Source organism: Diceros bicornis, chromosome 36 (assembly GCF_020826845.1).
Source record: "Diceros bicornis minor isolate mBicDic1 chromosome 36, mDicBic1.mat.cur, whole genome shotgun sequence".
NCBI classification, from domain to species: domain Eukaryota; kingdom Metazoa; phylum Chordata; class Mammalia; order Perissodactyla; family Rhinocerotidae; genus Diceros; species Diceros bicornis.
In genome coordinates, this window is record NC_080775.1 from 36,591,569 (window position 1) to 36,735,747 (window position 144,179).

Genomic DNA, 144,179 nt, shown 5'->3' on the forward strand with positions numbered 1-144,179 from the left:
TGTCCAACTCCTAGAAATAACTTCATGCCCCATCTCCCTTACTTCCAGCTAGTAAGGATCACATAATTCCTAACAAAGTTTTGACACAGATTCCCAATTCGGCCATTCAGAACATGTAGCACGTTGCTGTAAGCAAGCACATTCTCATTCAAAGTTGCAAGTTACTATGTAGGAACAAGTTTGTACAGGTATTTCAAAGATGCCCAGAACTGAGCTAAACGTTGTATGTCTCCAACTCCTAGAAATAACTTCATGCCCCATCTCCCTTACTTCCAGCTAATAAGGATAACATAATTTCTAACAAAGTTTTGACACAGGTTCCCAATTCGGGCATTCAGAACATGTAGCACGTTGCTGTAAGCAAGCACATTCTCATTCAAAGATGCAAGTTACTATGTAGGAACAAGTTTGTATAGGTATTTCAAAGATGCCCAGAACTGAGCTAAACTTGGTATGTGTCCAACCTCTAGAAATGACTTCAAGCCCCAACTCCCTTACTTCCAGCTAGTAAGGATCACATAATTCCTAACAAATTTTTGGCACAGATTCCCAATTCGGGCATTCAGAAAATGTAGCAAGTTGCTGTAAGCAAGCACATTCTCATTCAAAGTTGCAAGTTACTATGTAGGAACAAGTTTGTATAGGTATTTCAAACATGCCCAGAACTGTGCTAAACTTGGTATGTCTCCAACTCCAAAAATAACTTCATGCCCCGTCTCCCTTACTTCCATCTAGTAAGGATCACATAATTTCTAACAAAGTTTTAACACAGATTCCCAATTCGGGCATTCAGAACATGTAGCACGTTGCTGTAAGCAAGCACATTCTCATTCAAATTTGCAAGTTACTATGTAGGAACAAGTTTGTAAAGGTATTTCAAAGATGCCCAGAACTGAGCTAAACGTTGTATGTCTCCAACTCCTAGAAATAACTTCATGCCCCATCACCCTTGCTTCCAGCCAGTAATGATCACATAATTCCTAACAAAGTTTTGACACAGATTCCCAATTCGGGCATTCAGAACCTATAGCACGTTGCTGTAAGAAAGCACATTCTCATTCAAAGTTGCAAGATACTATGTAGGAACAAGATTGTATAGGTATTTCAAAGATGCCCAGAACTGAGCTAAACTTGGTATGTGTGCAACCTCTAGAAATAACTTCATGCCCCAACTCCCTTACTTCCAGCCAGTAAGGATCACATAATTCCTAACAAAGTTTTGACACAGATTCCCAATTCGGGCATTCAGAACATATAGCACGTTGCTGTAAGCAAGCACATTCTCATTCAAAGTTGCAAGTTACTATGTAGGAACAAGTTTGTATAGGTATTTCAAAGATGCCCAGAACTGAGCTAAACGTTGTATGTTTCCAACTCCTAGAAATAACTTCATGCCCCATCTCCCTTACTTCCATCTAGTAAGGATCACATAATTTCTAACAAAGTTTTAACACAGATTCCCAATTCGGGCATTCAGAACATGTAGCACGTTGCTGGGAGCAAGCACATTCTCATTCAAAGTTGCAAGTTACTATGTAGGAACAAGTTTGTACAGGTATTTCAAAGATGCCCAGAACTGAGCTAAACGTTGTATGTCTCCAACTCCTAGAAAAAACTTCATGCCCCATCACCCTTACTTCCAGCTAGTAAGGATCACATAATTCCAAACAATGATTTGACACAGATTCCCAATTCGGGCATTCAGAACATGAAGCACGTTGCTGTAAGCAAGCACATTCTCATTCAAAGTTGCAAGTTACTATGTAGGAACAAGTTTGTATAGGTATTTCAAAGATGCCCAGAACTGAGCTAAACTTGGTATGTGTCCAACCTCTAGAAATAACTTCATGCCCCAACTCCCTTACTTCCAGCTAGTAAGGATCACATAATTCCTAACAAAGTTTTGACACAGATTCCCAATTCGGGCATTCAGAACATATCGCAGGTTGCTGTAAGCAAGCACATTCTCATTCAAAGTTGCAAGTTACTATGTAGGAACAAGTTTGTATAGGAATTTCAAAGATGCCCAGAACTGAGCTAAACTTGGTATGTGTCCATCTCCTAGAAATAACTTCATGCCCCAAATCCCTTACTTCCAGCTAGTAAGGATCACATAATTCCTAACAAAGTTTTGACACAGATTCCCAATTCGGGCATTCAGATCACATAGCACGTTGCCGTAAGCAAGCACATTCTAATTCAAAGTTGCAAGTTACTATGTAGGAACAAGGTTGAATAGATATTTCAAAGAAGCCCAGAACTCAGCTAAACTTGGTATGTGTCCAACTCCTAGAAATAACTCCATGCCCCATCTCCCTTACTTCCAGCTAGTAAGGATCACAAAATTCCTAACAAAGTTTTGACACAGATTCCCAATTCGGGCATTCAGAATATATCGCACGTTGCTGTAAGCAAGCACATTCTCATTCAAAGTTGCAAGTTACTATGTAGGAACAAGTTTGTATAGGTATTTCAAAGATGCCCAGAACTGTGCTAAACTTGGTATGTGTCCAACTCCTAGAAATACCTTCATGCCCCAACTCCCTTACTTCCAGCTAGTAAGGATCACATAATTCCTAACAAATTTTGACAAAGATTCCCAATTCGGGCATTCAGAACATATAGCACGTTGCTGAAAGCAAGCACATTCTCATTCAAAGTTGCAAGTTAATATGTAGCAACAAGTTCGTATAGGTATTTCAAAGATGCCCAGAACTGAGCTAAACTTGGTATGTGTCCAACTCCTAGAAATAACTTCATGCCCCATCTCACTTACTTCCAGGTAGTAAGGATCACATAATTCCTAACAAAGTTTTGACACAGATTCCCAATTCGGGCATTCAGAACATGTAGCATGTTGCTGTAAGCAAGCACATTCTCATTCAAAGTTTCAAGTTACTATGTAGGAACAAGTTTGTATAGGTATTTCAAAGATGCCTAGAACTGAGCTAAACGTTGCATGTCTCCAACTCCTAGAAATAACTTCATGCCCCATCTCCCTTACTTCCAGCTAGTAAGGATCACATAATTCCTAACAAAGTTTTGACACAGATTCCCAATTCGGGCATTCAGAACATGTAGCACGTTGCTGTAAGCAAGCACATTCTCATTCAAAGTTGCAAGTTACTATGTAGGAACAAGTTTGTATAGGTATTTCAAAGATGCCCAGAACTGAGCTAAACGTTGTATGTCTTCAACTCCTAGAAATAACTTCATGCCCCATCTCACTTACTTCTAGCTATTATGGATCACATAATTTCTAACAAAGTTTTGACACAGATTCCCAATTCGGGCATTCAGAACATATAGCACGTTGCTGTAAGCAAGCACATTCTCATTCAAAGTTGCAAGTTACTATGTAGGAACAAGTTTGTATAGGTATTTCAAAGATGCCCAGAACTGAGCTAAACGTTGTATGTCTCCAACTCCTAGAAATAACTTCATGCCCCATCTCCCTTACTTCCAGCTAGTAAGGATCACATAATTCCTAACAAAGTTTTGACACAGATTCCCAATTCGGGCATTCAGAACATGTAGGACGTTGCTGTAAGCAAGCACATTCTCATTCAAAGTTGCAAGTTACTATGTAGGAACAAGTTTGTATAGGTATTTCAAAGATGCCCAGAACTGAGCTAAACTTGGTATGTGTCCAACCTCTAGAAATAACTTCATGCCCCAACTCCCTTACTTCCAGCCAGTAAGGATCACATAATTCCTAACAAAGTTTTGACACAGATTCCCAATTCGGGCATTCAGAACATATAGCACGTTGCTGTAAGCAAGCACATTCTCATTCAAAGTTGCAAGTTACTATGTAGGAACAAGTTTGTATAGGTATTTCAAAGATGCCCAGAACTGAGCTAAACGTTGTATGTCTCCAACTCCTAGAAATAATTACATGCCCCATCTCCCTTACTTCCATCTAGTAAGGATCACATAATTTCTAACAAAGTTTTGACAAAGATTCCCAAATCGGGGATTCAGAACATATAGCACGTTGCTGTAAGCAAGCACATTCTCATTCAAAGTTGCAAGTTACTATGTAGGAACAAGTTTGTAAAGGTATTTCAAAGATGCTCAGAACTGAGCTAAACTTGGTATGTCTCCAACTCCTAGAAATAACTTCATGCCCCATCACCCTTACTTTCAGCTAGTAAGGATCACATAATTCCTAACAAAGTTTTGACACAGATTCCCAATTCGGGCATTCAGAACATATAGCACGTTGCTGTAAGCAAGCACATTCTCATTCAAAGATGCAAGTTACTATGTAGGAACAATTTTGTATAGGTATTTCAAAGATGCCCAGAACTGAGCTTAACTTGGTATGTGTCCAACTCCTAGAAATAACCTCATGCCCCAACTCCCTTACTTCCAGCTAGCAAGGATCACATAATTCCTAACAAAGTTATGACACAGATTCCCAATTCGGGCATTCAGAACATATAGCACGTTGCTGTAAGCAAGCACATTCTCATTCAAAGTTGCAAGTTACTATGTAGGAACAAGTTTGTATAGGTATTTCAAAGATGCCCAGAACTGTGCTAAACTTGGTATGTGTCCAACTCCTAGAAATACCTTCATGCCCCAACTCCCTTACTTCCAGCTAGTAAGGATCACATAATTCCTAACAAATTTTGACACAGATTCCCAATTCGGGCATTCAGAACATATAGCACCTTGCTGTAAGCAAGCACATTCTCATTAAAGATGCAAGTTACTATGTAGGAACAAGTTTGTATAGGTATTTCAAAGATGCCCAGAACTGAGCGAAATGTTGTATGTCTCCAACTCCTAGAAATAACTTCATGCACCATCACCCTTACTTCCAGCCAGTAATGATCACATAATTCCTAACAAAGTTTTGACACAGATTCCCAATTCGGGCATTCAGAACTTATAGCACGTTGCTGTAAGAAAGCACATTCTCATTCAAAGTTGCAAGATACTATGTAGGAACAAGATTGTATAGGTATTTCAAAGATGCCCAGAACTGAGCTAAACGTTGTATGTCTCCAACTCCTAGAAATAACTTCATGCCAAATCTCCCTTACTTCCAGCTAGTAAGGATCACATAATTTCTAACAAAGTTTTGACACAGATTCCCAATTCTGGCATTCAGAACATGTAGCACTTTTCTGTAAGCAAGCACATTCTCATTCAAAGTTCCAAGTTACTATGTAGGAACAAGTTTGTAAAGGTATTTCAAAGATGCCCAGAACTGAGCTAAACGTTGTATGTCTCCAACTCCTAGAAATATCTTCATGCCCCATCACCCTTACTTCCAGCCAGTAAGGATCACATAATTCCTAACAAAGATTTCACACAGATTCCCAAATCGGGCATTCAGAACATATAGCACGTTGCTGTAAGCAAGCACATTCTCATTCAAAGTTGCAAGTTACTATGTAGGAACAAGTTTGTATAGGTATTTCAAAGATGCCCAGAACTGAGCTAAACGTTGTATGTCTCCAACTCCTAGAAATAACTTCATGCCCCATCTCCCTTACTTCCAGCTAGTAAGGATCACATAATTCCTAACAAAGTTTTGACACAGATTCCCAATTCGCGCATTCAGAACATATAGTACGTTGATGTAAGCAAGCACATTCTCATTCAAAGTTGCAAGTTACTATGTAGGAACATGTTTGTATAGGTATATCAAAGATGCCCAGAACTGAGCTAAACTTGGTATGTCTCCAACTCCTAGAAATAACTTCATGCCCCATCTCCCTTACTTCCAGCTAGTAAGGATCACATAATTCCTAACAAAGGTTTGACACAGATTCACAATTCGGGCATTCAGAACATGTAGCACGTTGCTGTAAGCAAGCACATTCAATTCAAAGTTGCAAGTTACTATGTAGGAACAAGTTTGTATAGGTATTTCAAAGATGCCCAGAACTGAGCTAAACGTTGTATGTCTCCAACTCCTAGAAATAACTTCATGCCCCATCTCCCTTACTTCCATCTAGTAAGGATCACATAATTTCTAACAAAGTTTTGACACAAATTCCAAATTCGGGCATTCAGAACATATAGCACGTTGCTGTAAGCAAGCACATTCTCATTCAAAGTTGCAAGTTACTATGTAGGAACAAGTTTGTATATGTATATCAAAGATGCCCAGAACTGAGCTCAACTTGGTATGTCTCCAACTTCTAGAAATAACTTCATGCCCCATCTCACTTACTTCCAGCTAGTAAGGATCACATAATTCCTAACAAAGTTTTGACACAGAATCCCAATTCGGGCATTCAGAACATGTAGCACGTTGCTGTAAGCAAGCACATTCAATTCAAAGATGCAAGTTACTATGTAGGAACAAGTTTGTATAGGTCTTTCAAAGATGCCCAGAACTGAGCTAAACTTGGTATGTGTCCAACTCCTAGAAATACCTTCATGCCCCAACTCCCTTACTTCCAGGTAGTAAGGATCACATAATTCCTAACAAAGTTTTGACACAGATTCCCAATTCGGGCATTCAGAACATATAGCACGTTGCTGTAAGCAAGCACATTCTCATTCAAAGTTGCAAGTTACTATGTAGGAACAAGTTTGTATAGGTCTTTCAAAGATGCCCAGAACTGAGCTAAACTTGGTATGTGTCCAACTCTTAGAAATAACTTCATGCCCCATCTCCCTTACTTCCATCTAGTAAGGATCACATAATTCCTAACTAAGTTTTGACACAGATTCCCAATTCGGGCATTCAGAACATGTAGCACGTTGCTGTAAGCAAGCACATTCTCGTCCAAAGTTGCAAGTTACTATGTAGGAACAAGTTTGTATAGGTATTTCAAAGATTCCCAGTACTGAGCTAAACGTTGTATGTCTCCAACTCCTAGAAATAACTTCATGCCCCATCCCTACTTCCAGCTAGTAAGGATCACATAATTCCTAACAAAGATTTGACACAGATTCCCAATTCGGGCATTCAGAACATGTAGCACGTTGCTGTAAGCAAGCACATTCTCATTCAAAGTTGCAAGTTACTATGTAGGAACAAGTTTGTATAGGTATTTCAAAGATGCCCAGAACTGAGCTAAACGTTGTATGTCTCCAACTCCTAGAAATAACTTCATGCCCCATCCCCCTACTTCCAGCTAGTAAGGATCACATAATTCCTAACAAAGTTTTGACACAGATTCCCAATTCGGGCAATCAGAACATGTAGCACGTTGCTGTAAGCAAGCACATTCTCATTCAAAGTTGCAAGTTACTATGTAGGAACAAGTTTGTATAGGTATTTCAAAGATGCCCAGAACTGAGCTAAACTTGGTATGTGTCCAACTCCTAGAAATAACTTCATGCCCCATCTCCCTTACTTCCAGCTAGTAAGGATCACATAATTCCTAACAAAGTTTTGACATAGATTCCCAATCGGGCATTCAGAACATGTAGCACGTTGCTGCCAGCAAGCACATTCTCATTCCAAGTTGCAAGTTACTATGTAGGAACAAGTTTGTATAGGTATTTCAAAGATGCCCAGAACTGAGCTAAACGTTGTATGTCTCCAAATCCTAGAAATAACTTCATGCCCCCTCTCACTTACTTCCACCTAGTAAGGATCACATAATTTCTAACAAAGCTTTGACACAGATTCCCAATTCGGGCATTCAGAACATGTAGCACGTTGCTGTGTGCAAGCACATTCTCATTCAAAGTTGCAAGTTACTATGTAGGAACAAGTTTGTATAGGTATTTCAAAGATGCCCAGAACTGAGCTAAACTTGGTATGTGTCCAACCTCTAGAAATAACTTCATGCCCCATCTCCCTTACTTCCATCTAGTAAGGATCACATAATTCCTAACAAAGTTTTGACACAGATTCCCAATTCGGGCATTCAGAACATGTAGCACGTTCCTGTAAGCAAGCACATTCTCGTCCAAAGTTGCAAGTTACTATGTAGAAACAAGTTTGTATAGGTATTTCAAAGATTCCCAGAACTGAGCTAAATGTTGTATGTCTCCAACTCCTAGAAATAACTTCATGCCACATCCCCCTACTTCCAGCTAGTAAGGATCACATAATTCCTAACAAAGATTTGACAGAGATTCCCAATTCGGGCATTCAGAACATGTAGCACGTTGCTGTAAGCAAGCACATTCTCATTCAAAGTTGTAAGTTACTATGTAGGAACAAGTTTGTATAGGTATTTCAAAGATGCCCAGAACTGAGCTAAACTTGCTATGTGTCCAACTCCTAGAAATAACTTCATGCCCCATCTTCCTTACTTCCAGCTAGTAAGGATCACATAATACCTAACAAAGTTTTGACACAGATTCCCAATTCGGGCATTCAGAACATATAGCACGTTGCTGTAAGCAAGCAGATTCCCATTCAAAGATGCAAGTTACTATGTAGGAACAAGTTTGTATAGGTATTTCAAAGATGCCCAGAACTGAGCTAAACTTGGTATGTGTCCAACTCCTAGAAATAACTTCATGCCCCATCTCCCTTACTTCCAGCTAGTAAGGATCACATAATTCCTAACAGTTTTGACACAGATTGCCAATTCGGGCATTCAGAACATATAGCACGTTGCTGTAAGCAAGCACATTCTCATTCAAAGTTGCAAGTTACTAGGTAGGAACAAGTTTGTATAGGTATTTCAAAGATGCCCAGAACTGAGCTAAACTTGGTATGTGTCCAACTCCTAGAAATAACTTCATGCCCCATCTCCCTTACTTCCAGCTAGTAAGGATCACATAATTCCTAACAAAGTTTTGACACAGATTCCCAATTCGGGCATTCAGAACATATAGCACGTTGCTGTAAGCAATCACATTTTCATTCAAAGTTGCAAGTTACTATGTAGGAACAAGTTTGTATAGGTATTTCAAAGATGCCCAGAACTGAGCTAAACTTGGTATGTGTCCAACTCCTAGAAATAACTTCATGCCCCATCTCCCTTACTTCCAGCTAGTAAGGATCACATAATTCCTAACAGTTTTGACACAGATTCCCAATTCGGGCATTCAGAACATATAGCACGTTGCTGTAAGCAAGCACATTCTCATTCAAAGATGCAAGTTACTATGTAGGAACAAGTTTGTATAGGTATTTCAAAGATGCCCAGAACTGAGCTAAACTTGGTATGTGTCCAACTCCTAGAAATAACTTCATGCCCCATCTCCCTTACTTCCAGCTAGTAAGGATCACATAATTCCTAACAAAGTTTTGACACAGATTGCCAATTCGGGCATTCAGAACATATAGCACGCTGCTGTAAGCAAGCACATTCTCATTCAAAGATGCAAGTTACTATGTAGGAACAAGTTTGTATAGGTATTTCAAAGATGCCCAGAACAGAGCTAAACTTGGTATGTGTCCAACTCCTAGAAATAACTTCATGCCCCATCTCCCTTACTTCCAGCTAGTAAGGATCACATAATTCCTAACAAAGTTTTGACACAGATTCCCAATTCGGGCATTCAGAACATATAGCACGTTGCTGTAAGCAAGCACATTCTCATTCAAAGTTGCAAGTTACTATGTAGGAACAAGTTTGTATAGGTATTTCAAAGATGCCCAGAACTGAGCTAAACTTGGTATGTGTCCAACTCCTAGAATTAACTTCATGCCCCATCTCCCTTACTTCCAGCTAGTAAGGATCACATAATTCCTAGCAAAGTTTTGACACAGATTGCCAATTCGGGCATTCAGAACATATAGCACGTTGCTGTAAGCAAGCACATTCTCATTCAAAGATGCAAGTTACTATGTAGGAACAAGTTTGTATAGGTATTTCAAAGATGCCCAGAACTGAGCTAAACTTGCTATGTGTCCAACTCCTAGAAATAACTTCATGCCCCATCTCCCTTACTTCCAGCTAGTAAGGATCACATTATTCCTAACAAAGTTTTGACACAGATTCCCAAATCGGGCATTCAGAACATATAGCACGTTGCTGTAAGCAAGCACATTCTCATTCAAAGTTGCAAGTTACTATGTAGGAACAAGTTTGTATAGGTATTTCAAAGATGCCCAGAACTGAGCTAAACTTGGTATGTGTCCAACTCCTAGAAATAACTTCATGCCCCATCTCCCTTACTTCCAGCTAGTAAGGATCACATAATTCCTAACAAAGTTTTGACACAGATTCCCAATTCGGGCATTCAGAACATATAGCACGTTGCTGTAAGCAAGCAGATTCCCATTCAAAGATGCAAGTTACTATGTAGGAACAAGTTTGTATAGGTATTTCAAAGGTGCCCTGAACTGAGCTAAACTTGGTATGTGTCCAACTCCTAGAAATAACTTCATGCCCCATCTCCCTTACTTCCAGCTAGTAAGGATCACATAATTCCTAACAAAGTTTTGACACAGATTCCCAATTCGGGCATTCAGAACATATAGCACGTTGCTGTAAGCAAGCACATTCTCATTCAAAGATGCAAGTTACTAGGTAGGAACAAGTTTGTATAGGTATTTCAAAGATGCCCAGAACTGAGCTAAACTTGGTATGTGTCCAACTCCTAGAAATAACTTCATGCCCCATCTCCCTTACTTCCAGCTAGTAAGGATCACATAATTCCTAACAAAGTTTTGACACAGATTGCCAATTCGGGCATTCAGAACATATAGCACGTTGCTGTAAGCAAGCACATTCTCATTCAAAGATGCAAGTTACTAGGTAGGAACAAGTTTGTATAGGTATTTCAAAGATGCCCAGAACTGAGCTAAACTTGGTATGTGTCCAACTCCTAGAAATAACTTCATGCCCCATCTCCCTTACTTCCAGCTAGTAAGGATCACATAATTCCTAACAAAGTTTTGACACAGATTCCCAATTCGGGCATTCAGAACATATAGCACGCTGCTGTAAGCAAGCACATTCTCATTCAAAGTTGCAAGTTACTATGTAGGAACAAGTTTGTATAGGTATTTCAAAGATGCCCAGAACTGAGCTAAACTTGGTATGTGTCCAACTCCTAGAAATAACTTCATGCCCCATCTCCCTTACTTCCAGCTAGTAAGGATCACATAATTCCTAACAAAGTTTTGACACAGATTCCCAATTCGGGCATTCAGAACATATAGCACGTTGCTGTAAGCAAGCACATTCTCATTCAAAGATGCAAGTTACTAGGTAGGAACAAGTTTGTATAGGTATTTCAAAGATGCCCAGAACTGAGCTAAACTTGGTATGTGTCCAACTCCTAGAAATAACTTCATGCCCCATCTCCCTTACTTCCAGCTAGTAAGGATCACATAATTCCTAACAGTTTTGACACAGATTCCCAATTCGGGCATTCAGAACATATAGCACGTTGCTGTAAGCAAGCACATTCTCATTCAAAGATGCAAGTTACTATGTAGGAACAAGTTTGTATAGGTATTTCAAAGATGCCCAGAACTGAGCTAAACTTGGTATGTGTCCAAATCCTAGAAATAACTTCATGCCCCATCTCCATTACTTCCAGCTAGTAAGGATCACATAATTCCTAACAAAGTTTTGACACAGATTGCCAATTCGGGCATTCAGAACATATAGCACGTTGCTGTAAGCAAGCACATTCTCATTCAAAGATGCAAGTTACTATGTAGGAACAAGTTTGTATAGGTATTTCAAAGATGCCCAGAACTGAGCTAAACTTGGTATGTGTCCAAATCCTAGAAATAACTTCATGCCCCATCTCCATTACTTCCAGCTAGTAAGGATCACATAATTCCTAACAAAGTTTTGACACAGATTGCCAATTCGGGCATTCAGAACATATAGCACGTTGCTGTAAGCAAGCACATTCTCATTCAAAGATGCAAGTTACTATGTAGGAACAAGTTTGTATAGGTATTTCAAAGATGCCCAGAACTGAGCTAAACTTGGTATGTGTCCAACTCCTAGAAATAACTTCATGCCCCATCTCCCTTACTTCCAGCTAGTAAGGATCACATAATTCCTAACAAAGTTTTGACACAGATTCCCAATTCGGGCATTCAGAACATATAGCACGTTGCTGTAAGCAAGCACATTTTCATTCAAAGTTGCAAGTTACTAGGTAGGAACAAGTTTGTATAGGTATTTCAAAGATGCCCAGAACTGAGCTCAAATTGGTATGTGTCCAACTCCTAGAAGTAACTTCATGCCCCATCTCCCTTACTTCCAGCTAGTAAGGATCACATAATTCCTAACAAAGTTTTGACACAGATTCCCTATTCGGGCATTCAGAACATATAGCACGTTGCTGTAAGCAAGCAGATTCTCATTCAAAGATGCAAGTTACTAGGTAGGAACAAGTTTGTATAGGTATTTCAAAGATGCCCAGAACTGAGCTCAACTTGGTATGTGTCCAACTCCTAGAAGTAACTTCATGCCCCATCTCCCTTACTTCCAGCTAGTAAGGATCACATAATTTCTAACAAAGTTTTGACACAGATTCCCTATTCGGGCATTCAGAACATATAGCACGTTGCTGCAAGCAAGCACATTCTCATTCAAAGATGCAAGTTACTAGGTAGGAACAAGTTTGTATAGGTATTTCAAAGATGCCCAGAACTGAGCTAAACTTGGTATGTGTCCAACTCCAAGAAGTAACTTCATGCCCCATCTCCCTTACTTCCAGCTAGTAAGGATCACATAATTCCTAACAAAGTTTTGACACAGATTCCCAAATCGGGCATTCAGAACATATAGCACGTTGCTGCAAGCAAGCACATTCTCATTCAAAGTTGCATGTTACTATGTAGGAACAAGTTTGTATAGGTATTTCAAAGATGCCCAGAACTGAGCTAAACTTGGTATGTGTCCAACTCCTAGAAATAACTTCATGCCCCATCTCCCTTACTTCCAGCTAGTAAGGATCACATAATTCCTAACAAAGTTTTGACACAGATTGCCAATTCGGGCATTCAGAACATATAGCACGTTGCTGTAAGCAAGCACATTCTCATTCAAAGTTGCAAGTTACTATGTAGGAACAAGTTTGTATAGGTATTTCAAAGATGCCCAGAACTGAGCTAAACTTGGTATGTGTCCAACTCCTAGAAATAACTTCATGCCCCATCTCCCTTACATCCAGCTAGTAAGGATCACATAATTCCTAACAAAGTTTTGACACAGATTCCCAATTCGGGCCTTCAGAACATATAGCACGTTGCTGTAAGCAAGCACATTCTCATTCAAAGATGCAAGTTACTATGTAGGAACAAGTTTGTATAGGTATTTCAAAGATGCCCAGAACTGAGCTAAACTTGGTATGTGTCCAACTCCTAGAAATAACTTCCTGCCCCATCTCCCTTACTTCCAGCTAGTAAGGATCACATAATTCCTAACAGTTTTGACACAGATTGCCAATTCGGGCATTCAGAACATATAGCACGTTGCTGTAAGCAAGCACATTCTCATTCAAAGATGCAAGTTACTATGTAGGAACAAGTTTGTATAGGTATTTCAAAGATGCCCAGAACTGAGCTAAACTTGGTATGTGTCCAACTCCTAGAAATAACTTCATGCCCCATCTCCCTTACTTCCAGCTAGTAAGGATCACATAATTCCTAACAAAGTTTTGACACAGATTCCCAATTCGGGCATTCAGAACATATAGCACGTTGCTGTAAGCAAGCACATTTTCATTCAAAGTTGCAAGTTACTATGTAGGAACAAGTTTGTATAGGTATTTCAAAGATGCCAAGAACTGAGCTAAACTTGGTATGTGTCCAACTCCTAGAAATAACTTCATGCCCCATCTCCCTTACTTCCAGCTAGTAAGGATCACATAATTCCTAACAAAGTTTTGACACAGATTGCCAATTCGGGCATTCAGAACATATAGCACGTTGCTGCAAGCAAGCACATTCTCATTCAAAGATGCAAGTTACTATGTAGGAACAAGTTTGTATAGGTATTTCAAAGATGCCCAGAACTGAGCTAAACTTGGTATGTGTCCAACTCCTAGAAATAACTTCATGCCCCATCTCCCTTACTTCCAGCTAGTAAGGATCACATAATTCCTAACAAAGTTTTGACACAGATTCCCTATTCGGGCATTCAGAACATATAGCACGTTGCTGCAAGCAAGCACATTCTCATTCAAAGATGCAAGTTACTATGTAGGAACAAGTTTGTATAGGTATTTCAAAGATGCCCAGAACTGAGCTAAACGTTGTATGTGTCCAACTCCTAGAAATAACTTCATGCCCCATCTCCCTTACTTCCAGCTAGTAAGGATCACATAATTCCTAACAAAGTTTTGACACAGATTCCCTATTCGGGCATTCAGAACATATAGCACGTTGCTGCAAGCAAGCACATTCTCATTCAAAGATGCAAGTTACTATGTAGGAACAAGTTTGTATAGGTATTTCAAAGATGCCCAGAACTGAGCTAAACTTGGTATGTCTCCAACTCCAAGAAATAACTTCATGCCCCATCTCCCTTACTTCCAGCTAGTAAGGATCACATAATTCCTAACAAAGTTTTGACACAGCTTCCCTATTCGGGCATTCAGAACATATAGCACGTTGCTGTAAGCATGCACATTCTCATTCAAAGTTGCAAGTTACTATGTAGGAACAAGTTTGTATAGGTATTTCAAAGATGCCCAGAACTGAGCTAAACTTGGTATGTGTCCAACTCCTAGAAATAACTTCATGCCCCATCTCCCTTACTTCCAGCTAGTAAGGATCACATAATTCCTAACAAAGTTTTGACACAGATTCCCAATTCGGGCATTCAGAACATATAGCACGTTGCTGTAAGCAATCACATTTTCATTCAATGTTGCAAGTTACTATGTAGGAACAAGTTTGTATAGGTATTTCAAAGATGCCCAGAACTGAGCTAAACTTGGTATGTGTCCAACTCCTAGAAATAACTTCATGCCCCATCTCCCTTACTTCCAGCTAGTAAGGATCACATAATTCCTAACAGTTTTGACACAGATTCCCAATTCGGGCATTCAGAACATATAGCACGTTGCTTTAAGCAAGCACATTCTCATTCAAAGATGCAAGTTACTATGTAGGAACAAGTTTGTATAGGTATTTCAAAGATGCCCAGAACTGAGCTAAACTTGGTATGTGTCCAACTCCTAGAAATAACTTCATGCCCCATCTCCATTACTTCAAGCTAGTAAGGATCACATAATTCCTAACAAAGTTTTGACACAGATTGCCAATTCGGGCATTCAGAACATATAGCACGTTGCTGTAAGCAAGCACATTCTCATTCAAAGATGCAAGTTACTATGTAGGAACAAGTTTGTATAGGTATTTCAAAGATGCCCAGAACTGAGCTAAACTTGGTATGTGTCCAACTCCTAGAAATAACTTCATGCCCCATCTCCCTTACTTCCAGCTACTAAGGATCACATAATTCCTAACGAAGTTTTGACACAGATTCCCAATTCGGGCATTCAGAACATATAGCACGTTGCTGTAAGCAAGCACATTTTCATTCAAAGTTGCAAGTTACTAGGTAGGAACAAGTTTGTATAGGTATTTCAAAGATGCCCAGAACTGAGCTCAACTTGGTATGTGTCCAACTCCTAGAAGTAACTTCATGCCCCATCTCCCTTACTTCCAGCTAGTAAGGATCACATAATTCCTAACAAAGTTTTGACACAGATTCCCTATTCGGGCATTCAGAACATATAGCACGTTGCTGTAAGCAAGCAGATTCTCATTCAAAGATGCAAGTTACTAGGTAGGAACAAGTTTGTATAGGTATTTCAAAGATGCCCAGAACTGAGCTCAACTTGGTATGTGTCCAACTCCTAGAAGTAACTTCATGCCCCATCTCCCTTCCAGCTAGTAAGGATCACATAATTTCTAACAAAGTTTTGACACAGATTCCCTATTCGGGCATTCAGAACATATAGCACGTTGCTGCAAGCAAGCACATTCTCATTCAAAGATGCAAGTTACTAGGTAGGAACAAGTTTGTATAGGTATTTCAAAGATGCCCAGAACTGAGCTCAACTTGGTATGTGTCCAACTCCTAGAAGTAACTTCATGCCCCATCTCTCTTACTTCCAGTTAGTAAGGATCACATAATTCCTAACAAAGTTTTGACACAGATTCACAAATCGGGCATTCAGAACATATAGCACGTTGCTGCAAGCAAGCACATTCTCATTCAAAGTTGCATGTTACTATGTAGGAACAAGTTTGTATAGGTATTTGAAAGATGCCCAGAACTGAGCTAAACTTGGTATGTGTCCAACTCCTAGAAATAACTTCATGCCCCATCTCCCTTACTTCCAGCTAGTAAGGATCACATAATTCCTAACAAAGTTTTGACACAGATTGCCAATTCGGGCATTCAGAACATATAGCACGTTGCTGTAAGCAAGCACATTCTCATTCAAAGATGCAAGTTACTATGTAGGAACAAGTTTGTATAGGTATTTCAAAGATGCCCAGAACTGAGCTAAACTTGGTATGTGTCCAACTCCTAGAAATAACTTCATGCCCCATCTCCCTTACATCCAGCTAGTAAGGATCACATAATTCCTAACAAAGTTTTGACACAGATTCCCAATTCGGGCCTTCAGAACATATAGCACGTTGCTGTAAGCAAGCACATTCTCATTCAAAGATGCAAGTTACTATGTAGGAACAAGTTTGTATAGGTATTTCAAAGATGCCCAGAACTGAGCTAAACTTGGTATGTGTCCAACTCCTAGAAATAACTTCATGCCCCATCTCCCTTACTTCCAGCTAGTAAGGATCACATAATTCCTAACAAAGTTTTGACACAGCTTCCCTATTCGGGCATTCAGAACATATAGCACGTTGCTGTAAGCAAGCACATTCTCATTCAAAGTTGCAAGTTACTATGTAGGAACAAGTTTGTTTAGGTATTTCAAAGATGCCCAGAACTGAGCTAAACTTGGTATGTGTCCAACTCCTAGAAATAACTTCATGCCCCGTCTCCCTTACTTCCAGCTAGTAAGGATCACATAATTCCTAACAAAGTTTTGACACAGATTCCCAATTCGGGCATTCAGAACATATAGCACGTTGCTGTAAGCAAGCACATTCTCATTCAAAGTTGCAAGTTACTATGTAGGAAAAAGTTTGTATAGGTATTTCAAAGATGCCCAGAACTGAGCTAAACTTGGTATGTGTCCAACTCCTAGAAATAACTTCATGCCCCATCTCCCTTACTTCCAGCTAGTAAGGATGACATAATTCCTAACAAAGTTTTGACACAGATTCCCAATTCGGGCATTCAGAACATATAGCACGTTGCTGTAAGCAAGCAGATTCTCATTCAAAGATGCAAGTTACTAGGTAGGAACAAGTTTGTATAGGTATTTCAAAGATGCCCAGAACTGAGCTAAACTTGGTATGTGTCCAACTCCTAGAAATAACTTCATGCCCCATCTCCCTTACTTCCAGCTAGAAAGGATCACATAATTCCTAACAATGTTTTGACACAGATTCCCAATTCGGGCATTCAGAACATATAGCACGTTGCTGTAAGCAAGCACATTTTCATTCAAAGTTGCAAGTTACCATGTAGGAACAAGTTTGTATAGGTATTTCAAAGATGCCCAGAACTGAGCTAAACTTGGTATGTGTCCAACTCCTAGAAATAACTTCATGCCCCATCTCCCTTACTTCCAGCTAGTAAGGATCACATAATTCCTAACAAAGTTTTGACACAGATTGCCAATTCGGGCATTCAGAACATATAGCACGTTGCTGTAAGCAATCACATTTTCATTCAAAGTTGCAAGTTACTATGTAGGAACAAGTTTGTATAGGTATTTCAAAGATGCCCAGAACTGAGCTAAACTTGGTATGTGTCCAACTCCTAGAAATAACTTCATGCCCCATCTCCCTTACTTCCAGCTAGTAAGGATCACATAATTCCTAACAAAGTTTTGACACAGATTGCCAATTCGGGCATTCAGAACATATAGCACGTTGCAGTAAGCAATCACATTTTCATTCAAAGTTGCAAGTTACTATGTAGGAACAAGTTTGTATAGGTATTTCAAAGATGCCCAGAACTGAGCTAAACTTGGTATGTGTCCAACTCCTAGAAATAACTTCATGCCCCATCTCCCTTACTTCCAGCTAGTAAGGATCACATAATTCCTAACAGTTTTGACACAGATTCCCAATTCGGGCATTCAGAACATATAGCACGTTGCTGTAAGCAAGCACATTCTCATTCAAAGATGCAAGTTACTATGTAGGAACAAGTTTGTATAGGTATTTCAAAGATGCCCAGAACTGAGCTAAACTTGCTATGTGTCCAACTCCTAGAAATAACTTCATGCCCCATCTCCCTTACTTCCAGCTAGTAAGGATCACATAATTCCTAACAAAGTTTTGACACAGATTGCCAATTCGGGCATTCAGAACATATAGCACGTTGCTGTAAGCAAGTACATTCTCATTCAAAGATGCAAGTTACTATGTATGAACAAGTTTGTATAGGTATTTCAAAGATGCCCAGAACTGAGCTAAACTTGGTATGTGTCCAACTCCTAGAAATAACTTCATGCCCCATCTCCCTTACTTCCAGCTAGTAAGGATCACATAATTCCTAACAAAGTTTTGACACAGATTCCCAATTCGGGCATTCAGAACATATAGCACGTTGCTGTAAGCAAGCACATTCTCATTCAAAGTTGCAAGTTACTATGTAGGAACAAGTTTGTATAGGTATTTCAAAGATGCCCAGAACTGAGCTAAACTTGGTATGTGTCCAACTCCTAGAAATAACTTCATGCCCCATCTCCCTTACTTCCAGCTAGTAAGGATCACATAATTCCTAGCAAAGTTTTGACACAGATTGCCAATTCGGGCATTCAGAACATATAGCACGTTGCTGTAAGCAAGCACATTCTCATTCAAAGATGCAAGTTACTATGTAGGAACAAGTTTGTATAGGTATTTCAAAGATGCCCAGAACTGAGCTAAACTTGCTATGTGTCCAACTCCTAGAAATAACTTCATGCCCCATCTCCCTTACTTCCAGCTAGTAAGGATCACATAATTCCTAACAAAGTTTTGACACAGATTCCCAATTCGGGCATTCAGAACATATAGCACGTTGCTGTAAGCAAGCAGATTCCCATTCAAAGATGCAAGTTACTATGTAGGAACAAGTTTGTATAGGTATTTCAAAGATGCCCTGAACTGAGCTAAACTCGCTATGTGTCCAACTCCTAGAAATAACTTCATGCCCCATCTCCCTTACTTCCAGCTAGTAAGGATCACATAATTCCTAACAAAGTTTTGACACAGATTCCCAATTCGGGCATTCAGAACATATAGCACGTTGCTGCAAGCAAGCACATTCTCATTCAAAGATGCAAGTTACTATGTAGGAACAAGTTTGTATAGGTATTTCAAAGATGCCCAGAACTGAGCTAAACTTGATATGTGTCCAACTCCTAGAAATAACTTCATGCCCCATCTCCCTTACTTCCAGCTAGTAAGGATCACATAATTCCTAACAAAGTTTTGACACAGATTGCCAATTCGGGCATTCAGAACATATAGCACGTTGCTGTAAGCAAGCACATTCTCATTCAAAGATGCAAGTTACTATGTAGGAACAAGTTTGTATAGGTATTTCAAAGATGCCCAGAACTGAGCTAAACTTGGTATGTGTCCAACTCCTAGAAATAACTTCATGCCCCATCTCCCTTACTTCCAGCTAGTAAGGATCACATAATTCCTAACAAAGTTTTGACACAGATTCCCAATTCGGGCATTCAGAACATATAGCACGCTGCTGTAAGCAAGCACATTCTCATTCAAAGTTGCAAGTTACTATGTAGGAACAAGTTTGTATAGGTATTTCAAAGATGCCCAGAACTGAGCTAAACTTGGTATGTGTCCAACTCCTAGAAATAACTTCATGCCCCATCTCCCTTACTTCCAGCTAGTAAGGATCACATAATTCCTAACAAAGTTTTGACACAGATTCCCAATTCGGGCATTCAGAACATATAGCACGTTGCTGTAAGCAAGCAGATTCCCATTCAAAGTTGCAAGTTACTTTGTAGGAACAAGTTTGTATAGGTATTTCAAAGATGCCCAGAACTGAGCTAAACTTGGTATGTGTCCAACTCCTAGAAATAACTTCATGCCCCATCTCCCTTACTTCCAGCTAGTAAGGATCACATAATTCCTAACAAAGTTTTGACACAGATTCCCAATTCGGGCATTCAGAACATATAGCACGTTGCTGTAAGCAAGCACATTCTCATTCAAAGATGCAAGTTACTATGTAGGAACAAGTTTGTATAGGTATTTCAAAGATGCCCAGAACTGAGCTAAACTTGGTATGTGTCCAACTCCTAGAAATAACTTCATGCCCCATCTCCCTTACTTCCAGCTAGTAAGGATCACATAATTCCTAACAAAGTTTTGACACAGATTGCCAATTCGGGCATTCAGAACATATAGCACGTTGTTGTAAGCAAGCACATTCTCATTCAAAGATGCAAGTTACTATGTAGGAACAAGTTTGTATAGGTATTTCAAAGATGCCCAGAACTGAGCTAAACTTGCTATGTGTCCAACTCCTAGAAATAACTTCATGCCCCATCTCCCTTACTTCCAGCTAGTAAGGATCACATAATTCCTAACAAAGTTTTGACACAGATTCCCAATTCGGGCATTCAGAACATATAGCACGTTGCTGTAAGCAAGCACATTCTCATTCAAAGTTGCAAGTTACTATGTAGGAACAAGTTTGTATAGGTATTTCAAAGATGCCCAGAACTGAGCTAAACTTGGTATGTGTCCAACTCCTAGAAATAACTTCATGCCCCATCTCCCTTACTTCCAGCTAGTAAGGATCACATAATTCCTAACAAAGTTTTGACACAGATTCCCAATTCGGGCATTCAGAACATATAGCACGTTGCTGTAAGCAATCACATTTTCATTCAAAGATGCAAGTTACTATGTAGGAACAAGTTTGTATAGGTATTTCAAAGATGCCCAGAACTGAGCTAAACTTGGTATGTGTCCAACTCCTAGAAATAACTTCATGCCCCATCTCCCTTACTTCCAGCTAGTAAGGATCACATAATTCCTAACAGTTTTGACACAGATTCCCAATTCGGGCATTCAGAACATATAGCACGTTGCTGTAAGCAAGCACATTCTCATTCAAAGATGCAAGTTACTATGTAGGAACAAGTTTGTATAGGTATATCAAAGATGCCCAGAACTGAGCTAAACTTGGTATGTGTCCAACTCCTAGAAATAACTTCATGCCCCATCTCCATTACTTCCAGCTAGTAAGGATCACATTATTCCTAACAAAGTTTTGACACAGATTGCCAATTCGGGCATTCAGAACATATAGCACGTTGCTGTAAGCAAGCACATTCTCATTCAAAGATGCAAGTTACTAGGTAGGAACAAGTTTGTATAGGTATTTCAAAGATGCCCAGAACTGAGCTAAACTTGGTATGTGTCCAACTCCTAGAAATAACTTCATGCCCCATCTCCCTTACTTCCAGCTAGTAAGGATCACATAATTCCTAACAAAGTTTTGACACAGATTCCCAATTCGGGCATTCAGAACATATAGCACGTTGCTGTAAGCAAGCACATTTTCATTCAAAGTTGCAAGTTACTAGGTAGGAACAAGTTTGTATAGGTATTACAAAGATGCCCAGAACTGAGCTCAACTTGGTATGTGTCCAACTCCTAGAAGTAACTTCATGCCCCATCTCCCTTACTTCCAGCTAGTAAGGATCACATAATTCCTAACAAAGTTTTGACACAGATTCCCAATTCGGGCATTCAGAACATATAGCACGTTGCTGTAAGCAATCACATTTTCATTGAAAGTTGCAAGTTACTATGTAGGAACAAGTTTGTATAGGTATTTCAAAGATGCCCAGAACTGAGCTAAACTTGGTATGTGTCCAACTCCTAGAAATAACTTCATGCCCCATCTCCCTTACTTCCAGCTAGTAAGGATCACATAATTCCTAACAGTTTTGACACAGATTCCCAATTCGGGCATTCAGAACATATAGCACGTTGCTGTAAGCAAGCACATTCTCATTCAAAGATGCAAGTTACTATGTAGGAACAAGTTTGTATAGGTATTTCAAAGATGCCCAGAACTGAGCTAAACTTGCTATGTGTCCAACTCCTAGAAATAACTTCATGCCCCATCTCCCTTACTTCCAGCTAGTAAGGATCACATAATTCCTAACAAAGTTTTGACACATATTGCCAATTCGGGCATTCAGAACATATAGCACGTTGCTGTAAGCAAGCACATTCTCATTCAAAGATGCAAGTTACTATGTAGGAACAAGTTTGTATAGGTATTTCAAAGATGCCCAGAACAGAGCTAAACTTGGTATGTGTCCAACTCCTAGAAATAACTTCATGCCCCATCTCCCTTACTTCCAGCTAGTAAGGATCACATAATTCCTAACAAAGTTTTGACACAGATTCCCAATTCGGGCATTCAGAACATATAGCACGTTGCTGTAAGCAAGCACATTCTCATTCAAAGTTGCAAGTTACTATGTAGGAACAAGTTTGTATAGGTATTTCAAAGATGCCCAGAACTGAGCTAAACTTGGTATGTGTCCAACTCCTAGAAGTAACTTCATGCCCCATCTCCCTTACTTCCAGCTAGTAAGGATCACATAATTCCTAGCAAAGTTTTGACACAGATTGCCAATTCGGGCATTCAGAACATATAGCACGTTGCTGTAAGCAAGCACATTCTCATTCAAAGATGCAAGTTACTATGTAGGAACAAGTTTGTATAGGTATTTCAAAGATGCCCAGAACTGAGCTAAACTTGCTATGTGTCCAACTCCTAGAAATAACTTCATGCCCCATCTCCCTTACTTCCAGCTAGTAAGGATCACATAATTCCTAACAAAGTTTTGACACAGATTCCCAATTCGGGCATTCAGAACATATAGCACGTTGCTGTAAGCAAGCACATTCTCATTCAAAGTTGCAAGTTACTATGTAGGAACAAGTTTGTATAGGTATTTCAAAGATGCCCAGAACTGAGCTAAACTTGGTATGTGTCCAACTCCTAGAAATAACTTCATGCCCCATCTCCCTTACTTCCAGCTAGTAAGGATCACATAATTCCTAACAAAGTTTTGACACAGATTGCCAATTCGGGCATTCAGAACATATAGCACGTTGCTGTAAGCAAGCAGATTCCCATTCAAAGATGCAAGTTACTATGTAGGAACATGTTTGTATAGGTATTTCAAAGATGCCCTGAACTGAGCTAAACTTGCTATGTGTCCAACTCCTAGAAATAACTTCATGCCCCATCTCCCTTACTTCCACCTAGTAAGGATCACATAATTCCTAACAAAGTTTTGACACAGATTCCCAATTCGGGCATTCAGAACATATAGCACGTTGCTGTAAGCAAGCACATTCTCATTCAAAGATGCAAGTTACTATGTAGGAACAAGTTTGTATAGGTATTTCAAAGATGCCCAGAACTGAGCTAAACTTTGTATGTGTCCAACTCCTAGAAATAACTTCATGCCCCATCTCCCTTACTTCCAGCTAGTAAGGATCACATAATTCCTAACAAAGTTTTGACACAGATTGCAAATTCGGGCATTCAGAACATATAGCACGTTGCTGTAAGCAAGCACATTCTCATTCAAAGATGCAAGTTACTAGGTAGGAACAAGTTTGTATAGGTATTTCAAAGATGCCCAGAACTGAGCTAAACTTGGTATGTGTCCAACTCCTAGAAATAACTTCATGCCCCATCTCCCTTACTTCCAGCTAGTAAGGATGACATAATTCCTAACAAAGTTTTGACACAGATTCCCAATTCGGGCATTCAGAACATATAGCACGTTGCTGTAAGCAAGCAGATTCTCATTCAAAGATGCAAGTTACTAGGTAGGAACAAGTTTGTATAGGTATTTCAAAGATGCCCAGAACTGAGCTAAACTTGGTATGTGTCCAACTCCTAGAAATAACTTCATGCCCCATCTCCCTTACTTCCAGCTAGTAAGGATCACATAATTCCTAACAATGTTTTGACACAGATTCCCAATTCGGGCATTCAGAACATATAGCACGTTGCTGTAAGCAAGCACATTTTCATTCAAAGTTGCAAGTTACCATGTAGGAACAAGTTTGTATAGGTATTTCAAAGATGCCCAGAACTGAGCTAAACTTGGTATGTGTCCAACTCCTAGAAATAACTTCATGCCCCATCTCCCTTACTTCCAGCTAGTAAGGATCACATAATTCCTAACAAAGTTTTGACACAGATTGCCAATTCGGGCATTCAGAACATATAGCACGTTGCTGTAAGCAATCACATTTTCATTCAAAGTTGCAAGTTACTATGTAGGAACAAGTTTGTATAGGTATTTCAAAGATGCCCAGAACTGAGCTAAACTTGGTATGTATCCAACTCCTAGAAATAACTTCATGCCCCATCTCCCTTACTTCCAGCTAGTAAGGATCACATAATTCCTAACAAAGTTTTGACACAGATTGCCAATTCGGGCATTCAGAACATATAGCACGTTGCTGTAAGCAATCACATTTTCATTCAAAGTTGCAAGTTACTATGTAGGAACAAGTTTGTATAGGTATTTCAAAGATGCCCAGAACTGAGCTAAACTTGGTATGTGTCCAACTCCTAGAAATAACTTCATGCCCCATCTCCCTTACTTCCAGCTAGTAAGGATCACATAATTCCTAACAGTTTTGACACAGATTCCCAATTCGGGCATTCAGAACATATAGCACGTTGCTGTAAGCAAGCACATTCTCATTCAAAGATGCAAGTTACTATGTAGGAACAAGTTTGTATAGGTATTTCAAAGATGCCCAGAACTGAGCTAAACTTGCTATGTGTCCAACTCCTAGAAATAACTTCATGCCCCATCTCCCTTACTTCCAGCTAGTAAGGATCACATAATTCCTAACAAAGTTTTGACACAGATTGCCAATTCGGGCATTCAGAACATATAGCACGTTGCTGTAAGCAAGTACATTCTCATTCAAAGATGCAAGTTACTATGTATGAACAAGTTTGTATAGGTATTTCAAAGATGCCCAGAACTGAGCTAAACTTGGTATGTGTCCAACTCCTAGAAATAACTTCATGCCCCATCTCCCTTACTTCCAGCTAGTAAGGATCACATAATTCCTAACAAAGTTTTGACACAGATTCCCAATTCGGGCATTCAGAACATATAGCACGTTGCTGTAAGCAAGCACATTCTCATTCAAAGTTGCAAGTTACTATGTAGGAACAAGTTTGTATAGGTATTTCAAAGATGCCCAGAACTGAGCTAAACTTGGTATGTGTCCAACTCCTAGAAATAACTTCATGCCCCATCTCCCTTACTTCCAGCTAGTAAGGATCACATAATTCCTAGCAAAGTTTTGACACAGATTGCCAATTCGGGCATTCAGAACATATAGCACGTTGCTGTAAGCAAGCACATTCTCATTCAAAGATGCAAGTTACTATGTAGGAACAAGTTTGTATAGGTATTTCAAAGATGCCCAGATCTGAGCTAAACTTGCTATGTGTCCAACTCCTAGAAATAACTTCATGCCCCATCTCCCTTACTTCCAGCTAGTAAGGATCACATAATTCCTAACAAAGTTTTGACACAGATTCCCAATTCGGGCATTCAGAACATATAGCACGTTGCTGTAAGCAAGCACATTCTCATTCAAAGTTGCAAGTTACTATGTAGGAACAAGTTTGTATAGGTATTTCAAAGATGCCCAGAACTGAGCTAAACTTGGTATGTGTCCAACTCCTAGAAATAACTTCATGCCCCATCTCCCTTACTTCCAGCTAGTAAGGATCACATAATTCCTAACAAAGTTTTGACACAGATTCCCAATTCGGGCATTCAGAACATATAGCACGTTGCTGTAAGCAAGCAGATTCCCATTCAAAGATGCAAGTTACTATGTAGGAACAAGTTTGTATAGGTATTTCAAAGATGCCCTGAACTGAGCTAAACTCGCTATGTGTCCAACTCCTAGAAATAACTTCATGCCCCATCTCCCTTACTTCCAGCTAGTAAGGATCACATAATTCCTAACAAAGTTTTGACACAGATTCCCAATTCGGGCATTCAGAACATATAGCACGTTGCTGCAAGCAAGCACATTCTCATTCAAAGATGCAAGTTACTATGTAGGAACAAGTTTGTATAGGTATTTCAAAGATGCCCAGAACTCAGCTAAACTTGATATGTGTCCAACTCCTAGAAATACCTTCATGCCCCATCTCCCTTACTTCCAGCTAGTAAGGATCACATAATTCCTAACAAAGTTTTGACACAGATTGCCAATTCGGGCATTCAGAACATATAGCACGTTGCTGTAAGCAAGCACATTCTCATTCAAAGATGCAAGTTACTATGTAGGAACAAGTTTGTATAGGTATTTCAAAGATGCCCAGAACTGAGCTAAACTTGGTATGTGTCCAACTCCTAGAAATAACTTCATGCCCCATCTCCCTTACTTCCAGCTAGTAAGGATCACATAATTCCTAACAAAGTTTTGACACAGATTCCCAATTCGGGCATTCAGAACATATAGCACGTTGCTGTAAGCAAGCAGATTCCCATTCAAAGTTGCAAGTTACTTTGTAGGAACAAGTTTGTATAGGTATTTCAAAGATGCCCAGAACTGAGCTAAACTTGGTATGTGTCCAACTCCTAGAAATAACTTCATGCCCCATCTCCCTTACTTCCAGCTAGTAAGGATCACATAATTCCTAACAAAGTTTTGACACAGATTCCCAATTCGGGCATTCAGAACATATAGCACGTTGCTGTAAGCAAGCACATTCTCATTCAAAGATGCAAGTTACTATGTAGGAACAAGTTTGTATAGGTATTTCAAAGATGCCCAGAACTGAGCTAAACTTGGTATGTGTCCAACTCCTAGAAATAACTTCATGCCCCATCTCCCTTACTTCCAGCTAGTAAGGATCACATAATTCCTAACAAAGTTTTGACACAGATTGCCAATTCGGGCATTCAGAACATATAGCACGTTGTTGTAAGCAAGCACATTCTCATTCAAAGATGCAAGTTACTATGTAGGAACAAGTTTGTATAGGTATTTCAAAGATGCCCAGAACTGAGCTAAACTTGCTATGTGTCCAACTCCTAGAAATAACTTCATGCCCCATCTCCCTTACTTCCAGCTAGTAAGGATCACATAATTCCTAACAAAGTTTTGACACAGATTCCCAATTCGGGCATTCAGAACATATAGCACGTTGCTGTAAGCAAGCACATTCTCATTCAAAGTTGCAAGTTACTATGTAGGAACAAGTTTGTATAGGTATTTCAAAGATGCCCAGAACTGAGCTAAACTTGGTATGTGTCCAACTCCTAGAAATAACTTCATGCCCCATCTCCCTTACTTCCAGCTAGTAAGGATCACATAATTCCTAACAAAGTTTTGACACAGATTCCCAATTCGGGCATTCAGAACATATAGCACGTTGCTGTAAGCAAGCACATTCTCATTCAAAGATGCAAGTTACTATGTAGGAACAAGTTTGTATAGGTATTTCAAAGATGCCCAGAACTGAGCTAAACTTGGTATGTGTCCAACTCCTAGAAATAACTTCATGCCCCATCTCCCTTACTTCCAGCTAGTAAGGATCACATAATTCCTAACAGTTTTGACACAGATTCCCAATTCGGGCATTCAGAACATATAGCACGTTGCTGTAAGCAAGCACATTCTCATTCAAAGATGCAAGTTACTATGTAGGAACAAGTTTGTATAGGTATTTCAAAGATGCCCAGAACTGAGCTAAACTTGGTATGTGTCCAACTCCTAGAAATAACTTCATGCCCCATCTCCATTACTTCCAGCTAGTAAGGATCACATAATTCCTAACAAAGTTTTGACACAGATTGCCAATTCGGGCATTCAGAACATATAGCACGTTGCTGTAAGCAAGCACATTCTCATTCAAAGATGCAAGTTACTATGTAGGAACAAGTTTGTATAGGTATTTCAAAGATGCCCAGAACTGAGCTAAACTTGGTATGTGTCCAACTCCTAGAAATAACTTCATGCCCCATCTCCCTTACTTCCAGCTAGTAAGGATCACATAATTCCTAACAAAGTTTTGACACAGATTCCCAATTCGGGCATTCAGAACATATAGCACGTTGCTGTAAGCAAGCACATTTTCATTCAAAGTTGCAAGTTACTAGGTAGGAACAAGTTTGTATAGGTATTACAAAGATGCCCAGAACTGAGCTCAACTTGGTATGTGTCCAACTCCTAGAAGTAACTTCATGCCCCATCTCCCTTACTTCCAGCTAGTAAGGATCACATAATTCCTAACAAAGTTTTGACACAGATTCCCAATTCGGGCATTCAGAACATATAGCACGTTGCTGTAAGCAATCACATTTTCATTGAAAGTTGCAAGTTACTATGTAGGAACAAGTTTGTATAGGTATTTCAAAGATGCCCAGAACTGAGCTAAACTTGGTATGTGTCCAACTCCTAGAAATAACTTCATGCCCCATCTCCCTTACTTCCAGCTAGTAAGGATCACATAATTCCTAACAGTTTTGACACAGATTGCCAATTCGGGCATTCAGAACATATAGCACGTTGCTGTAAGCAAGCACATTCTCATTCAAAGATGCAAGTTACTGTGTAGGAACAAGTTTGTATAGGTATTTCAAAGATGCCCAGAACTCAGCTAAACTTGGTATGTGTCCAACTCCTAGAAATAACTTCATGCCCCATCTCCCTTACTTCCAGCTAGTAAGGATCACATAATTCCTAACAAAGTTTTGACACAGATTGCCAATTCGGGCTTTCAGAACATATAGCACGTTGCTGTAAGCAAGCACATTTTCATTCAAAGTTGCAAGTTACTATGTAGGAACAAGTTTGTATAGGTACTTCAAAGATGCCCAGAACTGAGCTAAAATTGGTATGTGTCCAACTCCTAGAAATAACTTCATGCCCCATCTCCCTTACTTCCAGCTAGTAAGGATCACATAATTCCTAACAAAGTTTTGACACAGATTGCCAATTCGGGCATTCAGAACATATAGCACGTTGCTGTAAGCAAGCACATTCTCATTCAAAGATGCAACTTACTATGTAGGAACAAGTTTGTATAGGTATTTCAAAGATGCCCAGAACTGAGCTAAACTTGGTATGTGTCCAACTCCTAGAAATAACTTCATGCCCCATCTCCCTTACTTCCAGCTAGTAAGGATCACATAATTCCTAACAAAGTTTTGACACAGATTGCCAATTCGCTCATTCAGAACATATAGCACGTTGCTGCAAGCAAGCACATTCTCATTCAAAGATGCAAGTTACTATGTAGGAACAAGTTTGTATAGGTATTTCAAAGATGCCCAGAACTGAGCTAAACTTGGTATGTGTCCAACTCCTAGAAATAACTTCATGCCCCATCTCCCTTACTTCCAGCTAGTAAGGATCACATAATTCCTAAGAAAGTTTTGACACAGATTCCCTATTCGGGCATTCAGAACATATAGCACGTTGCTGCAAGCAAGCACATTCTCATTCAAAGATGCAAGTTACTATGTAGGAACAAGTTTGTATAGGTATTTCAAAGATGCCCAGAACTGAGCTAAACTTGGTATGTCTCCAACTCCCAGAAATAACTTCATGCCCCATCTCCCTTACTTCCAGCTAGTAAGGATCACATAATTCCTAACAAAGTTTTGACACAGCCTCCCTATTCGGGCATTCAGAACATATAGCACGTTGCTGTAAGCAAGCACATTCTCATTCAAAGTTGCAAGTTACTAGGTAGGAACAAGTTTGTATAGGTATTTCAAAGATGCCCAGAACTGAGCTAAACTTGGTATGTGTCCAACTCCTAGAAATAACTTCATGCCCCATCTCCCTTACTTCCAGCTAGTAAGGATCACATAATTCCTAACAAAGTTTTGACACAGATTCCCAATTCGGGCATTCAGAACATATAGCACGTTGCTGTAAGCAAGCACATTCTCATTCAAAGTTGCAAGTTACTATGTAGGAACAAGTTTGTATAGGTATTTCAAAGATGCCCAGAACTGAGCTAAACTTGGTATGTGTCCAACTCCTAGAAATAACTTCATGCCCCATCTCCCTTACTTCCAGCTAGTAAGGATGACATAATTCCTAACAAAGTTTTGACACAGATTGCCAATTCGGGCATTCAGAACATATAGCACGTTGCTGTAAGCAAGCAGATTCTCATTCAAAGATGCAAGTTACTAGGTAGGAACAAGTTTGTATAGGTATTTCAAAGATGCCCAGAACTGAGCTAAACTTGGTATGTGTCCAACTCCTAGAAATAACTTCATGCCCCATCTCCCTTACTTCCAGCTAGTAAGGATCACATAATTCCTAACAATGTTTTGACACAAATTCCCAATTCGGGCATTCAGAACATATAGCACGTTGCTGTAAGCAAGCACATTTTCATTCAAAGTTGCAAGTGTCCATGTGGGAACAAGTTTGTATAGGTATTTCAAAGATGCCCAGAACTGAGCTAAACTTGGTATGTGTCCAACTCCTAGAAATAACTTCATGCCCCATCTCCCTTACTTCCAGCTAGTAAGGATCACATAATTCCTAACAAAGTTTTGACACAGATTCCCAATTCGGGCATTCAGAACATATAGCACGTTGCTGTAAGCAAGCAGATTCTCATTCAAAGTTGCAAGTTACTAGGTAGGAACAAGTTTGTATAGGTATTTCAAAGATGCCCAGAACTGAGCTAAACTTGGTATGTGTCCAACTCCTAGAAATAACTTCATGCCCCATCTCCCTTACTTCCAGCTAGTAAGGATCACATAATTCCTAACAAAGTTTTGACACAGATTCCGAATTCGGGCATTCAGAACATATAGCACGTTGCTGTAAGCAATCACATTTTCATTCAAAGTTGCAAGTTACTATGTAGGAACAAGTTTGTATAGGTATTTCAAAGATGCCCAGAACTGAGCTAAACTTGGTATGTGTCCAACTCCTAGAAATAACTTCATGCCCCATCTCCCTTACTTCCAGCTAGTAAGGATCACATAATTCCTAACATTTTTGACACAGATTCCCAATTCGGGCATTCAGAACATATAGCACGTTGCTGTAACCAAGCACATTCTCATTCAAAGATGCAAGTTACTATGTAGGAACAAGTTTGTATAGGTATTTCAAAGATGCCCAGAACTGAGCTAAACTTGCTATGTGTCCAACTCCTAGAAATAACTTCATGCCCCATCTCCCTTACTTCCAGCTAGTAAGGATCACATAATTCCTAACAAAGTTTTGACACAGATTGCCAATTAGGGCATTCAGAACATATAGCACGTTGCTGTAAGCAAGCACATTCTCATTCAAAGATGCAAGTTACTATGTAGGAACAAGTTTGTATAGGTATTTCAAAGATGCCCAGAACAGAGCTAAACTTGGTATGTGTCCAACTCCTAGAAATAACTTCATGCCCCATCTCCCTTACATCCAGCTAGTAAGGATCACATAATTCCTAACAAAGTTTTGACACAGATTCCCAATTCGGGCATTCAGAACATATAGCACGTTGCTGTAAGCAAGCACATTCTCATTCAAAGTTGCAAGTTATTATGTAGGAACAAGTTTGTATAGGTATTTCAAAGATGCCCAGAACTGAGCTAAACTTGGTATGTGTCCAACTCCTAGAAGTAACTTCATGCCCCATCTCCCTTACTTCCAGCTAGTAAGGATCACATAATTCCTAGCAAAGTTTTGACACAGATTGCCAATTCGGGCATTCAGAACATATAGCACGTTGCTGTAAGCAAGCACATTCTCATTCAAAGATGCAAGTTACTATGTAGGAACAAGTTTGTATAGGTATTTCAAAGATGCCCAGAACTGAGCTAAACTTGCTATGTGTCTAACTCCTAGAAATAACTTCATGCCCCATCTCCCTTACTTCCAGCTAGTAAGGATCACATAATTCCTAACAAAGTTTTGACACAGATTCCCAATTCGGGCATTCAGAACATATAGCAGGTTGCTGTTTGCAAGCACATTCTCATTCAAAGTTGCAAGTTACTATGTAGGAACAAGTTTGTATAGGTATTTCAAAGATGCCCAGAACTGAGCTAAACTTGGTATGTGTCCAACTCCTAGAAATAACTTCATGCCCCATCTCCCTTACTTCCAGCTAGTAAGGATCACATAATTCCTAACAAAGTTTTGACACAGATTCCCAATTCGGGTATTCAGAACATATAGCACGTTGCTGTAAGCAAGCAGATTCCCATTCAAAGATGCAAGTTACTATGTAGGAACAAGTTTGTATAGGTATTTCAAAGATGCCCTGAACTGAGCTAAACTTGCTATGTGTCCAACTACTAGAAATAACTTCATGTCCCATCTCCCTTACTTCCAGCTAGTAAGGATCACATAATTCCTAACAAAGTTTTGACACAGATTCCCAATTCGGGCATTCAGAACATATAGCACGTTGCTGTAAGCAAGCACATTCTCATTCAAAGATGCAAGTTACTATGTAGGAACAAGTTTGTATAGGTATTTCAAAGATGCCCAGAACTGAGCTAAACTTGATATGTGTCCAACTCCTAGAAATAACTTCATGCCCCATCTCCCTTACTTCCAGCTGGTAAGGATCACATAATTCCTAACAAAGTTTTGACACAGATTGCCAATTCGGGCATTCAGAACATATAGCACGTTGCTGTAAGCAAGCACATTCTCATTCAAAGATGCAAGTTACTATGTAGGAACAAGTTTGTATAGGTATTTCAAAGACGCCCAGAACTGAGCTAAACTTGGTATGTGTCCAACTCCTAGAAATAACTTCATGCCCCATCTCCCTTACTTCCAGCTAGTAAGGATCACATAATTCCTAACAAAGTTTTGACACAGATTCCCAATTCGGGCATTCAGAACATATAGCACGCTGCTGTAAGCAAGCACATTCTCATTCAAAGTTGCAAGTTACTATGTAGGAACAAGTTTGTATAGGTATTTCAAAGATGCCCAGAACTGAGCTAAACTTGGTATGTGTCCAACTCCTAGAAATAACTTCATGCCCCATCTCCCTTACTTCCAGCTAGTAAGGATCACATAATTCCTAACAAAGTTTTGACACAGATTCCCAATTCGGGCATTCAGAACATATAGCACGTTGCTGTAAGCAAGCACATTTTCATTCAAAGTTGCAAGTTACCTTGTAGGAACAAGTTTGTATAGGTATTTCAAAGATGCCCAGAACTGAGCTAAACTTGGTATGTGTCCAACTCCTAGAAATAACTTCATGCCCCATCTCCCTTACTTCCAGCTAGTAAGGATCACATAATTCCTAACAAAGTTTTGACACAGATTCCCAATTCGGGCATTCAGAACATATAGCACGTTGCTGTAAGCAAGCACATTCTCATTCAAAGATGCAAGTTACTATGTAGGAACAAGTTTGTATAGGTATTTCAAAGATGCCCAGAACTGAGCTAAACTTGGTATGTGTCCAACTCCTAGAAATAACTTCATGCCCCATCTCCCTTACTTCCAGCTAGTAAGGATCACATAATTCCTAACAAAGTTTTGACACAGATTCCCAATTCGGGCATTCAGAACATATAGCACGTTGCTGTAAGCAAGCACATTTTCATTCAAAGATGCAAGTTACTTTGTAGGAACAAGTTTGTATAGGTATTTCAAAGATGCCCAGAACTGAGCTAAACTTGGTATGTGTCCAACTCCTAGAAATAACTTCATGCCCCATCTCCCTTACTTCCAGCTAGTAAGGATCACATAATTCCTAACAAAGTTTTGACACAGATTCCCAATTCGGGCATTCAGAACATATAGCACGTTGCTGTAAGCAAGCACATTCTCATTCAAAGATGCAAGTTACTATGTAGGAACAAGTTTGTATAGGTATTTCAAAGATGCCCAGAACTGAGCTAAACTTGATATGTGTCCAACTCCTAGAAATAACTTCATGCCCCATCTCCCTTACTTCCAGCTAGTAAGGATCACATAATTCCTAACAAAGTTTTGACACAGATACCCAATTCGGGCATTCAGAACATATAGCACGCTGCTGTAAGCAAGCACATTCTCATTCAAAGTTGCAAGTTACTATGTAGGAACAAGTTTGTATAGGTATTTCAAAGATGCGCAGAACTGAGCTAAACTTGGTATGTGTCCAACTCCTAGAAATAACTTCATGCCCCATCTCCCTCACTTCCAGCTAGTAAGGATCACATAATTCCTAACAAAGTTTTGACACAGATTCCCAATTCGGGCATTCAGAACATATAGCACGTTGCTGTAAGCAAGCACATTTTCATTCAAAGTTGCAAGTTACTTTGTAGGAACAAGTTTGTATAGGTATTTCAAAGATGCCCAGAACTGAGCTAAACTTGGTATGTGTCCAACTCCTAGAAATAACTTCATGCCCCATCTCCCTTACTTCCAGCTAGTAAGGATCACATAATTCCTAACAAAGTTTTGACACAGATGGCCAATTCGGGCATTCAGAACATATAGCACGTTGTTGTAAGCAAGCACATTCTCATTCAAAGATGCAAGTTACTATGTAGGAACAAGTTTGTATAGGTATTTCAAAGATGCCCAGAACTGAGCTAAACTTGCTATGTGTCCAACTCCTAGAAATAACTTCATGCCCCATCTCCCTTACTTCCAGCTAGTAAGGATCACATAATTCCTAACAAAGTTTTGACACAGATTCCCAATTCGGGCATTCAGAACATATAGCACGTTGCTGTAAGCAAGCACATTCTCATTCAAAGTTGCAAGTTACTATGTAGGAACAAGTTTGTATAGATATTTCAAAGATGCCCAGAACTGAGCTAAACTTGGTATGTGTCCAACTCCCAGAAATAACTTCATGCCCCATCTCCCTTACTTCCAGCTAGTAAGGATCACATAATTCCTAACAAAGTTTTGACACAGATTCCCTATTCGGGCATTCAGAACATATAGCACGTTGCTGCAAGCAAGCACATTCTCATTCAAAGATGCAAGTTACTATGTAGGAACAAGTTTGTATAGGTATTTCAAAGATGCCCAGAACTGAGCTAAACTTGGTATGTCTCCAACTCCCAGAAATAACTTCATGCCCCATCTCCCTTACTTCCAGCTAGTAAGGATCACATAATTCCTAACAAAGTTTTGACACAGCCTCCCTATTCGGGCATTCAGAACATATAGCACGTTGCTGTAAGCAAGCACATTCTCATTCAAAGTTGCAAGTTACTAGGTAGGAACAAGTTTGTATAGGTATTTCAAAGATGCCCAGAACTGAGCTAAACTTGGTATGTGTCCAACTCCTAGAAATAACTTCATGCCCCATCTCCCTTACTTCCAGCTAGTAAGGATCACATAATTCCTAACATTTTTGACACAGATTCCCAATTCGGGCATTCAGAACATATAGCACGTTGCTGTAAGCAAGCACATTCTCATTCAAAGATGCAAGTTACTATGTAGGAACAAGTTTGTATAGGTATTTCAAAGATGCCCAGAACTGAGCTAAACTTGCTATGTGTCCAACTCCTAGAAATAACTTCATGCCCCATCTCCCTTACTTCCAGCTAGTAAGGATCACATAATTCCTAACAAAGTTTTGACACAGATTGCCAATTAGGGCATTCAGAACATATAGCACGTTGCTGTAAGCAAGCACATTCTCATTCAAAGATGCAAGTTACTATGTAGGAACAAGTTTGTATAGGTATTTCAAAGATGCCCAGAACAGAGCTAAACTTGGTATGTGTCCAACTCCTAGAAATAACTTCATGCCCCATCTCCCTTACATCCAGCTAGTAAGGATCACATAATTCCTAACAAAGTTTTGACACAGATTCCCAATTCGGGCATTCAGAACATATAGCACGTTGCTGTAAGCAAGCACATTCTCATTCAAAGTTGCAAGTTATTATGTAGGAACAAGTTTGTATAGGTATTTCAAAGATGCCCAGAACTGAGCTAAACTTGGTATGTGTCCAACTCCTAGAAGTAACTTCATGCCCCATCTCCCTTACTTCCAGCTAGTAAGGATCACATAATTCCTAGCAAAGTTTTGACACAGATTGCCAATTCGGGCATTCAGAACATATAGCACGTTGCTGTAAGCAAGCACATTCTCATTCAAAGATGCAAGTTACTATGTAGGAACAAGTTTGTATAGGTATTTCAAAGATGCCCAGAACTGAGCTAAACTTGCTATGTGTCTAACTCCTAGAAATAACTTCATGCCCCATCTCCCTTACTTCCAGCTAGTAAGGATCACATAATTCCTAACAAAGTTTTGACACAGATTCCCAATTCGGGCATTCAGAACATATAGCAGGTTGCTGTTTGCAAGCACATTCTCATTCAAAGTTGCAAGTTACTATGTAGGAACAAGTTTGTATAGGTATTTCAAAGATGCCCAGAACTGAGCTAAACTTGGTATGTGTCCAACTCCTAGAAATAACTTCATGCCCCATCTCCCTTACTTCCAGCTAGTAAGGATCACATAATTCCTAACAAAGTTTTGACACAGATTCCCAATTCGGGTATTCAGAACATATAGCACGTTGCTGTAAGCAAGCAGATTCCCATTCAAAGATGCAAGTTACTATGTAGGAACAAGTTTGTATAGGTATTTCAAAGATGCCCTGAACTGAGCTAAACTTGCTATGTGTCCAACTCCTAGAAATAACTTCATGCCCCATCTCCCTTACTTCCAGCTAGTAAGGATCACATAATTCCTAACAAAGTTTTGACACAGATTCCCAATTCGGGCATTCAGAACATATAGCACGTTGCTGTAAGCAAGCACATTCTCATTCAAAGATGCAAGTTACTATGTAGGAACAAGTTTGTATAGGTATTTCAAAGATGCCCAGAACTGAGCTAAACTTGATATGTGTCCAACTCCTAGAAATAACTTCATGCCCCATCTCCCTTACTTCCAGCTGGTAAGGATCACATAATTCCTAACAAAGTTTTGACACAGATTGCCAATTCGGGCATTCAGAACATATAGCACGTTGCTGTAAGCAAGCACATTCTCATTCAAAGATGCAAGTTACTATGTAGGAACAAGTTTGTATAGGTATTTCAAAGACGCCCAGAACTGAGCTAAACTTGGTATGTGTCCAACTCCTAGAAATAACTTCATGCCCCATCTCCCTTACTTCCAGCTAGTAAGGATCACATAATTCCTAACAAAGTTTTGACACAGATTCCCAATTCGGGCATTCAGAACATATAGCACGCTGCTGTAAGCAAGCACATTCTCATTCAAAGTTGCAAGTTACTATGTAGGAACAAGTTTGTATAGGTATTTCAAAGATGCCCAGAACTGAGCTAAACTTGGTATGTGTCCAACTCCTAGAAATAACTTCATGCCCCATCTCCCTTACTTCCAGCTAGTAAGGATCACATAATTCCTAACAAAGTTTTGACACAGATTCCCAATTCGGGCATTCAGAACATATAGCACGTTGCTGTAAGCAAGCACATTTTCATTCAAAGTTGCAAGTTACCTTGTAGGAACAAGTTTGTATAGGTATTTCAAAGATGCCCAGAACTGAGCTAAACTTGGTATGTGTCCAACTCCTAGAAATAACTTCATGCCCCATCTCCCTTACTTCCAGCTAGTAAGGATCACATAATTCCTAACAAAGTTTTGACACAGATTCCCAATTCGGGCATTCAGAACATATAGCACGTTGCTGTAAGCAAGCACATTCTCATTCAAAGATGCAAGTTACTATGTAGGAACAAGTTTGTATAGGTATTTCAAAGATGCCCAGAACTGAGCTAAACTTGGTATGTGTCCAACTCCTAGAAATAACTTCATGCCCCATCTCCCTTACTTCCAGCTAGTAAGGATCACATAATTCCTAACAAAGTTTTGACACAGATTCCCAATTCGGGCATTCAGAACATATAGCACGTTGCTGTAAGCAAGCACATTTTCATTCAAAGATGCAAGTTACTTTGTAGGAACAAGTTTGTATAGGTATTTCAAAGATGCCCAGAACTGAGCTAAACTTGGTATGTGTCCAACTCCTAGAAATAACTTCATGCCCCATCTCCCTTACTTCCAGCTAGTAAGGATCACATAATTCCTAACAAAGTTTTGACACAGATTCCCAATTCGGGCATTCAGAACATATAGCACGTTGCTGTAAGCAAGCACATTCTCATTCAAAGATGCAAGTTACTATGTAGGAACAAGTTTGTATAGGTATTTCAAAGATGCCCAGAACTGAGCTAAACTTGATATGTGTCCAACTCCTAGAAATAACTTCATGCCCCATCTCCCTTACTTCCAGCTAGTAAGGATCACATAATTCCTAACAAAGTTTTGACACAGATTCCCAATTCGGGCATTCAGAACATATAGCACGCTGCTGTAAGCAAGCACATTCTCATTCAAAGTTGCAAGTTACTATGTAGGAACAAGTTTGTATAGGTATTTCAAAGATGCGCAGAACTGAGCTAAACTTGGTATGTGTCCAACTCCTAGAAATAACTTCATGCCCCATCTCCCTTACTTCCAGCTAGTAAGGATCACATAATTCCTAACAAAGTTTTGACACAGATTCCCAATTCGGGCATTCAGAACATATAGCACGTTGCTGTAAGCAAGCACATTTTCATTCAAAGTTGCAAGTTACTTTGTAGGAACAAGTTTGTATAGGTTTTTCAAAGATGCCCAGAACTGAGCTAAACTTGGTATGTGTCCAACTCCTAGAAATAACTTCATGCCCCATCTCCCTTACTTCCAGCTAGTAAGGATCACATAATTCCTAACAAAGTTTTGACACAGATGGCCAATTCGGGCATTCAGAACATATAGCACGTTGTTGTAAGCAAGCACATTCTCATTCAAAGATGCAAGTTACTATGTAGGAACAAGTTTGTATAGGTATTTCAAAGATGCCCAGAACTGAGCTAAACTTGCTATGTGTCCAACTCCTAGAAATAACTTCATGCCCCATCTCCCTTACTTCCAGCTAGTAAGGATCACATAATTCCTAACAAAGTTTTGACACAGATTCCCAATTCGGGCATTCAGAACATATAGCACGTTGCTGTAAGCAAGCACATTCTCATTCAAAGTTGCAAGTTACTATGTAGGAACAAGTTTGTATAGATATTTCAAAGATGCCCAGAACTGAGCTAAACTTGGTATGTGTCCAACTCCCAGAAATAACTTCATGCCCCATCTCCCTTACTTCCATCTAGTAAGGATCACATAATTCCTAACAAAGTTTTGACACAGATTCCCTATTCGGGCATTCAGAACATATAGCACGTTGCTGCAAGCAAGCACATTCTCATTCAAAGATGCAAGTTACTATGTAGGAACAAGTTTGTATAGGTATTTCAAAGATGCCCAGAACTGAGCTAAACTTGGTATGTCTCCAACTCCCAGAAATAACTTCATGCCCCATCTCGCTTACTTCCAGCTAGTAAGGATCACATAATTCCTAACAAAGTTTTGACACAGCCTCCCTATTCGGGCATTCAGAACATATAGCACGTTGCTGTAAGCAAGCACATTCTCATTCAAAGTTGCAAGTTACTAGGTAGGAACAAGTTTGTATAGGTATTTCAAAGATGCCCAGAACTGAGCTAAACTTGGTATGTGTCCAACTCCTAGAAATAACTTCATGCCCCATCTCCCTTACTTCCAGCTAGTAAGGATCACATAATTCCTAACAAAGTTTTGACACAGATTCCCAATTCGGGCATTCAGAACATATAGCACGTAGCTGTAAGCAAGCACATTCTCATTCAAAGTTGCAAGTTACTATGTAGTAACAAGTTTGTATAGGTATTTCAAAGATGCCCAGAACTGAGCTAAACTTGGTATGTGTCCAACTCCTAGAAATAACTTCATGCCCCATCTCCCTTACTTCCAGCTAGTAAGGATGACATAATTCCTAACAAAGTTTTGACACAGATTCCCAATTCGGGCATTCAGAACATATAGCACGTTGCTGTAAGCAAGCAGATTCTCATTCAAAGATGCAAGTTACTAGGTAGGAACAAGTTTGTATAGTTATTTCAAAGATGCCCAGAACTGAGCTAAACTTGGTATGTGTCCAACTCCTAGAAATAACTTCATGCCCCATCTCCCTTACTTCCAGCTAGTAAGGATCACATAATTCCTAACAAAGTTTTGACACAGATTCCCAATTCGGGCATTCAGAACATATAGCACGTTGCTGTAAGCAAGCACATTCTCATTCAAAGTTGCAAGTTACTATGTAGGAACAAGTTTGTATAGGTATTTCAAAGATGCCCAGAACTGAGCTAAACTTGGTATGTGTCCAACTCCTAGAAGTAACTTCATGCCCCATCTCCCTTACTTCCAGCTAGTAAGGATCACATAATTCCTAGCAAAGTTTTGACACAGATTGCCAATTCGGGCATTCAGAACATATAGCACGTTGCTGTTTGCAAGCACATTCTCATTCAAAGATGCAAGTTACTATGTAGGAACAAGTTTGTATAGGTATTTCAAAGATGCCCAGAACTGAGCTAAACTTGCTATGTGTCCAACTCCTAGAAATAACTTCATGCCCCATCTCCCTTACTTCCAGCTAGTAAGGATCACATAATTCCTAACAAAGTTTTGACACAGATTCCCAATTCGGGCATTCAGAACATATAGCACGTTGCTGTTTGCAAGCACATTCTCATTCAAAGTTGCAAGTTACTATGTAGGAACAAGTTTGTATAGGTATTTCAAAGATGCCCAGAACTGAGCTAAACTTGGTATGTGTCCAACTCCTAGAAATAACTTCATGCCCCATCTCCCTTACTTCCAGCTAGTAAGGATCACATAATTCCTAACAAAGTTTTGACACAGATTCCCAATTCGGGTATTCAGAACATATAGCACGTTGCTGTAAGCAAGCAGATTCCCATTCAAAGATGCAAGTTACTATGTAGGAACAAGTTTGTATAGGTATTTCAAAGATGCCCTGAACTGAGCTAAACTTGCTATGTGTCCAACTCCTAGAAATAACTTCATGCCCCATCTCCCTTACTTCCAGCTAGTAAGGATCACATAATTCCTAACAAAGTTTTGACACAGATTCCCAATTCGGGCATTCAGAACATATAGCACGTTGCTGTAAGCAAGCACATTCTCATTCAAAGATGCAAGTTACTATGTAGGAACAAGTTTGTATAGGTATTTCAAAGATGCCCAGAACTGAGCTAAACTTGATATGTGTCCAACTCCTAGAAATAACTTCATGCCCCATCTCCCTTACTTCCAGCTGGTAAGGATCACATAATTCCTAACAAAGTTTTGACACAGATTGCCAATTCGGGCATTCAGAACATATAGCACGTTGCTGTAAGCAAGCACATTTTCATTCAAAGTTGCAAGTTACCATGTAGGAACAAGTTTGTATAGGTCTTTCAAAGATGCCCAGAACTGAGCTAAACTTGGTATGTGTCCAACTCCTAGAAATAACTTCATGCCCCATCTCCCTTACTTCCAGCTAGTAAGGATCACATAATTCCTAACAAAGTTTTGACACAGATTCCCAATTCGGGCATTCAGAACATATAGCACGTTGCTGTAAGCAAGCAGATTCTCATTCAAAGTTGCACGTTACTAGGTAGGAACAAGTTTGTATAGGTATTTCAAAGATGCCCAGAACTGAGCTAAACTTGGTATGTGTCCAACTCCTAGAAATAACTTCATTCCCCATCTCCCTTACTTCCAGCTAGTAAGGATCACATAATTCCTAACAAAGTTTTGACACAGATTCCCAATTCGGGCATTCAGAACATATAGCACGTTGCTGTAAGCAATCACATTTTCATTCAAAGTTGCAAGTTACTATGTAGGAACAAGTTTGTATAGGTATTTCAAAGATGCCCAGAACTGAGCTAAACTTGGTATGTGTCCAACTCCTAGAAATAACTTCATGCCCCATCTCCCTTACTTCCAGCTAGTAAGGATCACATAATTCCTAACAAAGTTTTGACACAGATTCCCAATTCGGGCATTCAGAACATATAGCACGTTGCTGTAAGCAAGCACATTCTCATTCAAAGATGCAAGTTACTATGTAGGAACAAGTTTGTATAGGTATTTCAAAGATGCCCAGAACTGAGCTAAACTTGGTATGTGTCCAACTCCTAGAAATAACTTCATGCCCCATCTCCCTTACTTCCAGCTAGTAAGGATCACATAATTCCTAACAAAGTTTTGACACAGATTCCCAATTCGGGCATTCAGAACATATAGCACGTTGCTGTAAGCAAGCAGATTCCCATTCAAAGATGCAAGTTACTATGTAGGAACAAGTTTGTATAGGTATTTCAAAGATGCCCTGAACTGAGCTAAACTTGCTATGTGTCCAACTCCTAGAAATAACTTCATGCCCCATCTCCCTTACTTCCAGCTAGTAAGGATCACATAATTCCTAACAAAGTTTTGACACAGATTCCCAATTCGGGCATTTAGAACATATAGCACGTTGCTGTAAGCAAGCACATTCTCATTCAAAGATGCAAGTTACTATGTAGGAACAAGTTTGTATAGGTATTTCAAAGATGCCCAGAACTGAGCTAAACTTGATATGTGTCCAACTCCTAGAAATAACTTCATTCCCCATCTCCCTTACTTCCAGCTAGTAAGGATCACATAATTCCTAACAAAGATTTGACACAGATTCCCAATTCGGGCCTTCAGAACATATAGCACGTTGCTGTAAGCAATCACATTTTCATTCAAAGTTGCAAGTTACTATGTAGGAACAAGTTTGTATATGTATTTCAAAGATGCCCAGAACTGAGCTAAACTTGGTATGTGTCCAACTCCTAGAAATAACTTCATGCCCCATCTCCCTTACTTCCAGCTAGTAAGGATCACATAATTCCTAACAAAGTTTTGACACAGATTGCCAATTCGGGCATTCAGAACATATAGCACGTTGCTGTAAGCAAGCACATTCTCATTCAAAGTTGCAAGTTACTATGTAGGAACAAGTTTGTATAGGTATTTCAAAGATGCCCAGCACTGAGCTAAACTTGGTATGTGTCCAACTCCTAGAAATAACTTCATGCCCCATCTCCCTTACTTCCAGCTAGTAAGGATCACATAATTCCTAACAGTTTTGACACAGATTGCCAATTCGGGCATTCAGAACATATAGCACGTTGCTGTAAGCAAGCACATTCTCATTCAAAGATGCAAGTTACTATGTAGGAACAAGTTTGTATAGGTATTTCAAAGATGCCCAGAACTGAGCTAAACGTTGTATGTCTCCAACTCCAAAAATAACTTCATGCCCCATCACCCTTACTTCCAGCTAGTAAGGATCACATAATTCCTAACAAAGTTTTGACACAGATTCCCAATTCGGGCTTTCAGAACATATAGCACTTTGCTGTAAGCAAGCACATTCTCATTCAAAGATGCAAGTTACTATGTAGGAACAAGTTTGTATAGGTATTTCAAAGATGCCCAGAACTGAGCTAAAATTGGTATGTGTCCAACTCCTAGAAATAACTTCATGCCCCATCTCCCTTACTTCCAGCTAGTAAGGATCACATAATTCCTAACAAAGTTTTGACACAGATTCCCAATTCGGGCATTCAGAACATATAGCACGTTGCTGTAAGCAAGCACATTCTCATTCAAAGATGCAAGTTACTATGTAGGAACAAGTTTGTATAGGTATTTCAAAGATGCACAGAAGTGAGCTAAAAGTTGTATGTCTCCAACTCCTAGAAATAACTTCATGCCCCAACTCCCTTACTTCCAGCCGGTAAGGATCACATAATTCCTAAAAAGTTTTGACACAGATTCCCAATACGGGCATTCAGAACATATAGCATGTTGCTGTAAGCAAGCACATTCTCATTCAAAGTTGCAAGTTACTATGTAGGGACAAGTTTGTATAGGTATTTCAAAGATGCCCAGAAGTGAGCTAAACTTGGTATGTGTCCATCTCCTAGAAATAACTTCATGCCCCAAACTCCCTTACTTCCAGCTAGTAAGGATCACATAATTCATAACAAAGTTTTGACACAGATTCCCAATTCCGGCATTCAGAACATATCGCACGTTGCTGTAAGCAAGCACATTCTCATTCAAAGTTGCAAGTTACTATGTAGGAACAAGTTTCAATAGGAATTTCAAAGATGCCCAGAACTGAGCTAAACTTGGTATGTGTCCAACTCCTAGAAATAACTCCATGCCCGATCTCCCTTACTTCCAGCTAGTAAGGATCACATAATTCCTAATAAAGTTTTGACACAGATTCCCAATTCGGGCATTCAGAACATATAGCACGGTGCTGTAAGCAAGCACATTCTCATTCAAAGTTGCAAGTTACTATGTAGGAACAAGTTTGAATAGGACTTTCAAAGATGCCCAGAACTGAGCTAAACTTGGTATGTCTCCAACTCCTAGAAATATCTTCATGCCCCATCTCCCTTACTTCCAGCTAGTAAGGATACATAATTCCTAACAAAGTTTTGACACAGATTCCCAATTCGGGCATTCAGAACATGTAGCACATTGCTGTAAGCAAGCACATTCTCATTCAAAGTTGCAAGTTACTATGTAGGAACAAGTTTGTACAGGTATTTCAAAGATGCCCAGAACTGAGCTAAACGTTGTATGTCTCCAACTCCTAGAAATAACTTCATGCCCAATCTCCCTTACTTCCAGCTAATAAGGATCACATAATTCCTAACAAAGTTTTGACAAAGGTTCCCAATTCGGGCATTCAGAACATGTAGCACGTTGCTGTAAGCAAGCACATTCTCATTCAAAGATGCAAGTTACTATGTAGGAACAAGTTTGTATAGGTATTTCAAAGATGCCCAGAACTGAGCTAAACTTGGTATGTGTCCAACCTCTAGAAATGACTTCATGCCCCAACTCCCTTACTTCCAGCTAGTAAGGATCACATAATTCCTAACAAAGTTTTGACACAGATTCCCAATTCGGGCATTCAGAAAATGTAGCACGTTGCTATAAGCAAGCACATTCTCATTCAAAGTTGCAAGTTACTATGTAGGAACAAGTTTGTAAAGGTATTTCAAAGATGCCCAGAACTGAGCTAAACTTGGTATGTCTCCAACTCCAAAAATAACTTCATGCCCCATCTCCCTTACTTCCATCTAGTAAGGATCACATAATTTCTAACAAAGTTTTAACACAGATTCCCAATTCGGGCATTCAGAACCTATAGCACGTTGCTGTAAGCAAGCACATTCTCATTCAAAGTTGCAAGATACTATGTAGGAACAAGTTTGTATAGGTATTTCAAAGATGCCCAGAACTGAGCTAAACTTGGTATGTGTCCAACCTCTACAAATAACTTCATGCCCCAACTCCCTTACTTCCAGCCAGTAAGGATCACATAATTCCTAACAAAGTTTTGACACAGATTCCCAATTCGGGCATTCAGAACATATAGCACGTTGCTGTAAGCAAGCACATTCTCATTCAAAGTTGCAAGTTACTATGTAGGAAGAAGTTTGTATAGGTATTTCAAAGATGCCCAGAACTGAGCTAAACGTTGCATGTCTCCAACTCCTAGAAATAACTTCATGCCCCATCTCCCTTACTTCCATCTAGTAAGGATCACATAATTTCTAACAAAGTTTTAACACAGATTCCCAATTCGGGCATTCAGAACATGTAGCACGTTGCTGGAAGCAAGCACATTCTCATTCAAAGTTGCAAGTTACTATGTAGGAACAAGTTTGTACAGGTATTTCAAAGATGCCCAGAACTGAGCTAAACGTTGTATGTCTCCAACTCCTACAAATAACTTCATGCCCCATCACCCTTACTTCCAGCTAGTAAGGATCACATAATTCCTAACAAAGTTTTGACACAGATTCCCAATTCGGGCATTCAGAACATATAGCACGTTGCTGTAAGCAAGCACATTCTCATTCAAAGTTGCAAGTTAATATGTAGGAACAAGTTGGTATAGGTATTTCAAAGATGCCCAGAACTGAGCTAAACTTGGTATGTGTCCAACTCCTAGAAACAACTTCATGCCCCATCTCCCTTGCTTCCATCTAGTAAGGATCACATAATTCCTAACAAAGTTTTGACACAGATTCCCAATTCGGGCATTCAGAACATATAGCACGTTGCTGTAAGCAAGCACATTCTCATTTAAAGTTGCAAGTTACTATGTAGGAACAAGTTTGTATAGGTATTTCAAAGATGCCCAGAACTGAGCTAAACTTGGTATGTGTCCATCTCCTAGAAATAACTCCATGCCCCAAACTCCCTTACTTCCAGCTAGTAAGGATCACATAATTCCTAACAAAGTTTTGACACAGATTCCCAATTCGGGCATTCAGAACATATAGCACGTTGCTGTAAGCAAGCACATTCTCATTCAAAGTTGCAAGTTACTATGTAGGAACAAGTTTGAATAGGAATTTCAAAGATGCCCAGAACTGAGCTAAACGTTGTATGTCTCCAACTCCTAGAAATAACTCCATGCCCCATCTCCCTTACTTCCAGCTAATAAGGATCACATAATCTCTAACAAAGTTTTGACACAGGTTCCCAATTCGGGCATTCAGAATACATCGCACGTTGCTGTAAGCAAGCACATTCTCATTCAAAGTTGCAAGTTACTATGTAGGAACAAGTTTGTATAGGTATTTCAAAGATGCCCAGAACTGTGCTAAACTTGGTATGTGTCCAAATCCTAGAAAAACCTTCATGCCCCAACTCCCTTACTTCCAGCTAGTAAGGATCACATAATTCCTAACAAATTTTGACACAGATTCCCAATTCGGGCATTCAGAACATATAGCACGTTGCTGTAAGCAAGCACATTCTCATTCAAAGTTGCAAGTTAATATGTAGGAACATGTTCGTATAGGTGTTTCAAAGATGCCCAGAACTGAGCTAAACTTGGTATGTGTCCAATTCCTAGAAATAACTTCATGCCCCATCTCCCTTACTTCCAGCTAGTAAGGATCACATAATTCCTAACAAAGTTTTGACACAGATTCCTAATTCGGGCATTCAGAACATGTAGCTCGTGGCTGTAAGCAAGCACATTCTCATTCAAAGTTGCAAGTTACTATGTAGGAACAAGTTTGTATAGGTATTTCAAAGATTCCCAGAACTGAGCTAAACGTTGTATGTCTCCAACTCCAAAAATAACTTCATGCCCCATCACCCTTACTTCCAGCTAGTAAGGATCACATAATTCCTAACAAAGTTTTGACACAGATTCCCAATTCGGGCATTCAGAACATATAGCACTTTGCTGTAAGCAAGCACATTCTCATTCAAAGATGCAAGTTACTATGTAGGAACAAGTTTGTATAGGTATTTCAAAGATGCCCAGAACTGAGCTAAAATTGGTATGTGTCCAACTCCTAGAAATACCTTCATGCCCCAACTCCCTTACTTCCAGCTTGTAAGGATCACATAATTCCTAACAAAGTTTTGACACAGATTCCCAATTCGGGCATTCAGAACATATAGCACGTTGCTGTAAGCAAGCACATTCTCATACAAAGTTGCAAGTTACTATGTAGGAACAAGTTTGAATAGGACTTTCAAAGATGCCCAGAACTGAGCTAAACTTGGTATGTCTCCAACCTCTAGAAATAACTTCATACCCCAACTCCCTTACTTCCAGCTAGTAAGGATCACATAATTCCTAACAAAGTTTTGACACACATTCCCAATTCGGGCATTCAGAACATATAGCACGGTGCTGTAAGCAAGCACATTCTCATTCAAAGTTGCAAGTTGCTATGTAGGAACAAGTTTGAATAGGACTTTCAAGGATGCCCAGAACTGAGCTAAACTTGGTATGTCTCCAACTCCTAGAAATAACTTCATGCCCCATCTCCCTTACTTCCAGCTGGTAAGGATCACATAATTCCTAACAAAGTTTTGACACAGATTCCCAATTCGGGCATTCAGAACATATCGCACGTTGCTGTAAGCAAGCACATTCTCATTCAAAGTTGCAAGTTACTATGTAGGAACAAGTTTGTATAGGTATTTCAAAGATGCCCAGAACTGTGCGAAACTTGGTACGTGTCCAACTCCTAGAAATATCTTCATGCCCCAACTCCCTTACTTCCAGCTAGTAAGGATCACATAATTCCTAACAAATTTTGACACAGATTCCCAATTCGGGCATTCAGAACATATAGCACGTTGCTGTAAGCAAGCACATTCTCATTAAAAGTTGCAAGTTGCTATGTAGGAACAAGTTTGTATAGGTATTTCAAAGATGCCCAGAACTGAGCTAAACATGGTATGTGTCCAACTCCTAGAAATAACTTCATGCCCCATCTCCATTACTTCCAGCTAGTAAGGATCACACAATTCCTAACAAAGTTTTGACACAGATTCCCAATTCGGGCATTGAGAACATGTAGCACATTGCTGTAAGCAAGCACATTCTCATTCAAAGTTGCAAGTTACTATGTAGGAACAAGTTTGTACAGGTATTTCAAGGATTCCCACAACTGAGCTAAACGTTGTATGTCTCCAACTCCTAGAAATAACTTCATGCCCAATCTCCCTTACTTCCAGCTAATAAGGATCACATAATTTCTAACAAAGTTTTGACACAGGTTCCCAATTTGGGCATTCAGAACATGTAGCACGTTGCTGTAAGCAAGCACATTCTCATTCAAAGTTGCAAGTTACTATGTAGGAACAAGTTTGTATAGGTATTTCAAAGATGCACTGAAGTGAGCTAAACGTTGTATGTCTCCAACTCCTAGAAATAACTTCATGCCCCAACTCCCTTACTTCCAGCCGGTAAGGATCACATAATTCCTAAAAAGTTTTGACACAGATTCCCAATTCGGGCATTCAGAACATGTAGCACGTTGCTGTAAGCAAGCACATTCTCATTCAAAGTTGCAAGTTACTATGTAGGAACAAGTTTGTATAGGTATTTCAAAGATGCCCAGAACTGAGCTAAACTTGGTATGTGTCCATCTCCTAGAAATAACTTCATGCCCCAAACTCCCTTACTTCCAGCTAGTAAGGATCACATAATTCCTAACCAAGTTTTGACACAGATTCCCAATTCGGTCATTCAGAACATATAGCACGTTGCTGTAAGCAAGCACATTCTCATTCAAAGTTGCAAGTTACTTTGTAGGAACAAGTTTGAATAGGAATTTCAAAGATGCCCAGAACTGAGCTAAACTTGGTATGTGTCCAACTCCTAGAAATAACTCCATGCCCCATCTCCCTTACTTCCAGCTAGTAAGGATCACATAATTCCTAATAAAGTTTTGACACAGATTCCCAATTCGGGCATTCAGAACATATAGCACGGGGCTGTAAGCAAGCACATTCTCATTCAAAGTTGCCAGTTACTATGTAAGAACAAGTTTGAATAGGAATTTCAAAGATGCCCAGAACTGAGCTAAACTTGGTATGTCTCCAACTCCTAGAAATATCTTCATGCCCCATCTCCCTTACTTCCAGCTAGTAAGGATCACATAATTCCTAACAAAGTTTTGACACAGATTCCCAATTCTGGCATTCAGAACATATCGCACGTTGCTGTAAGCAAGCACATTCTCATTCAAAGTTGCAAGTTGCTATGTAGGAACAAGTTTGTATAGGTATTTCAAAGATGCCCAGAACTGTGCTAAACTTGGTATGTGTCCAACTCCTAGAAATATCTTCATGCCCCAACTCCCTTACTTCCAGCTAGTAAGGATCACATAATTCCTAACAAATTTTGACACAGATTCCCAATTCGGGCATTCAGAACATATAGCACGTTGCTGTAAGCAAGCACATTCTCATTCAAAGTTGCAAGTTAATATGTAGGAACAAGTTGGTATAGGTATTTCAAAGACGCCCAGAACTGAGCTAAACTTGGTATGTGTCCAACTCCTAGAAACACCTTCATGCCCCATCTCCCTTGCTTCCATCTAGTAAGGATCACATAATTCCTAACAAAGTTTTGACACAGATTCCCAATTCGGGCATTCAGAACATATAGCACGTTGCTGTAAGCAAGCACATTCTCATTTAAAGTTGCAAGTTACTATGTAGGAACAAGTTTGTATAGGTATTTCAAAGATGCCCAGAACTGAGCTAAACTTGGTATGTGTCCATCTCCTAGAAATAACTCCATGCCCCAAACTCCCTTACTTCCAGCTAGTAAGGATCACATAATTCCTAACAAATTTTTGACACAGATTCCCAATTCGGGCATTCAGAACATATAGCACGTTGCTGTAAGCAAGCACATTCTCATTCAAAGTTGCAAGTTACTATGTAGGAACAAGTTTGAATAGGAATTTCAAAGATGCCCAGAACTGAGCTAAACGTTGTATGTCTCCAACTCCTAGAAATAACTCCATGCCCCATCTCCCTTACTTCCAGCTAATAAGGATCACATAATTTCTAACAAAGATTTGACACAGGTTCCCAATTTGGGCATTCAGAATATATCTCACGTTGCTGTAAGCAAGCACATTCTCATTCAAAGTTGCAAGTTACTATGTAGGAACAAGTTTGTATAGGTATTTCAAAGATGCCCAGAACTGTGCTAAACTTCGTATGTGTCCAACTCCTAGAAAAACCTTCATGCCCCAACTCCCTTACTTCCAGCTAGTAAGGATCACATAATTCCTAACAAATTTTGACACAGATTCCCAATTCGGGCATTCAGAACATATAGCACGTTGCTGTAAGCAAGCACATTCTCATTCAAAGTTGCAAGTTACTATGTAGGAACAAGTTTGTATAGGTATTTCAAAGATTCCCAGAACTGAGCTAAACATGGTATGTGTCAAACTCCTAGAAATAACTTCATGCCCCAGCTCCCTTACTTCCAGCTAGTAAGGATCACATAATTCATAACAAAGTTTTGACACAGATTCCCAATTCGGGCATTCAGAACATGTAGCACGTTGCTGTAAGCAAGCACATTCTCATTCAAAGTTGCAAGTTACTATGTATGAACAAGTTTGTACAGGTATTTCAAGGATTCCCAGAACTGAGCTAAACGTTGTATGTCTCCAACTCCTAGAAATAACTTCATGCCCAATCTCCCTTACTTGAAGCTAATAAGGATCACATAATTTCTAACAAAGTTTTGACACAGGTTCCCAAATCGGGCATTCAGAACATGTAGCACGTTGCTGTAAGCAAGCACATTCTAATTCAAAGTTGCAAGTTACTATGTAGGAACAAGTTTGTATAGGTATTTCAAAGATGCACAGAAGTGAGCTAAACGTTGTATGTCTCCAACTCCTAGAAGTAACTTCATGCCTCAACTCCATTACTTCCAGCCGGTAAGGATCACATAATTCCTAAAATGTTTTGACACAGATTCCCAATTCGGGCGTTCAGAACATATCGCACGTTGCTGTAAGCAAGCACATTCTCATTCAAAGTTGCAAGTTACTATGTAGGAACAAGTTTGTATAGGTATTTCAAAGATGCCCAGAAGTGAGCTAAACTTGGTATGTGTCCATCTCCTAGAAATAACTTCATTCCCCAAACTCCCTTACTTCCAGCTAGTAAGGATCACATAATTCCTAACAAATTTTGACACAGATTCCCAATTCGGGCATTCAGAACATATAGCACGTTGCTGTAAGCAAGCACATTCTCATTCAAAGTTGCAAGTTAATATGTAGGAACAAGTTTGTATAGGTATTTCAAAGATGCCCAGAACTGAGCTAAACTTGGTATGTGTCCAACTCCTAGAAATAACTTCATGCCCCATCTCCCTTACTTCCAGCTAGTAAGGATCACATAATTCCTAACAAAGTTTTGACACAGATTCCCAATTCGGACATTCAGAACATGTAGCACGTTGCTGTAAGCAAGCACATTCTCATTCAACGTTACAAGTTACTATGTAGGAACAAGTTTGTACAGGTATTTCAAAGATGCCCAGAACTGAGCTAAACGTTGTATGTCACCAACTCCTAGAAATAACTTCATGCCCAATCTCCCTTAGTTCCAGCTAATAAGGATCACATAATTTCTAACAAAGATTTGACACAGGTTCCCAATTCGGGCATTCAGAACATGTAGCACGTTGCTGTAAGCAAGCACATTCTCATTCAAAGATGCATGTTACTATGTAGGAACAAGTTTGTATAGGTATTTCAAAGATGCCCAGAACTGAGCTAAACTTGGTATGTGTCCAACCTCAGGAAATGACTTCAAGCCCCAACTCCCTTACTTCCAGCTAGTAAGGATCACATAATTCCTAACAAAGTTTTGACACAGATTCCCAATTCGGGCATTCAGAAAATGTAGCAAGTTGCTGTAAGCAAGCACATTCTCATTCAAAGTTGCAAGTTACTATGTAGGAACAAGTTTGTATAGGTATTTCAAAGATGCCCAGAACTGAGCTAAACTTGGTATGTCTCCAACTAAAAAAATAACTTCATGCCCCATCTCCCTTACTTCCATCTAGTAAGGATCACATAATTTCTAACAAAGTTTTAACACAGATTCCCAATTCGGGCATTCAGAACATGTAGCACGTTGCTTAAGCAAGCACATTCTCATTCAAATTTGCAAGTTACTATGTAGGAACAAGTTTGTAAAGGTATTTCAAAGATGCCCAGAACTGAGCTAAACGTTGTATGTCTCAAACTCCTAGAAATAACTTCATGCCCCATCACCCTTACTTCCAGCCTGTAATGATCACATAATTCCTAACAAAGTTTTGACACAGATTCCCAATTCGGGCATTCAGAACATATAGCACGTTGCTGTAAGAAAGCACATTATCATTCAAAGTTGCAAGATACTATGTAGGAACAAGATTGTATAGGTATTTCAAAGATGCCCAGAACTGAGCTAAACTTGGTATGTGTGCAACCTCTAGAAATAACTTCATGCCCCAACTCCCTTACTTCCAGCCAGTAAGGATCACATAATTCCTAACAAAGTTTTGACACAGATTCCCAATTCGGGCATTCAGAACATATAGCACGTTGCTGTAAGCAAGCACATTCTCATTCAAAGTTGCAAGTTACTATGTAGGAACAAGTTTGTATAGGTATTTCAAAGATGCCCAGAACTGAGCTAAACGTTGTATGTCTCCAACTCCTAGAAATAACTTCATGCCCCATCTCCCTTACTTCCATCTAGTAAGGATCACATAATTTCTAACAAAGTTTTAACACAGATTCCCAATTCGGGCATTCAGAACATGTAGCACGTTGCTGGGAGCTAGCACATTCTCATTCAAAGTTGCAAGTTACTATGTAGGAACAAGTTTGCACAGGTATTTCAAAGATGCCCAGAACTGAGCTAAACGTTGTATGTCTCCAACTCCTAGAAATAACTTCATGCCCCATCACCCTTACTTCCAGCTAGTAAGGATCACATAATTCCTAACAAAGTTTTGACACAGATTCCCAATTCGGGCATTCAGAACATATAGCACGTTGCTGTAAGCAAGCACATTCTCATTCAAAGTTGCAAGATACTATGTAGGAACAAGTTTGTATAGGTATTTCAAAGATGCCCAGAACTGAGCTAAACTTGGTATGTGTCCAACCTCTAGAAATAACTTCATGCCCCAACTCCCTTACTTCCAGCCAGTAAGGATCACATAATTCCTAACAAAGTTTTGACACAGATTCCCAATTCGGGCATTCAGATCATATAGCACGTTGCTGTAAGCAAGCACATTCTCATTCAAAGTTGCAAGTTACTATGTAGGAACAAGTTTGTATAGGTATTTCAAAGATGCCCAGAACTGAGCTAAACGTTGTATGTCTCCAACTCCTAGAAATAACTTCATGCCCCATCTCCCTTACTTCCATCTAGTAAGGATCACATAATTTCTAACAAAGTTTTGACACAGATTCCCAATTCGGGGATTCAGAACATATAGCACGTTGCTGTAAGCAAGCACATTCTCATTCAAAGTTGCAAGTTACTATGTAGGAACAAGTTTGTAAAGGTATTTCAAAGATGCTCAGAACTGAGCTAAACTTGGTATGTCTCCAACTCCTAGAAATAACTTCATGCCCAATCTCCCTTACTTCCAGCTAAAAAGGATCACATAATTTCTAACAAAGATTTGACACAGGTTCCCAATTCGGGCATTCAGAACATGTAGCACGTTGCTGTAAGCAAGCACATTCTCATTCAAAGATGCATGTTACTATGTAGGAACAAGTTTGTATAGGTATTTCAAAGATGCCCAGAACTGAGCTAAACTTGGTATGTGTCCAACCTCTGTAAATGACTTCAAGCCCCAACTACCTTACTTCCAGCTAGTAAGGATCACATAATTCCTAACAAAGTTTTGACACAGATTCCCAATTCGGGCATTCAGAAAATGTAGCAAGTTGCTGTAAGCAAGCACATTCTCATTCAAAGTTGCAAGTTACTATGTAGGAACAAGTTTGTATAGGTATTTCAAAGATGCCCAGAACTGAGCTAAACTTGGTATGTCTCCAACTAAAAAAATAACTTCATGCCCCATCTCCCTTACTTCCATCTAGTAAGGATCACATAATTTCTAACAAAGTTTTAACACAGATTCCCAATTCGGGCATTCAGAACATGTAGCACGTTGCTTAAGCAAGCACATTCTCATTCAAATTTGCAAGTTACTATGTAGGAACAAGTTTGTAAAGGTATTTCAAAGATGCCCAGAACTGAGCTAAACGTTGTATGTCTCAAACTCCTAGAAATAACTTCATGCCCCATCACCCTTACTTCCAGCCTGTAATGATCACATAATTCCTAACAAAGTTTTGACACAGATTCCCAATTCGGGCATTCAGAACATATAGCACGTTGCTGTAAGAAAGCACATTATCATTCAAAGTTGCAAGATACTATGTAGGAACAAGATTGTATAGGTATTTCAAAGATGCCCAGAACTGAGCTAAACTTGGTATGTGTGCAACCTCTAGAAATAACTTCATGCCCCAACTCCCTTACTTCCAGCCAGTAAGGATCACATAATTCCTAACAAAGTTTTGACACAGATTCCCAATTCGGGCATTCAGAACATATAGCACGTTGCTGTAAGCAAGCACATTCTCATTCAAAGTTGCAAGTTACTATGTAGGAACAAGTTTGTATAGGTATTTCAAAGATGCCCAGAACTGAGCTAAACGTTGTATGTCTCCAACTCCTAGAAATAACTTCATGCCCCATCTCCCTTACTTCCATCTAGTAAGGATCACATAATTTCTAACAAAGTTTTAACACAGATTCCCAATTCGGGCATTCAGAACATGTAGCACGTTGCTGGGAGCAAGCACATTCTCATTCAAAGTTGCAAGTTACTATGTAGGAACAAGTTTGCACAGGTATTTCAAAGATGCCCAGAACTGAGCTAAACGTTGTATGTCTCCAACTCCTAGAAATAACTTCATGCCCCATCACCCTTACTTCCAGCTAGTAAGGATCACATAATTCCTAACAAAGTTTTGACACAGATTCCCAATTCGGGCATTCAGAACATATAGCACGTTGCTGTAAGCAAGCACATTCTCATTCAAAGTTGCAAGATACTATGTAGGAACAAGTTTGTATAGGTATTTCAAAGATGCCCAGAACTGAGCTAAACTTGGTATGTGTCCAACCTCTAGAAATAACTTCATGCCCCAACTCCCTTACTTCCAGCCAGTAAGGATCACATAATTCCTAACAAAGTTTTGACACAGATTCCCAATTCGGGCATTCAGATCATATAGCACGTTGCTGTAAGCAAGCACATTCTCATTCAAAGTTGCAAGTTACTATGTAGGAACAAGTTTGTATAGGTATTTCAAAGATGCCCAGAACTGAGCTAAACGTTGTATGTCTCCAACTCCTAGAAATAACTTCATGCCCCATCTCCCTTACTTCCATCTAGTAAGGATCACATAATTTCTAACAAAGTTTTGACACAGATTCCCAATTCGGGGATTCAGAACATATAGCACGTTGCTGTAAGCAAGCACATTCTCATTCAAAGTTGCAAGTTACTATGTAGGAACAAGTTTGTAAAGGTATTTCAAAGATGCTCAGAACTGAGCTAAACTTGGTATGTCTCCAACTCCTAGAAATAACTTCATGCCCAATCTCCCTTACTTCCAGCTAATAAGGATCACATAATTTCTAACAAAGATTTGACACAGGTTCCCAATTCGGGCATTCAGAACATGTAGCACGTTGCTGTAAGCAAGCACATTCTCATTCAAAGATGCATGTTACTATGTAGGAACAAGTTTGTATAGGTATTTCAAAGATGCCCAGAACTGAGCTAAACTTGGTATGTGTCCAACCTCTGTAAATGACTTCAAGCCCCAACTACCTTACTTCCAGCTAGTAAGGATCACATAATTCCTAACAAAGTTTTGACACAGATTCCCAATTCGGGCATTCAGAAAATGTAGCAAGTTGCTGTAAGCAAGCACATTCTCATTCAAAGTTGCAAGTTACTATGTAGGAACAAGTTTGTATAGGTATTTCAAAGATGCCCAGAACTGAGCTAAACTTGGTATGTCTCCAACTAAAAAAATAACTTCATGCCCCATCTCCCTTACTTCCATCTAGTAAGGATCACATAATTTCTAACAAAGTTTTAACACAGATTCCCAATTCGGGCATTCAGAACATGTAGCACGTTGCTTAAGCAAGCACATTCTCATTCAAATTTGCAAGTTACTATGTAGGAACAAGTTTGTAAAGGTATTTCAAAGATGCCCAGAACTGAGCTAAACGTTGTATGTCTCAAACTCCTAGAAATAACTTCATGCCCCATCACCCTTACTTCCAGCCTGTAATGATCACATAATTCCTAACAAAGTTTTGACACAGATTCCCAATTCGGGCATTCAGAACCTATAGCACGTTGCTGTAAGAAAGCACATTCTCATTCAAAGTTGCAAGATACTATGTAGGAACAAGATTGTATAGGTATTTCAAAGATGCCCAGAACTGAGCTAAACTTGGTATGTGTGCAACCTCTAGAAATAACTTCATGCCCCAACTCCCTTACTTCCAGCCAGTAAGGATCACATAATTCCTAACAAAGTTTTGACACAGATTCCCAATTCGGGCATTCAGAACATATAGCACGTTGCTGTAAGCAAGCACATTCTCATTCAAAGTTGCAAGTTACTATGTAGGAACAAGTTTGTATAGGTATTTCAAAGATGCCCAGAACTGAGCTAAACGTTGTATGTCTCCAACTCCTAGAAATAACTTCATGCCCCATCTCCCTTACTTCCATCTAGTAAGGATCACATAATTTCTAACAAAGTTTTAACACAGATTCCCAATTCGGGCATTCAGAACATGTAGCACGTTGCTGGGAGCAAGCACATTCTCATTCAAAGTTGCAAGTTACTATGTAGGAACAAGTTTGCACAGGTATTTCAAAGATGCCCAGAACTGAGCTAAACGTTGTATGTCTCCAACTCCTAGAAATAACTTCATGCCCCATATCCCTTACTTCCAGCTAGTAAGGATCACATAATTCCTAACAAAGTTTTGACACAGATTCCCAATTCGGGCATTCAGAACATATAGCACGTTGCTGTAAGCAAGCACATTCTCATTCAAAGTTGCAAGATACTATGTAGGAACAAGTTTGTATAGGTATTTCAAAGATGCCCAGAACTGAGCTAAACTTGGTATGTGTCCAACCTCTAGAAATAACTTCATGCCCCAACTCCCTTACTTCCAGCCAGTAAGGATCACATAATTCCTAACAAAGTTTTGACACAGATTCCCAATTCGGGCATTCAGATCATATAGCACGTTGCTGTAAGCAAGCACATTCTCATTCAAAGTTGCAAGTTACTATGTAGGAACAAGTTTGTATAGGTATTTCAAAGATGCCCAGAACTGAGCTAAACGTTGTATGTCTCCAACTCCTAGAAATAACTTCATGCCCCATCTCCCTTACTTCCATCTAGTAAGGATCACATAATTTCTAACAAAGTTTTGACACAGATTCCCAATTCGGGGATTCAGAACATATAGCACGTTGCTGTAAGCAAGCACATTCTCATTCAAAGTTGCAAGTTACTATGTAGGAACAAGTTTGTAAAGGTATTTCAAAGATGCTCAGAACTGAGCTAAACTTGGTATGTCTCCAACTCCTAGAAATAACTTCATGCCCCATCACCCTTACTTTCAGCTAGTAAGGATCACATAATTCCTAACAAAGTTTTGACACAGATTCCCAATTCGGGCATTCAGAACATATAGCACGTTGCTGTAAGCAAGCACATTCTCATTCAAAGATGCAAGTTACTATGTAGGAACAAGTTTGTATAGGTATTTCAAAGATGCCCAGAACTGAGCTTAACTTGGTATGTGTCCAACCTCTAGAAATAACCTCATGCCCCAACTCCCTTACTTCCAGCTAGCAAGGATCACATAATTCCTAACAAAGTTATGACACAGATTCCCAATTCGGGCATTCAGAACATATAGCACGTTGCTGTAAGCAAGCACATTCTCATTCAAAGTTGCAAGTTACTATGTAGGAACAAGTTTGTATAGGTATTTCAAAGATGCCCAGAACTGTGCTAAACTTGGTATGTGTCCAACTCCTAGAAATACCTTCATGCCCCAACTCCCTTACTTCCAGCTAGTAAGGATCACATAATTCCTAACAAATTTTGACACAGATTCCCAATTCGGGCATTCAGAACATATAGCACGTTCCTGTAAGCAAGCACATTCTCATTCAAAGTTGCAAGTTACTATGTAGGAACAAGTTTGTATAGGTATTTCAAAGATGCCCAGAACTGAGCTAAACTTGGTATGTGTCCAACTCCTAGAAATAACTTCATGCCCCATCTCCCTTACTTCCAGCTAGTAAGGATCACATAATTCCTAACAAAGTTTTGACACAGATTCCCAATTCGGCCATTCAGAACATGTAGCACGTTGCTGTAAGCAAGCACATTCTCATTCAAAGTTGCAAGTTACTATGTAGGAACAAGTTTGTACAGGTATTTCAAAGATGCCCAGAACTGAGCTAAACGTTGTATGTCTCCAACTCCTAGAAATAACTTCATGCCCCATCTCCCTTACTTCCAGCTAATAAGGATAACATAATTTCTAACAAAGTTTTGACACAGGTTCCCAATTCGGGCATTCAGAACATGTAGCACGTTGCTGTAAGCAAGCACATTCTCATTCAAAGATGCAAGTTACTATGTAGGAACAAGTTTGTATAGGTATTTCAAAGATGCCCAGAACTGAGCTAAACTTGGTATGTGTCCAACCTCTAGAAATGACTTCAAGCCCCAACTCCCTTACTTCCAGCTAGTAAGGATCACATAATTCCTAACAAATTTTTGGCACAGATTCCCAATTCGGGCATTCAGAAAATGTAGCAAGTTGCTGTAAGCAAGCACATTCTCATTCAAAGTTGCAAGTTACTATGTAGGAACAAGTTTGTATAGGTATTTCAAACATGCCCAGAACTGTGCTAAACTTGGTATGTCTCCAACTCCAAAAATAACTTCATGCCCCGTCTCCCTTACTTCCATCTAGTAAGGATCACATAATTTCTAACAAAGTTTTAACACAGATTCCCAATTCGGGCATTCAGAACATGTAGCACGTTGCTGTAAGCAAGCACATTCTCATTCAAATTTGCAAGTTACTATGTAGGAACAAGTTTGTAAAGGTATTTCAAAGATGCCCAGAACTGAGCTAAACGTTGTATGTCTCCAACTCCTAGAAATAACTTCATGCCCCATCACCCTTGCTTCCAGCCAGTAATGATCACATAATTCCTAACAAAGTTTTGACACAGATTCCCAATTCGGGCATTCAGAACCTATAGCACGTTGCTGTAAGAAAGCACATTCTCATTCAAAGTTGCAAGATACTATGTAGGAACAAGATTGTATAGGTATTTCAAAGATGCCCAGAACTGAGCTAAACTTGGTATGTGTGCAACCTCTAGAAATAACTTCATGCCCCAACTCCCTTACTTCCAGCCAGTAAGGATCACATAATTCCTAACAAAGTTTTGACACAGATTCCCAATTCGGGCATTCAGAACATATAGCACGTTGCTGTAAGCAAGCACATTCTCATTCAAAGTTGCAAGTTACTATGTAGGAACAAGTTTGTATAGGTATTTCAAAGATGCCCAGAACTGAGCTAAACGTTGTATGTCTCCAACTCCTAGAAATAACTTCATGCCCCATCTCCCTTACTTCCATCTAGTAAGGATCACATAATTTCTAACAAAGTTTTAACACAGATTCCCAATTCGGGCATTCAGAACATGTAGCACGTTGCTGGGAGCAAGCACATTCTCATTCAAAGTTGCAAGTTACTATGTAGGAACAAGTTTGTACAGGTATTTCAAAGATGCCCAGAACTGAGCTAAACGTTGTATGTCTCCAACTCCTAGAAAAAACTTCATGCCCCATCACCCTTACTTCCAGCTAGTAAGGATCACATAATTCCAAACAATGATTTGACACAGATTCCCAATTCGGGCATTCAGAACATGAAGCACGTTGCTGTAAGCAAGCACATTCTCATTCAAAGTTGCAAGTTACTATGTAGGAACAAGTTTGTATAGGTATTTCAAAGATGCCCAGAACTGAGCTAAACTTGGTATGTGTCCAACCTCTAGAAATAACTTCATGCCCCAACTCCCTTACTTCCAGCTAGTAAGGATCACATAATTCCTAACAAAGTTTTGACACAGATTCCCAATTCGGGCATTCAGAACATATCGCAGGTTGCTGTAAGCAAGCACATTCTCATTCAAAGTTGCAAGTTACTATGTAGGAACAAGTTTGTATAGGAATTTCAAAGATGCCCAGAACTGAGCTAAACTTGGTATGTGTCCATCTCCTAGAAATAACTTCATGCCCCAAATCCCTTACTTCCAGCTAGTAAGGATCACATAATTCCTAACAAAGTTTTGACACAGATTCCCAATTCGGGCATTCAGATCACATAGCACGTTGCCGTAAGCAAGCACATTCTAATTCAAAGTTGCAAGTTACTATGTAGGAACAAGGTTGAATAGATATTTCAAAGAAGCCCAGAACTCAGCTAAACTTGGTATGTGTCCAACTCCTAGAAATAACTCCATGCCCCATCTCCCTTACTTCCAGCTAGTAAGGATCACAAAATTCCTAACAAAGTTTTGACACAGATTCCCAATTCGGGCATTCAGAATATATCGCACGTTGCTGTAAGCAAGCACATTCTCATTCAAAGTTGCAAGTTACTATGTAGGAACAAGTTTGTATAGGTATTTCAAAGATGCCCAGAACTGTGCTAAACTTGGTATGTGTCCAACTCCTAGAAATACCTTCATGCCCCAACTCCCTTACTTCCAGCTAGTAAGGATCACATAATTCCTAACAAATTTTGACAAAGATTCCCAATTCGGGCATTCAGAACATATAGCACGTTGCTGAAAGCAAGCACATTCTCATTCAAAGTTGCAAGTTAATATGTAGCAACAAGTTCGTATAGGTATTTCAAAGATGCCCAGAACTGAGCTAAACTTGGTATGTGTCCAACTCCTAGAAATAACTTCATGCCCCATCTCACTTACTTCCAGGTAGTAAGGATCACATAATTCCTAACAAAGTTTTGACACAGATTCCCAATTCGGGCATTCAGAACATGTAGCATGTTGCTGTAAGCAAGCACATTCTCATTCAAAGTTTCAAGTTACTATGTAGGAACAAGTTTGTATAGGTATTTCAAAGATGCCTAGAACTGAGCTAAACGTTGCATGTCTCCAACTCCTAGAAATAACTTCATGCCCCATCTCCCTTACTTCCAGCTAGTAAGGATCACATAATTCCTAACAAAGTTTTGACACAGATTCCCAATTCGGGCATTCAGAACATGTAGCACGTTGCTGTAAGCAAGCACATTCTCATTCAAAGTTGCAAGTTACTATGTAGGAACAAGTTTGTATAGGTATTTCAAAGATGCCCAGAACTGAGCTAAACGTTGTATGTCTTCAACTCCTAGAAATAACTTCATGCCCCATCTCACTTACTTCTAGCTATTATGGATCACATAATTTCTAACAAAGTTTTGACACAGATTCCCAATTCGGGCATTCAGAACATATAGCACGTTGCTGTAAGCAAGCACATTCTCATTCAAAGTTGCAAGTTACTATGTAGGAACAAGTTTGTATAGGTATTTCAAAGATGCCCAGAACTGAGCTAAACGTTGTATGTCTCCAACTCCTAGAAATAACTTCATGCCCCATCTCCCTTACTTCCAGCTAGTAAGGATCACATAATTCCTAACAAAGTTTTGACACAGATTCCCAATTCGGGCATTCAGAACATGTAGGACGTTGCTGTAAGCAAGCACATTCTCATTCAAAGTTGCAAGTTACTATGTAGGAACAAGTTTGTATAGGTATTTCAAAGATGCCCAGAACTGAGCTAAACTTGGTATGTGTCCAACCTCTAGAAATAACTTCATGCCCCAACTCCCTTACTTCCAGCCAGTAAGGATCACATAATTCCTAACAAAGTTTTGACACAGATTCCCAATTCGGGCATTCAGAACATATAGCACGTTGCTGTAAGCAAGCACATTCTCATTCAAAGTTGCAAGTTACTATGTAGGAACAAGTTTGTATAGGTATTTCAAAGATGCCCAGAACTGAGCTAAACGTTGTATGTCTCCAACTCCTAGAAATAATTACATGCCCCATCTCCCTTACTTCCATCTAGTAAGGATCACATAATTTCTAACAAAGTTTTGACAAAGATTCCCAAATCGGGGATTCAGAACATATAGCACGTTGCTGTAAGCAAGCACATTCTCATTCAAAGTTGCAAGTTACTATGTAGGAACAAGTTTGTAAAGGTATTTCAAAGATGCTCAGAACTGAGCTAAACTTGGTATGTCTCCAACTCCTAGAAATAACTTCATGCCCCATCACCCTTACTTTCAGCTAGTAAGGATCACATAATTCCTAACAAAGTTTTGACACAGATTCCCAATTCGGGCATTCAGAACATATAGCACGTTGCTGTAAGCAAGCACATTCTCATTCAAAGATGCAAGTTACTATGTAGGAACAATTTTGTATAGGTATTTCAAAGATGCCCAGAACTGAGCTTAACTTGGTATGTGTCCAACTCCTAGAAATAACCTCATGCCCCAACTCCCTTACTTCCAGCTAGCAAGGATCACATAATTCCTAACAAAGTTATGACACAGATTCCCAATTCGGGCATTCAGAACATATAGCACGTTGCTGTAAGCAAGCACATTCTCATTCAAAGTTGCAAGTTACTATGTAGGAACAAGCTTGTATAGGTATTTCAAAGATGCCCAGAACTGTGCTAAACTTGGTATGTGTCCAACTCCTAGAAATACCTTCATGCCCCAACTCCCTTACTTCCAGCTAGTAAGGATCACATAATTCCTAACAAATTTTGACACAGATTCCCAATTCGGGCATTCAGAACATATAGCACCTTGCTGTAAGCAAGCACATTCTCATTAAAGATGCAAGTTACTATGTAGGAACAAGTTTGTATAGGTATTTCAAAGATGCCCAGAACTGAGCGAAATGTTGTATGTCTCCAACTCCTAGAAATAACTTCATGCACCATCACCCTTACTTCCAGCCAGTAATGATCACATAATTCCTAACAAAGTTTTGACACAGATTCCCAATTCGGGCATTCAGAACTTATAGCACGTTGCTGTAAGAAAGCACATTCTCATTCAAAGTTGCAAGATACTATGTAGGAACAAGATTGTATAGGTATTTCAAAGATGCCCAGAACTGAGCTAAACGTTGTATGTCTCCAACTCCTAGAAATAACTTCATGCCAAATCTCCCTTACTTCCAGCTAGTAAGGATCACATAATTTCTAACAAAGTTTTGACACAGATTCCCAATTCTGGCATTCAGAACATGTAGCACTTTTCTGTAAGCAAGCACATTCTCATTCAAAGTTCCAAGTTACTATGTAGGAACAAGTTTGTAAAGGTATTTCAAAGATGCCCAGAACTGAGCTAAACGTTGTATGTCTCCAACTCCTAGAAATATCTTCATGCCCCATCACCCTTACTTCCAGCCAGTAAGGATCACATAATTCCTAACAAAGATTTCACACAGATTCCCAAATCGGGCATTCAGAACATATAGCACGTTGCTGTAAGCAAGCACATTCTCATTCAAAGTTGCAAGTTACTATGTAGGAACAAGTTTGTATAGGTATTTCAAAGATGCCCAGAACTGAGCTAAACGTTGTATGTCTCCAACTCCTAGAAATAACTTCATGCCCCATCTCCCTTACTTCCAGCTAGTAAGGATCACATAATTCCTAACAAAGTTTTGACACAGATTCCCAATTCGCGCATTCAGAACATATAGTACGTTGATGTAAGCAAGCACATTCTCATTCAAAGTTGCAAGTTACTATGTAGGAACATGTTTGTATAGGTATATCAAAGATGCCCAGAACTGAGCTAAACTTGGTATGTCTCCAACTCCTAGAAATAACTTCATGCCCCATCTCCCTTACTTCCAGCTAGTAAGGATCACATAATTCCTAACAAAGGTTTGACACAGATTCACAATTCGGGCATTCAGAACATGTAGCACGTTGCTGTAAGCAAGCACATTCAATTCAAAGTTGCAAGTTACTATGTAGGAACAAGTTTGTATAGGTATTTCAAAGATGCCCAGAACTGAGCTAAACGTTGTATGTCTCCAACTCCTAGAAATAACTTCATGCCCCATCTCCCTTACTTCCATCTAGTAAGGATCACATAATTTCTAACAAAGTTTTGACACAAATTCCAAATTCGGGCATTCAGAACATATAGCACGTTGCTGTAAGCAAGCACATTCTCATTCAAAGTTGCAAGTTACTATGTAGGAACAAGTTTGTATATGTATATCAAAGATGCCCAGAACTGAGCTCAACTTGGTATGTCTCCAACTTCTAGAAATAACTTCATGCCCCATCTCACTTACTTCCAGCTAGTAAGGATCACATAATTCCTAACAAAGTTTTGACACAGAATCCCAATTCGGGCATTCAGAACATGTAGCACGTTGCTGTAAGCAAGCACATTCAATTCAAAGATGCAAGTTACTATGTAGGAACAAGTTTGTATAGGTCTTTCAAAGATGCCCAGAACTGAGCTAAACGTTGTATGTCTCCAACTCCTAGAAATAACTTCATGCCCCATCCCCCTACTTCCAGCTAGTAAGGATCACATAATTCCTAACAAAGTTTTGACACAGATTCCCAATTCGGGCAATCAGAACATGTAGCACGTTGCTGTAAGCAAGCACATTCTCATTCAAAGTTGCAAGTTACTATGTAGGAACAAGTTTGTATAGGTATTTCAAAGATGCCCAGAACTGAGCTAAACTTGGTATGTGTCCAACTCCTAGAAATAACTTCATGCCCCATCTCCCTTACTTCCAGCTAGTAAGGATCACATAATTCCTAACAAAGTTTTGACATAGATTCCCAATCGGGCATTCAGAACATGTAGCACGTTGCTGCCAGCAAGCACATTCTCATTCCAAGTTGCAAGTTACTATGTAGGAACAAGTTTGTATAGGTATTTCAAAGATGCCCAGAACTGAGCTAAACGTTGTATGTCTCCAAATCCTAGAAATAACTTCATGCCCCCTCTCACTTACTTCCACCTAGTAAGGATCACATAATTTCTAACAAAGCTTTGACACAGATTCCCAATTCGGGCATTCAGAACATGTAGCACGTTGCTGTGTGCAAGCACATTCTCATTCAAAGTTGCAAGTTACTATGTAGGAACAAGTTTGTATAGGTATTTCAAAGATGCCCAGAACTGAGCTAAACTTGGTATGTGTCCAACCTCTAGAAATAACTTCATGCCCCATCTCCCTTACTTCCATCTAGTAAGGATCACATAATTCCTAACAAAGTTTTGACACAGATTCCCAATTCGGGCATTCAGAACATGTAGCACGTTCCTGTAAGCAAGCACATTCTCGTCCAAAGTTGCAAGTTACTATGTAGAAACAAGTTTGTATAGGTATTTCAAAGATTCCCAGAACTGAGCTAAATGTTGTATGTCTCCAACTCCTAGAAATAACTTCATGCCACATCCCCCTACTTCCAGCTAGTAAGGATCACATAATTCCTAACAAAGATTTGACAGAGATTCCCAATTCGGGCATTCAGAACATGTAGCACGTTGCTGTAAGCAAGCACATTCTCATTCAAAGTTGTAAGTTACTATGTAGGAACAAGTTTGTATAGGTATTTCAAAGATGCCCAGAACTGAGCTAAACTTGCTATGTGTCCAACTCCTAGAAATAACTTCATGCCCCATCTCCCTTACTTCCAGCTAGTAAGGATCACATAATACCTAACAAAGTTTTGACACAGATTCCCAATTCGGGCATTCAGAACATATAGCACGTTGCTGTAAGCAAGCAGATTCCCATTCAAAGATGCAAGTTACTATGTAGGAACAAGTTTGTATAGGTATTTCAAAGATGCCCAGAACTGAGCTAAACTTGGTATGTGTCCAACTCCTAGAAATAACTTCATGCCCCATCTCCCTTACTTCCAGCTAGTAAGGATCACATAATTCCTAACAGTTTTGACACAGATTGCCAATTCGGGCATTCAGAACATATAGCACGTTGCTGTAAGCAAGCACATTCTCATTCAAAGTTGCAAGTTACTAGGTAGGAACAAGTTTGTATAGGTATTTCAAAGATGCCCAGAACTGAGCTAAACTTGGTATGTGTCCAACTCCTAGAAATAACTTCATGCCCCATCTCCCTTACTTCCAGCTAGTAAGGATCACATAATTCCTAACAAAGTTTTGACACAGATTCCCAATTCGGGCATTCAGAACATATAGCACGTTGCTGTAAGCAATCACATTTTCATTCAAAGTTGCAAGTTACTATGTAGGAACAAGTTTGTATAGGTATTTCAAAGATGCCCAGAACTGAGCTAAACTTGGTATGTGTCCAACTCCTAGAAATAACTTCATGCCCCATCTCCCTTACTTCCAGCTAGTAAGGATCACATAATTCCTAACAGTTTTGACACAGATTCCCAATTCGGGCATTCAGAACATATAGCACGTTGCTGTAAGCAAGCACATTCTCATTCAAAGATGCAAGTTACTATGTAGGAACAAGTTTGTATAGGTATTTCAAAGATGCCCAGAACTGAGCTAAACTTGGTATGTGTCCAACTCCTAGAAATAACTTCATGCCCCATCTCCCTTACTTCCAGCTAGTAAGGATCACATAATTCCTAACAAAGTTTTGACACAGATTGCCAATTCGGGCATTCAGAACATATAGCACGCTGCTGTAAGCAAGCACATTCTCATTCAAAGATGCAAGTTACTATGTAGGAACAAGTTTGTATAGGTATTTCAAAGATGCCCAGAACAGAGCTAAACTTGGTATGTGTCCAACTCCTAGAAATAACTTCATGCCCCATCTCCCTTACTTCCAGCTAGTAAGGATCACATAATTCCTAACAAAGTTTTGACACAGATTCCCAATTCGGGCATTCAGAACATATAGCACGTTGCTGTAAGCAAGCACATTCTCATTCAAAGTTGCAAGTTACTATGTAGGAACAAGTTTGTATAGGTATTTCAAAGATGCCCAGAACTGAGCTAAACTTGGTATGTGTCCAACTCCTAGAATTAACTTCATGCCCCATCTCCCTTACTTCCAGCTAGTAAGGATCACATAATTCCTAGCAAAGTTTTGACACAGATTGCCAATTCGGGCATTCAGAACATATAGCACGTTGCTGTAAGCAAGCACATTCTCATTCAAAGATGCAAGTTACTATGTAGGAACAAGTTTGTATAGGTATTTCAAAGATGCCCAGAACTGAGCTAAACTTGCTATGTGTCCAACTCCTAGAAATAACTTCATGCCCCATCTCCCTTACTTCCAGCTAGTAAGGATCACATTATTCCTAACAAAGTTTTGACACAGATTCCCAAATCGGGCATTCAGAACATATAGCACGTTGCTGTAAGCAAGCACATTCTCATTCAAAGTTGCAAGTTACTATGTAGGAACAAGTTTGTATAGGTATTTCAAAGATGCCCAGAACTGAGCTAAACTTGGTATGTGTCCAACTCCTAGAAATAACTTCATGCCCCATCTCCCTTACTTCCAGCTAGTAAGGATCACATAATTCCTAACAAAGTTTTGACACAGATTCCCAATTCGGGCATTCAGAACATATAGCACGTTGCTGTAAGCAAGCAGATTCCCATTCAAAGATGCAAGTTACTATGTAGGAACAAGTTTGTATAGGTATTTCAAAGGTGCCCTGAACTGAGCTAAACTTGGTATGTGTCCAACTCCTAGAAATAACTTCATGCCCCATCTCCCTTACTTCCAGCTAGTAAGGATCACATAATTCCTAACAAAGTTTTGACACAGATTCCCAATTCGGGCATTCAGAACATATAGCACGTTGCTGTAAGCAAGCACATTCTCATTCAAAGATGCAAGTTACTAGGTAGGAACAAGTTTGTATAGGTATTTCAAAGATGCCCAGAACTGAGCTAAACTTGGTATGTGTCCAACTCCTAGAAATAACTTCATGCCCCATCTCCCTTACTTCCAGCTAGTAAGGATCACATAATTCCTAACAAAGTTTTGACACAGATTGCCAATTCGGGCATTCAGAACATATAGCACGTTGCTGTAAGCAAGCACATTCTCATTCAAAGATGCAAGTTACTAGGTAGGAACAAGTTTGTATAGGTATTTCAAAGATGCCCAGAACTGAGCTAAACTTGGTATGTGTCCAACTCCTAGAAATAACTTCATGCCCCATCTCCCTTACTTCCAGCTAGTAAGGATCACATAATTCCTAACAAAGTTTTGACACAGATTCCCAATTCGGGCATTCAGAACATATAGCACGCTGCTGTAAGCAAGCACATTCTCATTCAAAGTTGCAAGTTACTATGTAGGAACAAGTTTGTATAGGTATTTCAAAGATGCCCAGAACTGAGCTAAACTTGGTATGTGTCCAACTCCTAGAAATAACTTCATGCCCCATCTCCCTTACTTCCAGCTAGTAAGGATCACATAATTCCTAACAAAGTTTTGACACAGATTCCCAATTCGGGCATTCAGAACATATAGCACGTTGCTGTAAGCAAGCACATTCTCATTCAAAGATGCAAGTTACTAGGTAGGAACAAGTTTGTATAGGTATTTCAAAGATGCCCAGAACTGAGCTAAACTTGGTATGTGTCCAACTCCTAGAAATAACTTCATGCCCCATCTCCCTTACTTCCAGCTAGTAAGGATCACATAATTCCTAACAGTTTTGACACAGATTCCCAATTCGGGCATTCAGAACATATAGCACGTTGCTGTAAGCAAGCACATTCTCATTCAAAGATGCAAGTTACTATGTAGGAACAAGTTTGTATAGGTATTTCAAAGATGCCCAGAACTGAGCTAAACTTGGTATGTGTCCAAATCCTAGAAATAACTTCATGCCCCATCTCCATTACTTCCAGCTAGTAAGGATCACATAATTCCTAACAAAGTTTTGACACAGATTGCCAATTCGGGCATTCAGAACATATAGCACGTTGCTGTAAGCAAGCACATTCTCATTCAAAGATGCAAGTTACTATGTAGGAACAAGTTTGTATAGGTATTTCAAAGATGCCCAGAACTGAGCTAAACTTGGTATGTGTCCAAATCCTAGAAATAACTTCATGCCCCATCTCCATTACTTCCAGCTAGTAAGGATCACATAATTCCTAACAAAGTTTTGACACAGATTGCCAATTCGGGCATTCAGAACATATAGCACGTTGCTGTAAGCAAGCACATTCTCATTCAAAGATGCAAGTTACTATGTAGGAACAAGTTTGTATAGGTATTTCAAAGATGCCCAGAACTGAGCTAAACTTGGTATGTGTCCAACTCCTAGAAATAACTTCATGCCCCATCTCCCTTACTTCCAGCTAGTAAGGATCACATAATTCCTAACAAAGTTTTGACACAGATTCCCAATTCGGGCATTCAGAACATATAGCACGTTGCTGTAAGCAAGCACATTTTCATTCAAAGTTGCAAGTTACTAGGTAGGAACAAGTTTGTATAGGTATTTCAAAGATGCCCAGAACTGAGCTCAAATTGGTATGTGTCCAACTCCTAGAAGTAACTTCATGCCCCATCTCCCTTACTTCCAGCTAGTAAGGATCACATAATTCCTAACAAAGTTTTGACACAGATTCCCTATTCGGGCATTCAGAACATATAGCACGTTGCTGTAAGCAAGCAGATTCTCATTCAAAGATGCAAGTTACTAGGTAGGAACAAGTTTGTATAGGTATTTCAAAGATGCCCAGAACTGAGCTCAACTTGGTATGTGTCCAACTCCTAGAAGTAACTTCATGCCCCATCTCCCTTACTTCCAGCTAGTAAGGATCACATAATTTCTAACAAAGTTTTGACACAGATTCCCTATTCGGGCATTCAGAACATATAGCACGTTGCTGCAAGCAAGCACATTCTCATTCAAAGATGCAAGTTACTAGGTAGGAACAAGTTTGTATAGGTATTTCAAAGATGCCCAGAACTGAGCTAAACTTGGTATGTGTCCAACTCCAAGAAGTAACTTCATGCCCCATCTCCCTTACTTCCAGCTAGTAAGGATCACATAATTCCTAACAAAGTTTTGACACAGATTCCCAAATCGGGCATTCAGAACATATAGCACGTTGCTGCAAGCAAGCACATTCTCATTCAAAGTTGCATGTTACTATGTAGGAACAAGTTTGTATAGGTATTTCAAAGATGCCCAGAACTGAGCTAAACTTGGTATGTGTCCAACTCCTAGAAATAACTTCATGCCCCATCTCCCTTACTTCCAGCTAGTAAGGATCACATAATTCCTAACAAAGTTTTGACACAGATTGCCAATTCGGGCATTCAGAACATATAGCACGTTGCTGTAAGCAAGCACATTCTCATTCAAAGTTGCAAGTTACTATGTAGGAACAAGTTTGTATAGGTATTTCAAAGATGCCCAGAACTGAGCTAAACTTGGTATGTGTCCAACTCCTAGAAATAACTTCATGCCCCATCTCCCTTACATCCAGCTAGTAAGGATCACATAATTCCTAACAAAGTTTTGACACAGATTCCCAATTCGGGCCTTCAGAACATATAGCACGTTGCTGTAAGCAAGCACATTCTCATTCAAAGATGCAAGTTACTATGTAGGAACAAGTTTGTATAGGTATTTCAAAGATGCCCAGAACTGAGCTAAACTTGGTATGTGTCCAACTCCTAGAAATAACTTCCTGCCCCATCTCCCTTACTTCCAGCTAGTAAGGATCACATAATTCCTAAGAGTTTTGACACAGATTGCCAATTCGGGCATTCAGAACATATAGCACGTTGCTGTAAGCAAGCACATTCTCATTCAAAGATGCAAGTTACTATGTAGGAACAAGTTTGTATAGGTATTTCAAAGATGCCCAGAACTGAGCTAAACTTGGTATGTGTCCAACTCCTAGAAATAACTTCATGCCCCATCTCCCTTACTTCCAGCTAGTAAGGATCACATAATTCCTAACAAAGTTTTGACACAGATTCCCAATTCGGGCATTCAGAACATATAGCACGTTGCTGTAAGCAAGCACATTTTCATTCAAAGTTGCAAGTTACTATGTAGGAACAAGTTTGTATAGGTATTTCAAAGATGCCAAGAACTGAGCTAAACTTGGTATGTGTCCAACTCCTAGAAATAACTTCATGCCCCATCTCCCTTACTTCCAGCTAGTAAGGATCACATAATTCCTAACAAAGTTTTGACACAGATTGCCAATTCGGGCATTCAGAACATATAGCACGTTGCTGCAAGCAAGCACATTCTCATTCAAAGATGCAAGTTACTATGTAGGAACAAGTTTGTATAGGTATTTCAAAGATGCCCAGAACTGAGCTAAACTTGGTATGTGTCCAACTCCTAGAAATAACTTCATGCCCCATCTCCCTTACTTCCAGCTAGTAAGGATCACATAATTCCTAACAAAGTTTTGACACAGATTCCCTATTCGGGCATTCAGAACATATAGCACGTTGCTGCAAGCAAGCACATTCTCATTCAAAGATGCAAGTTACTATGTAGGAACAAGTTTGTATAGGTATTTCAAAGATGCCCAGAACTGAGCTAAACGTGGTATGTGTCCAACTCCTAGAAATAACTTCATGCCCCATCTCCCTTACTTCCAGCTAGTAAGGATCACATAATTCCTAACAAAGTTTTGACACAGATTCCCTATTCGGGCATTCAGAACATATAGCACGTTGCTGCAAGCAAGCACATTCTCATTCAAAGATGCAAGTTACTATGTAGGAACAAGTTTGTATAGGTATTTCAAAGATGCCCAGAACTGAGCTAAACTTGGTATGTCTCCAACTCCAAGAAATAACTTCATGCCCCATCTCCCTTACTTCCAGCTAGTAAGGATCACATAATTCCTAACAAAGTTTTGACACAGCTTCCCTATTCGGGCATTCAGAACATATAGCACGTTGCTGTAAGCATGCACATTCTCATTCAAAGTTGCAAGTTACTATGTAGGAACAAGTTTGTATAGGTATTTCAAAGATGCCCAGAACTGAGCTAAACTTGGTATGTGTCCAACTCCTAGAAATAACTTCATGCCCCATCTCCCTTACTTCCAGCTAGTAAGGATCACATAATTCCTAACAAAGTTTTGACACAGATTCCCAATTCGGGCATTCAGAACATATAGCACGTTGCTGTAAGCAATCACATTTTCATTCAATGTTGCAAGTTACTATGTAGGAACAAGTTTGTATAGGTATTTCAAAGATGCCCAGAACTGAGCTAAACTTGGTATGTGTCCAACTCCTAGAAATAACTTCATGCCCCATCTCCCTTACTTCCAGCTAGTAAGGATCACATAATTCCTAACAGTTTTGACACAGATTCCCAATTCGGGCATTCAGAACATATAGCACGTTGCTTTAAGCAAGCACATTCTCATTCAAAGATGCAAGTTACTATGTAGGAACAAGTTTGTATAGGTATTTCAAAGATGCCCAGAACTGAGCTAAACTTGGTATGTGTCCAACTCCTAGAAATAACTTCATGCCCCATCTCCATTACTTCAAGCTAGTAAGGATCACATAATTCCTAACAAAGTTTTGACACAGATTGCCAATTCGGGCATTCAGAACATATAGCACGTTGCTGTAAGCAAGCACATTCTCATTCAAAGATGCAAGTTACTATGTAGGAACAAGTTTGTATAGGTATTTCAAAGATGCCCAGAACTGAGCTAAACTTGGTATGTGTCCAACTCCTAGAAATAACTTCATGCCCCATCTCCCTTACTTCCAGCTACTAAGGATCACATAATTCCTAACGAAGTTTTGACACAGATTCCCAATTCGGGCATTCAGAACATATAGCACGTTGCTGTAAGCAAGCACATTTTCATTCAAAGTTGCAAGTTACTAGGTAGGAACAAGTTTGTATAGGTATTTCAAAGATGCCCAGAACTGAGCTCAACTTGGTATGTGTCCAACTCCTAGAAGTAACTTCATGCCCCATCTCCCTTACTTCCAGCTAGTAAGGATCACATAATTCCTAACAAAGTTTTGACACAGATTCCCTATTCGGGCATTCAGAACATATAGCACGTTGCTGTAAGCAAGCAGATTCTCATTCAAAGATGCAAGTTACTAGGTAGGAACAAGTTTGTATAGGTATTTCAAAGATGCCCAGAACTGAGCTCAACTTGGTATGTGTCCAACTCCTAGAAGTAACTTCATGCCCCATCTCCCTTCCAGCTAGTAAGGATCACATAATTTCTAACAAAGTTTTGACACAGATTCCCTATTCGGGCATTCAGAACATATAGCACGTTGCTGCAAGCAAGCACATTCTCATTCAAAGATGCAAGTTACTAGGTAGGAACAAGTTTGTATAGGTATTTCAAAGATGCCCAGAACTGAGCTCAACTTGGTATGTGTCCAACTCCTAGAAGTAACTTCATGCCCCATCTCTCTTACTTCCAGTTAGTAAGGATCACATAATTCCTAACAAAGTTTTGACACAGATTCACAAAACGGGCATTCAGAACATATAGCACGTTGCTGCAAGCAAGCACATTCTCATTCAAAGTTGCATGTTACTATGTAGGAACAAGTTTGTATAGGTATTTGAAAGATGCCCAGAACTGAGCTAAACTTGGTATGTGTCCAACTCCTAGAAATAACTTCATGCCCCATCTCCCTTACTTCCAGCTAGTAAGGATCACATAATTCCTAACAAAGATTTGACACAGATTGCCAATTCGGGCATTCAGAACATATAGCACGTTGCTGTAAGCAAGCACATTCTCATTCAAAGATGCAAGTTACTATGTAGGAACAAGTTTGTATAGGTATTTCAAAGATGCCCAGAACTGAGCTAAACTTGGTATGTGTCCAACTCCTAGAAATAACTTCATGCCCCATCTCCCTTACATCCAGCTAGTAAGGATCACATAATTCCTAACAAAGTTTTGACACAGATTCCCAATTCGGGCCTTCAGAACATATAGCACGTTGCTGTAAGCAAGCACATTCTCATTCAAAGATGCAAGTTACTATGTAGGAACAAGTTTGTATAGGTATTTCAAAGATGCCCAGAACTGAGCTAAACTTGGTATGTGTCCAACTCCTAGAAATAACTTCATGCCCCATCTCCCTTACTTCCAGCTAGTAAGGATCACATAATTCCTAACAAAGTTTTGACACAGCTTCCCTATTCGGGCATTCAGAACATATAGCACGTTGCTGTAAGCAAGCACATTCTCATTCAAAGTTGCAAGTTACTATGTAGGAACAAGTTTGTTTAGGTATTTCAAAGATGCCCAGAACTGAGCTAAACTTGGTATGTGTCCAACTCCTAGAAATAACTTCATGCCCCGTCTCCCTTACTTCCAGCTAGTAAGGATCACATAATTCCTAACAAAGTTTTGACACAGATTCCCAATTCGGGCATTCAGAACATATAGCACGTTGCTGTAAGCAAGCACATTCTCATTCAAAGTTGCAAGTTACTATGTAGGAAAAAGTTTGTATAGGTATTTCAAAGATGCCCAGAACTGAGCTAAACTTGGTATGTGTCCAACTCCTAGAAATAACTTCATGCCCCATCTCCCTTACTTCCAGCTAGTAAGGATGACATAATTCCTAACAAAGTTTTGACACAGATTCCCAATTCGGGCATTCAGAACATATAGCACGTTGCTGTAAGCAAGCAGATTCTCATTCAAAGATGCAAGTTACTAGGTAGGAACAAGTTTGTATAGGTATTTCAAAGATGCCCAGAACTGAGCTAAACTTGGTATGTGTCCAACTCCTAGAAATAACTTCATGCCCCATCTCCCTTACTTCCAGCTAGTAAGGATCACATAATTCCTAACAATGTTTTGACACAGATTCCCAATTCGGGCATTCAGAACATATAGCACGTTGCTGTAAGCAAGCACATTTTCATTCAAAGTTGCAAGTTACCATGTAGGAACAAGTTTGTATAGGTATTTCAAAGATGCCCAGAACTGAGCTAAACTTGGTATGTGTCCAACTCCTAGAAATAACTTCATGCCCCATCTCCCTTACTTCCAGCTAGTAAGGATCACATAATTCCTAACAAAGTTTTGACACAGATTGCCAATTCGGGCATTCAGAACATATAGCACGTTGCTGTAAGCAATCACATTTTCATTCAAAGTTGCAAGTTACTATGTAGGAACAAGTTTGTATAGGTATTTCAAAGATGCCCAGAACTGAGCTAAACTTGGTATGTGTCCAACTCCTAGAAATAACTTCATGCCCCATCTCCCTTACTTCCAGCTAGTAAGGATCACATAATTCCTAACAAAGTTTTGACACAGATTCCCAATTCGGGCATTCAGAACATATAGCACGTTGCAGTAAGCAATCACATTTTCATTCAAAGTTGCAAGTTACTATGTAGGAACAAGTTTGTATAGGTATTTCAAAGATGCCCAGAACTGAGCTAAACTTGGTATGTGTCCAACTCCTAGAAATAACTTCATGCCCCATCTCCCTTACTTCCAGCTAGTAAGGATCACATAATTCCTAACAGTTTTGACACAGATTCCCAATTCGGGCATTCAGAACATATAGCACGTTGCTGTAAGCAAGCACATTCTCATTCAAAGATGCAAGTTACTATGTAGGAACAAGTTTGTATAGGTATTTCAAAGATGCCCAGAACTGAGCTAAACTTGCTATGTGTCCAACTCCTAGAAATAACTTCATGCCCCATCTCCCTTACTTCCAGCTAGTAAGGATCACATAATTCCTAACAAAGTTTTGACACAGATTGCCAATTCGGGCATTCAGAACATATAGCACGTTGCTGTAAGCAAGTACATTCTCATTCAAAGATGCAAGTTACTATGTATGAACAAGTTTGTATAGGTATTTCAAAGATGCCCAGAACTGAGCTAAACTTGGTATGTGTCCAACTCCTAGAAATAACTTCATGCCCCATCTCCCTTACTTCCAGCTAGTAAGGATCACATAATTCCTAACAAAGTTTTGACACAGATTCCCAATTCGGGCATTCAGAACATATAGCACGTTGCTGTAAGCAAGCACATTCTCATTCAAAGTTGCAAGTTACTATGTAGGAACAAGTTTGTATAGGTATTTCAAAGATGCCCAGAACTGAGCTAAACTTGGTATGTGTCCAACTCCTAGAAATAACTTCATGCCCCATCTCCCTTACTTCCAGCTAGTAAGGATCACATAATTCCTAGCAAAGTTTTGACACAGATTGCCAATTCGGGCATTCAGAACATATAGCACGTTGCTGTAAGCAAGCACATTCTCATTCAAAGATGCAAGTTACTATGTAGGAACAAGTTTGTATAGGTATTTCAAAGATGCCCAGAACTGAGCTAAACTTGCTATGTGTCCAACTCCTAGAAATAACTTCATGCCCCATCTCCCTTACTTCCAGCTAGTAAGGATCACATAATTCCTAACAAAGTTTTGACACAGATTCCCAATTCGGGCATTCAGAACATATAGCACGTTGCTGTAAGCAAGCAGATTCCCATTCAAAGATGCAAGTTACTATGTAGGAACAAGTTTGTATAGGTATTTCAAAGATGCCCTGAACTGAGCTAAACTCGCTATGTGTCCAACTCCTAGAAATAACTTCATGCCCCATCTCCCTTACTTCCAGCTAGTAAGGATCACATAATTCCTAACAAAGTTTTGACACAGATTCCCAATTCGGGCATTCAGAACATATAGCACGTTGCTGCAAGCAAGCACATTCTCATTCAAAGATGCAAGTTACTATGTAGGAACAAGTTTGTATAGGTATTTCAAAGATGCCCAGAACTGAGCTAAACTTGATATGTGTCCAACTCCTAGAAATAACTTCATGCCCCATCTCCCTTACTTCCAGCTAGTAAGGATCACATAATTCCTAACAAAGTTTTGACACAGATTGCCAATTCGGGCATTCAGAACATATAGCACGTTGCTGTAAGCAAGCACATTCTCATTCAAAGATGCAAGTTACTATGTAGGAACAAGTTTGTATAGGTATTTCAAAGATGCCCAGAACTGAGCTAAACTTGGTATGTGTCCAACTCCTAGAAATAACTTCATGCCCCATCTCCCTTACTTCCAGCTAGTAAGGATCACATAATTCCTAACAAAGTTTTGACACAGATTCCCAATTCGGGCATTCAGAACATATAGCACGCTGCTGTAAGCAAGCACATTCTCATTCAAAGTTGCAAGTTACTATGTAGGAACAAGTTTGTATAGGTATTTCAAAGATGCCCAGAACTGAGCTAAACTTGGTATGTGTCCAACTCCTAGAAATAACTTCATGCCCCATCTCCCTTACTTCCAGCTAGTAAGGATCACATAATTCCTAACAAAGTTTTGACACAGATTCCCAATTCGGGCATTCAGAACATATAGCACGTTGCTGTAAGCAAGCAGATTCCCATTCAAAGTTGCAAGTTACTTTGTAGGAACAAGTTTGTATAGGTATTTCAAAGATGCCCAGAACTGAGCTAAACTTGGTATGTGTCCAACTCCTAGAAATAACTTCATGCCCCATCTCCCTTACTTCCAGCTAGTAAGGATCACATAATTCCTAACAAAGTTTTGACACAGATTCCCAATTCGGGCATTCAGAACATATAGCACGTTGCTGTAAGCAAGCACATTCTCATTCAAAGATGCAAGTTACTATGTAGGAACAAGTTTGTATAGGTATTTCAAAGATGCCCAGAACTGAGCTAAACTTGGTATGTGTCCAACTCCTAGAAATAACTTCATGCCCCATCTCCCTTACTTCCAGCTAGTAAGGATCACATAATTCCTAACAAAGTTTTGACACAGATTGCCAATTCGGGCATTCAGAACATATAGCACGTTGTTGTAAGCAAGCACATTCTCATTCAAAGATGCAAGTTACTATGTAGGAACAAGTTTGTATAGGTATTTCAAAGATGCCCAGAACTGAGCTAAACTTGCTATGTGTCCAACTCCTAGAAATAACTTCATGCCCCATCTCCCTTACTTCCAGCTAGTAAGGATCACATAATTCCTAACAAAGTTTTGACACAGATTCCCAATTCGGGCATTCAGAACATATAGCACGTTGCTGTAAGCAAGCACATTCTCATTCAAAGTTGCAAGTTACTATGTAGGAACAAGTTTGTATAGGTATTTCAAAGATGCCCAGAACTGAGCTAAACTTGGTATGTGTCCAACTCCTAGAAATAACTTCATGCCCCATCTCCCTTACTTCCAGCTAGTAAGGATCACATAATTCCTAACAAAGTTTTGACACAGATTCCCAATTCGGGCATTCAGAACATATAGCACGTTGCTGTAAGCAATCACATTTTCATTCAAAGATGCAAGTTACTATGTAGGAACAAGTTTGTATAGGTATTTCAAAGATGCCCAGAACTGAGCTAAACTTGGTATGTGTCCAACTCCTAGAAATAACTTCATGCCCCATCTCCCTTACTTCCAGCTAGTAAGGATCACATAATTCCTAACAGTTTTGACACAGATTCCCAATTCGGGCATTCAGAACATATAGCACGTTGCTGTAAGCAAGCACATTCTCATTCAAAGATGCAAGTTACTATGTAGGAACAAGTTTGTATAGGTATATCAAAGATGCCCAGAACTGAGCTAAACTTGGTATGTGTCCAACTCCTAGAAATAACTTCATGCCCCATCTCCATTACTTCCAGCTAGTAAGGATCACATTATTCCTAACAAAGTTTTGACACAGATTGCCAATTCGGGCATTCAGAACATATAGCACGTTGCTGTAAGCAAGCACATTCTCATTCAAAGATGCAAGTTACTATGTAGGAACAAGTTTGTATAGGTATTTCAAAGATGCCCAGAACTGAGCTAAACTTGGTATGTGTCCAACTCCTAGAAATAACTTCATGCCCCATCTCCCTTACTTCCAGCTAGTAAGGATCACATAATTCCTAACAAAGTTTTGACACAGATTCCCAATTTGGGCATTCAGAACATATAGCACGTTGCTGTAAGCAAGCACATTTTCATTCAAAGTTGCAAGTTACTAGGTAGGAACAAGTTTGTATAGGTATTACAAAGATGCCCAGAACTGAGCTCAACTTGGTATGTGTCCAACTCCTAGAAGTAACTTCATGCCCCATCTCCCTTACTTCCAGCTAGTAAGGATCACATAATTCCTAACAAAGTTTTGACACAGATTCCCAATTCGGGCATTCAGAACATATAGCACGTTGCTGTAAGCAATCACATTTTCATTGAAAGTTGCAAGTTACTATGTAGGAACAAGTTTGTATAGGTATTTCAAAGATGCCCAGAACTGAGCTAAACTTGGTATGTGTCCAACTCCTAGAAATAACTTCATGCCCCATCTCCCTTACTTCCAGCTAGTAAGGATCACATAATTCCTAACAGTTTTGACACAGATTCCCAATTCGGGCATTCAGAACATATAGCACGTTGCTGTAAGCAAGCACATTCTCATTCAAAGATGCAAGTTACTATGTAGGAACAAGTTTGTATAGGTATTTCAAAGATGCCCAGAACTGAGCTAAACTTGCTATGTGTCCAACTCCTAGAAATAACTTCATGCCCCATCTCCCTTACTTCCAGCTAGTAAGGATCACATAATTCCTAACAAAGTTTTGACACATATTGCCAATTCGGGCATTCAGAACATATAGCACGTTGCTGTAAGCAAGCACATTCTCATTCAAAGATGCAAGTTACTATGTAGGAACAAGTTTGTATAGGTATTTCAAAGATGCCCAGAACAGAGCTAAACTTGGTATGTGTCCAACTCCTAGAAATAACTTCATGCCCCATCTCCCTTACTTCCAGCTAGTAAGGATCACATAATTCCTAACAAAGTTTTGACACAGATTCCCAATTCGGGCATTCAGAACATATAGCACGTTGCTGTAAGCAAGCACATTCTCATTCAAAGTTGCAAGTTACTATGTAGGAACAAGTTTGTATAGGTATTTCAAAGATGCCCAGAACTGAGCTAAACTTGGTATGTGTCCAACTCCTAGAAGTAACTTCATGCCCCATCTCCCTTACTTCCAGCTAGTAAGGATCACATAATTCCTAGCAAAGTTTTGACACAGATTGCCAATTCGGGCATTCAGAACATATAGCACGTTGCTGTAAGCAAGCACATTCTCATTCAAAGATGCAAGTTACTATGTAGGAACAAGTTTGTATAGGTATTTCAAAGATGCCCAGAACTGAGCTAAACTTGCTATGTGTCCAACTCCTAGAAATAACTTCATGCCCCATCTCCCTTACTTCCAGCTAGTAAGGATCACATAATTCCTAACAAAGTTTTGACACAGATTCCCAATTCGGGCATTCAGAACATATAGCACGTTGCTGTAAGCAAGCACATTCTCATTCAAAGTTGCAAGTTACTATGTAGGAACAAGTTTGTATAGGTATTTCAAAGATGCCCAGAACTGAGCTAAACTTGGTATGTGTCCAACTCCTAGAAATAACTTCATGCCCCATCTCCCTTACTTCCAGCTAGTAAGGATCACATAATTCCTAACAAAGTTTTGACACAGATTGCCAATTCGGGCATTCAGAACATATAGCACGTTGCTGTAAGCAAGCAGATTCCCATTCAAAGATGCAAGTTACTATGTAGGAACATGTTTGTATAGGTATTTCAAAGATGCCCTGAACTGAGCTAAACTTGCTATGTGTCCAACTCCTAGAAATAACTTCATGCCCCATCTCCCTTACTTCCACCTAGTAAGGATCACATAATTCCTAACAAAGTTTTGACACAGATTCCCAATTCGGGCATTCAGAACATATAGCACGTTGCTGTAAGCAAGCACATTCTCATTCAAAGATGCAAGTTACTATGTAGGAACAAGTTTGTATAGGTATTTCAAAGATGCCCAGAACTGAGCTAAACTTTGTATGTGTCCAACTCCTAGAAATAACTTCATGCCCCATCTCCCTTACTTCCAGCTAGTAAGGATCACATAATTCCTAACAAAGTTTTGACACAGATTGCAAATTCGGGCATTCAGAACATATAGCACGTTGCTGTAAGCAAGCACATTCTCATTCAAAGATGCAAGTTACTAGGTAGGAACAAGTTTGTATAGGTATTTCAAAGATGCCCAGAACTGAGCTAAACTTGGTATGTGTCCAACTCCTAGAAATAACTTCATGCCCCATCTCCCTTACTTCCAGCTAGTAAGGATGACATAATTCCTAACAAAGTTTTGACACAGATTCCCAATTCGGGCATTCAGAACATATAGCACGTTGCTGTAAGCAAGCAGATTCTCATTCAAAGATGCAAGTTACTAGGTAGGAACAAGTTTGTATAGGTATTTCAAAGATGCCCAGAACTGAGCTAAACTTGGTATGTGTCCAACTCCTAGAAATAACTTCATGCCCCATCTCCCTTACTTCCAGCTAGTAAGGATCACATAATTCCTAACAATGTTTTGACACAGATTCCCAATTCGGGCATTCAGAACATATAGCACGTTGCTGTAAGCAAGCACATTTTCATTCAAAGTTGCAAGTTACCATGTAGGAACAAGTTTGTATAGGTATTTCAAAGATGCCCAGAACTGAGCTAAACTTGGTATGTGTCCAACTCCTAGAAATAACTTCATGCCCCATCTCCCTTACTTCCAGCTAGTAAGGATCACATAATTCCTAACAAAGTTTTGACACAGATTGCCAATTCGGGCATTCAGAACATATAGCACGTTGCTGTAAGCAATCACATTTTCATTCAAAGTTGCAAGTTACTATGTAGGAACAAGTTTGTATAGGTATTTCAAAGATGCCCAGAACTGAGCTAAACTTGGTATGTATCCAACTCCTAGAAATAACTTCATGCCCCATCTCCCTTACTTCCAGCTAGTAAGGATCACATAATTCCTAACAAAGTTTTGACACAGATTGCCAATTCGGGCATTCAGAACATATAGCACGTTGCTGTAAGCAATCACATTTTCATTCAAAGTTGCAAGTTACTATGTAGGAACAAGTTTGTATAGGTATTTCAAAGATGCCCAGAACTGAGCTAAACTTGGTATGTGTCCAACTCCTAGAAATAACTTCATGCCCCATCTCCCTTACTTCCAGCTAGTAAGGATCACATAATTCCTAACAGTTTTGACACAGATTCCCAATTCGGGCATTCAGAACATATAGCACGTTGCTGTAAGCAAGCACATTCTCATTCAAAGATGCAAGTTACTATGTAGGAACAAGTTTGTATAGGTATTTCAAAGATGCCCAGAACTGAGCTAAACTTGCTATGTGTCCAACTCCTAGAAATAACTTCATGCCCCATCTCCCTTACTTCCAGCTAGTAAGGATCACATAATTCCTAACAAAGTTTTGACACAGATTGCCAATTCGGGCATTCAGAACATATAGCACGTTGCTGTAAGCAAGTACATTCTCATTCAAAGATGCAAGTTACTATGTATGAACAAGTTTGTATAGGTATTTCAAAGATGCCCAGAACTGAGCTAAACTTGGTATGTGTCCAACTCCTAGAAATAACTTCATGCCCCATCTCCCTTACTTCCAGCTAGTAAGGATCACATAATTCCTAACAAAGTTTTGACACAGATTCCCAATTCGGGCATTCAGAACATATAGCACGTTGCTGTAAGCAAGCACATTCTCATTCAAAGTTGCAAGTTACTATGTAGGAACAAGTTTGTATAGGTATTTCAAAGATGCCCAGAACTGAGCTAAACTTGGTATGTGTCCAACTCCTAGAAATAACTTCATGCCCCATCTCCCTTACTTCCAGCTAGTAAGGATCACATAATTCCTAGCAAAGTTTTGACACAGATTGCCAATTCGGGCATTCAGAACATATAGCACGTTGCTGTAAGCAAGCACATTCTCATTCAAAGATGCAAGTTACTATGTAGGAACAAGTTTGTATAGGTATTTCAAAGATGCCCAGATCTGAGCTAAACTTGCTATGTGTCCAACTCCTAGAAATAACTTCATGCCCCATCTCCCTTACTTCCAGCTAGTAAGGATCACATAATTCCTAACAAAGTTTTGACACAGATTCCCAATTCGGGCATTCAGAACATATAGCACGTTGCTGTAAGCAAGCACATTCTCATTCAAAGTTGCAAGTTACTATGTAGGAACAAGTTTGTATAGGTATTTCAAAGATGCCCAGAACTGAGCTAAACTTGGTATGTGTCCAACTCCTAGAAATAACTTCATGCCCCATCTCCCTTACTTCCAGCTAGTAAGGATCACATAATTCCTAACAAAGTTTTGACACAGATTCCCAATTCGGGCATTCAGAACATATAGCACGTTGCTGTAAGCAAGCAGATTCCCATTCAAAGATGCAAGTTACTATGTAGGAACAAGTTTGTATAGGTATTTCAAAGATGCCCTGAACTGAGCTAAACTCGCTATGTGTCCAACTCCTAGAAATAACTTCATGCCCCATCTCCCTTACTTCCAGCTAGTAAGGATCACATAATTCCTAACAAAGTTTTGACACAGATTCCCAATTCGGGCATTCAGAACATATAGCACGTTGCTGCAAGCAAGCACATTCTCATTCAAAGATGCAAGTTACTATGTAGGAACAAGTTTGTATAGGTATTTCAAAGATGCCCAGAACTGAGCTAAACTTGATATGTGTCCAACTCCTAGAAATACCTTCATGCCCCATCTCCCTTACTTCCAGCTAGTAAGGATCACATAATTCCTAACAAAGTTTTGACACAGATTGCCAATTCGGGCATTCAGAACATATAGCACGTTGCTGTAAGCAAGCACATTCTCATTCAAAGATGCAAGTTACTATGTAGGAACAAGTTTGTATAGGTATTTCAAAGATGCCCAGAACTGAGCTAAACTTGGTATGTGTCCAACTCCTAGAAATAACTTCATGCCCCATCTCCCTTACTTCCAGCTAGTAAGGATCACATAATTCCTAACAAAGTTTTGACACAGATTCCCAATTCGGGCATTCAGAACATATAGCACGCTGCTGTAAGCAAGCACATTCTCATTCAAAGTTGCAAGTTACTATGTAGGAACAAGTTTGTATAGGTATTTCAAAGATGCCCAGAACTGAGCTAAACTTGGTATGTGTCCAACTCCTAGAAATAACTTCATGCCCCATCTCCCTTACTTCCAGCTAGTAAGGATCACATAATTCCTAACAAAGTTTTGACACAGATTCCCAATTCGGGCATTCAGAACATATAGCACGTTGCTGTAAGCAAGCAGATTCCCATTCAAAGTTGCAAGTTACTTTGTAGGAACAAGTTTGTATAGGTATTTCAAAGATGCCCAGAACTGAGCTAAACTTGGTATGTGTCCAACTCCTAGAAATAACTTCATGCCCCATCTCCCTTACTTCCAGCTAGTAAGGATCACATAATTCCTAACAAAGTTTTGACACAGATTCCCAATTCGGGCATTCAGAACATATAGCACGTTGCTGTAAGCAAGCACATTCTCATTCAAAGATGCAAGTTACTATGTAGGAACAAGTTTGTATAGGTATTTCAAAGATGCCCAGAACTGAGCTAAACTTGGTATGTGTCCAACTCCTAGAAATAACTTCATGCCCCATCTCCCTTACTTCCAGCTAGTAAGGATCACATAATTCCTAACAAAGTTTTGACACAGATTGCCAATTCGGGCATTCAGAACATATAGCACGTTGTTGTAAGCAAGCACATTCTCATTCAAAGATGCAAGTTACTATGTAGGAACAAGTTTGTATAGGTATTTCAAAGATGCCCAGAACTGAGCTAAACTTGCTATGTGTCCAACTCCTAGAAATAACTTCATGCCCCATCTCCCTTACTTCCAGCTAGTAAGGATCACATAATTCCTAACAAAGTTTTGACACAGATTCCCAATTCGGGCATTCAGAACATATAGCACGTTGCTGTAAGCAAGCACATTCTCATTCAAAGTTGCAAGTTACTATGTAGGAACAAGTTTGTATAGGTATTTCAAAGATGCCCAGAACTGAGCTAAACTTGGTATGTGTCCAACTCCTAGAAATAACTTCATGCCCCATCTCCCTTACTTCCAGCTAGTAAGGATCACATAATTCCTAACAAAGTTTTGACACAGATTCCCAATTCGGGCATTCAGAACATATAGCACGTTGCTGTAAGCAAGCACATTCTCATTCAAAGATGCAAGTTACTATGTAGGAACAAGTTTGTATAGGTATTTCAAAGATGCCCAGAACTGAGCTAAACTTGGTATGTGTCCAACTCCTAGAAATAACTTCATGCCCCATCTCCCTTACTTCCAGCTAGTAAGGATCACATAATTCCTAACAGTTTTGACACAGATTCCCAATTCGGGCATTCAGAACATATAGCACGTTGCTGTAAGCAAGCACATTCTCATTCAAAGATGCAAGTTACTATGTAGGAACAAGTTTGTATAGGTATTTCAAAGATGCCCAGAACTGAGCTAAACTTGGTATGTGTCCAACTCCTAGAAATAACTTCATGCCCCATCTCCATTACTTCCAGCTAGTAAGGATCACATAATTCCTAACAAAGTTTTGACACAGATTGCCAATTCGGGCATTCAGAACATATAGCACGTTGCTGTAAGCAAGCACATTCTCATTCAAAGATGCAAGTTACTATGTAGGAACAAGTTTGTATAGGTATTTCAAAGATGCCCAGAACTGAGCTAAACTTGGTATGTGTCCAACTCCTAGAAATAACTTCATGCCCCATCTCCCTTACTTCCAGCTAGTAAGGATCACATAATTCCTAACAAAGTTTTGACACAGATTCCCAATTCGGGCATTCAGAACATATAGCACGTTGCTGTAAGCAAGCACATTTTCATTCAAAGTTGCAAGTTACTAGGTAGGAACAAGTTTGTATAGGTATTACAAAGATGCCCAGAACTGAGCTCAACTTGGTATGTGTCCAACTCCTAGAAGTAACTTCATGCCCCATCTCCCTTACTTCCAGCTAGTAAGGATCACATAATTCCTAACAAAGTTTTGACACAGATTCCCAATTCGGGCATTCAGAACATATAGCACGTTGCTGTAAGCAATCACATTTTCATTGAAAGTTGCAAGTTACTATGTAGGAACAAGTTTGTATAGGTATTTCAAAGATGCCCAGAACTGAGCTAAACTTGGTATGTGTCCAACTCCTAGAAATAACTTCATGCCCCATCTCCCTTACTTCCAGCTAGTAAGGATCACATAATTCCTAACAGTTTTGACACAGATTGCCAATTCGGGCATTCAGAACATATAGCACGTTGCTGTAAGCAAGCACATTCTCATTCAAAGATGCAAGTTACTGTGTAGGAACAAGTTTGTATAGGTATTTCAAAGATGCCCAGAACTCAGCTAAACTTGGTATGTGTCCAACTCCTAGAAATAACTTCATGCCCCATCTCCCTTACTTCCAGCTAGTAAGGATCACATAATTCCTAACAAAGTTTTGACACAGATTGCCAATTCGGGCTTTCAGAACATATAGCACGTTGCTGTAAGCAAGCACATTTTCATTCAAAGTTGCAAGTTACTATGTAGGAACAAGTTTGTATAGGTACTTCAAAGATGCCCAGAACTGAGCTAAAATTGGTATGTGTCCAACTCCTAGAAATAACTTCATGCCCCATCTCCCTTACTTCCAGCTAGTAAGGATCACATAATTCCTAACAAAGTTTTGACACAGATTGCCAATTCGGGCATTCAGAACATATAGCACGTTGCTGTAAGCAAGCACATTCTCATTCAAAGATGCAACTTACTATGTAGGAACAAGTTTGTATAGGTATTTCAAAGATGCCCAGAACTGAGCTAAACTTGGTATGTGTCCAACTCCTAGAAATAACTTCATGCCCCATCTCCCTTACTTCCAGCTAGTAAGGATCACATAATTCCTAACAAAGTTTTGACACAGATTGCCAATTCGCTCATTCAGAACATATAGCACGTTGCTGCAAGCAAGCACATTCTCATTCAAAGATGCAAGTTACTATGTAGGAACAAGTTTGTATAGGTATTTCAAAGATGCCCAGAACTGAGCTAAACTTGGTATGTGTCCAACTCCTAGAAATAACTTCATGCCCCATCTCCCTTACTTCCAGCTAGTAAGGATCACATAATTCCTAAGAAAGTTTTGACACAGATTCCCTATTCGGGCATTCAGAACATATAGCACGTTGCTGCAAGCAAGCACATTCTCATTCAAAGATGCAAGTTACTATGTAGGAACAAGTTTGTATAGGTATTTCAAAGATGCCCAGAACTGAGCTAAACTTGGTATGTCTCCAACTCCCAGAAATAACTTCATGCCCCATCTCCCTTACTTCCAGCTAGTAAGGATCACATAATTCCTAACAAAGTTTTGACACAGCCTCCCTATTCGGGCATTCAGAACATATAGCACGTTGCTGTAAGCAAGCACATTCTCATTCAAAGTTGCAAGTTACTAGGTAGGAACAAGTTTGTATAGGTATTTCAAAGATGCCCAGAACTGAGCTAAACTTGGTATGTGTCCAACTCCTAGAAATAACTTCATGCCCCATCTCCCTTACTTCCAGCTAGTAAGGATCACATAATTCCTAACAAAGTTTTGACACAGATTCCCAATTCGGGCATTCAGAACATATAGCACGTTGCTGTAAGCAAGCACATTCTCATTCAAAGTTGCAAGTTACTATGTAGGAACAAGTTTGTATAGGTATTTCAAAGATGCCCAGAACTGAGCTAAACTTGGTATGTGTCCAACTCCTAGAAATAACTTCATGCCCCATCTCCCTTACTTCCAGCTAGTAAGGATGACATAATTCCTAACAAAGTTTTGACACAGATTGCCAATTCGGGCATTCAGAACATATAGCACGTTGCTGTAAGCAAGCAGATTCTCATTCAAAGATGCAAGTTACTAGGTAGGAACAAGTTTGTATAGGTATTTCAAAGATGCCCAGAACTGAGCTAAACTTGGTATGTGTCCAACTCCTAGAAATAACTTCATGCCCCATCTCCCTTACTTCCAGCTAGTAAGGATCACATAATTCCTAACAATGTTTTGACACAAATTCCCAATTCGGGCATTCAGAACATATAGCACGTTGCTGTAAGCAAGCACATTTTCATTCAAAGTTGCAAGTGTCCATGTGGGAACAAGTTTGTATAGGTATTTCAAAGATGCCCAGAACTGAGCTAAACTTGGTATGTGTCCAACTCCTAGAAATAACTTCATGCCCCATCTCCCTTACTTCCAGCTAGTAAGGATCACATAATTCCTAACAAAGTTTTGACACAGATTCCCAATTCGGGCATTCAGAACATATAGCACGTTGCTGTAAGCAAGCAGATTCTCATTCAAAGTTGCAAGTTACTAGGTAGGAACAAGTTTGTATAGGTATTTCAAAGATGCCCAGAACTGAGCTAAACTTGGTATGTGTCCAACTCCTAGAAATAACTTCATGCCCCATCTCCCTTACTTCCAGCTAGTAAGGATCACATAATTCCTAACAAAGTTTTGACACAGATTCCGAATTCGGGCATTCAGAACATATAGCACGTTGCTGTAAGCAATCACATTTTCATTCAAAGTTGCAAGTTACTATGTAGGAACAAGTTTGTATAGGTATTTCAAAGATGCCCAGAACTGAGCTAAACTTGGTATGTGTCCAACTCCTAGAAATAACTTCATGCCCCATCTCCCTTACTTCCAGCTAGTAAGGATCACATAATTCCTAACATTTTTGACACAGATTCCCAATTCGGGCATTCAGAACATATAGCACGTTGCTGTAAGCAAGCACATTCTCATTCAAAGATGCAAGTTACTATGTAGGAACAAGTTTGTATAGGTATTTCAAAGATGCCCAGAACTGAGCTAAACTTGCTATGTGTCCAACTCCTAGAAATAACTTCATGCCCCATCTCCCTTACTTCCAGCTAGTAAGGATCACATAATTCCTAACAAAGTTTTGACACAGATTGCCAATTAGGGCATTCAGAACATATAGCACGTTGCTGTAAGCAAGCACATTCTCATTCAAAGATGCAAGTTACTATGTAGGAACAAGTTTGTATAGGTATTTCAAAGATGCCCAGAACAGAGCTAAACTTGGTATGTGTCCAACTCCTAGAAATAACTTCATGCCCCATCTCCCTTACATCCAGCTAGTAAGGATCACATAATTCCTAACAAAGTTTTGACACAGATTCCCAATTCGGGCATTCAGAACATATAGCACGTTGCTGTAAGCAAGCACATTCTCATTCAAAGTTGCAAGTTATTATGTAGGAACAAGTTTGTATAGGTATTTCAAAGATGCCCAGAACTGAGCTAAACTTGGTATGTGTCCAACTCCTAGAAGTAACTTCATGCCCCATCTCCCTTACTTCCAGCTAGTAAGGATCACATAATTCCTAGCAAAGTTTTGACACAGATTGCCAATTCGGGCATTCAGAACATATAGCACGTTGCTGTAAGCAAGCACATTCTCATTCAAAGATGCAAGTTACTATGTAGGAACAAGTTTGTATAGGTATTTCAAAGATGCCCAGAACTGAGCTAAACTTGCTATGTGTCTAACTCCTAGAAATAACTTCATGCCCCATCTCCCTTACTTCCAGCTAGTAAGGATCACATAATTCCTAACAAAGTTTTGACACAGATTCCCAATTCGGGCATTCAGAACATATAGCAGGTTGCTGTTTGCAAGCACATTCTCATTCAAAGTTGCAAGTTACTATGTAGGAACAAGTTTGTATAGGTATTTCAAAGATGCCCAGAACTGAGCTAAACTTGGTATGTGTCCAACTCCTAGAAATAACTTCATGCCCCATCTCCCTTACTTCCAGCTAGTAAGGATCACATAATTCCTAACAAAGTTTTGACACAGATTCCCAATTCGGGTATTCAGAACATATAGCACGTTGCTGTAAGCAAGCAGATTCCCATTCAAAGATGCAAGTTACTATGTAGGAACAAGTTTGTATAGGTATTTCAAAGATGCCCTGAACTGAGCTAAACTTGCTATGTGTCCAACTACTAGAAATAACTTCATGTCCCATCTCCCTTACTTCCAGCTAGTAAGGATCACATAATTCCTAACAAAGTTTTGACACAGATTCCCAATTCGGGCATTCAGAACATATAGCACGTTGCTGTAAGCAAGCACATTCTCATTCAAAGATGCAAGTTACTATGTAGGAACAAGTTTGTATAGGTATTTCAAAGATGCCCAGAACTGAGCTAAACTTGATATGTGTCCAACTCCTAGAAATAACTTCATGCCCCATCTCCCTTACTTCCAGCTGGTAAGGATCACATAATTCCTAACAAAGTTTTGACACAGATTGCCAATTCGGGCATTCAGAACATATAGCACGTTGCTGTAAGCAAGCACATTCTCATTCAAAGATGCAAGTTACTATGTAGGAACAAGTTTGTATAGGTATTTCAAAGACGCCCAGAACTGAGCTAAACTTGGTATGTGTCCAACTCCTAGAAATAACTTCATGCCCCATCTCCCTTACTTCCAGCTAGTAAGGATCACATAATTCCTAACAAAGTTTTGACACAGATTCCCAATTCGGGCATTCAGAACATATAGCACGCTGCTGTAAGCAAGCACATTCTCATTCAAAGTTGCAAGTTACTATGTAGGAACAAGTTTGTATAGGTATTTCAAAGATGCCCAGAACTGAGCTAAACTTGGTATGTGTCCAACTCCTAGAAATAACTTCATGCCCCATCTCCCTTACTTCCAGCTAGTAAGGATCACATAATTCCTAACAAAGTTTTGACACAGATTCCCAATTCGGGCATTCAGAACATATAGCACGTTGCTGTAAGCAAGCACATTTTCATTCAAAGTTGCAAGTTACCTTGTAGGAACAAGTTTGTATAGGTATTTCAAAGATGCCCAGAACTGAGCTAAACTTGGTATGTGTCCAACTCCTAGAAATAACTTCATGCCCCATCTCCCTTACTTCCAGCTAGTAAGGATCACATAATTCCTAACAAAGTTTTGACACAGATTCCCAATTCGGGCATTCAGAACATATAGCACGTTGCTGTAAGCAAGCACATTCTCATTCAAAGATGCAAGTTACTATGTAGGAACAAGTTTGTATAGGTATTTCAAAGATGCCCAGAACTGAGCTAAACTTGGTATGTGTCCAACTCCTAGAAATAACTTCATGCCCCATCTCCCTTACTTCCAGCTAGTAAGGATCACATAATTCCTAACAAAGTTTTGACACAGATTCCCAATTCGGGCATTCAGAACATATAGCACGTTGCTGTAAGCAAGCACATTTTCATTCAAAGATGCAAGTTACTTTGTAGGAACAAGTTTGTATAGGTATTTCAAAGATGCCCAGAACTGAGCTAAACTTGGTATGTGTCCAACTCCTAGAAATAACTTCATGCCCCATCTCCCTTACTTCCAGCTAGTAAGGATCACATAATTCCTAACAAAGTTTTGACACAGATTCCCAATTCGGGCATTCAGAACATATAGCACGTTGCTGTAAGCAAGCACATTCTCATTCAAAGATGCAAGTTACTATGTAGGAACAAGTTTGTATAGGTATTTCAAAGATGCCCAGAACTGAGCTAAACTTGATATGTGTCCAACTCCTAGAAATAACTTCATGCCCCATCTCCCTTACTTCCAGCTAGTAAGGATCACATAATTCCTAACAAAGTTTTGACACAGATACCCAATTCGGGCATTCAGAACATATAGCACGCTGCTGTAAGCAAGCACATTCTCATTCAAAGTTGCAAGTTACTATGTAGGAACAAGTTTGTATAGGTATTTCAAAGATGCGCAGAACTGAGCTAAACTTGGTATGTGTCCAACTCCTAGAAATAACTTCATGCCCCATCTCCCTTACTTCCAGCTAGTAAGGATCACATAATTCCTAACAAAGTTTTGACACAGATTCCCAATTCGGGCATTCAGAACATATAGCACGTTGCTGTAAGCAAGCACATTTTCATTCAAAGTTGCAAGTTACTTTGTAGGAACAAGTTTGTATAGGTATTTCAAAGATGCCCAGAACTGAGCTAAACTTGGTATGTGTCCAACTCCTAGAAATAACTTCATGCCCCATCTCCCTTACTTCCAGCTAGTAAGGATCACATAATTCCTAACAAAGTTTTGACACAGATGGCCAATTCGGGCATTCAGAACATATAGCACGTTGTTGTAAGCAAGCACATTCTCATTCAAAGATGCAAGTTACTATGTAGGAACAAGTTTGTATAGGTATTTCAAAGATGCCCAGAACTGAGCTAAACTTGCTATGTGTCCAACTCCTAGAAATAACTTCATGCCCCATCTCCCTTACTTCCAGCTAGTAAGGATCACATAATTCCTAACAAAGTTTTGACACAGATTCCCAATTCGGGCATTCAGAACATATAGCACGTTGCTGTAAGCAAGCACATTCTCATTCAAAGTTGCAAGTTACTATGTAGGAACAAGTTTGTATAGATATTTCAAAGATGCCCAGAACTGAGCTAAACTTGGTATGTGTCCAACTCCCAGAAATAACTTCATGCCCCATCTCCCTTACTTCCAGCTAGTAAGGATCACATAATTCCTAACAAAGTTTTGACACAGATTCCCTATTCGGGCATTCAGAACATATAGCACGTTGCTGCAAGCAAGCACATTCTCATTCAAAGATGCAAGTTACTATGTAGGAACAAGTTTGTATAGGTATTTCAAAGATGCCCAGAACTGAGCTAAACTTGGTATGTCTCCAACTCCCAGAAATAACTTCATGCCCCATCTCCCTTACTTCCAGCTAGTAAGGATCACATAATTCCTAACAAAGTTTTGACACAGCCTCCCTATTCGGGCATTCAGAACATATAGCACGTTGCTGTAAGCAAGCACATTCTCATTCAAAGTTGCAAGTTACTAGGTAGGAACAAGTTTGTATAGGTATTTCAAAGATGCCCAGAACTGAGCTAAACTTGGTATGTGTCCAACTCCTAGAAATAACTTCATGCCCCATCTCCCTTACTTCCAGCTAGTAAGGATCACATAATTCCTAACATTTTTGACACAGATTCCCAATTCGGGCATTCAGAACATATAGCACGTTGCTGTAAGCAAGCACATTCTCATTCAAAGATGCAAGTTACTATGTAGGAACAAGTTTGTATAGGTATTTCAAAGATGCCCAGAACTGAGCTAAACTTGCTATGTGTCCAACTCCTAGAAATAACTTCATGCCCCATCTCCCTTACTTCCAGCTAGTAAGGATCACATAATTCCTAACAAAGTTTTGACACAGATTGCCAATTAGGGCATTCAGAACATATAGCACGTTGCTGTAAGCAAGCACATTCTCATTCAAAGATGCAAGTTACTATGTAGGAACAAGTTTGTATAGGTATTTCAAAGATGCCCAGAACAGAGCTAAACTTGGTATGTGTCCAACTCCTAGAAATAACTTCATGCCCCATCTCCCTTACATCCAGCTAGTAAGGATCACATAATTCCTAACAAAGTTTTGACACAGATTCCCAATTCGGGCATTCAGAACATATAGCACGTTGCTGTAAGCAAGCACATTCTCATTCAAAGTTGCAAGTTATTATGTAGGAACAAGTTTGTATAGGTATTTCAAAGATGCCCAGAACTGAGCTAAACTTGGTATGTGTCCAACTCCTAGAAGTAACTTCATGCCCCATCTCCCTTACTTCCAGCTAGTAAGGATCACATAATTCCTAGCAAAGTTTTGACACAGATTGCCAATTCGGGCATTCAGAACATATAGCACGTTGCTGTAAGCAAGCACATTCTCATTCAAAGATGCAAGTTACTATGTAGGAACAAGTTTGTATAGGTATTTCAAAGATGCCCAGAACTGAGCTAAACTTGCTATGTGTCTAACTCCTAGAAATAACTTCATGCCCCATCTCCCTTACTTCCAGCTAGTAAGGATCACATAATTCCTAACAAAGTTTTGACACAGATTCCCAATTCGGGCATTCAGAACATATAGCAGGTTGCTGTTTGCAAGCACATTCTCATTCAAAGTTGCAAGTTACTATGTAGGAACAAGTTTGTATAGGTATTTCAAAGATGCCCAGAACTGAGCTAAACTTGGTATGTGTCCAACTCCTAGAAATAACTTCATGCCCCATCTCCCTTACTTCCAGCTAGTAAGGATCACATAATTCCTAACAAAGTTTTGACACAGATTCCCAATTCGGGTATTCAGAACATATAGCACGTTGCTGTAAGCAAGCAGATTCCCATTCAAAGATGCAAGTTACTATGTAGGAACAAGTTTGTATAGGTATTTCAAAGATGCCCTGAACTGAGCTAAACTTGCTATGTGTCCAACTCCTAGAAATAACTTCATGCCCCATCTCCCTTACTTCCAGCTAGTAAGGATCACATAATTCCTAACAAAGTTTTGACACAGATTCCCAATTCGGGCATTCAGAACATATAGCACGTTGCTGTAAGCAAGCACATTCTCATTCAAAGATGCAAGTTACTATGTAGGAACAAGTTTGTATAGGTATTTCAAAGATGCCCAGAACTGAGCTAAACTTGATATGTGTCCAACTCCTAGAAATAACTTCATGCCCCATCTCCCTTACTTCCAGCTGGTAAGGATCACATAATTCCTAACAAAGTTTTGACACAGATTGCCAATTCGGGCATTCAGAACATATAGCACGTTGCTGTAAGCAAGCACATTCTCATTCAAAGATGCAAGTTACTATGTAGGAACAAGTTTGTATAGGTATTTCAAAGACGCCCAGAACTGAGCTAAACTTGGTATGTGTCCAACTCCTAGAAATAACTTCATGCCCCATCTCCCTTACTTCCAGCTAGTAAGGATCACATAATTCCTAACAAAGTTTTGACACAGATTCCCAATTCGGGCATTCAGAACATATAGCACGCTGCTGTAAGCAAGCACATTCTCATTCAAAGTTGCAAGTTACTATGTAGGAACAAGTTTGTATAGGTATTTCAAAGATGCCCAGAACTGAGCTAAACTTGGTATGTGTCCAACTCCTAGAAATAACTTCATGCCCCATCTCCCTTACTTCCAGCTAGTAAGGATCACATAATTCCTAACAAAGTTTTGACACAGATTCCCAATTCGGGCATTCAGAACATATAGCACGTTGCTGTAAGCAAGCACATTTTCATTCAAAGTTGCAAGTTACCTTGTAGGAACAAGTTTGTATAGGTATTTCAAAGATGCCCAGAACTGAGCTAAACTTGGTATGTGTCCAACTCCTAGAAATAACTTCATGCCCCATCTCCCTTACTTCCAGCTAGTAAGGATCACATAATTCCTAACAAAGTTTTGACACAGATTCCCAATTCGGGCATTCAGAACATATAGCACGTTGCTGTAAGCAAGCACATTCTCATTCAAAGATGCAAGTTACTATGTAGGAACAAGTTTGTATAGGTATTTCAAAGATGCCCAGAACTGAGCTAAACTTGGTATGTGTCCAACTCCTAGAAATAACTTCATGCCCCATCTCCCTTACTTCCAGCTAGTAAGGATCACATAATTCCTAACAAAGTTTTGACACAGATTCCCAATTCGGGCATTCAGAACATATAGCACGTTGCTGTAAGCAAGCACATTTTCATTCAAAGATGCAAGTTACTTTGTAGGAACAAGTTTGTATAGGTATTTCAAAGATGCCCAGAACTGAGCTAAACTTGGTATGTGTCCAACTCCTAGAAATAACTTCATGCCCCATCTCCCTTACTTCCAGCTAGTAAGGATCACATAATTCCTAACAAAGTTTTGACACAGATTCCCAATTCGGGCATTCAGAACATATAGCACGTTGCTGTAAGCAAGCACATTCTCATTCAAAGATGCAAGTTACTATGTAGGAACAAGTTTGTATAGGTATTTCAAAGATGCCCAGAACTGAGCTAAACTTGATATGTGTCCAACTCCTAGAAATAACTTCATGCCCCATCTCCCTTACTTCCAGCTAGTAAGGATCACATAATTCCTAACAAAGTTTTGACACAGATTCCCAATTCGGGCATTCAGAACATATAGCACGCTGCTGTAAGCAAGCACATTCTCATTCAAAGTTGCAAGTTACTATGTAGGAACAAGTTTGTATAGGTATTTCAAAGATGCGCAGAACTGAGCTAAACTTGGTATGTGTCCAACTCCTAGAAATAACTTCATGCCCCATCTCCCTTACTTCCAGCTAGTAAGGATCACATAATTCCTAACAAAGTTTTGACACAGATTCCCAATTCGGGCATTCAGAACATATAGCACGTTGCTGTAAGCAAGCACATTTTCATTCAAAGTTGCAAGTTACTTTGTAGGAACAAGTTTGTATAGGTATTTCAAAGATGCCCAGAACTGAGCTAAACTTGGTATGTGTCCAACTCCTAGAAATAACTTCATGCCCCATCTCCCTTACTTCCAGCTAGTAAGGATCACATAATTCCTAACAAAGTTTTGACACAGATGGCCAATTCGGGCATTCAGAACATATAGCACGTTGTTGTAAGCAAGCACATTCTCATTCAAAGATGCAAGTTACTATGTAGGAACAAGTTTGTATAGGTATTTCAAAGATGCCCAGAACTGAGCTAAACTTGCTATGTGTCCAACTCCTAGAAATAACTTCATGCCCCATCTCCCTTACTTCCAGCTAGTAAGGATCACATAATTCCTAACAAAGTTTTGACACAGATTCCCAATTCGGGCATTCAGAACATATAGCACGTTGCTGTAAGCAAGCACATTCTCATTCAAAGTTGCAAGTTACTATGTAGGAACAAGTTTGTATAGATATTTCAAAGATGCCCAGAACTGAGCTAAACTTGGTATGTGTCCAACTCCCAGAAATAACTTCATGCCCCATCTCCCTTACTTCCAGCTAGTAAGGATCACATAATTCCTAACAAAGTTTTGACACAGATTCCCTATTCGGGCATTCAGAACATATAGCACGTTGCTGCAAGCAAGCACATTCTCATTCAAAGATGCAAGTTACTATGTAGGAACAAGTTTGTATAGGTATTTCAAAGATGCCCAGAACTGAGCTAAACTTGGTATGTCTCCAACTCCCAGAAATAACTTCATGCCCCATCTCGCTTACTTCCAGCTAGTAAGGATCACATAATTCCTAACAAAGTTTTGACACAGCCTCCCTATTCGGGCATTCAGAACATATAGCACGTTGCTGTAAGCAAGCACATTCTCATTCAAAGTTGCAAGTTACTAGGTAGGAACAAGTTTGTATAGGTATTTCAAAGATGCCCAGAACTGAGCTAAACTTGGTATGTGTCCAACTCCTAGAAATAACTTCATGCCCCATCTCCCTTACTTCCAGCTAGTAAGGATCACATAATTCCTAACAAAGTTTTGACACAGATTCCCAATTCGGGCATTCAGAACATATAGCACGTAGCTGTAAGCAAGCACATTCTCATTCAAAGTTGCAAGTTACTATGTAGTAACAAGTTTGTATAGGTATTTCAAAGATGCCCAGAACTGAGCTAAACTTGGTATGTGTCCAACTCCTAGAAATAACTTCATGCCCCATCTCCCTTACTTCCAGCTAGTAAGGATGACATAATTCCTAACAAAGTTTTGACACAGATTCCCAATTCGGGCATTCAGAACATATAGCACGTTGCTGTAAGCAAGCAGATTCTCATTCAAAGATGCAAGTTACTAGGTAGGAACAAGTTTGTATAGTTATTTCAAAGATGCCCAGAACTGAGCTAAACTTGGTATGTGTCCAACTCCTAGAAATAACTTCATGCCCCATCTCCCTTACTTCCAGCTAGTAAGGATCACATAATTCCTAACAAAGTTTTGACACAGATTCCCAATTCGGGCATTCAGAACATATAGCACGTTGCTGTAAGCAAGCACATTCTCATTCAAAGTTGCAAGTTACTATGTAGGAACAAGTTTGTATAGGTATTTCAAAGATGCCCAGAACTGAGCTAAACTTGGTATGTGTCCAACTCCTAGAAGTAACTTCATGCCCCATCTCCCTTACTTCCAGCTAGTAAGGATCACATAATTCCTAGCAAAGTTTTGACACAGATTGCCAATTCGGGCATTCAGAACATATAGCACGTTGCTGTTTGCAAGCACATTCTCATTCAAAGATGCAAGTTACTATGTAGGAACAAGTTTGTATAGGTATTTCAAAGATGCCCAGAACTGAGCTAAACTTGCTATGTGTCCAACTCCTAGAAATAACTTCATGACCCATCTCCCTTACTTCCAGCTAGTAAGGATCACATAATTCCTAACAAAGTTTTGACACAGATTCCCAATTCGGGCATTCAGAACATATAGCACGTTGCTGTTTGCAAGCACATTCTCATTCAAAGTTGCAAGTTACTATGTAGGAACAAGTTTGTATAGGTATTTCAAAGATGCCCAGAACTGAGCTAAACTTGGTATGTGTCCAACTCCTAGAAATAACTTCATGCCCCATCTCCCTTACTTCCAGCTAGTAAGGATCACATAATTCCTAACAAAGTTTTGACACAGATTCCCAATTCGGGTATTCAGAACATATAGCACGTTGCTGTAAGCAAGCAGATTCCCATTCAAAGATGCAAGTTACTATGTAGGAACAAGTTTGTATAGGTATTTCAAAGATGCCCTGAACTGAGCTAAACTTGCTATGTGTCCAACTCCTAGAAATAACTTCATGCCCCATCTCCCTTACTTCCAGCTAGTAAGGATCACATAATTCCTAACAAAGTTTTGACACAGATTCCCAATTCGGGCATTCAGAACATATAGCACGTTGCTGTAAGCAAGCACATTCTCATTCAAAGATGCAAGTTACTATGTAGGAACAAGTTTGTATAGGTATTTCAAAGATGCCCAGAACTGAGCTAAACTTGATATGTGTCCAACTCCTAGAAATAACTTCATGCCCCATCTCCCTTACTTCCAGCTGGTAAGGATCACATAATTCCTAACAAAGTTTTGACACAGATTGCCAATTCGGGCATTCAGAACATATAGCACGTTGCTGTAAGCAAGCACATTTTCATTCAAAGTTGCAAGTTACCATGTAGGAACAAGTTTGTATAGGTATTTCAAAGATGCCCAGAACTGAGCTAAACTTGGTATGTGTCCAACTCCTAGAAATAACTTCATGCCCCATCTCCCTTACTTCCAGCTAGTAAGGATCACATAATTCCTAACAAAGTTTTGACACAGATTCCCAATTCGGGCATTCAGAACATATAGCACGTTGCTGTAAGCAAGCAGATTCTCATTCAAAGTTGCACGTTACTAGGTAGGAACAAGTTTGTATAGGTATTTCAAAGATGCCCAGAACTGAGCTAAACTTGGTATGTGTCCAACTCCTAGAAATAACTTCATTCCCCATCTCCCTTACTTCCAGCTAGTAAGGATCACATAATTCCTAACAAAGTTTTGACACAGATTCCCAATTCGGGCATTCAGAACATATAGCACGTTGCTGTAAGCAATCACATTTTCATTCAAAGTTGCAAGTTACTATGTAGGAACAAGTTTGTATAGGTATTTCAAAGATGCCCAGAACTGAGCTAAACTTGGTATGTGTCCAACTCCTAGAAATAACTTCATGCCCCATCTCCCTTACTTCCAGCTAGTAAGGATCACATAATTCCTAACAAAGTTTTGACACAGATTCCCAATTCGGGCATTCAGAACATATAGCACGTTGCTGTAAGCAAGCACATTCTCATTCAAAGATGCAAGTTACTATGTAGGAACAAGTTTGTATAGGTATTTCAAAGATGCCCAGAACTGAGCTAAACTTGGTATGTGTCCAACTCCTAGAAATAACTTCATGCCCCATCTCCCTTACTTCCAGCTAGTAAGGATCACATAATTCCTAACAAAGTTTTGACACAGATTCCCAATTCGGGCATTCAGAACATATAGCACGTTGCTGTAAGCAAGCAGATTCCCATTCAAAGATGCAAGTTACTATGTAGGAACAAGTTTGTATAGGTATTTCAAAGATGCCCTGAACTGAGCTAAACTTGCTATGTGTCCAACTCCTAGAAATAACTTCATGCCCCATCTCCCTTACTTCCAGCTAGTAAGGATCACATAATTCCTAACAAAGTTTTGACACAGATTCCCAATTCGGGCATTTAGAACATATAGCACGTTGCTGTAAGCAAGCACATTCTCATTCAAAGATGCAAGTTACTATGTAGGAACAAGTTTGTATAGGTATTTCAAAGATGCCCAGAACTGAGCTAAACTTGATATGTGTCCAACTCCTAGAAATAACTTCATTCCCCATCTCCCTTACTTCCAGCTAGTAAGGATCACATAATTCCTAACAAAGTTTTGACACAGATTCCCAATTCGGGCCTTCAGAACATATAGCACGTTGCTGTAAGCAATCACATTTTCATTCAAAGTTGCAAGTTACTATGTAGGAACAAGTTTGTATATGTATTTCAAAGATGCCCAGAACTGAGCTAAACTTGGTATGTGTCCAACTCCTAGAAATAACTTCATGCCCCATCTCCCTTACTTCCAGCTAGTAAGGATCACATAATTCCTAACAAAGTTTTGACACAGATTGCCAATTCGGGCATTCAGAACATATAGCACGTTGCTGTAAGCAAGCACATTCTCATTCAAAGTTGCAAGTTACTATGTAGGAACAAGTTTGTATAGGTATTTCAAAGATGCCCAGCACTGAGCTAAACTTGGTATGTGTCCAACTCCTAGAAATAACTTCATGCCCCATCTCCCTTACTTCCAGCTAGTAAGGATCACATAATTCCTAACAGTTTTGACACAGATTGCCAATTCGGGCATTCAGAACATATAGCACGTTGCTGTAAGCAAGCACATTCTCATTCAAAGATGCAAGTTACTATGTAGGAACAAGTTTGTATAGGTATTTCAAAGATGCCCAGAACTGAGCTAAACGTTGTATGTCTCCAACTCCAAAAATAACTTCATGCCCCATCACCCTTACTTCCAGCTAGTAAGGATCACATAATTCCTAACAAAGTTTTGACACAGATTCCCAATTCGGGCTTTCAGAACATATAGCACTTTGCTGTAAGCAAGCACATTCTCATTCAAAGATGCAAGTTACTATGTAGGAACAAGTTTGTATAGGTATTTCAAAGATGCCCAGAACTGAGCTAAAATTGGTATGTGTCCAACTCCTAGAAATAACTTCATGCCCCATCTCCCTTACTTCCAGCTAGTAAGGATCACATAATTCCTAACAAAGTTTTGACACAGATTCCCAATTCGGGCATTCAGAACATATAGCACGTTGCTGTAAGCAAGCACATTCTCATTCAAAGATGCAAGTTACTATGTAGGAACAAGTTTGTATAGGTATTTCAAAGATGCCCAGAACTGAGCTAAACTTGGTATGTGTCCAACTCCTAGAAATAACTTCATGCCCCATCTCCCTTACTTCCAGCTAGTAAGGATCACATAATTCCTAACAAAGTTTTGACACAGATTCCCAATTCGGGCATTCAGAACATATAGCACGCTGCTGTAAGCAAGCACATTCTCATTCAAAGTTGCAAGTTACTATGTAGGAACAAGTTTGTATAGGTATTTCAAAGATGCCCAGAACTGAGCTAAACTTGGTATGTGTCCAACTCCTAGAAATAACTTCATGCCCCATCTCCCTTACTTCCAGCTAGTAAGGATCACATAATTCCTAACAAAGTTTTGACACAGATTCTCAATTCGGGCATTCAGAACATATAGCACGTTGCTGTAAGCAAGCAGATTTTCATTCAAAGATGCAAGTTACTTTGTAGGAACAAGTTTGTATAGGTATTTCAAAGATGCCCAGAACTGAGCTAAACTTGGTATGTGTCCAACTCCTAGAAATAACTTCATGCCCCATCTCCCTTACTTCCAGCTAGTAAGGATCACATAATTCCTAACAAAGTTTTGACACAGATTCCCAATTCGGGCATTCAGAACATATAGCACGTTGCTGTAAGCAAGCACATTCTCATTCAAAGATGCAAGTTACTATGTAGGAACAAGTTTGTATAGGTATTTCAAAGATGCCCAGAACTGAGCTCAACTTGATATGTGTCCAACTCCTAGAAATAACTTCATGCCCCATCTCCCTTACTTCCAGCTAGTAAGGATCACATAATTCCTAACAAAGTTTTGACACAGATTCCCAATTCGGGCATTCAGAACATATAGCACGCTGCTGTAAGCAAGCACATTCTCATTCAAAGTTGCAAATTACTATGTAGGAACAAGTTTGTATAGGTATTTCAAAGATGCGCAGAACTGAGCTAAACTTGGTATGTGTCCAACTCCTAGAAATAACTTCATGCCCCATCTCCCTTACTTCCAGCTAGTAAGGATCACATAATTCCTAACAAAGTTTTGACACAGATTCCCAATTCGGGCATTCAGAACATATAGCACGTTGCTGTAAGCAAGCACATTTTCATTCAAAGTTGCAAGTTACTTTGTAGGAACAAGTTTGTATAGGTATTTCAAAGATGCCCAGAACTGAGCTAAACTTGGTATGTGTCCAACTCCTAGAAATAACTTCATGCCCCATCTCCCTTACTTCCAGCTAGTAAGGATCACATAATTCCTAACAAAGTTTTGACACAGATGGCCAATTCGGGCATTCAGAACATATAGCACGTTGTTGTAAGCAAGCACATTCTCATTCAAAGATGCAAGTTACTATGTAGGAACAAGTTTGTATAGGTATTTCAAAGATGCCCAGAACTGAACTAAACTTGCTATGTGTCCAACTCCTAGAAATAACTTCATGCCCCATCTCCCTTACTTCCAGCTAGTAAGGATCACATAATTCCTAACAAAGTTTTGACACAGATTCCCAATTCGGGCATTCAGAACATATAGCACGTTGCTGTAAGCAAGCACATACTCATTCAAAGTTGCAAGTTACTATGTAGGAACAAGTTTGTATAGATATTTCAAAGATGCCCAGAACTGAGCTAAACTTGGTATGTGTCCAACTCCTAGAAATAACTTCATGCCCCATCTCCCTTACTTCCAGCTAGTAAGGATCACATAATTCCTAACAAAGTTTTGACACAGATTCCCTATTCGGGCATTCAGAACATATAGCACGTTGCTGCAAGCAAGCACATTCTCATTCAAAGATGCAAGTTACTATGTAGGAACAAGTTTGTATAGGCATTTCAAAGATGCCCAGAACTGAGCTAAACTTGGTATGTCTCCAACTCCCAGAAATAACTTCATGCCCCATCTCCCTTACTTCCAGCTAGTAAGGATCACATAATTCCTAACAAAGTTTTGACACAGCCTCCCTATTCGGGCATTCAGAACATATAGCACGTTGCTGTAAGCAAGCACATTCTCATTCAAAGTTGCAAGTTACTAGGTAGGAACAAGTTTGTATAGGTATTTCAAAGATGCCCAGAACTGAGCTAAACTTGGTATGTGTCCAACTCCTAGAAATAACTTCATGCCCCATCTCCCTTACTTCCAGCTAGTAAGGATCACATAATTCCTAACAAAGTTTTGACACAGATTCCCAATTCGGGCATTCAGAACATATAGCACGTAGCTGTAAGCAAGCACATTCTCATTCAAAGTTGCAAGTTACTATGTAGGAACAAGTTTGTATAGGTATTTCAAAGATGCCCAGAACTGAGCTAAACTTGGTATGTGTCCAACTCCTAGAAATAACTTCATGCCCCATCTCCCTTACTTCCAGCTAGTAAGGATGACATAATTCCTAACAAAGTTTTGACACAGATTCCCAATTCGGGCATTCAGAACATATAGCACGTTGCTGTAAGCAAGCAGATTCTCATTCAAAGATGCAAGTTACTAGGTAGGAACAAGTTTGTATAGTTATTTCAAAGATGCCCAGAACTGAGCTAAACTTGGTATGTGTCCAACTCCTAGAAATAACTTCATGCCCCATCTCCCTTACTTCCAGCTAGTAAGGATCACATAATTCCTAACAATGTTTTGACACAAATTCCCAATTCGGGCATTCAGAACATATAGCACGTTGCTGTAAGCAAGCACATTTTCATTCAAAGTTGCAAGTGTCCATGTAGGAACAAGTTTGTATAGGTATTTCAAAGATGCCCAGAACTGAGCTAAACTTGGTATGTGTCCAACTCCTAGAAATAACTTCATGCCCCATCTCCCTTACTTCCAGCTAGTAAGGATCACATAATTCCTAACAAAGTTTTGACACAGATTCCCAATTCGGGCATTCAGAACATATAGCACGTTGCTGTAAGCAAGCAGATTCTCATTCAAAGTTGCAAGTTACTAGGTAGGAACAAGTTTGTATAGGTATTTCAAAGATGCCCAGAACTGAGCTAAACTTGGTATGTGTCCAACTCCTAGAAATAACTTCATGCCCCATCTCCCTTACTTCCAGCTAGTAAGGATCACATAATTCCTAACAAAGTTTTGACACAGATTCCCAATTCGGGCATTCAGAGCATATAGCACGTTGCTGTAAGCAATCACATTTTCATTCAAAGTTGCAAGTTACTATGTAGGAACAAGTTTGTATAGGTATTTCAAAGATGCCCAGAACTGAGCTAAACTTGGTATGTGTCCAACTCCTAGAAATAACTTCATGCCCCATCTCCCTTACTTCCAGCTAGTAAGGATCACATAATTCCTAACATTTTTGACACAGATTCCCAATTCGGGCATTCAGAACATATAGCACGATGCTGTAAGCAAGCACATTCTCATTCAAAGATGCAAGTTACTATGTAGGAACAAGTTTGTATAGGTATTTCAAAGATGCCCAGAACTGAGCTAAACTTGCTATGTTTCCAACTCCTAGAAATAACTTCATGCCCCATCTCCCTTACTTCCAGCTAGTAAGGATCACATAATTCCTAACAAAGTTTTGACACAGATTCCCAATTCGGGCCTTCAGAACATATAGCACGTTGCTGTAAGCAATCACATTTTCATTCAAAGTTGCAAGTTACTATGTAGGAACAAGTTTGTATATGTATTTCAAAGATGCCCAGAACTGAGCTAAACTTGGTATGTGTCCAACTCCTAGAAATAACTTCATGCCCCATCTCCCTTACTTCCAGCTAGTAAGGATCACATAATTCCTAACAAAGTTTTGACACAGATTGCCAATTCGGGCATTCAGAACATATAGCACGTTGCTGTAAGCAAGCACATTCTCATTCAAAGTTGCAAGTTACTATGTAGGAACAAGTTTGTATAGGTATTTCAAAGATGCCCAGCACTGAGCTAAACTTGGTATGTGTCCAACTCCTAGAAATAACTTCATGCCCCATCTCCCTTACTTCCAGCTAGTAAGGATCACATAATTCCTAACAGTTTTGACACAGATTGCCAATTCGGGCATTCAGAACATATAGCACGTTGCTGTAAGCAAGCACATTCTCATTCAAAGATGCAAGTTACTATGTAGGAACAAGTTTGTATAGGTATTTCAAAGATGCCCAGAACTGAGCTAAACGTTGTATGTCTCCAACTCCAAATATAACTTCATGCCCCATCACCCTTACTTCCAGCTAGTAAGGATCACATAATTCCTAACAAAGTTTTGACACAGATTCCCAATTCGGGCTTTCAGAACATATAGCACTTTGCTGTAAGCAAGCACATTCTCATTCAAAGATGCAAGTTACTATGTAGGAACAAGTTTGTATAGGTATTTCAAAGATGCCCAGAACTGAGCTAAAATTGGTATGTGTCCAACTCCTAGAAATAACTTCATGCCCCATCTCCCTTACTTCCAGCTAGTAAGGATCACATAATTCCTAACAAAGTTTTGACACAGATTCCCAATTCGGGCATTCAGAACATATAGCACGTTGCTGTAAGCAAGCACATTCTCATTCAAAGATGCAAGTTACTATGTAGGAACAAGTTTGTATAGGTATTTCAAAGATGCCCAGAACTGAGCTAAACTTGGTATGTGTCCAACTCCTAGAAATAACTTCATGCCCCATCTCCCTTACTTCCAGCTAGTAAGGATCACATAATTCCTAACAAAGTTTTGACACAGATTCCCAATTCGGGCATTCAGAACATATAGGACGTTGCTGTAAGCAAGCACATTCTCATTCAAAGTTGCAAGTTACTATGTAGGAACAAGTTTGTATAGATATTTCAAAGATGCCCAGAACTGAGCTAAACTTGGTATGTGTCCAACTCCTAGAAATAACTTCATGCCCCATCTCCCTTACTTCCAGCTAGTAAGGATCACATAATTCCTAACAAAGTTTTGACACAGATTCCCAATTCGGGCATTCAGAACATATAGCACGTTGCTGTAAGCAATCACATTTTCGTTCAAAGTTGCAAGTTACTATGTAGGAACAAGTTTGTATAGGTATTTCAAAGATGCCCAGAACTGAGCTAAACTTGGTATGTGTCCAACTCCTAGAAATAACTTCATGCCCCATGTCCCTTACTTCCAGCTAGTAAGGATCACATAATTCCTAACAGTTTTGACACAGATTCCCAATTCGGGCATTCAGAACATATATCACGTTGCTGTAAGCAAGCACATTCTCATTCAAAGATGCAAGTTACTATGTAGGAACAAGTTTGTATAGGTATTTCAAAGATGCCCAGAACTGAGCTAAACTTGGTATGTGTCCAACTCCTAGAAATAACTTCATGCCCCATCTCCCTTACTTCCAGCTAGTAAGGATCACATAATTCCTAACAAAGTTTTGACACAGATTCCCAATTCGGGCATTCAGAACATATAGCACGTTGCTGTAAGCAAGCACATTCTCATTCAAAGTTGCAAGTTACTATGTAGGAACAAGTTTGTATAGATATTTCAAAGATGCCCAGAACTGAGCTAAACTTGGTATGTGTCCAACTCCTAGAAATAACTTCATGCCCCATCTCCCTTACTTCCAGCTAGTAAGGATCACATAATTCCTAACAAAGTTTTGACACAGATTCCCAATTCGGGCATTCAGAACATATAGCACGTTGCTGTAAGCAAGCACATTCTCATTCAAAGTTGCAAGTTACTATGTAGGAACAAGTTTGTATAGGTATTTCAAAGATGCCCAGAACTGAGCTAAACTTGGTATGTGTCCAACTCCTAGAAATAACTTCATGCCCCATCTCCCTTACTTCCAGCTAGTAAGGATCACATAATTCCTAACAAAGTTTTGACACAGATTCCCAATTCGGGCATTCAGAACATATAGCACGTTGCTGTAAGCAATCACATTTTCATTCAAAGTTGCAAGTTACTATGTAGGAACAAGTTTGTATAGGTATTTCAAAGATGCCCAGAACTGAGCTAAACTTGGTATGTGACCAACTCCTAGAAATAACTTCATGCCCCATCTCCCTTACTTTCAGCTAGTAAGGATCACATAATTCCTAACAGTTTTGACACAGATTCCCAATTCGGGCATTCAGAACATATAGCACGTTGCTGTAAGCAAGCACATTCTCATTCAAAGATGCAAGTTACTATGTAGGAACAAGTTTGTATAGGTATTTCAAAGATGCCCAGAACTGAGCTAAACTTGGTATGTGTCCAACTCCTAGAAATAACTTCATGCCCCATCTCCATTACTTCCAGCTAGTAAGGATCACATAATTCCTAACAAAGTTTTGACACAGATTGCCAATTCGGGCATTCAGAACATATAGCACGTTGCTGTAAGCAAGCACATTCTCATTCAAAGATGCAAGTTACTATGTAGGAACAAGTTTGTATAGGTATTTCAAAGATGCCCAGAACTGAGCTAAACTTGGTATGTGTCCAACTCCTAGAAATAACTTCATGCCCCATCTCCCTTACTTCCAGCTAGTAAGGATCACATAATTCCTAACAAAGTTTTGACACAGATTCCCAATTCGGGCATTCAGAACATATAGCACGTTGCTGTAAGCAAGCACATTTTCATTCAAAGTTGCAAGTTACTAGGTAGGAACAAGTTTGTATAGGTATTTCAAAGATGCCCAGAACTGAGCTCAACTTGGTATGTGTCCAACTCCTAGAAGTAACTTCATGCCCCATCTCCCTTACTTCCAGCTAGTAAGGATCACATAATTCCTAACAAAGTTTTGACACAGATTCCCTATTCGGGCATTCAGAACATATAGCACGTTGCTGTAAGCAAGCAGATTCTCATTCAAAGATGCAAGTTACTAGGTAGGAACAAGTTTGTATAGGTATTTCAAAGATGCCCAGAACTGAGCTCAACTTGGTATGTGTCCAACTCCTAGAAGTAACTTCATGCCCCATCTCCCTTACTTCCAGCTAGTAAGGATCACATAATTTCTAACAAAGTTTTGACACAGATTCCCTATTCGGGCATTCAGAACATATAGCACGTTGCTGCAAGCAAGCACATTCTCATTCAAAGATGCAAGTTACTAGGTAGGAACAAGTTTGTATAGGTATTTCAAAGATGCCCAGAACTGAGCTAAACTTGGTATGTGTCCAACTCCAAGAAGTAACTTCATGCCCCATCTCCCTTACTTCCAGCTAGTAAGGATCACATAATTCCTAACAAAGTTTTGACACAGATTGCCAATTCGGGCATTCAGAACATATAGCACGTTGCTGCAAGCAAGCACATTCTCATTCAAAGTTGCATGTTACTATGTAGGAACAAGTTTGTATAGGTATTTCAAAGATGCCCAGAACTGAGCTAAACTTGGTATGTGTCCAACTCCTAGAAATAACTTCATGCCCCATCTCCCTTACTTCCAGCTAGTAAGGATCACATAATTCCTAACAAAGTTTTGACACAGATTCCCAATTCGGGCATTCAGAACATATAGCACGTTGCTGTAAGCAAGCACATTCTCATTCAAAGTTGCAAGTTACTATGTAGGAACAAGTTTGTATAGGTATTTCAAAGATGCCCAGAACTGAGCTAAACTTGGTATGTGTCCAACTCCTAGAAATAACTTCATGCCCCATCTTCCTTTCTTCCAGCTAGTAAGGATCACATAATTCCTAACAAAGTTTTGACACAGATTCCCAATTCGGGCCTTCAGAACATATATCACGTTGCTGTAAGCAAGCACATTCTCATTCAAAGATGCAAGTTACTATGTAGGAACAAGTTTGTATAGGTATTTCAAAGATGCCCAGAACTGAGCTAAACTTGGTATGTGTCCAACTCCTAGAAATAACTTCATGCCCCATCTCCATTACTTCCAGCTAGTAAGGATCACATAATTCCTAACAAAGTTTTGACACAGATTCCCAATTCGGGCATTCAGAACATATAGCACGTTGCTGTAAGCAAGCAGATTCCCATTCAAAGATGCAAGTTACTATGTAGGAACAAGTTTGTATAGGTATTTCAAAGATGCCCAGAACTGAGCTAAACTTTGTATGTGTCCAACTCCTAGAAATAACTTCATGCCCCATCTCCCTTACTTCCAGCTAGTAAGGATCACATAATTCCTAACAGTTTTGACACAGATTGCCAGTTCGGGCATTCAGAACATATAGCACGTTGCTGTAAGCAAGCACATTCTCATTCAAAGATGCAAGTTACTATGTAGGAACAAGTTTGTATAGGTATTTCAAAGATGCCCAGAACTGAGCTAAACTTGGTATGTGTCCAACTCCTAGAAATAACTTCAGGCCCCATCTCCCTTACTTCCAGCTAGTAAGGATCACATAATTCCTAACAAAGTTTTGACACAGATTCCCAATTCGGGCATTCAGAACATATAGCACGTTGCTGTAAGCAAGCACATTCTCATTCAAAGTTGCAAGTTACTATGTAGGAACAAGTTTGTATAGGTATTTCAAAGATGCCCAGAACTGAGCTAAACTTGGTATGTGTCCAACTCCTAGAAATAACTTCATGCCCCATCTCCCTTACTTCCAGCTAGTAAGGATCACATAATTCCTAACAAAGTTTTGACACAGATTCCCAATTCGGGCATTCAGAACATATAGCACGTTGCTGTAAGCAATCACATTTTCGTTCAAAGTTGCAAGTTACTATGTAGGAACAAGTTTGTATAGGTATTTCAAAGATGCCCAGAACTGAGCTAAACTTGGTATGTGTCCAACTCCTAGAAATAACTTCATGCCCCATCTCCCTTACTTCCAGCTAGTAAGGATCACATAATTCCTAACAGTTTTGACACAGATTCCCAATTCGGGCATTCAGAACATGTAGCACGTTGCTGTAAGCAAGCACATTCTCATTCAAAGATGCAAGTTACTATGTAGGAACAAGTTTGTATAGGTATTTCAAAGATGCCCAGAACTGAGCTAAACTTGGTATGTGTCCAACTCCTAGAAATAACTTCATGCCCCATCTCCATTACTTCCAGCTAGTAAGGATCACATAATTCCTAACAAAGTTTTGACACAGATTGCCAATTCGGGCATTCAGAACATATAGCACGTTGCTGTAAGCAAGCACATTCTCATTCAAAGATGCAAGTTACTATGTAGGAACAAGTTTGTATAGGTATTTCAAAGATGCCCAGAACTGAGCTAAACTTGGTATGTGTCCAACTCCTAGAAATAACTTCATGCCCCATCTCCCTTACTTCCAGCTAGTAAGGATCACATAATTCCTAACAAAGTTTTGACACAGATTCCCAATTCGGGCATTCAGAACATATAGCACGTTGCTGTAAGCATGCACATTTTCATTCAAAGTTGCAAGTTACTAGGTAGGAACAAGTTTGTATAGGTATTTCAAAGATGCCCAGAACTGAGCTCAACTTGGTATGTGTCCAACTCCTAGAAGTAACTTCATGCCCATCTCCCTTACTTCCAGCTAGTAAGGATCACATAATTCCTAACAAAGTTTTGACACAGATTCCCTATTCGGGCATTCAGAACATATAGCACGTTGCTGTAAGCAAGCAGATTCTCATTCAAAGATGCAAGTTACTATGTAGGAACAAGTTTGTATAGGTATTTCAAAGATGCCCAGAACTGAGCTAAACTTGGTATGTGTCCAACTCCTAGAAATAACTTCATGCCCCATCTCCCTTACTTCCAGCTAGTAAGGATCACATAATTCCTAACAAAGTTTTGACACAGATTGCCAATTCGGGGATTCAGAACATATAGCACGTTGTTGTAAGCAAGCACATTCTCATTCAAAGATGCAAGTTACTATGTAGGAACAAGTTTGTATAGGTATTTCAAAGATGCCCAGAACTGAGCTAAACTTGCTATGTGTCCAACTCCTAGAAATAACTTCATGCCCCATCTCCCTTACTTCCAGGTAGTAAGGATCACATAATTCCTAACAAAGTTTTGACACAGATTCCCAATTCGGGCATTCAGAACATATAGCACGTTGCTGTAAGCAAGCACATTCTCATTCAAAGTTGCAAGTTACTATGTAGGAACAAGTTTGTATAGGTATTTCAAAGATGCCCAGAACTGAGCTAAACTTCGTATGTGTCCAACTCCTAGAAATAACTTCATGCCCCATCTCCCTTACTTCCAGCTAGTAAGGATCACATAATTCCTAACAAAGTTTTGACACAGATTCCCAATTCGGGCATTCAGAACATATAGCACGTTGCTGTAAGCAATCACATTTTCATTCAAAGTTGCAAGTTACTATGTAGGAACAAGTTTGTATAGGTATTTCAAAGATGCCCAGAACTGAGCTAAACTTGGTATGTGTCCAACTCCTAGAAATAACTTCATGCCCCATCTCCCTTACTTCCAGCTAGTAAGGATCACATAATTCCTAACAGTTTTGACACAGATTCCCAATTCGGGCATTCAGAACATATAGCACGTTGCTGTAAGCAAGCACATTCTCATTCAAAGATGCAAGTTACTATGTAGCAACAAGTTTGTATAGGTATTTCAAAGATGCCCAGAACTGAGCTAAACTTGGTATGTATCCAACTCCTAGAAATAACTTCATGCCCCATCTCCATTACTTCCAGCTAGTAAGGATCACATAATTCCTAACAAAGTTTTGACACAGATTGCCAATTCGGGCATTCAGAACATATAGCACGTTGCTGTAAGCAAGCACATTCTCATTCAAAGATGCAAGTTACTATGTAGGAACAAGTTTGTATAGGTATTTCAAAGATGCCCAGAACTGAGCTAAACTTGGTATGTGTCCAACTCCTAGAAATAACTTCATGCCCCATCTCCCTTACTTCCAGCTAGTAAGGATCACATAATTCCTAACAAAGTTTTGACACAGATTCCCAATTCGGGCATTCAGAACATATAGTACGTTGCTGTAAGCAAGCACATTCTCATTCAAAGTTGCAAGTTACTATGTAGGAACAAGTTTGTATAGGTATTTCAAAGATGCCCAGAACTGAGCTAAACTTGGTATGTGTCCAACTCCTAGAAATAACTTCATGCCCCATCTCCCTTACTTCCAGCTAGTAAGGATCACATAATTCCTAACAAAGTTTTGACACAGATTCCCTATTCGGGCATTCAGAACATATAGCACGTTGCTGCAAGCAAGCACATTCTCATTCAAAGTTGCAAGTTACTAGGTAGGAACAAGTTTGTATAGGTATTTCAAAGATGCCCAGAACTGAGCTAAACTTGGTATGTGTCCAACTCCTAGAAATAACTTCATGCCCCATCTCCCTTACTTCCAGCTAGTAAGGATCACATAATTCCTAACAAAGTTTTGACACAGATTCCCTATTCGGGCATTCAGAACATATAGCACGTTGCTGCAAGCAAGCACATTCTCATTCAAAGTTGCAAGTTACTATGTAGGAACAAGTTTGTATAGGTATTTCAAAGATGCCCAGAACTGAGCTAAACTTGGTATGTGTCCAACTCCTAGAAATAACTTCATGCCCCATCTCCCTTACTTCCAGCTAGTAAGGATCACATAATTCCTAACAAAGTTTTGACACAGATTCCCAATTCGGGCATTCAGAACATATAGCACGTTGCTGTAAGCAAGCAGATTTTCATTCAAAGTTGCAAGTTACTAGGTAGGAACAAGTTTGTATAGGTATTTCAAAGATGCCCAGAACTGAGCTAAACTTGGTATGTGTCCAACTCCTAGAAATAACTTCATGCCCCATCTCCCTTACTTCCAGCTAGTAAGGATCACATAATTCCTAACAAAGTTTTGACACAGATTCCCAATTCGGGCATTCAGAACATATAGCACGTTGCTGTAAGCAATCACATTTTCATTCAAAGTTGCAAGTTACTATGTAGGAACAAGTTTGTATAGGTATTTCAAAGATGCCCAGAACTGAGCTAAACTTGGTATGTGCCCAACTCCTAGAAATAACTTCATGCCCCATCTCCCTTACTTCCAGCTAGTAAGGATCACATAATTCCTAACAGTTTTGACACAGATTCCCAATTCGGGCATTCAGAACATATAGCACGTTGCTGTAAGCAAGCAGATTCCCATTCAAAGATGCAAGTTACTATGTAGGAACAAGTTTGTATAGGTATTTCAAAGATGCCTAGAACTGAGCTAAACTTGCTATGTGTCCAACTCCTAGAAATAACTTCATGCCCCATCTCCCTTACTTCCAGCTAGTAAGGATCACATAATTCCTAACAAAGTTTTGACACAGATTCCCAATTCGGGCATTCAGAACATATAGCACGTTGCTGTAAGCAAGCACATTTTCATTCAAAGTTGCAAGTTACTTTGTAGGAACAAGTTTGTATAGGTATTTCAAAGATGCCCAGAACTGAGCTAAACTTGGTATGTGTCCAACTCCTAGAAATAACTTCATGCCCCATCTCCCTTACTTCCAGCTAGTAAGGATCACATAATTCCTAACAAAGTTTTGACACAGATTCCCAATTCGGGCATTCAGAACATATAGCACGTTGCTGTAAGCAAGCACATTCTCATTCAAAGATGCAAGTTACTATGTAGGAACAAGTTTGTATAGGTATTTCAAAGATGCCCAGAACTGAGCTAAACTTGGTATGTGTCCAACTCCTAGAAATAACTTCATGCCCCATCTCCCTTACTTCCAGCTAGTAAGGATCACATAATTCCTAACAAAGTTTTGACACAGATTCCCAATTCGGGCATTCAGAACATATAGCACGTTGCTGCAAGCAAGCACATTCTCATTCAAAGTTGCAAGTTACTATGTAGGAACAAGTTTGTATAGGTATTTCAAAGATGCCCAGAACTGAGCTAAACTTGGTATGTGTCCAACTCCTAGAAATAACTTCATGCCCCATCTCCCTTACTTCCAGCTAGTAAGGATCACATAATTCCTAACAAAGTTTTGACACAGATTCCCAATTCGGGCATTCAGAACATATAGCACGTTGCTGTAAGCAAGCAGATTTTCATTCAAAGTTGCAAGTTACTAGGTAGGAACAAGTTTGTATAGGTATTTCAAAGATGCCCAGAACTGAGCTAAACTTGGTATGTGTCCAACTCCTAGAAATAACTTCATGCCCCATCTCCCTTACTTCCAGCTAGTAAGGATCACGTAATTTCTAACAAAGTTTTGACACAGATTCCCAATTCGGGCATTCAGAACATATAGCACGTTGCTGTAAGCAATCACATTTTCATTCAAAGTTGCAAGTTACTATGTAGGAACAAGTTTGTATAGGTATTTCAAAGATGCCCAGAACTGAGCTAAACTTGGTATGTGTCCAACTCCTAGAAATAACTTCATGCCCCATCTCCCTTACTTCCAGCTAGTAAGGATCACATAATTCCTAACAGTTTTGACACATATTCCCAATTCGGGCATTCAGAACATATAGCACGTTGCTGTAAGCAAGCAGATTCCCATTCAAAGATGCAAGTTACTATGTAGGAACAAGTTTGTATAGGTATTTCAAAGATGCCCAGAACTGAGCTAAACTTGCTATGTGTCCAACTCCTAGAAATAACTTCATGCCCCATCTCCCTTACTTCCAGCTAGTAAGGATCACATAATTCCTAACAAAGTTTTGACACAGATTCCCAATTCGGGCATTCAGAACATATAGCACGTTGCTGTAAGCAAGCACATTTTCATTCAAAGTTGCAAGTTACTTTGTAGGAACAAGTTTGTATAGGTATTTCAAAGATGCCCAGAACTGAGCTAAACTTGGTATGTGTCCAACTCCTAGAAATAACTTCATGCCCCATCTCCCTTACTTCCAGCTAGTAAGGATCACATAATTCCTAACAAAGTTTTGACACAGATTCCCAATTCGGGCATTCAGAACATATAGCACGTTGCTGTAAGCAAGCACATTCTCATTCAAAGATGCAAGTTACTATGTAGGAACAAGTTTGTATAGGTATTTCAAAGATGCCCAGAACTGAGCTAAACTTGGTATGTGTCCAACTCCTAGAAATAACTTCATGCCCCATCTCCCTTACTTCCAGCTAGTAAGGATCACATAATTCCTAACAAAGTTTTGACACAGATTCCCTATTCGGGCATTCAGAACATATAGCACGTTGCTGCAAGCAAGCACATTCTCATTCAAAGATGCAAGTTACTAGGTAGGAACAAGATTGTATAGGTATTTCAAAGATGCCCAGATCTGAGCTAAACTTGGTATGTGTCCAACTACAAGAAATAACTTCATGCCCCATCTGCCTTACTTCCAGCTAGTAAGGATCACATAATTCCTAACAAAGTTTTGACACAGATTCCCAATTCGGGCATTCAGAACATATAGCACGTTGCTGCAAGCAAGCACATTCTCATTCAAAGTTGCAAGTTACTAGGTAGGAACAAGTTTGTATAGGTATTTCAAAGATGCCCAGAACTGAGCTAAACTTGGTATGTGTCCAACTCCTAGAAATAACTTCATGCCCCATCTCCCTTACTTCCAGCTAGTAAGGATCACATAATTCCTAACAAAGTTTTGACACAGATTCCCAATTCGGGCATTCAGAACATATAGCACGTTGCTGTAAGCAAGCAGATTCTCATTCAAAGTTGCAAGTTACTAGGTAGGAACAAGTTTGTATAGGTATTTCAAAGATGCCCAGAACTGAGCTAAACTTGGTATGTGTCCAACTCCTAGAAATAACTTCATGCCCCATCTCCCTTACTTCCAGCTAGTAAGGATCACATAATTCCTAACAAAGTTTTGACACAGATTCCCAATTCGGGCATTCAGAACATATAGCACGTTGCTGTAAGCAATCACATTTTCATTCAAAGTTGCAAGTTACTATGTAGGAACAAGTTTGTATAGGTATTTCAAAGATGCCCAGAACTGAGCTAAACTTGGTATGTGTCCAACTCCTAGAAATAACATCATGCCCCATCTCCCTTACTTCCAGCTAGTAAGGATCACATAATTCCTAATAGTTTTGACACAGATTCCCAATTCGGGCATTCAGAACATATAGCACGTTGCTGTAAGCAAGCACATTCTCATTCAAAGATGCAAGTTACTATGTAGGAACAAGTTTGTATAGGTATTTCAAAGATGCCCAGAACTGAGCTAAACTTGGTATGTGTCCAACTCCTAGAAATAACTTCATGCCCCATCTCCCTTACTTCCAGCTAGTAAGGATCACATAATTCCTAACAAAGTTTTGACACAGATTCCCAATTCGGGCATTCAGAACATATAGCACGTTGCTGTAAGCAAGCACATTCTCATTCAAAGATGCAAGTTACTATGTAGGAACAAGTTTGTATAGGTATTTCAAAGATGCCCAGAACTGAGCTAAACTTGGTATGTGTCTAACTCCTAGAAATAACTTCATGCCCCATCTCCCTTACTTCCAGCTAGTAAGGATCACATAATTCCTAACAAAGTTTTGACACAGATTCCCAATTCGGGCATTCAGAACATATAGCACGTTGCTGTAAGCAAGCACATTCTCATTCAAAGTTGCAAGTTACTATGTAGGAACAAGTTTGTATAGGTATTTCAAAGATGCCCAGAACTGAGCTAAACTTGGTATGTGTCCAACTCCTAGAAATAACTTCATGCCCCATCTCCCTTACTTCCAGCTAGTAAGGATCACATAATTCCTAGCAAAGTTTTGACACAGATTGCCAATTCGGGCATTCAGAACATATAGCACGTTGCTGTAAGCAAGCACATTCTCATTTAAAGATGCAAGTTACTAGGTAGGAACAAGTTTGTATAGGTATTTCAAAGATGCCCAGAACTGAGCTAAACTTGCTATGTGTCCAACTCCTAGAAATAACTTCATGCCACATCTCCCTTACTTCCAGCTAGTAAGGATCACATAATTCCTAACAAAGTTTTGACACAGATTCCCTATTCGGGCATTCAGAACATATAGCACGTTGCTGTAAGCAAGCACATTCTCATTCAAAGTTGCAAGTTACTTTGTAGGAACAAGTTTGTATAGGTATTTCAAAGATGCCCAGAACTGAGCTCAACTTGGTATGTGTCCAACTCCTAGAAATAACTTCATGCCCCATCTCCCTTACTTCCAGCTAGTAAGGATCACATAATTCCTAACAAAGTTTTGACACAGATTCCCAATTCGGGCATTCAGAACATATAGCACGTTGCTGTAAGCAAGCACATTCTCATTCAAAGATGCAAGTTACTATGTAGGAACAAGTTTGTATAGGTATTTCAAAGATGCCCAGAACTGAGCTAAACTTGGTATGTGTCCAACTCCTAGAAATAACTTCATGCCCCATCTCCCTTACTTCCAGCTAGTAAGGATCACATAATTCCTAACAAAGTTTTGACACAGATTCCCTATTCGGGCATTCAGAACATATAGCACGTTGCTGCAAGCAAGCACATTCTCATTCAAAGATGCAAGTTACTAGGTAGGAACAAGATTGTATAGGTATTTCAAAGATGCCCAGATCTGAGCTAAACTTGGTATGTGTCCAACTACAAGAAATAACTTCATGCCCCATCTGCCTTACTTCCAGCTAGTAAGGATCACATAATTCCTAACAAAGTTTTGACACAGATTCCCAATTCGGGCATTCAGAACATATAGCACGTTGCTGCAAGCAAGCACATTCTCATTCAAAGTTGCAAGTTACTAGGTAGGAACAAGTTTGTATAGGTATTTCAAAGATGCCCAGAACTGAGCTAAACTTGGTATGTGTCCAACTCCTAGAAATAACTTCATGCCCCATCTCCCTTACTTCCAGCTAGTAAGGATCACATAATTCCTAACAAAGTTTTGACACAGATTCCCAATTCGGGCATTCAGAACATATAGCACGTTGCTGTAAGCAAGCAGATTCTCATTCAAAGTTGCAAGTTACTAGGTAGGAACAAGTTTGTATAGGTATTTCAAAGATGCCCAGAACTGAGCTAAACTTGGTATGTGTCCAACTCCTAGAAATAACTTCATGCCCCATCTCCCTTACTTCCAGCTAGTAAGGATCACATAATTCCTAACAAAGTTTTGACACAGATTCCCAATTCGGGCATTCAGAACATATAGCACGTTGCTGTAAGCAATCACATTTTCATTCAAAGTTGCAAGTTACTATGTAGGAACAAGTTTGTATAGGTATTTCAAAGATGCCCAGAACTGAGCTAAACTTGGTATGTGTCCAACTCCTAGAAATAACATCATGCCCCATCTCCCTTACTTCCAGCTAGTAAGGATCACATAATTCCTAATAGTTTTGACACAGATTCCCAATTCGGGCATTCAGAACATATAGCACGTTGCTGTAAGCAAGCACATTCTCATTCAAAGATGCAAGTTACTATGTAGGAACAAGTTTGTATAGGTATTTCAAAGATGCCCAGAACTGAGCTAAACTTGGTATGTGTCCAACTCCTAGAAATAACTTCATGCCCCATCTCCCTTACTTCCAGCTAGTAAGGATCACATAATTCCTAACAAAGTTTTGACACAGATTCCCAATTCGGGCATTCAGAACATATAGCACGTTGCTGTAAGCAAGCACATTCTCATTCAAAGATGCAAGTTACTATGTAGGAACAAGTTTGTATAGGTATTTCAAAGATGCCCAGAACTGAGCTAAACTTGGTATGTGTCTAACTCCTAGAAATAACTTCATGCCCCATCTCCCTTACTTCCAGCTAGTAAGGATCACATAATTCCTAACAAAGTTTTGACACAGATTCCCAATTCGGGCATTCAGAACATATAGCACGTTGCTGTAAGCAAGCACATTCTCATTCAAAGTTGCAAGTTACTATGTAGGAACAAGTTTGTATAGGTATTTCAAAGATGCCCAGAACTGAGCTAAACTTGGTATGTGTCCAACTCCTAGAAATAACTTCATGCCCCATCTCCCTTACTTCCAGCTAGTAAGGATCACATAATTCCTAGCAAAGTTTTGACACAGATTGCCAATTCGGGCATTCAGAACATATAGCACGTTGCTGTAAGCAAGCACATTCTCATTCAAAGATGCAAGTTACTAGGTAGGAACAAGTTTGTATAGGTATTTCAAAGATGCCCAGAACTGAGCTAAACTTGCTATGTGTCCAACTCCTAGAAATAACTTCATGCCCCATCTCCCTTACTTCCAGCTAGTAAGGATCACATAATTCCTAACAAAGTTTTGACACAGATTCCCTATTCGGGCATTCAGAACATATAGCACGTTGCTGTAAGCAAGCACATTCTCATTCAAAGATGCAAGTTACTATGTAGGAACAAGTTTGTATAGGTATTTCAAAGATGCCCAGAACTGAGCTAAACTTGGTATGTGTCCAACTCCTAGAAATAACTTCATGCCCCATCTCCCTTACTTCCAGCTAGTAAGGATCACATAATTCCTAACAAAGTTTTGACACAGATTCCCAATTCGGGCATTCAGAACATATAGCACGTTGCTGTAAGCAAGCACATTCTCATTCAAAGTTGCAAGTTACTATGTAGGAACAAGTTTCTATAGGTATTTCAGAGATGCCCAGAACTGAGCTAAAGTTGGTATGTGTCCAACTCCTAGAAATAACTTCATGCCCCATCTCCCTTACTTCCAACTAGTAAGGATCACATAATTCCTAACAAAGTTTTGACAGGGATTCCCTATTCGGGCATTCAGAACATATAGCACGTTGTTGCAAGCAAGCACATTCTCATTCAAAGATGCAAGTTACTAGGTAGGAACAAGTTTGTATAGGTATTTCAAAGATGCCCAGATCTGAGCTAAACTTGGTATGTGTCCAACTCCAAGAAATAACTTCATGCCCCATCTGCCTTACTTCCAGCTAGTAAGGATCACATAATTCCTAACAAAGTTTTGACACAGATTCCCAATTCGGGCATTCAGAACATATAGCACGTTGCTATAAGCAAGCACATTTTCATTCATAGTTGCAAGTTACTATGTAGGAACAAGTTTGTATAGGTACTTCAAAGATGCCCAGAACTGAGCTAAACTTGGTATGTGTCCAACTCCTAGAAATAACTTCATGCCCCATCTCCCTTACTTCCAGCTAGTAAGGATCACATAATTCCTAACAGTTTTGACACAGATTCCCAATTCGGGCATTCAGAACATATAGCACGTTGCTGGAAGCAAGCACATTCTCATTCAAACATGCAAGTTACTATGTAGGAACAAGTTTGTATAGGTATTTCAAAGATGCCCAGAACTGAGCTAAACTTGGTATGTGTCCAACTCCTAGAAATAACTTCATGCCCCATCTCCCTTACTTCCAGCTAGTAAGGATCACATAATTCCTAACAGTTTTGACACAGATTGCCAATTCGGGCATTCAGAACATATAGCACGTTGCTGGAAGCAAGCACATTCTCATTCAAAGATGCAAGTTCCTATGTAGGAACAAGTTTGTATAGGTATTTCAAAGATGCCCAGAACTGAGCTAAACTTGGTATGTGTCCAACTCCTAGAAATAACTTCATGCCCCATCTCCCTTACTTCCAGCTAGTAAGGATCACATAATTCCTAACAAAGTTTTGACACAGATTCCCAATTCGGGCATTCAGAACATATAGCACGTTGCTGTAAGCAAGCACATTCTCATTCAAAGTTGCAAGTTACTATGTAGGAACAAGTTTGTATAGGTATTTCAAAGATGCCCAGAACTGAGCTAAACTTGGTATTTGTCCAACTCCTAGAAATAACTTCATGCCCCATCTCCCTTACTTCCAGCTAGTAAGGATCACATAATTCCTAACAAAGTTTTGACACAGATTCCCTATTCGGGCATTCAGAACATATAGCACGTTGCTGTAAGCAAGCAGATTCTCATTCAAAGATGCAAGTTACTATGTAGGAACAAGTTTGTATAGGTATTTCAAAGATGCCCAGAACTGAGCTAAACTTGCTATGTGTCCAACTCCTAGAAATAACTTCATGCCCCATCTCCCTTACTTCCAGCTAGTAAGGATCACATAATTCCTAACAAAGTTTTGACACAGATTCCCAATTCGGGCATTCAGAACATATAGCACGTTGCTGTAACCAAGCACATTCTCATTCAAAGATGCAAGTTACTATGTAGGAACAAGTTTGTATAGGTATTTCAAAGATGCCCAGAACTGAGCTAAACTTGGTATGTGTCCAACTCCTAGAAATAACTTCATGCCCCATCTTCCTTACTTCCAGCTAGTAAGGATGACATAATTCCTAACAAAGTTTTGACACAGATTCCCAATTCGGGCATTCAGAACATATAGCACGTTGCTGTAAGCAAGCACATTTTCATTCAAAGTTGCAAGTTACTATGTAGGAACAAGTTTGTATAGGTATTTCAAAGATGCCCAGAACTGAGCTAAACTTGGTATGTGTCCAACTCCTAGAAATAACTTCATGCCCCATCTCCCTTACTTCCAGCTAGTAAGGATCACATAATTCCTAAAAAGTTTTGACACAGATTCCCAATTCGGGCATTCAGAACATATAGCACGTTGCTGTAAGCAAGCACATTCTCATTCAAAGATGCAAGTTACTATGTAGGAACAAGTTTGTATAGGTATTTCAAAGATGCCCAGAACTGAGCTAAACTTGGTATGTGTCCAACTCCTAGAAATAACTTCATGCCCCATCTCCCTTACTTCCAGCTAGTAAGGATCACATAATTCCTAACAAAGTTTTGACACAGATTCCCAATTCGGGCATTCAGAACATATAGCACGTTGCTGTAAGCAAGCAGATTCCCATTCAAAGATGCAAGTTACTATGTAGGAACAAGTTTGTATAGGTATTTCAAAGATGCCCAGAACTGAGCTAAACTTGGTATGTGTCCAACTCCTAGAAATAACTTCATGCCCCATCTCCCTTACTTCCAGCTAGTAAGAATCACATAATTCCTAACAAAGTTTTGACACAGATTCCCAATTCGGGCATTCAGAACATATAGCACGTTGCTATAAGCAAGCACATTCTCATTCAAAGTTGCAAGTTACTATGTAGGAACAAGTTTGTATAGGTACTTCAAAGATGCCCAGAACTGAGCTAAACTTGGTATGTGTCCAACTCCTAGAAATAACATCAGGCCCCATCTCCCTTACTTCCAGCTAGTAAGGATCACATAATTCCTAACAGTTTTGACACAGATTCCCAATTCGGGCATTCAGAACATATAGCACGTTGCTGTAAGCAAGCACATTCTCATTCAAACATGCAAGTTACTATGTAGGAACAAGTTTGTATAGGTATTTCAAAGATGCCCAGAACTGAGCTAAACTTGGTATGTGTCCAACTCCTAGAAATAACTTCATGCCCCATCTCCCTTACTTCCAGCTAGTAAGGATCACATAATTCCTAACAGTTTTGACACAGATTGCCAATTCGGGCATTCAGAACATATAGCACGTTGCTGGAAGCAAGCAGATTCTCATTCAAAGATGCAAGTTCCTATGTAGGAACAAGTTTGTATAGGTATTTCAAAGATGCCCAGAACTGAGCTAAACTTGGTATGTGTCCAACTCCTAGAAATAACTTCATGCCCCATCTCCCTTACTTCCAGCTAGTAAGGATCACATAATTCCTAACAAAGTTTTGACACAGATTCCCAATTCGGGCATTCAGAACATATAGCACGTTGCTGTAAGCAAGCACATTCTCATTCAAAGTTGCAAGTTACTATGTAGGAACAAGTTTGTATAGGTATTTCAAAGATGCCCAGAACTGAGCTAAACTTGGTATTTGTCCAACTCCTAGAAATAACTTCATGCCCCATCTCCCTTACTTCCAGCTAGTAAGGATCACATAATTCCTAACAAAGTTTTGACACAGATTCCCTATTCGGGCATTCAGAACATATAGCACGTTGCTGTAAGCAAGCAGATTCTCATTCACAGATGCATGTTACTATGTAGGAACAAGTTTGTATAGGTATTTCAAAGATGCCCTGAACTGAGCTAAACTTGCTATGTGTCCAACTCCTAGAAATAACTTCATGCCCCATCTCCCTTACTTCCAGCTAGTAAGGATCACATAATTCCTAACAAAGTTTTGACACAGATTCCCAATTCGGGCATTCAGAACATATAGCACGTTGCTGCAAGCAAGCACATTCTCATTCAAAGATGCAAGTTACTATGTAGGAACAAGTTTGTATAGGTATTTCAAAGATGCCCAGAACTGAGCTAAACTTGGTATGTGTCCAACTCCTAGAAATAACTTCATGCCCCATCTTCCTTACTTCCAGCTAGTAAGGATGACATAATTCCTAACAAAGTTTTGACACAGATTCCCAATTCGGGCATTCAGAACATATAGCACGTTGCTGTAAGCAAGCACATTTTCATTCAAAGTTGCAAGTTACTATGTAGGAACAAGTTTGTATAGGTATTTCAAAGATGCCCAGAACTGAGCTAAACTTGGTATGTGTCCAACTCCTAGAAATAACTTCATGCCCCATCTCCCTTACTTCCAGCTAGTAAGGATCACATAATTCCTAAAAAGTTTTGACACAGATTCCCAATTCGGGCATTCAGAACATATAGCACGTTGCTGTAAGCAAGCACATTCTCATTCAAAGATGCAAGTTACTATGTAGGAACAAGTTTGTATAGGTATTTCAAAGATGCCCAGAACTGAGCTAAACTTGGTATGTGTCCAACTCCTAGAAATAACTTCATGCCCCATCTCCCTTACTTCCAGCTAGTAAGGATCACATAATTCCTAACAAAGTTTTGACACAGATTCCCAATTCGGGCATTCAGAACATATAGCACGTTGCTGTAAGCAAGCACATTCTCATTCAAAGTTGCAAGTTACTGTGTAGGAACAAGTTTGTATAGGTATTTCAAAGATGCCCAGAACTGAGCTAAACTTGGTATGTGTCCAACTCCTAGAAATAACTTCATGCCCCATCTCCCTTACTTCCAGCTAGTAAGGATCACATAATTCCTAACAAAGTTTTGACACAGATTGCCAATTCGGGCATTCAGAAAATATAGCACGTTGCTGTAAGCAAGCACATTCTCATTCAAAGATGCAAGTTACTGTGTAGGAACAAGTTTGTATAGGTATTTCAAAGATGCCCAGAACTGAGCTAAACTTGGTATGTGTCCAACTCCTAGAAATAACTTCATGCCCCATCTCCCTTACTTCCAGCTAGTAAGGATCACATAATTCCTAACAAAGTTTTGACACAGATTGCCAATTCGGGCATTCAGAACATATAGCACGTTGCTGCAAGCAAGCACATTCTCATTCAAAGATGCAAGTTACTATGTAGGAACAAGTTTGTATAGGTATTTCAAAGATGCCCAGAACTGAGCTAAACTTGGTATGTGTCCAACTCCTAGAAATAACTTCATGCCCCATCTCCCTTACTTCCAGCTAGTAAGGATCACATAATTCCTGACAAAGTTTTGACACAGATTCCCAATTCGGGCCTTCAGAACATATAGCACGTTGCTGTAAGCAAGCACATTCTCATTCAAAGATGCAAGTTACTATGTAGGAACAAGTTTGTATAGGTATTTCAAAGATGCCCAGATCTGAGCTAAACTTGGTATGTGTCCAACTCCTAGAAATAACTTCATGCCCCATCTCCCTTACTTCCAGCTAGTAAGGATCACATAATTCCTAACAAAGTTTTGACACAGATTGCCAATTCGGGCATTCAGAACATATAGCACGTTGCTGTAAGCAAGCAGATTCCCATTCAAAGATGCAAGTTACTATGTAGGAACAAGTTTGTATAGGTATTTCAAAGATGCCCAGAACTGAGCTAAACTTGGTATGTGTCCAACTCCTAGAAATAACTTCATGCCCCATCTCCCTTACTTCCAGCTAGTAAGGATCACATAATTCCTAACAGTTTTGACACAGATTGCCAATTCGGGCATTCAGAACATATAGCACGTTGCTGTAAGCAAGCACATTCTCATTCAAAGTTGCAAGTTACTATGTAGGAACAAGTTTGTATAGGTACTTCAAAGATGCCCAGAACTGAGCTAAACTTGGTATGTGTCCAACTCCTAGAAATAACTTCATGCCCCATCTCCCTTACTTCCAGCTAGTAAGGATCACATAATTCCTAACAAAGTTTTGACACAGATTCCCAATTCGGGCATTCAGAACATATAGCACGTTGCTGTAAGCAAGCACATTCTCATTCAAAGATGCAAGTTACTATGTAGGAACAAGTTTGTATAGGTATTTCAAAGATGCCCAGAACTCAGCTAAACTTGCTATGTGTCCCACTCCTAGAAATAACATCATGCCCCATCTCCCTTACTTCCAGCTAGTAAGGATCACATAATTCCTAACAGTTTTGACACAGATTCCCAATTCGGGCATTCAGAACATATAGCACGTTGCTGTAAGCAAGCACATTCACATTCAAAGATGCAAGTTACTATGTAGGAACAAGTTTGTATAGGTATTTCAAAGATGCCCAGAACTGAGCTATACTTGGTATGTGTCCAACTCCTAGAAATAACTTCATGCCCCATCTCCCTTACTTCCAGCTAGTAAGGATCACATAATTCCTAACAAAGTTTTGACACAGATTCCCAATTCGGGCATTCAGAACATATAGCACGTTGCTGTAAGCAAGCACATTCTCATTCAAAGTTGCAAGTTACTATGTAGGAACAAGTTTGTATAGGTATTTCAAAGATGCCCAGAACTGAGCTAAACTTGGTATGTGTCCAACTCCTAGAAATAACTTCATGCCCCATCTCCCTTACTTCCAGCTAGTAAGGATCACATAATTCCTAACAAAGTTTTGACACAGATTCCCTATTCGGGCATTCAGAACATATAGCACGTTGCTGCAAGCAAGCACATTCTCATTCAAAGTTGCAAGTTACTATGTAGGAACAAGTTTGTATAGGTATTTCAAAGATGCCCAGAACTGAGCTAAACTTGGTATGTGTCCAACTCCTTGAAATAACTTCATGCCCCATCTCCCTTACTTCCAGCTAGTAAGGATCACATAATTCCTAACAAAGTTTTGACACAGATTCCCTATTCGGGCATTCAGAACATATAGCTAGTTGCTGCAAGCAAGCACATTCTCATTCAAAGATGCAAGTTACTAGGTAGGAACAAGTTTGTATAGGTATTTCAAAGATGCCCAGATCTGAGCTAAACTTGGTATGTGTCCAACTCCAAGAAATAACTTCATGCCCCATCTGCCTTACTTCCAGCTAGTAAGGATCACATAATTCCTAACAAAGTTTTGACACAGATTCCCAATTCGGGCATTCAGAACATATAGCACGTTGCTGTAAGCAAGCAGATTCCCATTCAAAGATGCAAGTTACTATGTAGGAACAAGTTTGTATAGGTATTTCAAAGATGCCCAGAACTGAGCTAAACTTGGTATGTGTCCAACTCCTAGAAATAACTTCATGCCCCATCTCCCTTACTTCCAGCTAGTAAGGATCACATAATTCCTAACAGTTTTGACACAGATTGCCAATTCGGGCATTCAGAACATATAGCACGTTGCTGTAAGCAAGCACATTCTCATTCAAAGTTGCAAGTTACTATGTAGGAACAAGTTTGTATAGGTACTTCAAAGATGCCCAGAACTGAGCTAAACTTGGTATGTGTCCAACTCCTAGAAATAACTTCATGCCCCATCTCCCTTACTTCCAGCTAGTAAGGATCACATAATTCCTAACAAAGTTTTGACACAGATTCCCAATTCGGGCATTCAGAACATATAGCACGTTGCTGTAAGCAAGCACATTCTCATTCAAAGATGCAAGTTACTATGTAGGAACAAGTTTGTATAGGTATTTCAAAGATGCCCAGAACTCAGCTAAACTTGCTATGTGTCCCACTCCTAGAAATAACATCATGCCCCATCTCCCTTACTTCCAGCTAGTAAGGATCACATAATTCCTAACAGTTTTGACACAGATTCCCAATTCGGGCATTCAGAACATATAGCACGTTGCTGTAAGCAAGCACATTCACATTCAAAGATGCAAGTTACTATGTAGGAACAAGTTTGTATAGGTATTTCAAAGATGCCCAGAACTGAGCTAAACTTGGTATGTGTCCAACTCCTAGAAATAACTTCATGCCCCATCTCCCTTACTTCCAGCTAGTAAGGATCACATAATTCCTAACAAAGTTTTGACACAGATTCCCTATTCGGGCATTCAGAACATATAGCACGTTGCTGTAAGCAAGCAGATTCTCATTCAAAGATGCAAGTTACTATGTAGGAACAAGTTTGTATAGGTATTTCAAAGATGCCCAGAACTGAGCTAAACTTGCTATGTGTCCAACTCCTAGAAATAACTTCATGCCCCATCTCCCTTACTTCCAGCTAGTAATGATCACATAATTCCTAACAAAGTTTTGACACAGATTGCCAATTCGGGCATTCAGAACATATAGCACGTTGCTGTAAGCAAGCACATTCTCATTCAAAGATGCAAGTTACTATGTATGAACAAGTTTGTATAGGTATTTCAAAGATGCCCATAACTGAGCTAAACTTGGTATGTGTCCAACTCCTAGAAATAACTTCATGCCCCATCTCCCTTACTTCCAGCTAGTAAGGATCACATAAATCCTAACAAAGTTTTGACACAGATTCCCAATTCGGGCATTCAGAACATATAGCACGTTGCTGTAAGCAAGCACATTCTCATTCAATGTTGCAAGTTACCATGTAGGAACAAGTTTGTATAGGTATTTCAAAGATGCCCAGAACTGAGCTAAACTTGGTATGTGTCCAACTCCTAGAAATAACTTCATGCCCCATCTCCCTTACTTCCAGCTAGTAAGGATCACATAATTCCTAACAAAGTTTTGACACAGATTCCCAATTCGGGCATTCAGAACATATAGCACGTTGCTGTAAGCAATCACATTTTCATTCAAAGTTGCAAGTTACTATGTAGGAACAAGTTTGTATAGGTATTTCAAAGATGCCCAGAACTGAGCTAAACTTGGTATGTGTCCAACTCCTAGAAATAACTTCATGCCCCATCTCCCTTACTTCCAGCTAGTAAGGATCACATAATTCCTAAACAGTTTTGACACAGATTCCCAATTCGGGCACTCAGAACATATAGCACGTTGCTGTAAGCAAGCACATTCTCATTCAAAGATGCAAGTTACTATGTAGGAACAAGTTTGTATAGGTATTTCAAAGATGCCCAGAACTGAGCTAAACTTGGTATGTGTCCAACTCCTAGAAATAACTTCATGCCCCATCTCCCTTACTTCCAGCTAGTAAGGATCACATAATTCCTAACAAAGTTTTGACACAGATTCCCTATTCGGGCATTCAGAACATATAGCACGTTGCTGCAAGCAAGCACATTCTCATTCAAAGTTGCAAGTTACTATGTAGGAACAAGTTTGTATAGGTATTTCAGAGATGCCCAGAACTGAGCTAAACTTGGTATGTGTCCAACTCCTAGAAATAACTTCATGCCCCATCTCCCTAACTTCCAGCTAGTAAGGATCACATAATTCCTAACAGTTTTGACACAGATTGCCAATTCGGGCATTCAGAACATATAGCACGTTGCTGGAAGCAAGCACATTCTCATTCAAAGATGGAAGTTCCTATGTAGGAACAAGTTTGTATAGGTATTTCAAAGATGCCCAGAACTGAGCTAAACTTGGTATGTGTCCAACTCCTAGAAATAACTTCATGCCCCATCTCCCTTACTTCCAGCTAGTAAGGATCACATAATTCCTAACAAAGTTTTGACACAGATTGCCAATTCGGGCATTCAGAACATATAGCACGTTGCTGTAAGCAAGCACATTCTCATTCAAAGTTGCAAGTTACTATGTAGGAACAAGTTTGTATAGGTATTTCAAAGATGCCCAGAACTGAGCTAAACTTGGTATGTGTCCAACTCCTAGAAATAACTTCATGCCCCATCTCCCTTTCTTCCAGCTAGTAAGGATCACATAATTCCTAAAAAGTTTTGACACAGATTCCCAATTCGGGCATTCAGAACATATAGCACGTTGCTGTAAGCAAGCACATTCTCATTCAAAGATGCAAGTTACTATGTAGGAACAAGTTTGTATAGGTATTTCAAAGATGCCCAGAACTGAGCTAAACTTGCTATGTGTCCAACTCCTAGAAATAACTTCATGCCCCATCTCCCTTACTTCCAGCTAGTAAGGATCACATAATTCCTAACAAAGTTTTGACACAGATTCCCAATTCGGGCATTCAGAACATATAGCACGTTGCTGTAAGCAAGCACATTCTCATTCAAAGTTGCAAGTTACTGTGTAGGAACAAGTTTGTATAGGTATTTCAAAGATGCCCAGAACTGAGCTAATCTTGGTATGTGTCCAACTCCTAGAAATAACTTCATGCCCCATCTCCCTTACTTCCAGCTAGTAAGGATCACATAATTCCTAACAAAGTTTTGACACAGATTGCCAATTCGGGCATTCAGAACATATAGCACGTTGCTGTAAGCAAGCACATTCTCATTCAAAGATGCAAGTTACTATGTAGGAACAAGTTTGTATAGGTATTTCAAAGATGCCCAGAACTGAGCTAAACTTGGTATGTGTCCAACTCCTAGAAATAACTTCATGCCCCATCTCCCTTACTTCCAGCTAGTAAGGATCACATAATTCCTAACAAAGTTTTGACACAGATTGCCAATTCGGGCATTCAGAACATATAGCACGTTGCTGTAAGCAAGCAGATTCCCATTCAAAGATGCAAGTTACTATGTAGGAACAAGTTTGTATAGGTATTTCAAAGATGCCCAGAACTGAGCTAAACTTGGTATGTGTCCAACTCCTAGAAATAACTTCATGCCCCATCTCCCTTACTTCCAGCTAGTAAGGATCACATAATTCCTAACAGTTTTGACACAGATTCCCAATTCGGGCATTCAGAACATATAGCACGTTGCTGTAAGCAAGCACATTCTCATTCAAAGATGCAAGTTACTATGTAGGAACAAGTTTGTATCGGTATTTCAAAGATGCCCAGAACTGAGCTAAACTTGGTATGTGTCCAACTCCTAGAAATAACTTCATGCCCCATCTCCCTTACTTCCAGCTAGTAAGGATCACATAATTCCTAACAAAGTTTTGACACAGATTCCCAATTCGGGCATTCAGAACATATAGCACGTTGCTGTAAGCAAGCAGATTTTCATTCAAAGTTGCAAGTTACTATGTAGGAACAAGTTTGTATAGGTATTTCAAAGATGCCCAGAACTGAGCTAAACTTGGTATGTGTCCAACTCCTAGAAATAACTTCATGCCCCATCTCCCTTACTTCCAGCTAGTAAGGATCACATAATTCCTAACAAAGTTTTGACACAGATTCCCTATTCGGGCATTCAGAACATATAGCAAGTTGCTGCAAGCAAGCACATTCTCATTCAAAGTTGCAAGTTACTATGTAGGAACAAGTTTGTATAGGTATTTCAAAGATGCCCAGAACTGAGCTAAACTTGGTATGTGTCCAACTCCTAGAAATAACTTCATGCCCCATCTCCCTTACTTCCAGCTAGTAAGGATCACATAATTCCTAACAAAGTTTTGACACAGATTCCCTATTCGGGCATTCAGAACATATAGCACGTTGCTGCAAGCAAGCACATTCTCATTCAAAGATGCAAGTTACTAGGTAGGAACAAGTTTGTATAGGTATTTCAAAGATGCCCAGATCTGAACTAAACTTGGTATGTGTCCAACTCCAAGAAATAACTTCATGCCCCATCTGCCTTACTTCCAGCTAGTAAGGATCACATAATTCCTAACAAAGTTTTGACACAGATTCCCAATTCGGGCATTCAGAACATATAGCACGTTGCTGTAAGCAAGCACATTTTCATTCAAAGTTGCAAGTTACTATGTAGGAACAAGTTTGTATAGGTACTTCAAAGATGCCCAGAACTGAGCTAAACTTGGTATGTGTCCAACTCCTAGAAATAACTTCATGCCCCATCTCCCTTACTTCCAGCTAGTAAGGATCACATAATTCCTAACAAAGTTTTGACACAGATTCCCAATTCGGGCATTCAGAACATATAGCACGTTGCTGTAAGCAAGCACATTCTCATTCAAAGATGCAAGTTACTATGTAGGAACAAGTTTGTATAGGTATTTCAAAGATGCCCAGAACTCAGCTAAACTTGCTATGTGTCCAACTCCTAGAAATAACATCATGCCCCATCTCCCTTACTTCCAGCTAGTAAGGATCACATAATTCCTAACAGTTTTGACACAGATTCCCAATTCGGGCATTCAGAACATATAGCACGTTGCTGTAAGCAAGCACATTCTCATTCAAAGATGCAAGTTACTATGTAGGAACAAGTTTGTATAGGTATTTCAAAGATGCCCAGAACTGAGCTAAACTTGGTATGTGTCGAACTCCTAGAAATAACTTCATGCCCCATCTCCCTTACTTCCAGCTAGTAAGGATCACATAATTCCTAACAAAGTTTTGACACAGATTCCCAATTCGGGCATTCAGAACATATAGCACGTTGCTGTAAGCAAGCACATTCTCATTCAAAGTTGCAAGTTACTATGTAGGAACAAGTTTGTATAGGTATTTCAAAGATGCCCAGAACTGAGCTAAACTTGGTATGTGTCCAACTCCTAGAAATAACTTCATGCCCCATCTCCCTTACTTCCAGCTAGTAAGGATCACATAATTCCTAACAAAGTTTTGACACAGATTCCCAATTCGGGCATTCAGAACATATACCACGTTGCTGTAAGCAAGCACATTCTCATTCAAAGTTGCAAGTTACTATGTAGGAACAAGTTTGTATAGGTATTTCAAAGATGCCCAGAACTGAGCTAAACTTGGTATGTGTCCAACTCCTAGAAATAACTTCATGCCCCATCTCCCTTACTTCCAGCTAGTAAGGATCACATAATTCCTAACAAAGTTTTGACACAGATTCCCAATTCGGGCATTCAGAACATATAGCACGTTGCTGCAGGCAATCACATTCTCATTCAAAGTTGCAAGTTACTATGTAGGAACAAGTTTGTATAGGTATTTCAAAGATGCCCAGAACTGAGCTAAACTTGGTATGTGTCCAACTCCTAGAAATAACTTCATGCCCCATCTCCCTTACTTCCAGCTAGTAAGGATCACATAATTCCTAACAAAGTTTTGACACAGATTCCCAAATCGGGCATTCAGAACATATAGCACGTTGCTGCAAGCAAGCACATTCTCATTCAAAGTTGCAAGTTACTATGTAGGAACAAGTTTGTATAGGTATTTCAAAGATGCCCAGAACTGAGCTAAACTTGGTATGTGTCCAACTCCTAGAAATAACTTCATGCTCCATCTCCCTTACTTCCAGCTAGTAAGGATCACATAATTCCTAACAAAGTTTTGACACAGATTGCCAATTCGGGCATTCAGAACATATAGCACGTTGCTGTAAGCAAGCACATTCTCATTCAAAGATGCAAGTTACTATGTAGGAACAAGTTTGTATAGGTATTTCAAAGATGCCCAGAACTGAGCTAAACTTGGTATGTGTCCAACTCCTAGAAATAACTTTATGCTCCATCTCCCTTACTTCCAGCTAGTAAGGATCACATAATTCCTAACAAAGTTTTGACACAGATTCCCAAATCGGGCATTCAGAACATATAGCACGTTGCTGCAAGCAAGCACATTCTCACTCAAGGTTGCAAGTTACTATGTAGGAACAAGTTTGTATAGGTATTTCAAAGATGCCCAGAACTGAGCTAAACTTGGTATGTCTCCAACTCCTAGAAATAACTTCATGCTCCATCTCCCTTACTTCCAGCTAGTAAGGATCACATAATTCCTAACAAAGTTTTGACACAGATTGCCAATTCGGGCATTCAGAACATATAGCACGTTGCTGTAAGCAAGCACATTCTCATTCAAAGATGCAAGTTACTATGTAGGAACAAGTTTGTATAGGTATTTCAAAGATGCCCAGAACTGAGCTAAACTTGGTATGTGTCCAACTCCTAGAAATAACTTCATGCCCCATCTCCCTTACTTCCAGCTAGTAAGGATCACATAATTCCTAACAAAGTTTTGACACAGATTCCCAATTCGGGCATTCAGAACATATAGCACGTTGCTGTAAGCAAGCACATTCTCATTAATGATGCAAGTTACTATGTAGCAACAAGTTTGTATAGGTATTTCAAAGATGCCCAGAACTGAGCTAAACTTGGTATGTGTCCAACTCCTAGAAATAACTTCATGCCCCATCTCCCTTACTTCCAGCTAGTAAGGATCACATAATTCCTAACAAAGTTTTGACACAGATTCCCAATTCGGGAATTCAGAACATATAGCACGTTGCTGTAAGCAAGCACATTCTCATTAAAGATGCAAGTTACTATGTAGGAACAAGTTTGTATAGGTATTTCAAAGATGCCCAGAACTGAGCTAAACTTGGTATGTGTCCAACTCCTAGAAATAACTTCATGCCCCATCTCCCTTACGTCCAGCTAGTAAGGATCACATAATTCCTAACAAAGTTTTGACACAGATTGCCAATTCGGGCATTCAGAACATATAGCACGTTGCTGTAAGCAAGCACATTCTCATTCAAAGATGCAAGTTACTATGTAGGAACAAGTTTGTATAGGTATTTCAAAGATGCCCAGAACTGAGCTAAACTTGGTATGTGTCCAACTCCTAGAAATATATTCATGCCCAATCTCCCTTACTTCCAGCTAGTAAGGATCACATAATTCCTAACAAAGTTTTGACACACATTCCCAATTCGGGCATTCAGAACATATAGCACGTTGCTGTAAGCAAGCACATTCTCATTCAAAGTTGCAAGTTACTATGTAGGAACAAGTTTGTATAGGTATTTCAAAGATGCCCAGAACTTAGCTAAACTTGGTATGTGTCCAACTCCTAGAAATAACTTCATGCCCCATCTCCCTTACTTCCAGCTAGTAAGGATCACATAATTCCTAACAAAGTTTTGACACAGATTCCCAATTCGGGCATTCAGAACATATAGCACGTTGCTGTAAGCAAGCACATTCTCATTCAAAGATGCAAGGTACTATGTAGGAACTAGTTTGTATAGGTATTTCAAAGATGCCCAGAACTGAGCTAAACTTGGTATGTGTCCAACTCCTAGAAATAACTTCATGCCCCATCTCCCTTACTTCCAGCTAGTAAGGATCACATAATTCCTAACAAAGTTTTGACACAGATTCCCAATTCGGGCAACCAGAACATATAGCACGTTGCTGTAAGCAAGCACATTCTCATTCAAAGATGCAAGTTACTATGTAGGAACAAGTTTGTATAGGTATTTCAAAGATGCCCAGAACTGAGCTAAACTTGGTATGTGTCCAACTCCTAGAAATAACTTCATGCCCCATCTCCCTTACCTCCAGCTAGTAAGGATCACATAATTCCTAACAAAGTTTTGACACAGATTGCCAATTCGGGCATTCAGAACATATAGCAAGTTGCTGCAAGCAAGCACATTCTCATTCAAAGTTGCAAGTTACTATGTAGGAACAAGTTTGTATAGGTATTTCAAAGATGCCCAGAACTGAGCTAAACTTGGTATGTGTCCAACTCCTAGAAATAACTTCATGCCCCATCTCCCTTACTTCCAGCTAGTAAGGATCACATAATTCCTAACAAAGTTTTGACACAGATTCCCAATTCGGGCATGCAGAACATATAGCACGTTGCTGTAAGCAAGCACATTCTCATTCAAAGTTGCAAGTTACTATGTAGGAACAAGTTTGTATAGCTATTTCAAAGATGCCCAGAACTGAGCTAAACTTGGTATGTGTCCAACTCCTAGAAATAACTTCATGCCCCATCTCCCTTACTTCCAGCTAGTAAGGATCACATAATTCCTAACAAAGTTTTGACACAGATTCCCAAATCGGGCATTCAGAACATATAGCACGTTGCTGCAAGCAAGCACATTCTCATTCAAAGTTGCAAGTTACTATGTAGGAAGAAGTTTGTATAGGTATTTCAAAGATGCCCAGAACTGAGCTAAACTTGGTATGTGTCCAACTCCTAGAAATAACTTCATGCCCCATCTCCCTTACTTCCAGCTAGTAAGGATCACATAATTCCTAACAAAGTTTTGACACAGATTCCCAATTCGGGCATTCAGAACATATAGCACGTTGCTGTAAGCTAGCAGATTCTCATTAAAGATGCAAGTTACTATGTAGGAACAAGTTTGTATAGGTATTTCAAAGATGCCCAGAACTGAGCTAAACTTGGTATGTGTCCAACTCCTAGAAATAACTTCATGCCCCATCTCCCTTACTTCCAGCTAGTAAGGATCACATAATTCCTAACAAAGTTTTGACACAGATTCCCAATTCGGGCATTCAGAACATATAGCACGTTGCTGGAAGCAAGCAGATTCTCAATCAAAGATGCAAGTTACTATGTAGGAACAAGTTTGTATAGGTATTTCAAAGATGCCCAGAACTGAGCTAAACTTGGTATGTGTCCAACTCCTAGAAATAACTTCATGCCCCATCTCCCTTACTTCCAGCTAGTAAGGATCACATAATTCCTAACAAAGTTTTGACACAGATTGCCAATTCGGGCATTCAGAACATATAGCACGTTGCTGTAAGCAAGCACATTCTCATTCAAAGATGCAAGTTACTATGTAGGAACAAGTTTGTATAGGTATTTCAAAGATGCCCAGAACTGAGCTAAACTTGGTATGTGTCGAACTCCTAGAAATAACTTCATGCCCCATCTCCCTTACTTCCAGCTAGTAAGGATCACATAATTCCTAACAAAGTTTTGACACAGATTCCCAATTCGGGCATTCAGAACATATAGCACGTTGCTGTAAGCAAGCACATTCTCATTCAAAGTTGCAAGTTACTATGTAGGAACAAGTTTGTATAGGTATTTCAAAGATGCCCAGAACTGAGCTAAACTTGGTATGTGTCCAACTCCTAGAAATAACTTCATGCCCCATCTCCCTTACTTCCAGCTAGTAAGGATCACATAATTCCTAACAAAGTTTTGACACAGATTCCCAATTCGGGCATTCAGAACATATAGCACGTTGCTGTAAGCAAGCACATTCTCATTCAAAGTTGCAAGTTACTATGTAGGAACAAGTTTGTATAGGTATTTCAAAGATGCCCAGAACTGAGCTAAACTTGGTATGTGTCCAACTCCTAGAAATAACTTCATGCCCCATCTCCCTTACTTCCAGCTAGTAAGGATCACATAATTCCTAACAAAGTTTTGACACAGATTCCCAATTCGGGCATTCAGAACATATAGCACGTTGCTGCAGGCAATCACATTCTCATTCAAAGTTGCAAGTTACTATGTAGGAACAAGTTTGTATAGGTATTTCAAAGATGCCCAGAACTGAGCTAAACTTGGTATGTGTCCAACTCCTAGAAATAACTTCATGCCCCATCTCCCTTACTTCCAGCTAGTAAGGATCACATAATTCCTAACAAAGTTTTGACACAGATTGCCAATTCGGGCATTCAGAACATATAGCACGTTGCTGTAAGCAAGCACATTCTCATTCAAAGATGCAAGTTACTATGTAGGAACAAGTTTGTATAGGTATTTCAAAGATGCCCAGAACTGAGCTAAACTTGGTATGTGTCCAACTCCTAGAAATAACTTCATGCTCCATCTCCCTTACTTCCAGCTAGTAAGGATCACATAATTCCTAACAAAGTTTTGGCACAGATTCCCAATTCGGGCATTCAGAACATATAGCACGTTGCTGTAAGCAAGCACATTCTCATTCAAAGATGCAAGTTACTATGTAGCAAAAAATTTGTATAGGTATTTCAAAGATGCCCAGAACTGAGCTAAACTTGGTATGTGTCCAACTCCTAGAAATAACTTCATGCCCCATCTCCCTTACTTCCAGCTAGTAAGGATCACATAATTCCTAACAAACTTTTGACACAGATTCCCAATTCGGGCATTCAGAACATATAGCACGTTGCTGTAAGCAAGCACATTCTCATTAAAGATGCAAGTTACTATGTAGGAACAAGTTTGTATAGGTATTTCAAAGATGCCCAGAACTGAGCTAAACTTGGTATGTGTCCAACTCCTAGAAATAACTTCATGCCCCATCTCCCTTACTTCCAGCTAGTAAGGATCACATAATTCCTAACAAAGTTTTAACACAGATTGCCAATTCGGGCATTCAGAACATATAGCACATTGCTGTAAGCAAGCACATTCTCATTCAAAGATGCAAGTTACTATGTAGGAACAAGTTTGTATAGGTATTTCAAAGATGCCCAGAACTGAGCTAAACTTGGTATGTGTCCAACTCCTAGAAATAACTTCATGCCCCATCTCCCTTACTTCCAGCTAGTAAGGATCACATAATTCCTAACAAAGTTTTGACACAGATTCCCAATTCGGGCATTCAGAACATATAGCACGTTGCTGTAAGCAAGCACATTCTCATTCAAAGTTGCAAGTTACTATGTAGGAACAAGTTTGTATAGGTATTTCAAAGATGCCCAGAACTGAGCTAAACTTGGTATGTGTCCAACTCCTAGAAATAACTTCATGCCCCATCTCCCTTCCAGCTAGTAATGATCACATAATTCCTAACAAAGTTTTGACACAGATTCCCAATTCGGGCATTCAGAACATATAGCACGTTGCTGCAGGCAATCACATTCTCATTCAAAGTTGCAAGTTACTATGTAGGAACAATTTTGTATAGGTATTTCAAAGATGCCCAGAACTGAGCTAAACTTGGTATGTGTCCAACTCCTAGAAATAACTTCATGCCCCATCTCCCTTACTTCCAGCTAGTAAGGATCACATAATTCCTAACAAAGTTTTGACACAGATTCCCAATTCGGGCATTCAGAACATATAGCACGTTGCTGGAAGCAAGCAGATTCTCATTCAAAGATGCAAGTTACTATGTAGGAACAAGTTTGTATAGGTATTTCAAAGATGCCCAGAACTGAGCTAAACTTGGTATGTGTCCAACTCCTAGAAATAACTTCATGCCCCATCTCCCTTACTTCCAGCTAGTAAGGATCACATAATTCCTAACAAAGTTTTGACACAGATTGCCAATTCGGGCATTCAGAACATATAGCACGTTGCTGTAAGCAAGCACATTCTCATTCAAAGATGCAAGTTACTATGTAGGAACAAGTTTGTATAGGTATTTCAAAGATGCCCAGAACTGAGCTAAACTTGGTATGTGTCGAACTCCTAGAAATAACTTCATGCCCCATCTCCCTTACTTCCAGCTAGTAAGGATCACATAATTCCTACCAAAGTTTTGACACAGATTCCCAATTCGGGCATTTAGAACATATAGCACGTTGCTGTAAGCAAGCACATTCTCATTCAAAGTTGCAAGTTACTATGTAGGAACAAGTTTGTATAGGTATTTCAAAGATGCCCAGAACTGAGGTAAACTTGGTATGTGTCCAACTCCTAGAAATAACTTCATGCCCCATCTCCCTTACTTCCAGCTAGTAAGGATCACATAATTCCTAACAAAGTTTTGACACAGATTCCCAATTCGGGCATTCAGAACATATAGCACGTTGCTGTAAGCAAGCACATTCTCATTCAAAGTTGCAAGTTACTATGTAGGAACAAGTTTGTATAGGTATTTCAAAGATGCCCAGAACTGAGCTAAACTTGGTATGTGTCCAACTCCTAGAAATAACTTCATACCCCATCTCCCTTACTTCCAGCTAGTAAGGATCACATAATTCCTAACAAAGTTTTGACACAGATTCCCAATTCGGGCATTCAGAACATATAGCACGTTGCTGCAGGCAATCACATTCTCATTCAAAGTTGCAAGTTACTATGTAGGAACAAGTTTGTATAGGTATTTCAAAGATGCCCAGAACTGAGCTAAACTTGGTATGTGTCCAACTCCTAGAAATAACTTCATGCCCCATCTCCCTTACTTCCAGCTAGTAAGGATCACATAATTCCTAACAAAGTTTTGACACAGATTCCCAAATCGGGCATTCAGAACATATAGCACGTTGCTGCAAGCAAGCACATTCTCATTCAAAGTTGCAAGTTACTATGTAGGAACAAGTTTGTATAGGTATTTCAAAGATGCCCAGAACTGAGCTAAACTTGGTATGTCTCCAACTCCTAGAAATAACTTCATGCTCCATCTCCCTTACTTCCAGCTAGTAAGGATCACATAATTCCTAACAAAGTTTTGACACAGATTGCCAATTCGGGCATTCAGAACATATAGCACGTTGCTGTAAGCAAGCACATTCTCATTCAAAGATGCAAGTTACTATGTAGGAACAAGTTTGTATAGGCATTTCAAAGATGCCCAGAACTGAGCTAAACTTGGTATGTGTCCAACTCCTAGAAATAACTTCATGCTCCATCTCCCTTACTTCCAGCTAGTAAGGATCACATAATTCCTAACAAAGTTTTGACACAGATTCCCAAATCGGGCATTCAGAACATATAGCACGTTGCTGCAAGCAAGCACATTCTCATTCAAAGTTGCAAGTTACTATGTAGGAACAAGTTTGTATAGGTATTTCAAAGATGCCCAGAACTGAGCTAAACTTGGTATGTCTCCAACTCCTAGAAATAACTTCATGCTCCATCTCCCTTACTTCCAGCTAGTAAGGATCACATAATTCCTAACAAAGTTTTGACACAGATTGCCAATTCGGGCATTCAGAACATATAGCACGTTGCTGTAAGCAAGCACATTCTCATTCAAAGATGCAAGTTACTATGTAGGAACAAGTTTGTATAGGTATTTCAAAGATGCCCAGAACTGAGCTAAACTTGGTATGTGTCGAACTCCTAGAAATAACTTCATGCCCCATCTCCCTTACTTCCAGCTAGTAAGGATCACATAATTCCTAACAAAGTTTTGACACAGATTCCCAATTCGGGCATTCAGAACATATAGCACGTTGCTGTAAGCAAGCACATTCTCATTCAAAGTTGCAAGTTACTATGTAGGAACAAGTTTGTATAGGTATTTCAAAGATGCCCAGAACTGAGCTAAACTTGGTATGTGTCCAACTCCTAGAAATAACTTCATGCCCCATCTCCCTTACTTCCAGCTAGTAAGGATCACATAATTCCTAACAAAGTTTTGACACAGATTCCCAATTCGGGCATTCAGAACATATAGCACGTTGCTGTAAGCAAGCACATTCTCATTCAAAGTTGCAAGTTACTATGTAGGAACAAGTTTGTATAGGTATTTCAAAGATGCCCAGAACTGAGCTAAACTTGGTATGTGTCCAACTCCTAGAAATAACTTCATGCCCCATCTCCCTTACTTCCAGCTAGTAAGGATCACATAATTCCTAACAAAGTTTTGACACAGATTCCCAATTCGGGCATTCAGAACATATAGCACGTTGCTGCAGGCAATCACATTCTCATTCAAAGATGCAAGTTACTATGTAGGAACAAGTTTGTATAGGTATTTCAAAGATGCCCAGAACTGAGCTAAACTTGGTATGTGTCCAACTCCTAGAAATAACTTCATGCCCCATCTCCCTTACTTCCAGCTAGTAAGGATCACATAATTCCTAACAAAGTTTTGACACAGATTCCCAATTCGGGCATTCAGAACATATAGCACGTTGCTGTAAGCAAGCAGATTCTCATTCAAAGATGCAAGTTACTATGTAGGAACATGTTTGTATAGGTATTTCAAAGATGCCCAGAACTGAGCTAAACTTGGTATGTGTCCAACTCCTAGAAATAACTTCATGCCCCATCTCCCTTACTTCCAGCTAGTAAGGATCACATAGTTCCTAACAAAGTTTTGACACAGATTGCCAATTCGGGCATTCAGAACATATAGCACGTTGCTGTAAGCAAGCACATTCTCATTCAAAGATGCAAGTTACTATGTAGGAACAAGTTTGTATAGGTATTTCAAAGATGCACAGAACTGAGCTAAACTTGGTATGTGTCGAACTCCTAGAAATAACTTCATGCCCCATCTCCCTTACTTCCAGCTAGTAAGGATCACATAATTCCTAACAAAGTTTTGACACAGATTCCCAAATCGGGCATTCAGAACATATAGCACGTTGCTGCAAGCAAGCACATTCTCATTCAAAGTTGCAAGTTACTATGTAGGAACAAGTTTGTATAGGTATTTCAAAGATGCCCAGAACTGAGCTAAACTTGGTATGTCTCCAACTCCTAGAAATAACTTCATGCTCCATCTCCCTTACTTCCAGCTAGTAAGGATCACATAATTCCTAACAAAGTTTTGACACAGATTGCCAATTCGGGCATTCAGAACATATAGCACGTTGCTGTAAGCAAGCACATTCTCATTCAAAGATGCAAGTTACTATGTAGGAACAAGTTTGTATAGGTATTTCAAAGATGCCCAGAACTGAGCTAAACTTGGTATGTGTCCAACTCCTAGAAATAACTTCATGCTCCATCTCCCTTACTTCCAGCTAGTAAGGATCACATAATTCCTAACAAAGTTTTGGCACAGATTCCCAATTCGGGCATTCAGAACATATAGCACGTTGCTGTAAGCAAGCACATTCTCATTCAAAGATGCAAGTTACTATGTAGCAAAAAATTTGTATAGGTATTTCAAAGATGCCCAGAACTGAGCTAAACTTGGTATGTGTCCAACTCCTAGAAATAACTTCATGCCCCATCTCCCTTACTTCCAGCTAGTAAGGATCACATAATTCCTAACAAACTTTTGACACAGATTCCCAATTCGGGCATTCAGAACATATAGCACGTTGCTGTAAGCAAGCACATTCTCATTAAAGATGCAAGTTACTATGTAGGAACAAGTTTGTATAGGTATTTCAAAGATGCCCAGAACTGAGCTAAACTTGGTATGTGTCCAACTCCTAGAAATAACTTCATGCCCCATCTCCCTTACTTCCAGCTAGTAAGGATCACATAATTCCTAACAAAGTTTTGACACAGATTGCCAATTCGGGCATTCAGAACATATAGCACATTGCTGTAAGCAAGCACATTCTCATTCAAAGATGCAAGTTACTATGTAGGAACAAGTTTGTATAGGTATTTCAAAGATGCCCAGAACTGAGCTAAACTTGGTATGTGTCCAACTCCTAGAAATAACTTCATGCCCCATCTCCCTTACTTCCAGCTAGTAAGGATCACATAATTCCTAACAAAGTTTTGACACAGATTCCTAATTCGGGCATTCAGAACATATAGCACGTTGCTGTAAGCAAGCACATTCTCATTCAAAGTTGCAAGTTACTATGTAGGAACAAGTTTGTATAGGTATTTCAAAGATGCCCAGAACTGAGCTAAACTTGGTATGTGTCCAACTCCTAGAAATAACTTCATGCCCCATCTCCCTTCCAGCTAGTAATGATCACATAATTCCTAACAAAGTTTTGACACAGATTCCCAATTCGGGCATTCAGAACATATAGCACGTTGCTGCAGGCAATCACATTCTCATTCAAAGTTGCAAGTTACTATGTAGGAACAAGTTTGTATAGGTATTTCAAAGATGCCCAGAACTGAGCTAAACTTGGTATGTGTCCAACTCCTAGAAATAACTTCATGCCCCATCTCCCTTACTTCCAGCTAGTAAGGATCACATAATTCCTAACAAAGTTTTGACACAGATTCCCAATTCGGGCATTCAGAACATATAGCACGTTGCTGGAAGCAAGCAGATTCTCATTCAAAGATGCAAGTTACTATGTAGGAACAAGTTTGTATAGGTATTTCAAAGATGCCCAGAACTGAGCTAAACTTGGTATGTGTCCAACTCCTAGAAATAACTTCATGCCCCATCTCCCTTACTTCCAGCTAGTAAGGATCACATAATTCCTAACAAAGTTTTGACACAGATTCCCAATTCGGGCATTCAGAACATATAGCACGTTGCTGCAGGCAATCACATTCTCATTCAAAGTTGCAAGTTACTATGTAGGAACAAGTTTGTATAGGTATTTCAAAGATACCCAGAACTGAGCTAAACTTGGTATGTGTCCAACTCCTAGAAATAACTTCATGCCCCATCTCCCTTACTTCCAGCTAGTAAGGATCACATAATTCCTAACAAAGTTTTGACACAGATTCCCAATTCGGGCATTCAGAACATATAGCACGTTGCTGTAAGCAAGCACATTCTCATTCAAAGTTGCAAGTTACTATGTAGGAACAAGTTTGTATAGGTATTTCAAAGATGCCCAGAACTGAGCTAAACTTGGTATGTGTCCAACTCCTAGAAAT